This window comes from Narcine bancroftii, chromosome 3 (assembly GCF_036971445.1).
Source record: "Narcine bancroftii isolate sNarBan1 chromosome 3, sNarBan1.hap1, whole genome shotgun sequence".
NCBI lineage: Eukaryota > Metazoa > Chordata > Chondrichthyes > Torpediniformes > Narcinidae > Narcine > Narcine bancroftii.
Window position 1 is genome coordinate 270561178 of NC_091471.1, and position 144179 is coordinate 270705356.

General features: G+C 41.8%; 1 protein-coding gene across 2 annotated transcripts; it reads right to left on the reverse strand.

Moving 5' to 3' along the window:
• Positions 1-60578: 60578 nt before the first annotated feature.
• On the reverse strand, positions 60579-114588 carry LOC138758767 (guanine nucleotide-binding protein subunit alpha-14-like). Of its 2 annotated transcripts, XR_011354421.1 has the most exons (8): positions 114031-114588; positions 86352-86536; positions 75247-75401; positions 73887-74015; positions 73259-73388; positions 69593-69746; positions 64095-64904; positions 60579-62248 (listed from the first exon to the last, which is right to left on the reverse strand). XR_011354421.1 is itself a non-coding variant. In XM_069928133.1 (7 exons), the coding sequence occupies exons 1-7, from the start codon at positions 114182-114184 to the stop codon at positions 64717-64719; spliced, it is 1095 nt and encodes a 364-aa protein (XP_069784234.1). In that variant the 5' UTR covers positions 114185-114588; the 3' UTR covers positions 60579-64716. The 2 variants fall into 2 exon arrangements, 1 of the variants encoding a protein (XP_069784234.1); XM_069928133.1 differs by having other exon boundaries at positions 60579-64904.
• Positions 114589-144179: the final 29591 nt, after the last annotated feature.

Below are 144179 nucleotides of genomic sequence, written 5' to 3' on the forward strand. Positions count from 1 at the left end.
TTATTTGGATAGAGAAGCAATACTTCAACTTGCAGTACAAAATGTGAGACAATGACAAACCCCATTATTGATTCAGAATAGCAGAGTCTTTTTTTATCCTGATCTGAGTCAAGATGTCATTCAACGTCGACGTCGATTCAATCCAGTTAAAGAATTTTTATGGCGTAAAGGTTATAAGTCTACTTTTTGTTACCCTGCAGTGTTAAAGGTGTTTTACAGAGACTATCAATTTCAGTTTCTTGAGACTGATCGTGAAGCAATGATTTTTGCTGATTCATTGCCAGATATAAGAGGACAAAGACATAGTCCACCATTATCTCTTAAAGAAAAATTTGGTAGCTCTGGAAACGGAAGAAATGTCAGAAATGGGAAAAACAGGAATGGAAAGAGTCCAACTTCTTCTGAAATGAGATCTTCGAGATTGGAATCTTCTGGACGAAAAGAAGAATTTTCTTATTCTATTTTTTTCTTTTGTTATTATGATATTTTGATGTTATTGACTGTTGGCTGGGGAGGGAGAGATTTGCACTAAGTTCTTTACTAGCCATCAGCCACTGGTGGGTGACCCACACCCAATTTTTGTTTAGGGAATTACTACCTTTTGGTAGTTTTTTTTGGGGGGGGGGGTTTTTAAATTATTATTTATTTTATTTTCATTTTATTTAGTTTTTAATTTGTGATTTTTTTTCTATTGGAGGGCCTATATATGTTGATTTGAGTTTTTATATAAAAATATTATTGGTATTTAGTAATAATAGTAGGTATGTCAAAGTTGAGGTTTGCTACTTTTAATATTCAAGGATTAAATAGTCCGATTAAGCGTAAGCAGGTCTTGGTGTTTATTAAGGAAATGAAAATTGATATTGCCTTTTTACAAGAAACACATTTGAATGTGAAGGAAAGCGTGAAATTAAAAAGGGACTGGGTTGGGCATGTATATTCTTCTTCATTTAATTCTAAAGCTAAAGGTGTAGCAATTTTGATACATAAAAATTTAGCTTTTGAATTACAATCAATGGAGGAAAAGGCAGGATGTATTCTTAAACTGAATTGTAAGATTTTTAGTGAATTTTGGACTTTACTTAATATTTATCCCCCAAATGCAGATGATGAAATATTTATTTCAGATGCATTTTTATGTTTGGGTCAGGCTAAAGATAATATTTTAGTTGGTGGTGATTTTAATTGTGTTTTGGAACCTTTATTAGATAAATCTCTGAAGGAAGTTAAAAAATCCAAGATGGCAATTCAGGTCCAAACGTTGATGAAAGATCTTAATTTAGTAGATATTTGGAGACATCTTAATCTGACAGAGAAAGATTTTTCCTTTTATTCATCTAGACATGAATTGTTTTCAAGGATTGACTATTTTTTTAGTATCAGCACATTTACAAGAGAAAATACAGCAAGCGGAATATAAAAGTAGTGTGATTTCAGATCATTCTCTGTTATATTTTACATATGAAACTTCTGAGAAAACTCAAATAGCTTATAATTGGAGATTTAATACAATGTTGTTAAAAAATATGGAATTTATTTATTTTTTGAAAAAACAAATTAACTTTTGAGAGAAAATTCTAATTCTGTTCAAAGTAAGTTTGTATTATGGGATGCTATGAAAGCCTATTTGAGAGGACAAATAATTAGTTATACTTCTAAAATAAAAAAGAATCAATTAAATCAGACTTGAATTAGAGAAACAGATCGATGAGTTAGAAAAGGGATTTCAGAAAGATATTACAGAAGATCAGAAAATAGAATTATCTAGGCTGAAATTGAAATATAATACTCTGCAATCTTATCAATTTGAATGTGTGATTAATGGGACTAAACAACGCTATTACGAATGGGGAGAGAAAGCACATAAGGTATTGGCGTGGCAATTAAAGAAAGAACAGATATCGAGGACTATTAATGCTGTTAGATGGAATTCTCTTATTACTTATAAACCTCGTGAGATTAATGATGAATTTTATAAAAAGTTATATACATTTGAAGAAAAACAAGAAACTGGATCGATTGATTTTTTTAAAATCACAGTTGAATTTACCGATATTAGAGGATGGAGATATACAGGAGTTAGAAGAACCATTTACTGATTCAGAAATTAAAATGGCTATGCTGGAAATGTTGAACGGTAAATCGCCTGGTGATGATGGATTTTTGGTTGAATTTTATAAAAAATTTTTATGATGATTTATCTAAAGTGTTTGGGGATGTATTACGTCAAGTTGGAGAACATTATGAATTACCTGAGTCTTGTTCTAGTGCTTTAATTACAGTAATTCCTAAAAAAGATAAAGACCCTTTGAATGTATCTTCATATAAACCAATTTCATTGTTAAATGTAGATTATAAAATAATAGCTAAAATATTAGCGAATAGATTGGCAAAATTTTTACCAAAGTTGATTCATATTGATCAAACAAATTTTATAAAGAATAGATATGCTTCAGAAAACATTTTGCGCATGATTAGTTTGATTAATAGATTTTGACATTCTTTAGATCACCCAATGGTGATATCCTTAGATGCAGAAAAAGCATTTGATAGAGTTGAATGAAATTTTTTGTTTAAAGTTTTGGAGAAATTTAAGTTTGGTCCTTCTTTTATTGGTTGGATTAAGGCTCTATATAGTAAACCGGTAGCTAGAGTATTGACGAATGGTTTGATTTCGGAATCTTTTAAGTTAACTCAATCAACTCGTCAAGGTTGTCCTTTATCACCAGTTTTGTTTGCATTAGTGATTAAACCTTTAGCACAGTTGATAAGACAAAATACACAGATACAAGGTATGAAAGTTTTAGATGAGGAGCATAAAATTAATTTATTTGCTGATGATGTATTGGTGTATTTAATAAACCCAGCTCAGTCACTTTTGCACTTGAAGGAGTGTTTAATACAATGTGGATGTCTTTCTGGACATAAAGTTAATTGGGAAAAAAGTGAAATATTACCAGTAAGTGAAGGAGATGATTCAGTTTATAAGAATATTATTAATTTGAAGTGGACTGATCGAATTAAATATCTGGGTATAATTTTGAATGTTAACTATCAATCTTTATATAAATTAAATTATGCTCTGTTAATGAAAAATATTAAAACTGATTTGATTAAATGGAAAGATTTACCTATTAATTTAATGGGAAGGATAAATACAATTAAGATGAATATCTTTCCGTGTATACAATATTTGTTTCAAACTATTCCGTATTTATTTGATAAAATTTTTTTTCGAGATTTGAATAAAATGGTTAGGAAGTTTTTATGGAGGGGTAAATTTTCGAGAGTAGATTTGAATAAATTAACTTGGAAATATGAGTTAGGGGGACTACGTTTACCATATTTTCAAAATTATTATGAAGCAGCCCAACTTAAATTTATTAGTTCATTGATGGATTTGGTATGGCCTCCTTGTTCGGCTAAAATTGAGATGGCAAGTATTTTTGAATTTGAAATACATCAATTTTTGTTTAGGTGGAATATAAATTTGTTACAACAATATAATGTGCCTATACTAAAACACTTAATGAAGTTATGGATAAAGAAAAATAAAATGATAGGCTCTAGGGATAAATTATTGGCTTTGACTCCATTGTATAATAATTAACATTTCTTTTTCAAAACATAATCAAAGTTTATTGCATTGGAGATTTAAAGGTGTGAAAAATATGGGAGATTGTTTTAAAGAGGGTAAGTTTTTATCTTTTAATCAGATGAGGCAAGATTTTTGTATTGATAAGAATTCTTTATTTCTTTATTATCAAATTTGATCTTTGGTAAAATGTATGTTTGGTAGAGATATGATTTTACCTAAAATGACTTTTCTTATGAAGGTACCAGAGAAGGGTTATATTTCATCTATGTATCAAATATTACAGGATGGTAATAAAAAGGGTTGGGATAGATCTAAAATGAAATGGAAAGCGGATACTGGTTTTATTTTTTCTGAAGAGGATTGGTTAGATATCTGTTATGATAGTGTAACTAGATTGATAAATGCACGTTATGCAATGATTAATTACAATTTTTTACATCAATTATTTTTGACACCTGAAAAATTAAAAAAATATGGTTTTAATGAATCAGATTTGTGTTTTAGATGTGGTGATACGGTTGGAACTTTTTTTCATGCTGTTTGGTTATGTATATATCTCGGCTGCACCATTTCATCGGATGCAAGAATCGACAACGAGATTAACAACAGACTCGCCAAGGCAAATAGCGCCTTTAGAAGACTACACAAAAGAGTCTGGAAAAACAACCAACTGAAAAACCTCACAAAGATTAGTGTATACGGAGCCATTGTCATACCCAAACTCCTGTTCGGCTCCGAATCATGGGTCCTTCACTGGCATCACCTTCGACTCCTAGAACGCTTCCATCAGCGTTGTCTCCGCTCCATCCTCAACATTCATTGGAGAGACTTTATCTCCAACATCGAAGTACTCGAGATGGCAGAGGCTGACAGCATCAAATCCACACTGCTGAAGATCAAACTGCGCTGGGTAGGTCAAGTCTCCAGAATGGAGGACCATCGCCTTCCCAAGATTGTGTTATATGGCGAGCTCTCCACTGGCCACCGAGACAGAGGTGCACCAAAGAAGAGGTACAAGGACTACCTAAAGAAATCTCTTGGTGCCTGCCACATTGACCCCCGCCAGTGGGCTGATATCGCCTCAAACCGTGCATCTTGGCGCCTCACAGTTTGGCGGGCAGCAACCGCCTTTGAAGAAGACCGCAGAGCCCACCTCACTGTCAAAAGACAAAGGAGGAAAAACCCAACACCCAATCCCAACCAACCAATTTTCCCTTGCAACCGCTGCAACCGTGTCTGCCTGTCCCGCATCGGACTTGTCAGCCACAAACGAGCCTGCAGCTGACGTGGACTTTACCCCTCCATAAATCTTCATCTGCGAAGCCAAGCCAAAGACATATACAATCTTTTTGGAAGAAAATTCATTCGTTTTTAGAATACCTGTATAAGATTAAAATAGTTTTAGATCCAACAGTATTTTTATTGGGTAGTTTGCAACCTCTGAAAGGTTTGGGATTAGATAAGTTTCAGCTTGCTTTTGTATATTTAGCTTTATCCGTAGCAAAAAATTGTATTGCTAGTACATGGACAGATACAAATATGACTGATATTAATAGATGACATAATGAGATGAAATATTGTTTAATAATGGAAAAAATTATGTATGTTCCGCATGATAATTATAATTTTTTTATTAATAAATGACTGTTATACTCAGAATATTTACATTTCAATTTATATTGACTAGATTTTAATATGTATATTTAACTTTTTCTTTAATATTCTTTCTTATTTCTATTTTTATGGCTCTCCTTAGGAGAGTTGGCTGAAGGGGAGGTGGTTCATTTCTTTTTTTTCTATATATAAAAAAAAGTTCATGTTCATGTTTAATTACTGCATATGTCATATATTATTTGTTTTTTGAACTAATAAATAAAGTTTTTTAAAAAACTCAGCCCTGGGTTACCTAGACAACAGCAACATGTACATCAGACTGCTTTTCATCGATTCCAGCTCAGATTTCAACACCATCATACCCTCAGTACTGGTCATGAAGCTTCAAAACCTGGGCCTCTGCACCTCCCTCTGCAACTGGATCCTTGACTTCCTCATGGGAAGACTAGCCAGTGCGAATGAGTAGCAATGTTTCTTCCTCACTGTTCTACACTCTCTACGTCCATGAATGTGTGACCTGGCACAATACAAATGCCATCTACATATTTGACGATGACACCACAGTTGTTGGCAGAACCACAGATGACAACGAGGAAGCGCACAAAAGTGAGTTGAGTGGTGTCACAACAGTAATCTTACACTCAACACTAACAAAATGAAGGAACTGATTGTAGACTTCAGGAAGGGGAAACCAGGGGGAAGACAAACCAGTCCTCATCGAGGGGCCAGCAGTGGAAAGAGTAAAGAACTTCATATTCTTGGAGTCAACATCTCTGAAGACCTATCCTGGGGCCTTCATGTCAATGTCATCATGAAGAAGGCTCTTCAGATGCTATATTTCATTTGGAATTTGAGTAGATTTGATATGCCATCAAAGACTCTTGCAAATTTCTACAGGTGTCCCGTGGAGAGCATTCTGACTGGCTGCAAGGAGGTGCCAATGCTCAGGACAGGAAAAGATGAGAGAGGGTTGTGAACTCGGCCAGCGCCATTGTGGGCATCAGCCTCCACTCTCTTAAGGACATCTACAAGAGGTGGTGCCTTAAGAAAGCAACCTCAATCCTCAAGGACCATGCCCTCTTCACTCTGCTACCATAAAAAAGGTACAGGAGCCTAAAGTCGAGCACTCAGTGGCACAAGGGCAGCTTCTTCCCTGCTGCCATCTGATTCCTGAATGATCAATGAACCACAGACACTGCCTTACTTTAACTTTCGTGCACTTTTTTTTGGTATTGTGGTTTATGTGAATGTTTGCACTGTGACGCTGCCACAAAACAATGAATTTCATGACAATAAATTCTGATTCACTCTGCTACCATCAGGAAGGAGGTACAGGAGCCTGAAGACGAACACTCAACAGTACAAAAACAGCTTCTTTCCCTCCACCATCAGATTTCTGAATGGACAACGAATGACAGACAACACCTCACCTTTTCTTAAAATGCAATTTATAGCAGTTTTGCAACTGAAATGAACAACATTGTTGCTGCAAAACAATGAATATTGTGACATGTTCATGTTCTGATTCTGAGTATAACAACATTGCAGTTATCATTGAGATTTAGCTGTATTTTTTGAGATTTCTTGCAGAATTCCTTTCTCTCCAAGACTCTTGGCTTTAAAGCCTTTGGGAAATAGTGTTCTGACCGAGCTATCTTATTTTGATGAAAACATTTTGCTGGCTGTCAGCTCCCTTCTTGAAGTCTAGCTGAACTGGTTGGTTCCAGGTCAAGGCTAAAGCAAGAAAAACTTTCCATTGACAAGGGAGTCCTGTCATTTCCAAAATAAAGTGAAGCACGAAAGATGCTGTGATTTTAGTAAAAACATGCCCAAATGCAAGAGGAACTCAGCCGGTCTTTCAGTGCCCATGACAGATAGATCGCCGACATTTCAGGCCTGAGCCCTGTGATAGTATCACCAATGTATATATTTATATAGATTTACATATAGTAGCAGTGATTGGCTGAGAGCTGTAGCCGCGCCCAACGATAGGACATACAGAGCTGCTCCTAACCAGACCCAGGACTGATCGACCTCAATGTACTACGCTCCTGTCTTTTGTTAATAAAAGCCTTGATTTGAGTGAACAAGTTTTTGAGTCATTTGACGCACTACAAGCCCTTCTTCAAGGAATAAGCAGAATGAACCAAAAGCAGGAACTCTCAGAAAATCTCAGAATTCAGACCATGCCGGCTGGGGGAGGAATCCAGCCCAACAAAAGGTGCTATTTGGATATGATATGGGGAGAGGTGAGAAGTTATCATGTCTATGTGAAAGGAGAGGCAGAACTGGGGAAGGTGACGGGGGAAGAAGTGAGGGGTGAGGAGGGTGGTTTGAACAAAAGCAAGAGAAGTTGATATTAACACTATGCAGTTGGAGGATGTCCAAAATGTCCAAAACAAAAGTCACCTTTACATCTACCAAAATACTTTGTGTGTTCTTGTTCCCTAGTGACAGCCATCTGAATCAAGCCACTGGTTCAACTTATTTTATCATTAATATGATTATTTAAGATAATTTGTGAATGAATAATTTGTGAATGAATAATTGACGAAAGCATGGGAACAAGATGAAAGTAATGAAAGCATTTTTGAACATAACCTCCAGGAAAGAATCATTACTTGGCAGAATATCTGTACAGAAAACAGGTTAATAATCCATGTGAAACTGATTGCACTTAGCTTGTTCAAGATTATTTTTAATGTCAAGTAAAACAGAAAAATTGCACAGAATTTCCTTTACTGTAAGGCAAAGTGGATAAATCAGCAAAATTTCCCAGTGCCAATTATAGCGATAGAGAGAGAGAGAGAGAGAGAAAGCAAACGAGAGACCGCCAGGTTAATTGCACAACTATGGCTTCACCTCCAGTGATCCTGCAGCCTCCACAGCCTTCAGCCCAAACCATCAGCGACCTGAGCTGCAGGTGTACAAGTCCGACATGATCAGCACCCATGGCACCCTTACGCATCCCGTTCCGATTCCAGGTTCCACTTCAGCCAGGCTTGAATCAATCACCAGCAGTGTACCACCTGATATGAGTCCTTTGACCCCTATTGCCAACAGGCTGCATCCTACATGGGTCAACAGCCTGTGCGTTCTTCAGCCTCAGAGCCCCTCACTGGTCTGCTGCCATCCCATCAGTCTTCTCTTCTGCTTCTCCGAATCAAACAGGGGATGGTCTCCCCTCTTTATAGTGCTCTGCGCCAGTCCTCCAGTGCAACCCCTCGTGGCCAATGCTGACCATAGGTGCTGCCATCTTAGGCCAGACCCACTATCGGCTCCTTTAACAGACTGTTTAAACCCTGAACAGGGCCAATGGCTTTCGGACTGGGTAGTTGGACCCCACAGTGGGAGAGGTAATCTTCGCTCTCTGTGGGTCTGCTCCAGCACCAGTGTGCTGTTTACAACAGAGCCACCATCTTTTTTCATTGGGAACTTCTGCTAGCACTTACCTCAGAATCCAAAAACACTTGTTGTCTGCCCAGCAAATGCTGTTTTATACATCCATCCTTCCATCATGTGTCACAACTATTTTTGCTCGATCTCTCCGAACGATTAGTGCTCATTGAGACTCGAAACCAAAATAACTTGCTAAACATGTATTAATTCTTACATTAAAGTTAATATTAGTCCCACTCTCTGTTCCTCTAATTCATTTTCCTTAGAAATGTTTAGCTGTAATTCAACAGTCCTGAGATTGAATTATTAGACAGCAAATCCCAACTCCTATAAAAGATTTTTTTAAATGATTCAACTTGGATTTGAAACAGAGCAAAAAATGTGGATAAACCAGCATAAAATGATCAGAACCAAAATCCATATGTTGCACGAGTACATTCAATTCTAACCACATTACTGCAATTGGATATAAATCACATGTATAGGTCTGCAACACCTGAATAAAAATGTATTAGGCACTGTGTGATTTGTGCCAATTGGACCGTCTAGCCTACATTTTATCCCATGTTGCCTGTGACAAGATATCCACTGGGTTTACTTATTTCTAACCATTCTGGTGTCCTCTCCTGTGGTTTTCTGCTTTCCATAATAGAAAATTTAAATACTTTTTAAGGTTTAAATAAGAATGGAACTGGCACTTCACAATTGAGTAATAATGCAAATAGACAGCAGTGGGCAGCTCTCCCAGTGCTCCTCAGCCATAGAAGAAGCCCCTTGCTGTGCTAAGTGTCACAACTGTGAATCACATATGCTTCAACCAGCTGGATTTGGGAGATGCTGTTTGAATTAATAAAAAGGTGTTAAATTTTGCAGTTATGAAGCTGAGGATTTCTATGATAGAAATTTTCCATTTTCCACAACAGAACCTCGAATATGACATGTTGTTTTCCAAGTCCTCAGGGGCAAGGCCATGTCCCCAACCAGGTGCCTTCCCTTTTACACATCTTTAATGCTCAATCAAACTTTCCACTAGTGCTGCATATTGATTACATTTTAATTAACTACAGTAAAACTCCTGGTATCCACACCTATGGGAATTGGTAGATGTTGGGTAAGTATATTTTCCGGTTGCTTGAGACATACTGTTACAATGATTTAGAGTCAGAGTACATAAATGCTATGACATACAACCCCGAGATTCCTTCTTCCTGCAGGTCCATCAGAATTGGCATTAATGTCTAATACACCTACATTAAGAATAAACAGTTTAAAAGACAAAAATATTAGACTGTATTTACACTGAACAAACTTCACTTGCAAGATATATAAAGCATTTTATTTTATTTTCAGTCACATTCCTTGAGAACATTTAACCGTCGCTGCATCTGCAGGTTCCTCCCCCTCCACGGAGCCGCCTGAAAGACAATTAACAACATTATAGATCATTAACCCCCCCCCTCCCCCAACAAAGTTCACAGGTAAAGTCTCTGAGTGCAGCAACGCCAACAAAGCAAGGATAAGGAAACATTTTAAGAGAGTCATCCCAACGGCGAGTGGCGTCAACCAGCATTTCATCCTGGGCGATGCCATCGTACTCAAACACAATTTTATTCAAACAGCTGCTACGAACAAAGCACGACCAACCCCCTCCCTCCGCTGGCTGAATATTTGCTTCACCAAAGGTTTATGTGTTACTTCAGAGAACATTTACTTTTACTGTTTTACACATACAAATTTTTATCTATAGTTTTATTCTTATTTATTGTAATTTTTTAAATTCCTGTCTTTTTTTCTTTTTAAAATATTTTTATTGATTTTAAAATAGAACATACAGAAAAAAATAAATTAATAAAATGATATGAAACATTACACAGGATAATTAAACCATTCTGTACATCATAACATGTAAATTGTAAATCAAAACCATAATTCATTTCTTAATTAAAAAGTCTTATCTAACACCTTAAAGTTCTGATTAGGGTAAAAAAATTAAATATTTCACTAATATAATATTCCAATTACATTAAGAATTTTTCTCAAATTGTGAACAGAATTCAAAATTCCAAACCACTGTTAATAATATATCAAAACATAAAATGAAAAAAAAAGAAAAAACCCATTCTGAGGAAGAGAAAAAAAGAATAAAAACAGAGGAAGAAAATATACTTTCAGGCAAGTTATAAAAGTTCCCTTATTTTAAAAAAAGGAATTTACAATTCTCGAAGAACATCTTCCCTTTCCAGAATATATTCAATATTTACAATTCTCAATTAAACTCAATATTTATCTAATATCAATTCCAAAAAGACAAAAACATCCCATATAATCTAAAGCCCACCCTAATATAAGGTGAACTATATTAATGAAGGATACATGGGAATCAGGTGACAACAACCAGAAACCACATCACTGGAGCATCCAGGCAACTTCAGATTATGATAATAATCTATGAATGGCCCCCACGTCTGGTGGAAATTAGGCTTTGCACATTTAATAGTAAATCTGATTTTGTTTTTCTAAACTTGGGTAAGGCATGATGTCCTATGACCATTGAGTATGAGTAGGTAGGGTGTTGTCTTTCCATTTCCTCAAAATTGCCCGTCTAGCTATCAGAGAGGTTAAAGGTAAAATTTGCTTTTTGAGATGATGGCAACAAAATATCCTCTTTCTGAGAAAAGCCCGATTGAGCTATTAAAGGGCAAGGTTCAACTTTAATCTTAAAAATCACTGATTAACAATAATGTTTCATTTTTTTTTGCCGGTCCCTTGAATTCTGGATACCAGAGGTTTCACAGTATCTTTATAATCCTTGACTCATTGATTATGCAATATGGGTCTTGTTTTCTCAATCACAAAATAAGAATTGAGATCCTTTGATGCAATGATTTTTTACTGAAATTAGATAAACATATTTCTGATGAGGAATTTCCCAAAAGAAGCAACAAAGAGCTCCCCCTATTTACCCCATGTTATATCACTAATTAGTGGGAAAATCCTTGAGAAGGCACAGCATTGATTCTAGTTTTAAAATCATGGAAGACTTAACTTGGCCAAAGAAATGGAATGGAGAATCCACTGAATTTTCTTGAAATTTTAAAAAAAGTTAAACTAGAAAGAGAGAGAAGAGAAAAAAGATGGAACATCACATGAGATACAGAGAAGAGGTGGAAAATCTTGTGATATGGTGTGAAAGTAACAATCCGAGGACAAAATGAAAGAGGTGATCATGGTCTTCAGGAGGATCAGGAATGACTACTTTCCACCACACATCAATAGTGTAGAGAGTAGAGACCAACAAGTGCCTTGGAGTCCACTTAACAAGCGACCTATCATGGATACACAACATCTCCTCACTTGGCAAGAAGGCTCAACAGTGACTGCACTTCCAAGCAAGAATGAAGTGGGCAAGGTAACCAGCCACCATCATGTCAGTCTTCAACAGGAGCTCTATCTAGAGCATCTTGGTTGGCTGCATCACAGTGTGGCATGTTTTCGGCAGAAAAATGGATCGGAGGTCAATTCACAGAACCATTAGAGTGACAAAGAGGATCTTCCTTAAAAAATTTCCCCAAACCTCATCATCATCTGCCTGGAAGAAGGGCAGTGGATGCACGTAACACCAGTACCCCATGTTCCACTCCAGCTCCCTTACTTGAGGAATTCAAATAAGAACAAACCACCTTATCCGAGATCCTGGAACTCCTTACCTTCGTGACACAGGCACCAAACATTCAACTCTTCATCAATTCCTCAAGGGAAAGTAGAAATGGGCAACAAATGCTTGCCTCGTGAATGTTACCTGCTTTCAACAAACGAAAAAAAAATTCTAATGCATCTTCGAATCATGGTTCCCAGTTCACCTATTGACTTGACCATTCAGCTGAATGGCAACGCTGCGGCTGACATCAGAAACAGAATTTATTATCATGAACGTTTCACAAAATTTGTTGTTTTGGAGCAGAATCACAACGCAAACTTTTATATAAACCTCATTTCAAAATAAATTAAAATAGCACAAGAATTTTTTTTTAAAAAAGGTGAGGTAGTGTCTGTGGTTCATTGTTCACTCAGAAATCTGATGGCAGTGGGGAAGAAGCTGACCTTTTGCTCATCTTCAGGCTCTTGATGGCAGCAGAGTGAAAAGGGTATGGTCTGGGTAATGGGGTCCTTGAGGATAGAGGCTGCTTTTTTAAGACACTGCCTCTTGTAGATGTCCTCGATGGAGTGAAGACAGGTTCCTGTGATGTTGCTGGCTGTGTTTCTCCTGTCTTGAGTGTTGGTATCTCCATACCTGACAGTGATGCAACCAGATAGAATGCTCTCCACCTATAGAGGTTTTCAAGGGTCTTTGGTGACATACCAAATCATCCCAGACTCCTCACAAATCATAGCCGCTGGCAATCCTTATTCATGATTGCATCGACGTGGAGGCTCTAGGACAGATTTTCAGAAATGTTGACACCCAGAAATCTGTGTTCTTTATCCCTCCCACTGCTGACCCCCTCGATGAGGATTGGTTCGCCTTCTCCTGATTTCCTCCTGAAATCCAAAATCATCTCCTTGGTTTTGCTACTCAACGACACCACTCAATGAGCTGATCTAACTCCCTCCCTTATGCTTTCTCATTGCTGTCTATAATTCTGCCAACAACCGTGGTGTCATCAACAAATTTGCATTTGAAACTGCTTATTTTATTCTCCGTTCCTTTCTTCCCTTGTCTTCTGTTTTTAAAAAGTAATGTTCCATTTTCCACAAGGTATTTACTCCATTTCACCAAAATACCTCCCATTTTATGTACCGAATCTGTGCACTTCGCAAATGGAGTAATTAATTATCGCAACATAACAGGCAGTGCCAGATGAATAAAGATGGAGTAAAATTTTGACCTCGCTCATTGCCTTGGCAGTGCTTCTGCTGAGCTATATTTTGTTTAATTCACGTCAGTCTTGTCTTTAATGACGTGAAACCAGTGGACCAAATGTATTCAGAACAAGTTGTTTCTCTGCCTACCAACCCTTTGGAAAGACAAAAGTATGCAAAGACCAAGCACCCATAATGAATAGTGAAATGCTATGAAATAACATTTCTGAAGAAGTTTTAGCAAGCCTCAAACAAAGCAGAAATAGTTTGGAACAGATATTGAATTGTGGTTCAAATTTACTGACCATGGTTAGTGCAACACTATTACGTTGCCAGCGACTCAGATCTGGCACTGTCTTTAAGAAGCTTGTACGTTCTTCTGGTGACTGCGCGGGTCTACTCCAGGTGCTCCAGTTTCTTCCCAAAGATGTACGGGGTTTGTGGATTAATGGGCTCATGGGATGGAAGGGCCTGTTACTGCGCTGTAACTCTAAATAAATATAAATAAAAGAGATAACAATCTTAGCAGGAAGTCGACCAAATATCAAGTGATCAATACTTGGGTTGAAGTAGCATGGCAACAGTCTAATTAAGGAATTCAGATGATATAACCAACTGGTAATGTGGCATTTGCAACATAAGTATGGATTTGTACCTTGAACTTTAGACTCTGCATCTGATAATTGCTGGATTATAAATGGTATTTTGCTTTAATTTATATTCTCTACTTCAAGTCACTGTTCGAGGTTTCAAGTACTCCACGACTGTGATATTCTCAGAAGGGTATTCATACGTGGCAGCATTGGAAGCTAGTTATATCTGATGAAACCCTTTCAAAAACTGGGAATAAGATCAGACAATTTGACAGGTTGAAACAAAAGCACTGAATTAAGTATTTATGAGGAGAGAAGGCAAAGATAAACTGGAATAGCAGCTTGTCATAATTTGAGTTAAAGATGCATTTTCACTGACTTTGAACATTTTTACTGTAATACACAAGAGCATACTTCACAGTAGCAATGAAATTACTGATGTAGAATAGGCACACTAAAGGCATGAAATTTATTTTTCAAGATTGAGGGTGCTCATATGTGTCACATATTGCATTCAGAGCCTATTTGCAAATCTTGATGTAATTGTTCAGGTTTTAGTAAATGGGCCTGCTGTCTCCACTCTTGAATTTGTCTCCTGATCATCTGTGTTTACAGCGGGAGAAACAATCAAACAAAAGCCAGTTAATTCAATCACACCAGGAAATGCAGGCTCAAGGGGGAGGAGAGAGGGAGGGAAATTTGCGAGTCCAGACACAAAGTAATCCTTCCGACAGAAATCAGCTCATTTACTCAGGGTGGCCAGGACCTCGAGTCTATTCACCCATTTTCCACTGTGTCATTTTGGGAGCGGGAGCATCACCCCTGTTCAAAACTGGTCAGACCAATAGAGAAAACTGCCTGTGCACCCTTCAGACCCCTTACCCAACCACTAACAAAATATCTGGTTTTGAAACTACTGTAGGCCTGTGCAGCAGCTTGCCGACATGGGGCCATATTGCTGGAAGAGCACCAAGAGGACCTTGACTATTTATCGGAGACCATGGCAACTGGCCAAGAGAATAATTGAAGGTTATCATTAACTTGCAATTGTACAACTGGATGAAACAGCATTTCTTCGGTCCTCAGTGTAAAAAGATGCAAACACATATATCGGCAAAGCACACATATTTACAAGCAATTTAGATGCAGTAGATACAGTATATAAAAATAAATACGGCTAAATAAATAGTAGAGTCCCCGGAGCAGTTCATCAGTCCTTCAGCATTCTCACTCTTTCTCAGCATGGCAGTGCTGACTTTGATACTCCTGTATCCCTTTACCAACTGGAGTGGCTGGAAGATGCTGTATGGAAGAGGTCCTTAAAATAAAAGATGTTTTAGCTATGTCATGGAAAATTGTTCCATTAGATTTCAGTATCATCCTTGGAATAATTCTCTGCACCATCTTCAGCTGGTCCCTATCATTTCTAATAACACGGTGGCCAGAAGTGAATGCTGCAAATTAAAATGTGGTTTAACCAACATTTAGGATAAGCTTAAAAACCTACTTTTTAATTTTATTCTTCCAAAAATAATTTCTTCGCTTTCTCCTTGTTAACCTATGGCTCAACCTTTACCAAAACGAAGCAGGTAGCAGCAGGATAGAGTTGTGTGGATGCTCTCTGCCTTAGACCCATTTCTCCCCATGTGTGCCAACAGGAATTGAAACGTTAAATAAATGCATCTTTCCTGTTGGACACAACAGCGGATCAGTTACGTGGTGAAATGACAAGCAACCAAGTGAGTGCCTGGCTTTCGTTTTTACATTCAGAAAGATTGTTTCCCACAGCTTCAGAGACCTTTCTCCATTTTGTGACTACAGGAGGTAGTGTAGCCTTCTGGCCCGCCGACAAAAGCTGTGTAACCATTGAGAAGGGGAAAAAAATAAAAAGCTTTTAAATGGCGATCTAAAAATAGACCATTCATTATGATTACGAGATGAGAAAGCTGCCTTTATGCTGTTAATCAGTGCAAAAATAATCATTTAAAAAAAGACATCTGCTGTGGAGAGACAGAGGTCATCAGACTTTAATTGCCATTAAAATATTCTGTTCATCACCATGCCAATTAAACATCTATTGGCAATTATTTAAATGCAATGAGTTAAAAGCATCTGGAGATTATCCGTTTTGAAGAAATCTTCCACTCACATTCACGGATACATAATTTGACAGTAATGATTCCAGTGTCTATTTTGTAGATCGTCATCCTGTGTTTTAAGTAAAAACAGAAATGCTGGAGGAACTTTGCAGGTCTCGCAGCATCCATCGGCCTGAGGCCTTCAAAGTTTTTTTACAAAAATCACAGCATCTACAGATTTTACGGATTCACTCAAACCTGGGTTTTGATGCAAGTTCTTCCTAAGAAGAAGTATCGGCCATTCAGTCCTCTCTGCTCAGTATATTTAATCAACAAGATTGCAACTGAGAAATTCAAAAGCTGCAGACACTGGATCAGCCAGCAATCATGGATAGAAATGGTCAGTCAACATTTTGGGTTGGGACCGTTTATTGAAACTGAAGTGGGAAGAGAAGACATCAAGTATATCAAGTGGTGTTAAAGCTGGGAAGAAGTTCAGAAGTGAAGGGATATTGAACAGAAGGCAGAAGAGGTGGAGAGACAGGTAAAGGGAGAGACCACGATGAGAGGAAGCAGATTAGAGATTTAAAAAAAGAATGGAAGTAGTTAAAGAACAGGTGGAAACAGTGGAACCAGATAGAAGGTGGGGGTTATCTCATATTGGAAAAATTGATGTCAATGCCTTTGGGTTTAAGGCTTTCTAGGAGTAATGTGATGGGTTTTTCCTCTACATTTAGTCTCACTCAGGCAATGGATGAGGCCAAGGATGGACATATAGTATCAACATGGGAATAGTGTAGGGAACTGAAGTGGTTGGGTATTAGGAGGTCAAACCCAGACCCATAGTCAGAATGCAGGTGTGTGGGCTCAAAGATTGCAACTGATATCCAGCTAAATTCCTTTACTTGCCTTAGCATCAATCCCACAAATTGGAGGAACAACAGTAACACTTCACTTAGGTATCCATGGGAGTTATCTACTTCATCCGGGTCTCTTGTTGTGGCCTTCTCTATATCAGTGAGACAATAGACAATAGGAGCTGGAGTAGGCCCTTCGGCCCGTCGAGCCAGCACCGCCATTTTACAGATCATGGCTGATCACTACCATCAGTACCCCTTTCCAGCCTTATCCCCATAACCCTTAACTCCTTTGCCCACTAGAGTCTTATCTAACTCTCTTTTGAACATAATCAGCGAATCTGCCTCTACCACCCTCTGTGGCAGAGCATTCCACAGATTCACACTTCTCTGGGTAAAAAAATGTTTTCTCATCTCCGTCCTAAAGGGCCTACCCTGTATTCTTAAACTATCGGAAGCATCTGTACTGCAGTTAAATAAAGGGGATTATGCAGCTATGAGGGAGGAGCTAGCCAAAATAAAATGGAAAGATACACTAGCTGGGAGGACAACTGGGGAAAAATGGCAGGTATTTTTGGACATTTTTCACAGGTTTCAGGACAAATTTATTCCAAAGTGGAGGAAAGGCTCTAGGAGATGAAATCAAGTGTAATATCAAATCCAAAGGGAGTAAGTATAGGATAGCGAAGCGAAGTGGGAAGTTAGAGGATTGGGAAACCTTCAAAGAGCATCAGAGGGTAACTAAGAAAGTCATAAGAGAGGGGAAAATGAAGTACGAGAGGAAATGAGCAAATAATATAATGGAGGATAGCAAAAGCTTTTTTAAATATGTGAAGAGGAAGAAATTGGTTCGGTCCAAAATTAGTCCATTAAGAATGGAAAAGGGTGAAATTATTACTGGAAACAAGGAGATGGCTGAGGAATTTAACGAATACTTTGCAACTGTCTTCACCAAGGAGGATATAGGTTATGGTCAGTTAGGGGGTGTCAAGAGACTTGGGGAACTTTCCTGGGGAAGTAGGGGATCTAATGGATATCCAGATCCAGAAACAGGAGGTTGTGAGTAAATTGTTGGGACTGAGGGCTGATAAATCCCCAGGGCCTGATGGGGTGCATCCCAGGGTGCTTAAAGAAGTTGCTATGGAAATTGTGGAAGCACTGGTCGACATTTTCCAAAGTTCCATAGATTCGGGGGAGGTCCCTAAGGATTGGAGAGTGGCTGATGTGGTGGCGATTTTTAAGAAGGGAGGGAGGGAGAAAACGGGAAATTATAGACCGGTCAGCCTGACGTCGGTGGTGGGGAAGATATTGGAGTCTATCATAAAAGGAGTAATAGCAGAACACTTAGGCAGAAATAATAGTATAAGGGCTAGTCAGCATGGATTCCTTAAGGGTAAGTCATGCTTGACTAACCTTCTGGAATTTTTCGAGGATGTGACAAAGAGGGTGGACTTGGGAGGGCCTGTGGATGTGGTGTATTTGGACTTCCAGAAGGCCTTTGATAAGGTACCGTACGTGAGAATAGTGGGCAAGATCAGGGAGCATGGTATTGGAGGTAAGGTGCTGACATGGATAGGAAATTGGTTAAGAAATAGGAAACAAAGGGTTGGGGTAGGCGGGTCTTTTTCAGGATGGCAGGATGTGATGAGTGGAGTGCTGCAGGGATCGGTATTGGGTCCTCAGTTGTTTGTAATTTATGTAAATGATTTGGATGAGGGGATTATTAATAATTTGAGCAAATTTGCAGATGACATGAAACTGGGTGGCGGTGTGGGGTGTGAGGAGGATGTCAGGAAAATGCAGAGGGACTTGGACAGGTTGGGGGAGTGGGCTGCTGAATGGAAGATGACGTTCAATGTAAGCAAATGTGAGGTTATCCATTTTGGGGGCAATAATAGGAAAGCTGAGTATTATTTAAATGGAGACAAGCTAGGGAGTGGGGAGGAGCAAATGGATCTGGGAGTACTTGTTCACCGGTCACTGAAGACTAGCATGCAGGTTCAGAAAGCTGTGAAGAAGGCTAATAGCATGTTGGCTTTCATAAAGAGGGGATTGGAGTATTGGAACAGAGATGCCCTTCTGCAGTTGTACAGGGCCCTGGTGAGACCCCACCTGGAGTATTGCGTCCAGTTCTGGTCTCCAATTTTGAGGAAGGACATACTAGCTATAGAGGGTGTGCAGCGCAGATTTACAAGGTTAGTTCCAGGGATGGCGGGGTTGACATATGCTGAAAGGCTAGAAAAACTGGACTTGTATCCGATGGAGTTTAGAAGGATGAGGGGGGACATGATTGAGGTATACAATATTATTAGGGGGTTAGACAGGGTGAAGTCGGATTACTTGTTCCCAAGGATTGGGAGACGACTGCGCTGAACACCTCCACTCTGTTTGAATCAGTGATAGGGATCTCCCAATGGCTACCAACTTCAATTCCGCACCCCACTCTCATGCTCACATATCTGTCCATTGCCTCATGGACTGTCCCACCAAGACCATCTGTAAATTGGAGGAGCAACACTTAATTTTCCAACTGGGCACTCTCTATCTGGATGGCATTAACATTGACTTCTCCCGTTTCTGCTACCCTCCTCTCCGTCCTCGCTTTCCCTTCTTTCCTCCATCTCTCTGCAATCCTTCCCATTCACACAGCTATCCCTCCTTCCCTGTTTGCTGGTGTACCCTCCCTCCCTAACCTCCTGCCTGTGGGCCTGAACCTTCCCCCCCCCCCCCAATTTTGTTCAGGCACCCGCTTACATTTTTTTATCCATACCTTTATGATGGGCTCAAGCCCAAACCATCGATTATGTACCTTTTTCTTTGCTACATAAAGTACACTATTTGACCTGTTGAGTGTTGTTATTAGCATCAGATTTCTTTCATACCCCTACCTTACAGAATTAAATGTCACCCAATAAATACAAAAGCATTTAGACAGGTGAGAACATGCAAAAATTGGGTCAGCAGTACATCCTTGGAGTTTAGGAATATCAGTAACTGGGAGGAGCCCAGGAAACATTCATTTTCTTCTACCTCATCACATATTTCAGGGAGGATTTCCTGTCTTCTACCAACCCAAGCGGAGCCCATCTGTCGTCACTCCCCACTGTCCCATTCACTATAAATAAACACATTCAGAAAAAACCACAGATCAAATTCAAAGCCCCTTCTTCGTCAAATTCTTTAAATATCTGTTAAGCCACAATGAGTTGCTGCTTGTGGAAAATCATTTCCTGGTAACTATTATCACAAGACTCAGTCTTGACTATGAAAAGTATTTGAACCATTTTAGCTTCAAAATGAATTGATTCAATAATTCAGTCATTGTGATTAGAAGCACTCCAGCACTGTCTACCTGCTAAGCTGCATTCTTCAACAGGATTCTGCAGTCTGAACTGATACTTTGATGATGTGATGAATTATTCCAAATGGATACTTGCAGTCAGTGCAGCCCTGCTGAGTTTCAGCAATTTAAATCAACTCAAGGCTTGAAAATCAGCTGCACGATATTTGTCCTAGAATTCTACAGAGAAATGGGTCGTCTTGACTCAATTTGTCCATGCCAACCAAGCTAATTCCTTTTATGTGGTTGGTTCATATCCCTCTAAGCCAGTCATTTGCTACATTTTTTTTGGCCCCCTTAGGATTCCGCTCAAAACTTATGGGCCCCCTTTACTGTGAAGCAGTTAAGTTTATTTGGTTTCTTCTGTACTTCTCTCCTACCGACTGCATAAAAAGCATAAAAAATATTTTATCATTTCAATGCATGCTCCCCTTAAATGTGCTGAGGCCCCCATTGATAAAGGCTGCTCTAAACCATTCCTATCCATGTGCCAGTTTACGTGCCTTTTAAATGTTACAATTGTTCCCATCTCTACTACTTCCTCTGACAGTTCATTCCATGTACCCATGACCCTCTGTCCGGAAAAGGTTCCCCTCAGGTCATTTATAAGTCGTTACCCCCTAACCCCAAATCTTTGTTTTCTTGTTTTAGATTCCCCCACTCTGGGAAAACGACTACAACTACTTACCTTAACTATGTCCCTCTTAACGTCATAAACCACTATAGTCCTACACCCTGCCTCTTTAACCTCCTGCAATCCAGGGAGAAAAGTCACATCCTATCTAGACTCTCCAGGTCACTCAACATGTGAAGAAATATTATGTTTCGATTTTTTTGGCTTTATTGCTCCCTTCTGATTGTAGTGAAGATATTCTTGAGAGCCAATTATCTGACATAGGAACCCAGTTAAATTTTGGTCAGGTAGTTTGGGGACATTCCAGAACACAAGGAACTAACTGTAGCGGCAGCTACACTGCTACTGAAAGAACACACAATGAGCTCAATGAGCAGAACTGATTTATTGCAGGCTGCTGGGCTGGACTTATACTCCCAGCCTGAACCTGGCTGAGAACCACACTGGGGGGCGCTGACGTCACCCGGGTGTCACGTGGTCCCCCAGCACGGGCTTCTGAGCCCTGTGCTGGGAAGAAGGGAAAACCCCCAATGGCGCAATTTAGGCCGGCTGCCCCGCCGCGTGGATTACAAGCGGGGCCGCTTCGCCTGCCTAGTGGTGAGCCGCCAAATAGGCCCCCCCCCAGAACCATTGCCAATGTCCTTTTTAGCTGGGCAGCCTCACTTCTTGGGCTGGGCCACAATCATTGGTTCGGTGGGGTCAAGGTGCACTGGCTTCAGCCTGTCCACAGTAAACAGTTCCCACCTGCTACCAAAGTCCAGCATGAACGTAGACCCTGAATACTGGATAACCTTGTAAGGTCTCTGCAGAGGTGCCGCAGGCGGGCCCCGCTGAATAAAAACGTACTCTGCGGAAAACAGCTCGCTGGGGACATGAGATGGCCGTGCGCTGTGTCTGGGCGGCAGTGGAGGTGTGAAGGAGTCCAAGCGGGCCCAGAGGTGGAGAAGCAGCTCGTGTGGCAAGAAGTGGATGCCCAGTAGCACACAAGGCAGTTCGTCCACCCAGTCGGCCATAAGTGTCGACTAAAGGTGACGGTGCAGATGCTTGACCAGCCCATTGGCCTGCGGGTGATAGGCCGTGGTATGGTGTAGCTCAATCCCCAACCTGTTGGCGAGCTGTGCCCAGAGCGCAAAGGTGAACTGGGTGCCCCAATCGCTAGTGAGGTGATTCGGAATGCCAAACTGGGCGACCCAACCGTGCAACAGCGCTCGGGAGCAGGAGTCCATGGAGGCGTCCGGCATCGGGATCGCCTCAGGCCAACGAGTGGTGTGGTACACCACCGTGAACAGGTAACAGTTGCTCTGGGAAACAGGTAAGGGCTCGACTATGTACACATGAATGTGGCTGAACCATTCCCGGACGTGCTCGAACTCTTGCACGGGCGCCCTGGTGTGCCTGTTTATCTTGGACATTTGGAAATGGGTGCATGTTCTGGCCCAGCCCATGGTCTGATTCTACAGCCCGTGCCAGTCAAACTGCTCTGCCATCATCTGGACTGTGGACCTGGTGGACGGGTGTGAAAGGTCATGGATGTAATGGAAGACTTGCCTGCACCACTGCTGGGGAACCACTGGCCGTGGGGTGCCCATGGAGACATCGCACAGTATGGTGCTTCTGCCGCTTGGAGTTGGGAGGTCTCGGAACTGTAGGCCCGTGATGGCAGTCCTGAAGGCTCGCGTCTCCTCGTCGGACATCTGGTCCCAGCCGAGCTGGTCGAAGTCAAGGCCGGGCATCAGGGAGCAGATGGCCCATCGCGAGAGTGCATTGACAACCACGTTGTCCTTCCCCGCCTTGTGCCGAATGTTGGTGGTAAACTCCGACACAAAGGAGAGGTGATGCTGCTGTCGGGACGACCAGGGGTCCTTCGCCATCGCAAGCACCTGGGTGAGGGGTTTGTGGTTAGTGAAGATGGTAAAAGTCCTCCCCTCCAAAAAATAGTGGAAATGTCGCACTGCCAGATTCATGCCCAGTATCTCACGGTCAAAAGCGCTATACTTGCTCTCTGGTGGGCAGAGAAGCCGGCTGAAGAATGCCAGCAGTTTCCAATGTCCATTCACCTGCTGCTCCAGGATGGCACTGATGGCTGTGTCAGAGGCATCGACGGAGAGTGCCATATGCAGGTCGGTGTGCGGGTGGGCAAGCATGGTAGCCATCTTGAGGGCATCCTTGGTGGCCTCGAATCCACCAGGCCTCTGGGGTCCAAGTGAGCATTTTGTGCTTGGCTGCAATGAGGGCAAATAGCTGCTGCATGATGCGTGCAGCTCCCGGAATGAATTGGCTGGAGAAGTTGACCATACCCACGAACTCCTGCAGCCCCTTGAGATTGTCCGGACGTGGGAATTCCTTGATAGTGGCGACCTTCGTAGTGGCAAGCGTGGCTCCCTCGGCTATGATGGTATGGCCCAAGAACTGCATGGACTCTTTCCCAAACTAGCACGGCTGGGAGGAGTCACGTGATGGAGTAGTGGCCGGACGGTGAACTCCAGCACTCTCCAGAAAAGTCGGGAAAAACAAGAGAAAATACAAAGGCACAGAAATACAAGTTAAAGAAAAGTGAGTATAAAGGTGGAAAGAAGATGGAGACAAAAGGAGAAAAATCAAAATCAACGGAAAGAAGAGAGGAAGAGAAGACAACGGAGGAAAAAGGTGAAGGCCTTACCTGTCCGAAGAGGCCCGCTGTGGAGAGAGGAGCCCACTACCTCAGGTCGGTAGAAAAAGAACTACAACAATGGCTCACAGAGCCGAGTAAAAGTGCACAACCGCGCATGAAAAAAAACACACCGACGGGAGGGGGGACCAGCTGGGGAGTCGATCTCCACAGCCGGCAACGACAGCTGCAGAACACCTGCAGCAAGAAGAGACCACAGAAGACAATGGAAACAAGAAAGAAGAGGAGGAAAGGGCATCAAAGAAACAACAGATGGCCAACCCAGAGGAAGAAGAAGAGGAAGAATACAGTGAAATAGATAAAGGGAAAGGCAAGGTAACGGATATACTTGCTCTTGTTAGAGGATACATGGAGTCATTTAAAGAATGGCAAACACAGGAATTCAATGATTTAAGAAGAAGAATAAACAACACAGAAAAGAAAATAAATAAAATGGATATGACCTTAACAGAAATGGGGAAAAAAATGGACAAGATGGAAGAACGGGCAATAGCAGCAGAAATGGAGGTAGAAGACTTAAAAAAGAAATTGGAGGAATCTAATAAAAAAACTAAAGAGACACAAGAATTACTAGCCCAAAAAATAGATATAATGGAAAATTATAACAGAAGAAATAACATAAAGATAGTGGGCCTTAAGGAAGATGAAGAAGGCAAGAATATGAGGGAGTTTATAAAAGAATGGATCCCTAAGGCCCTAGGATGTCCAGAACTACAGCAAGAAATGGAAATAGAAAGGGCACATAGAGCATTGGCCCCTAAACCACAACCACAACAAAAACCAAGATCTATTGTAGTAAAGTTCCTAAGATATACTACAAGAGAAAAGGTACTGGAGAAGACAATGGAAAAAGTAAGAGCGGGCAACAAACCACTGGAGTATAAAGGGCAAAAAATCTTCATTTATCCAGATATAAGTTTTGAACTCCTAAAGAAGAGAAAAGAGTTCAATACAGCAAAGGCGATTTTATGGAAGAAAGGATATAAATTTACACTGAAGCATCCTGCGGTATTGAAAATATTTATTCCAGGACAACAAAACAGACTGTTCTCGGATCCAGAAGAAGCACGAAAATTTGCAGAACAATTACAAAAATAGACTGAGGGATGAAGACGGGTAATGAGAGTAAAAATGATCACGATTGATATGTATGTGGGTAAAGACAAAAATAGACTGAGGGATAAAGACGGGTAATGAGGGTAAAAATGACCACGATTGATATGTATGCGGGTAAAGAGGTATAAGAGTGAATAGAGACAATGGGCATACGTGAAAGTATCTGTAATTAGAGGAAAACATAGATAGTATAGACAAGAATTAATAAGGGAAGGTAATGGAATAGAGAGAATAAGGAGGGAATTAAAAGAGTGACCTTTGTGACATATAAAAAGTGAAATCTTTTCTGGGGGGGGCTGGGTGGGGGAAAAGAGCGGTCACTGCAAAATCAGTTGACGCTTGCGAGTGGATTCGCAAATCCAAATGGAGAGGGGAGATGTGGTTGTCCGACAAGGGATAAAGGACAACTCAGGAGGGGAAGGGGAGATTGGGGATAAAGAAGATAGAAATAGGAGAATAAGGAAAATGTTGGATGTTGTAGGAATGTTGTCTGGTAAAGAGTTGAAAATAAGAAAACAGAAATGGAAAAGGAGGAAAGGTAATGATGGAAAAACGGAAAGAGAAGATAAACAAAATATAAAATGGCTACGCTGAACTATATGACTCTAAATATTAATGGAATACATAACCAAATTAAAAGGAAGAAACTACTAAATTTACTGAAAAAGGAAAAAATAGATATAGCATTTGTCCAAGAAACACACTTAACTGAATTGGAGCACAAGAAATTAAAGAGAGATTGGGTAGGACATGTAACAGCAGCATCGTATAATTCAAAAGCAAGAGGAGTGGCTATATTAATTAGCAAAAATGTGCCATTTAAAATAGAAGAGGAAATAATAGATCCAGCAGGGAGATATGTTATGATAAAATGTCAGATATATTCGGAGCTTTGGAATCTACTTAATATATATTCACCTAACGAAGAAGATCAAAAGTTTATGCAAGATATCTTTTTGAAGGTAGCTAATACGCAAGGGAACATACTAATAGGAGGGGATTTCAATCTGAATTTGGATCCAAATATGGATAAAACGGGGAAAAAAATTAACAGGAAGAACAAAGTAACCAAATTTATAATTAAATCAATGCAAGAAATGAAACTTGTGGACATATGGAGGAAACAAAACCCAAAAGAAAAGGAATACTCATACTACTCGACTAGACATAAAACATACTCAAGGATAGACCTATTCCTGTTATCAGCCCACATTCAAGGGAGAGTTAGGAAAACGGAATAGAAAGCTAGACTATTATCGGACCACTCACCCCTGTTATTGGCAATAGAGCTAGAGGACATCCCTCCAAGAATGTATAGATGGAGATTAAACCCCATGCTACTTAAAAGACAGGATTTTAGAGAATTTATTGAAAAACAATTAAAAATGTACTTTGAAGTAAATACGGAATCAGTGGAAGATAAGTTTATACTATGGGACGCAATGAAAGCATTCATTAGAGGACAAATAATAAGTTATGCAACCAAGATGAAGAAGGACTATAATCAGGAAACTGAGCAGTTGGAAAGGGAAATAATAAACATAGAAAAAAAATTAGCATAAAAGGAAGATACAACCAAAAGAAGAGAATTGGCGGATAAAAAAATAAAATATGAAACATTACAAACATATAAGGTGGAGAAGAATATAATGAAGACAAAACAGAAATATTATGAACTAGATGAAAAAGCACACAAAATCTTAGCATGGCAGCTTAAGACAGAGCAAACTAAGAAAATGGTATTGGCAACAAGGAAAAAAGACAAACAAATTACATATAATCCAAAAGAAATTAAGGAAAACTTCAGAGAATTCTATGAACAATTATACCGAACTGAAAACGAAGGGAAAGAAGGGAAAATAGATGAATTTTTGACTAAAATTGAACTACCAAAACTACAAATAGAGGAACAAAATAAATTAACAGAACCATTTGGAACAGTAGAAATACAAGAGATAATAAAAAAATTACCAAATAATAAGACACCAGGAGAGGATGGACTCCCAATAGAATTCTACAAAACATTTAAAGATCTAATAATACCGCCCCTCCTGGATGTAATCAACCAGATTGATGAGACACAAAACTTACCAGATTCATGTAAAACAGCAATAATTACAGTGATACTAAAACAAGGGAAAGATCCACTCTCACCAGCGTCATATAGACCAATATCTCTGCTAAACACAGATTATAAGATAATAGCTAAACTATTAGCAAACAGATTAGCAGAACAGGTACCGAAAATGGTAAATTTAGACCAAACTGGATTTATCAAAAAAAGACGCACAACAGACAATATTTGTAAATTTATTAACTTAATTCATGCAGTAGAAGGAAATAAAGCACCGGCAGTAGCAGTTGCTTTAGACGCAGAGAAGGCCTTCGACAGAGTAGAATGGAATTACTTGTTCAAAGTATTGCAAAAATTCAGTTTACCGGAGAAGTATATTAATTGGATTAAAGCATTATATGAGGGACCGTTAGCGAAAGTGACAGTAAATGGACATGTATCAAAGCAATTTAACTTAAGCAGGTCAACGCGACAGGGATGCCCACTATCACCATTATTGTTTGCGCTAGCTATAGAACCACTAGCAGAATCGATAAGAATAGATAATAATATAAAAGGAATAAAAATAAAAGACAGGGAATATAAAATCAGTCTATTTGCGGATGATGTGATAGTGTACTTAACAGAACCAGAACTATCCATAAAAGAACTATATAAGAAATTGAAGGAATATGGAGAAGTGTCGGGATACAAGATAAACGTAAATAAAAGTGAAGCAATGCCTATGAATAACGCGGATTTCTCAAAATTTAAGGAGGAATCCCCATTCAGATGGCAAATGCAGGCAATAAGATACCTAGGTGTGCAAATAAACAAAAATCTAGGCCAATTATATAAACTCAATTACAATCCACTAATGAAAAAATTACAGGACGATTTAGAGCATTGGAAAGAGCTACCACTAACACTGATAGGAAGGATAAACTGTATTAAAATGAACATTTTTCCAAGGATACTATACTTATTTCAGGCATTGCCAATACAACTGACAGAAAAATTCTTCAAAGAGTTAAAGAAAATAATAAGGAGATTTTTATGGAGAGGGGGGAAACCGAGGATAGCACTAGATAAATTAACAGAATGGTATAAACAAGGAGGCTTACAATTGCCAAACTTCAAAAATTATTATAGAGCCGCACAATTAAGGTACCTATCAGATTTTTATCAAACAAGGGAAAAACCAGACTGGACGAGACTAGAATTAGATAAAATAGGGGAAAAGATACCTGAACACATATTATATAAATGGGACGAAAAATTGGTACAACATAGAACTTCTCCAGTATTACACCATCTCCTCAATATATGGAAGAAGATTCATGTAGAAAGAAATAAAATAAATTATCAAATACCAAAACTAATATTGACGCAAAATAAGCTACTCCCTTTTACAATAGACAACCTTTCCTTTAGAAAATGGGAAAAAAAAGGGATTAAAAGAATAGAAAATTGTTTTTCAGGAAGTAGATTCTTATCCTTTGAACAAGTGAGAGATAAGTACAATATAACTGGAGATACAGCGCTGGCATATTACCAACTGAGATCCTACTTGAAAGATAAATTAGGAAGCAATTTGAGTTTACCAGAGGGAAGTAACCTTGAATATGTGATTACAGATACAATGTTAATCAAAAGATTTATAACAAATATGTATATCAAACTGCAAGAAAAGGAGAATGAGGAAACAAATGGTAAAACTAAACAAAAATGGGAACAAGATTTAAATATAAAGATAAAAAAGGAAACATGGGAGAAATTATGTTCTGGAACGATGAGAAATACAATAAATACGAGGCTGCATATGATACAATATAATTGGTTACACAGACTATACATTACACCGCAAAAGTTAAATAAATGGGACCCAACAGTATCTGATAGATGTTTTCGATGTAAAAAAGAAAGGGGAACAACAATTCATGCAATCTGGACATGTGAGAGAGTAGAAAAATTTTGGGATGATCTCAATCAGATATTAAATAAAATAACAGAAAACAATATACCAAAGAATCCAGAGATCTTTCTCCTAAGTAACATAAAAAATAAAGAATTTGGAATTGACTTGGAAGATGCACAAAAAAGATTTGTCAAGATAGCCCTCGCCGTAGCAAAAAAATGTATTATGTCAACCTGGAAATTGGAAGATAATTTGAAAATACAACAATGGTATATAGAAATGAATAAATGTATTCCATTAGAAAAAATAACATATAGTTTAAGAAATAATATTGAAATATTCGAACAAGTATGGGAGCCTTACATTAAATACAATAGCGAAAACCTACCGGGAACAAACATTACCTAAGTTGATGGAAGGAGAAGAAAAGAAAAGAATGGACTCAGTAGAATTTCTGGTGTATTTTTGTTGAATGACAACATTGTCTGACTGAATTAATGCAACCTAGATTGTATACCTAAAATGGATGAGAGGGGGGGGGTGGGGGGGTGGCTTGGGAGGAGGGAGGGGGGGGTAGAAAAAGTCACTGTAAATGTGTGGAAAAGAAAAAGTGTATATCATGGCTATTGTGATTTATGGTGTGAAAAATAAAAAATTTAAAAAATTTAAAAAAAAAAACTAGCACGGCTGGGTTGATGGTGAGGCCGAAGTCGGTCAGTCGGGAGAAGAGGGTGCACAAGTAGGCCTTGTGTTGCGCCTGATCCCTGCTGGCAACGAGGACATTGTCTAAGTAAATGAAGACGAAATCCAGGTCCCTGCCCATTGAGTCCATGAGGTGCTGGAAGGTCTGAGTGGCATTCTTGAGGCCGAACGGCACGCGAAGGAATTTGAACAAGCTGAAGGGGGTGATGATGGCCGTCTTGGGTATGTCCTCAGGGTGCACCGGGATTTGGTAATACCCACGCACCAGGTTAATCTTGGAGAAACCCCTCGCACCATGCAGGTTGGCCGTAAAGTCCTGGATGTGAGGGATGGGGTAATGGTCAGGAACTGTCACCTCGTTGAGCCGTCGATAGTCTCTGCAGGGGCACCAGCCACCAGAAGCTTTCAGGACTAGGTGGAGCAGCAAGGTCCACAGGCTGTCGGACTGCCGAATGATCCCCAGCTCCAACAGATGTGAAATTCGTCCTTCAGATTGTCAGGCGGGAGCCGGTGTGCCTTGGCATGAACCGGTTGGCCCTGTGTGGGAATGTGGTGGTACAACCCATGGCGCGGCGAGGCAGCGGAGAACTGTGGCTTGAGGAGGGTCGGAAACCTGTCCAGGATTTGCTGAAACTCGTCTCTGGGCGTGCTGATTGTGGCCATCTGCGGCTGCTCTGTGTGGGAGGCGTCAAGGCGAATGACCTGGAAAGTATGGACGTCCACCCAGACGCCTACCCCGAATGCCCACCAGAAGCCCGTGGGTGAGGAGGAAGTCGGCACCAAGGATGACGAGATGGTGAACCTCCACAAGAACTTTCGTCGGCTGATCTGGAAGTGGACTGTCTTGTCTCCATACATCCGGATCTCTGTTGTGTTGGCCTCATGGAGGGGAGGTCCTCAAGGTCAGTTCCTGGACTCGATGGCTGTGGCTGGGATGATGCTGATCTGGGCCCCAGTGTCGATGAGGAACCGCCGGCCGCTGTGTTCTTTGCCAGCTGCCACAGCCATTAACAGTGGCCAGCGTGCTTGATTCCCTGGAACAAGCAGGGCTGACGACACTTCCGAGCCTTGGCTCCCCAGCACTGGTGGTAGAAGCAGAGGCCTGGAACGGATGCCATGTTCTTTGTGGCCCCTGCAGAGGCCAGATGCTCTACTGCAGCGCTAGGGACGGGCTTGGCGTGGTCATGCCCGTGCCTTGTGACCTGCTGTACCGCTGAGCCCTCTGGGAATCACTCGAGCCATCGCTCTTGGGCCTTCTGAGCGACCTTCCTTGGGTCGGTAAAGCTCTCTTGGGCCAGTAATGGCCGGATGTCCTCAGGCAGATGGTCGAGGGAAATGCGCTCGAAGAGCGGGCAGTTAATGTGATCACCCATGAGTGCGAGCATCTCATCCATCAGCTCCATCGGGGACCTGTCCCCCAGGGCGTCAAGGTGCAGCATCCAAGCGGCACACTGGTGTCTGGATAGTCTGAGGGATCCGGTGATCTCGTATTTGTCTTCGGCGGGTGGGAACTGAACGAGGTGCAGCACGCGTTTGGTGGTGGCCTGGACCAGGGTGGCGACCACATGGTAGAATTTGGTTGTGTTGGATTAAATCTGGCGGAGGTGAAACTGAGCCTCCGCATGGCCAAACCAGGTCTCCGGCTCCTGAACCCAGAATTCGGGCAGCTTGACGGCTATAGCATTGATCCCAGGTTCGCTCATGATGGGTTCAAAAATGTTTGAACCAGTCGGGGTCACCAATTGTAGCGGCAGCTACACTGCTACTGAAAGAACACACAACCAGATGGGTTGAGCTCAGTGAGCAGAACTGATTTATTGCAGGCTGCTGGCTGGACTTATACTCCCAGCCCGGACCTGGCTGAGAACCGCGCTGGGGAGCACTGACGACACCCGGGCGTCACGTGGGTTCCCCAGCGTGGGCTTCCGAGCCCTGTGCTAAGAAGAAGGGGAAGCCCCCCCCCCCCAACAGCGCCATTTTGGCCGGCTGCCCCGCCGCGTGGATTACAAGCGGGGCCGGTTCACCTGCCTAGTGGTGAGCTACCACATACTATTAATATTTCCGTAAACGTAGTTTACATTTAAAACTTACAAGCCATAGAAAAAAGTCATTTCCAGCAATTTCACATTTATTCCTTCATTTGTATGAATCACGGTTTGAGGATATTGTCCACGGTCCAGAAGGTGTAAAGAAGGAACGCAGCTCGTTCCTACATAATCCTGCCAGCTTTTTTTTCCAGTCATTTACCCACTCTCTGGATTGACATTGAATTTTGTGCAACCATTTGTGCATCAAAATAACTCGGTGCTGTCATAAATCCCTCTCAATAGACAGCATTTGACAGATGAGAGGATCCGTGGCATACAGTTGGCTAACAGGGTGAATTGAAGTGGATTGATGCAATTTGACTTGAATAGAGGCAACAATAACAAGTAGCTGCATACAATTAACTTCCTCTGAAAGCAGTTTGCAGTTGAGCTTGTTTACTCCACTACCATGCTAAATGCAAAATAAACAGAAATAAATATAGTTTTATCCGCTCCTTGTGAGGCATCATTAATGCCCACCTCTTGCAAACAAATAGAAGGTATTATATACGAATGAGAAATAATGTTGAAACTAGATCCTGCAGTCATTGCAGGGTGACTCAATTCACACAATGAGAGGGCTGCACTAAGGTTAATTTATTTTTAAAATTTTAGACATACAGCACAGTAACTGGCCAATTTGGCCCATGAGTCTGTGCCACCCAATTTACACCCAATTAACCTACACCCACACTACGTATTGAACAGTGGGAGGAAACTGGAGCCCCCGGGGAAAATCCCCCGTGGGATTTGAACCCCAGTCTCGATCGCTGGCACTGTAAAGGCGTTGTGCCACCAACTGAGGCTGAGGGGTGATAGGCAGGAGTTGCAAGCTGAGGAGAAGCATTTAAAAAGCAACAGGAGAGGTAGGTGCTTGTTTCGATTTCTCTATGGCTAATTAACTGGATTCAATGAAAGAAAGGCAAGGTCAAGCAGTGTAAATGGCCAAGAAATGGGAATTTGGTTCAAGGTCATTTAATGCAGAAATTGATAGGTTCTTGTTTAGCCAGGGCATCAAATATTAAGGGGAGAAGGGTGGCAGTGGGCCTGTGTGGAAAAATGGATCAGCTCATGATGAAATGGCAGGGCAGATTCAATGGACTGAATAGCCTATCCCTGCTCCTATGTCTTATGACGCTGAGAGAATATTTTCTCGCGTGAGAGAATCCAGAAATGGGAGTCACTGTTTTAAAGTATGGGGTCACCCATTGAAGATAGAGACAGGGAGTTTTTGTTTCTCTGAGAATACAGTGGGTCTTTTGAGCTCTCTTCCTTGAATGGGAGTAGAATTAGGACCTATTTTAATATTTTTTTTAAAGATGGGGGAGATGAACACTTGAGAAGCAATAGGTAAAAGGATGGGCGAGAGGGAATACAGAATGTAAATCACAAGCAAATCACCAATCATTTTACTGAGTGGTGAAGCAGACAAGAGATTGAGTGACCTCCTCCTCACAATTCACATGTCTACATAAATTTAGGAATCCATCAAATATATAGTTCTCTTTATTAGTGATTAAAATACTTCCATTAGTTTGAAATGTATACTGTAGCAATTTCAATCATGTAAAAGACATGATTGATTACAGGATCATATTAATAAAACAAAAGTACCCCCAAATATTTCCTAGTTATTAATTAGTATTACTTTACGTTTCTGCCAAAGATTCATCATGAATCTTTGCTTGTATAGTGGTCAGTATGAAATATACAGATTCTCACCTGTTAACCAGATGAAAAAGTTCCTGTCAAAACTTGGATTCAAATCAGTCAAATTTATAGTTAACTGTGAATTTGTTCATCCGGAATTTTCTGCCTGCTTGTAATTCTCACCATATCTTATTCATCCTTGCTCTCTCACATGCCCTGATCTGCATTGACTCCCAGTTGAGCAACATCACAATTTTAAATCTTCGTTTATTTGTAAATTCAACTTTGGCCTTGTCCCTTCCTATAACATATTCAAATCCTTTTATCCCCGAGATATCTGCTGTCCTTGGTTTCTGGGCTCCTGCTTTCCTTACTTGCAGAGATTTGCTATTAGTTTCCATGCCTGGTGTTAGGTCTCCAGATCTTCAATTCTCCTTCAGCCTTATATGCTGCCTGTCACTGCCAGATTTAGTTCTAATGGAATCACCAAGTCTGAAGATAATATAACCTCATCAGAAACAATGATGAGTCGGCTTAGAGAGAGGAGACTGGGCGACTTCTAAAATGGAGCTAGAACAACAAGCCGAGTTTCAACGTGGACAAGACAAAGGAGATGACTGACATCAGGAGGACAAAGGTCAACTATTCTCCATACATCAAGGTTCGATCGTGGAGACAGTGGAGAGCACTGATCTCCTTGGTGTGCATATAATGGACAAATCCCTCCTGGACCCACAGCACCTCATCATTAATCTGGAAGATGCAGTGACACCTACAGTTCTTTTACAGGAGCACGACTGAGGGTGTCCAGTCTGGCTGCATCATTGTGTGGTATGATAGCTGCAAAGTATCAGATCAGAGGTCAGCTAAGGGTCATCAAACTTGCTGAGAAGATTACTGGGTCTCCCTTTCTTCCATTGACATTTACCAGGAGTATTGCTTAGATAGGGCTCAATTAATTATAGAACAATTCCATTCAGCACACAGTATCTTTCACCCCCCCTTACCATCAAGGAACAGCAACATCCAGCAATTTCCTGACCTATTACATGTTCTGTACTATTACGTAACTATAAAGGAATCTTGAATCAAAAATCAGGTCTGCCAGGCTGGGAAATAGTTTCTTCCCGCAGGCTGTGAAATTGATGAACAGTATCTCGGAAATGAGCAAATCAACACAAAATATTCATATACTGTGAAAAAAAAAACAGAATCGGGCATCTAGGGAGATACCCCTAGAGTCACAAGTTTATCATGAAGAAATTTGACCAGGCTAGAATAATTCTCAATCCAAATTCTACAGTATCCCACTAAACCAAGGAATTTCCTATGTTCTCGAGCACTCTTTGGAGGCGGGATCTGCAGAATACCGCGTGTTCTCTCTGGACTTATCTTCCTAATTCCTTGACTAACCAGGTGACCTAAGTATTTAATTTCAGATTGAACAAGTTGTAACTTTGATTCGCTCTCTCTAAGACCCTTATTCCCTAGAAAATTCAAAAATTCAACAGTGTATTGTTTAACCACATCATACGTTTTTCCCGTGATTAATAAATCATCAACATATTGTATTAATTGACAATTCTCTCTCCGAGGGGCCTCATCTAGTACCTGTTCTAAAACTTGGCCAAACAAATTTGGTGATTCTGTAAAACCCTGGGGAAGGACCGTCCACCAGTATTGATTTTTCCGTCCTGTAAAAGGATTCTCCCACTCAAATGCAAACACATCCCTACTGTCTATTGCCAACGGACAGGTCCAGAAGGCATCTTTGAGGTCAATTACACTAAACCAATTTTACCCATTATCGTATAGGGGTTAGGTAGAACCGGATAACGAGTGAGAATAATTTTGTTTAACTCCCTCAAATCCTGCACTAATCGATAGGTACCATCTGGTTTTTGGACAGGTAAAATTGGGGTATTAAAAGGTGACATACAAGGTTCAAGTATACCATCTTTCACCAATTGGTCAATTACTGGCTGCAGCCCCTTTTGGCCAGCCATAGGAACTGGATACTGTTTTCGTCTAATTACTTGGTCAGGGTCTTTTAAAGTAACTTGCAGGGGAGGAACATCTAACCCTCCTCTATTGCCTCTTTTTGCCCATACCCTAGGATTTATTAGTTCCCGATCCTCCTCTATTAGTACATAAAATTGAACCCTGATACCTGATCCCTGTGGTCTGGTACCGATAGCCAATTGGTCCTGTAAATCCCGTCTCAACAAGCAAACTCCAGCTTGGGGAACTAGTAAAATATCCTCTGTTATTATCTTTTCTCCCATTTGTATCCTTACATTCTTTAGTATGTAAAATCTCTTCCTCCCACTCCCGAAACCAGCACCGTCCCTTCTGTTTTAACACCCTCGGGCCGTTGTAAAATACTAGACCGGGCTGTCCCAGAATCTACTAGAAAAGTCATCTCATCACCTTGGGGTCCTATGCTTAAATTTACCAATGGTTCTCCGTGCAGCCCCACGGTGTGTATTGACTGAGAACCATGACCCCCCATTCATAATCTGCCTCCATCAATGCATAAGATCGCGTCTCCCTGGCTCGCATTGGACATTCCCTCTTAAAGTGTCCCTCCTTTTTACAATAATAGCAAACTAATGCTCCTGTTTCCCAATTTCTACCAGGGTCTCCACGGGGTCCCGGGAATGGTCGTCGTCCCCGGAATTCTCCTCTACCCCTGCCTCTGCTCTGGTCTCTACTTCCCCTCTCCCGGCGCTCCTCCCAACATCCAGGAGCTGGCACACAGCTCCTAACATTTCCCTGCTGTCCCTCCACAACTTCCTTGACTGCCTGCATCAAAATCTTAGCCTTTCCTTTCTGTTTATCTTCAGACCTCTGGACGTATGCCCTTTGTGCGATCTGTAAAAGCTGTGTTATTCCCTGTTCATGCCAATTCTCTGTCTTTTGTAATTTCTTCCTCATATCTGGGGCTGAATTAGTAACAAAGCCTGTCAATACCAACTGTTCACCTGCTGGGGATTCTATATCCAACCCCCCATATTGCTGCATGGCCGCACGCAATCTACTCAGAAATGCAGAAGGGGTCTCCTCGGGATCTAATCCCTGCCTGGCGAATCATTCCACGCTCATCCAAAGTAAACAGAGTCTTAAAGATAGACATTAATTCATCCCAGATATATATATTAGGTCCCAAAAATTGATCTAATTGTTCTGGACATCCCTGAGGGTCTTCTATCAGAGAGGTCATTTCCTTCTTAAAATTGCGCACCTCCGTACTGATCTGAGGCACATTTACGAACCCGAGACCCCACACATCCCCTCCCAAGGGAACCTCTTGTAAAGGTCTCATCCAGTTAATTTCTGGCTTATCCCCTCCTCTATGATGTTCTGAATGACCCTCATAATCAAAGTCTCCTCCCTCTCGTGTCAAGTGAGGTGGTAATCTTGTACTCTGTGAGCGGGTCATCATACCACCCCTACTTTATTTTTCTTTCTCTAACTGTGGAGGAGGAGGGGAAGGTAAAGAAGGGTAAAGCGTAGGAGAGAGGGGAAAGAACGGAGCCGGCACAGGGGGAGCATAAGGTGGAGGAAGGGAATGTAACACATCCCATCCTTGTATTTCAGGGGCAAAAGGTTCCTCATCCTTCTTGTTCTTACAATCCTTTTCACTCAAAATCATTTGATCAAACGATCCACTGAGCCAACAGGCTGCATATTCTCTGCTCTCGGTATTACCTCTTTGATTTTGGTAGAGCCAGATGTTCAATGCCTGACACATCCAGTCCTCGTCGGATCTGAACTTTGGCCAATATACCGAACTCCCTTTTATCGGATTCTTAACCCATTCCTGACAGCAATACCTGACCATGGTCTGTTTATCTTTCCCACGGGTTTTTCCCGCACTCCAATCAGATAACATTAATCCTAACGGACTATGTTTAGGTATCTGATCTTCCCGTCCTTCTCCAGGACTGTTTCCCTTGCTACTTACTCCTCCCATACTAGCAGGTATGCTACAACCGCTGCAACCGTGTCTGCCTGTCCTGCATCGGACTTGTCAGCCACAAACGAGCCTGCACCTGACGTGGACATTACCCCTCCATAAATCTTCATCTGGAAGCCAAGCCAAAGAAGAAGACTAGCAGGTAAATAAATTCCTCTTACCGGGATCCAGTAGCTATTCCTAGCGCGCTTCCTTAGCGTCCTCCCGTCGTTTGTTCTCAATGCCTCTTCTCGGATATCACTCGCTTCGTCCACTGACCAGTCACCCTTCATCCGGGAGTCCAGCTGAATCAGCCAGGGTGCACCTACCCCCGTCGTCGGGCACTCTGTCAGTGGAGGGAGTGGGATCCCGGACGAGTCCCCATTTGTGAGAAACAGAAGTACCTTCACAGATTTCGCTTGAGACAAAAATTGAGAACAAAGAACATTTATTGTACAACAGTGCAAAGTTGGATGCTTCCCCTTACCATGGGAATACGCACACATACTGGGGCTCACCCAACTTTTATACAGTTCATTTCAGTGTAGAGGTACCCTCCCCCCCCCCCCCCCCCCCCTAACATTCTTCTGCCTCCTGGATTGGTTTGGCATTTGGTAATTCTGTCTGCCTAAGTGCAGTTTCTGTAAACTTGAAAGACCATGGGGTATCCTGTCTGGGTCCCATCATGTCATTCATGAATCTGCCTTTGTCCTTATTCACACATCTCAACCCCCAGGACTTACTAATTCTATACGCAGAACTTGCTAATTCTTTCTATCACTATAAGACCCTTATTCTATCATACTTGCGTAACCCTTCCTCACACTCTTATCGGAAAATTCATCCCTACTCAGCACTAACTTAACTTCCTCTAGTCCAGTCCAGTATTCCTTATTTCATTCATACTAGCTTTACTTCCTATATTCTATTATCTCTCACACTGGATAAGTGAATTTTCAGTTTGCTTGAGATTGCATGTTGCATGATTGGCAAACTAACCACTAAGGGGTGCCAATTTTAAAAGTTCAAATTTTTAACCTATTTATTTTCCGCCGGTTACTTGAATACCGATAACGGGGATTTTACTGTGTGTTTATTTTAAATGCAATTTTTATGCATGCGAGTGCAAAACACTGTTTCGTCTGGTTGTATATACAGAGTCAGATGACAATAAATTTGCACTTAATCCTTGACTAAGCTTGACTAAGTACATCTGTGGTTTAATATTCTTCTGTGTCTCACTGACTTTTTTTAACTATCACAGGTACTGAATAAGTATTAGGTGTTGCTATTGTGACCACAGACCACTGCATAATGCAGAAATATAAACACGTCCATGTTTTTATATGATGTGTTGAACTCATTCCATTTGGATGCACTCACTGAGCATCAAGATCAACCCATTCCATATGCACCACTGAAACTTCACCTTCGGCCATCAGGGTCTATCTACACCAGAATAGGCTTCCTAGTTGCCTTTTTCACCTATCTATTTGTTTCATCCTTTCTGGAGACCAGTCTGCATGTCTATATTTTCAAATATATTACAAGGCAATATTTCACGCAGCAATAGCTACAGTATATAGACATTAAATGATGTTGAATCATGATACTAATGAGATTGAAAGTCTAGTTGCCTGTTGCCAAGATAACAACCTCCTCTACATGTCAGTAAGATGAAGGATGTCAGGAGCAGGGACAGAGTCCACACATTTGTCCACGCTGATAGCATTGAAACTGAGTATAGATGGCTTCCAGTTCTTATGACTAAATACGACTTAACCTGGGACATGCTCATTAATGCCACAATTACCTTTTCTGGTTCTAATTGTTCTACCTTTTCTGTGCAATCCCAATCTCTGTAAATTGTGCTCGAAACACAGCGGTATTTAATGCTAAAGAGAACCTTCTGGTCTGTTTGAAGAAGAACCCTTCTCACTATACTTATTTTTAATATTAATTTTAAATTTAGACATACAGAACAGTAACAAGTCCTTTTGGCTCATGAGCCTGTACTACCCAATGACACCCAATTGGCCTACAACTCCCGCATGTTCTAAAGAGTGGGTGCACCCGAAGGAAACCCATGCAGACATTCAGACTTGTGCTGAAACAAGCTCCCATGCACACTTCTCACAACTTCCAAAACTTACCCAAAATGGGCATTGGTTCCAGGCTCTTCAAATCTGGGTAAGGCTTGACAGACCAAACTTCATCCAGTTCCTTTCCCCCACACTTGATACTCAACCACACATAATGGGGACAAGACTAGGGGTAGGAATTCTCATCTCTAGTCCAAGCATTATTCTGCTAACAGATGAATCACTGAGGCAGACATATACAGGATTATCGCTTTGAGAAAACAATGAACTGTTGGAAGAAGTCAGTGAGCCAAGCAACATCTTTGAGTAGAAACGGTTACTCAACATTTCACGTTGAGATTTTATATTTCGACTAAAGTAAAAAGGGGTGGTATTGTTAAAGGGATGCACATCAAAATGTTGACTAACCATTTCTACCTATTGATGCTGGTTGAGTTCTTCCAGCTTCTCATTGCTCAAGATTCAAGCATCTGGAATTTTCAGGATTCTTGGTTTCCCCAGTTAAATTTATTCACGTCCTCGATGGGTTATCAAAGCACTTTAGAACAATTTATTCTGATAATATTTTTTGGAAAGTGGTATTATTTTGACCAATAGCAAAGGTTCTGCGTTTCAGTAACACAATTTCATAATGCAATGCAGAATTTTAAAATATAAACTTTCGGAAATGCTCAGTGAATCAAGCAGGATCTATAAAGGATGCATTTCCAAAAAGACGAGTAACATGACTGTTGCATATCGCATCAATAATTGTCACGGTCATGGGCATCAACTTCAAAATTCAGTTTCACCAAGTCCAAGAAAATTACAGCATTCAGAATCAGCGCCTGTGCCATGAGAGTGAGAGTTGAGGATTAGAGCTTGATCAGGGCTAGGGATGGGATGCACAAAGGCAGTGATGATCACTGGGGTCCTGGGGTCAAAGGGGAATAGTTTAGTAATAGCTACTTGAAGTTTTCTGTGGGGGGGGGGAACCAAGGGGTGGGTGACATTTGGGAGATCAGGAGCTGCGGCATCTGAGCAATCAGCAGGTCAATACTATGATGGAGGAGAAGGAAGGAAAGACAAGTCATGCAATAGATCTGAGAAATTTTTTTTAGTTTCTGGGAATTATTATTATTTCTGGGAATAAGCAAGAACATAGCTTTTCATAATAACATGCATGGACTTCTGCAGCAACAAAAAAAAGTTGCAAGGATATCGTTGATATTCATTTGCCGTTGAAATCAGACCAGGTGGTCATGTGATCAGAACAGTCCAAACACATTTTCAGAGGGGCATGATTTGACTTGGAAATTTTCTGCACCAATTATATATCACAAACCTCAAAAGATACATCAAAATAAACCTGAATTTTCTAATAGGTGTTTTAGGTGTGGTATAGATGTAGACATAGACAAAAAAATTATAGAACAGAAAACAATGATTGTGAATAAACAGGTCTTCCTCCGGTTTCCAGACTGGGCCGACTCAGTTCGGGGCTCGACCTTTCATGATTTAACTGAAGGGACCAAATATCATATTTTCAAGTTTTGTAGATGAACTTTTTTTAATATTTTATTAAATTTTTATGAAAATACAGAACTCAATTAACAATAATGCATTGAATTCAAAATCATAGAAAAACATTCATAAGGTCCAAAAAAAAAATAAAAAAGGAGCTTCCCTCTTCTCCCAGCGCCCCCTCCCCAGATTCGAAAGGAAAGGAAATAGAAGGAGATAAAAAGAAAGAAAATAGAGAAGGAAAAACAATGGCAGCAAAGTTCAACATGTCAGAATCACATTATTTTAAAAGTATTTAATTTCTAAAAAGGACTATTTAGATCAAGAATCAGTACCAATTTCATTATGTGAGCCTCTGTTATTTTAACATTAGTCCAGACACATAAAAGAATTTGAATTCACCAAATCACTGGGAGATTTCCAAGCAGCGAAAGGGACAAAAGTCTTGCGACCAATATATTGAGTCTTATTTAATACAACACTTCTTAAAAAGACATTTTAACGTACCTGTGGTGCTTCATTGGTCTCCTCCTACCATCAGCCCCTGAAATACAGGGTGTTCTGATCTCTATTTCATCTTATATCCAGCATTTCTCCTCTGCGTTTCAATCAGCACTTTGCCAATGTGTCCAGTAAGCAAATTCATGAGACTCCATTTCACGTGAACCTTCAGCAAAAAAAAAGCTATCAACCTAAGAAATGCACAACTGTCACCTGGAAAAGGAATCATCTCACTTTAATTAAGAGGGAAAAAAGTTTCTCCACCATATCAAATCATTTTCATGTCGTCCATTACTATTAATGTAACCCAGTGAGATATTAGGAGATGGTATCATTGCTGATGCATCCCACTTACAATAGTGAACCACAGAACTGCGCAGGTTATGAAACTTTTATTGAATTCATCATTGCCTCTTGAAAGCACCAATTGTTTGCAGTTTTAAAAGAAAACATAAAATTGCTTAACAGATAGAGGTGCAGTATGAGCTCAAGGACCTGAGGCCATCCTACCTTATTGGTCGCAGGCGTAGCCAAGAAGCACCGTGAGCAGACCTGTTGGCTCATTGGTTCAGCCACCCAGCTTCAAGACTTTACCTTCAGTGCTGCTGATGTGGAGTTTGCATGCTCTCCCCATGATCCTTTGGGTTTCTCTGTGGGCTCTGGTTTTCTATCATATCCTAAAAGCTGGTTAACTGGCTTCTGAAAATTACCCCTAATGCATACATGAGTGGTAGAATCTGGGGGAGAGGAGCGGTTGATGGGATAGTAGGGATTGGAGTAAAAATGGGTGTAAACAGTGAGCCAAAAGACTTGTATCCATGATGCATCTCTTTATGACTAGTGGTCACCTTGATTCCTGAGGGAAATTGCTTCTCCACAGCCTCATTGACCAGGACACAAAAAATAATCTCAGGGTTGTATGTGATATCATGTACTGTATGTAGTCTGATAATAAATCTGAACTTTTAAGTTCTTGAATATGATGAAGATTTGTAATCTCTGTCACTATTTGGGTATCAAGAAAATCCTTTCCTTTAAACTCCCTTTTCACCCACTACCTCTAGTTATTGGCCTCTAGATTCAGAGAAATAAGTTCTTTATATTTACAGTATCTACATTTCTCAATACTTACACCGCAATCAAATTTCCTCCTACCTCCTCAGTTCTAAGGAAAGGAACTTTTGCAAATTTCTACAGGTGTACAATGGAGAGCATTTTAAGTGGCTGCATCACTGTCTGGTGTGTAGGTACCAATGCATTGGACAGGAAGAAGCTGTAGAGAGTTGTCAACTCAACCAGTGCCATCATGGGCATAAATTTTCACTCCATTAAGGACGTCTTTAAGAGGTGGTGTCTCAAGAAAGCAGCTTCTATCATCAAGGAACCTCATGACCCAAGCCATGCCTTTTTCTCACTGCTACCATCAGGAAGAAAGGAGAAAAGCCTGAAGACACACACTCAACATTACAAAAACAGCTTCTTCTTGCCACTTGATAATAATTTTTAAAATTAGGGAATTGTTAGCCAGGTTAATTTTTCTTTGGAGACCCTTGATATCTTACCTTTCCAAAGAAATTTTCTGACATATTTATTTATCTCCTTAAAAAATCCTATGAGATAATGGGATGGGTAATGATTGAAAGATATTGTACTCGTGGAAATATTAATATAATTGACTCTTCCCACTAGTGTAATGGGTAAGGCTGTGCATCTCTTTAAATCGTCTTCAATCTTTTTGAGTCAAGATTAAATAAGTCAATTTGTATAGATTTTTTAATTTATTATCTGTACGTATTCTGAAGTATTTTATCCCATTAAATAGGGTATCTCTTTGTCACGGAGTATAGTCTCCTCCTGTAAAAGGCATAATTTCACTCTTAACCCAATTTATTTTATAGCCCAAAACCTTTCCCTAATCTTCTAATTTTGAGTACAATTTCTGTAATGAATTTGCTGGTTTTGTCAAATATATCAATATATCATCAACAAATAGATTAATTTTATAATCCTCCTGGTTGATCCTAAACCCCTTAATGTCCTTTCTTACTTTCTTGAAGAAGGAGATAAACCTGCATGGATGAAAATAGAATTGGATAAAATAGGAGCGAGAAAAGCAGGAGGACTTTATATATAAATGGCATGTGAAATTAGTAACTAGTGAGAGAGAAACCCTTTTGCTAAAACTCAATATCTGGTATAAAATAAATACTGATATTACAAGGTTGGGGTGGGGTTTATCTCCCAAAACTCCTCGGACTCAACCTTGTACAATGGGCAATCAAATTTTTGAACTTTGGTCTTGAATCAAATATATTGAAGATTGTTATGAGCAGGGACAATTGATGTAATTTGAACAATTAAAAATTAAGTATCAAATTCTTAACAACACAATCTTTAACCATTTTCAAATAAGAGTGTATCCAAGGGATAAATTGGGCCCAACAATGTTTTTATCAAATAGTAGTGATGTAGAGACTAATTCAAAGGGGAAATACGAAGGAACTTACTTCGGCAATGAATCTCTCACAAATGGGGGGGTTCATAAGTCCAGACAGAAGGGAATCAGATTTATATGTCAGAAGATGAGGAAACTTGGTCTGAATTATGTCGGTATAGTATGACAAATATAATCAATGTAAGATTATAGATTAGTACAATATAATTTCCTGCATCAATTACATCTCACACCACAGAAATTATAAATTCAGTCCAAAGTGGTGAAGATGTAGGAGCCTTTTATTTTACATTCAACCTGCATGGATGAAAATAGAATTGGATAAAATAGGAGCGAGAAAAGCAGGAGGACTTTATATATAAATGGCATGTGAAATTAGTAACTAGGTTATGTTCTAAAGTGAGACTTTTTTGGGTTGATCTAGGAAATTTCTTAGAGCAAATTACAGGAATTAAGTTTCCACAAAATCCAGAATTATTCTTACAGTGTAATATTACAGGGATAAGGCCCAAATTAAAACCATCAAAGAGAATTTGTTAAAATTGCATTAGCCGTGGCTAGAAAATGTAGAACAGTTGCATGGAAGTCTGATTCACATCTGGGTATGGCACTTTGGAACGTAGAAATACATAGTTGTATTCCCTACAAGAAAATCACCTAGAACTTAAAAAATGAGTACGACATTTTTACAAGTCTGGCATCCATATTTACAATTTTCAGGTGTAACTTTTAAGTTGCATTCTTTCTAACCCTCGAGACCTGCGTTGATCTCCAAAGAAAATTAGATGATCCGTGAGTGATCCGTTCTGCTTTCTTTTCCTTCTTTCCTTCTTCTTTTCTTTCCATATCTATCTTTTTCTTTGGGGTCTTTTCTTGGGTGAGCAGGGGCACAACCATTATGGAGTAAATATTGGATTTATTTTTGTACTTGTAATTTTTAATTTTGTAATTGACTGCATGTATGGTCCCCTGTGCCATCAGAATTCTGAATGTACAATGAACTTATGGACACTGCCTCACTTTTTCTCTTTTTTTGCATTATTTTTTAAATCTTGTATTTACAAAATTGTAATTTATACCAATTTTGCACCTTGTTCTGTGCAATACTGCTGCTGCAAAACAACAAATTTCATGACACATGTTCATGATGATAAACCTGATACTAATTCTGATTCTGAACTCTAGACTTGGACTCCATGTCCTGGTTTTCTGGGATGACCAACAAGCACATATACTCCGTGTCCCCATTCTCGAGGACTGGTTTTATACCTAACCACCAGTTGGTTTGAACTGGTGTTGATGGTCCAGGTCCAAAGAATATGGTATTTTATGAAAGGTTAAAAATGGCCAGAGTCCAAAGGCTTAATGCAGCCTAGTAAACTGTAGCATCTTATAAAATCCTGACATGTTAACAACACTACATTTTAAAATCACAAAGAAAATTACTGTAATGTCCCTGTCAATTGCATTATAATTCTCGGGACATTTGTTTTGGCTCCAGTAACTTAAAAGAATACAACCCATGTACATTTAATAGGGCATAGAGAGAAAATCCAGCAGGAACTGGATGCAGGCCAGTCTAAGAATGATCCGTGATAAACACCATTGTGTAGGAAAGGAAGGTCTTTCACAAACATTTTGAATGATTCTTGTAGCCAATCAAGTACTTTCATCTTGACGCTTTAACAAATTTTAACAAGGCAAGCTCCCAGAGAATGACAAGGTAATAACAATCTGATAATTATGTTCCTTCTCACTGAAAGATGAATATTGGTCAGGAATCTGGAACCAACTCCCCTGCTCCTTTGATCCATGAGAGCAAAGCCTCACTTTAACAACATGTAAAAGATAAAATGTTCCCAAGTCCTTTTTCTATTGGTTCCACTTCCAAGTCTCATAAATAAGATATAAATTCATAATTATTTGTCTGAAAGCTCACTGTTCTCTCTTTGTTCAACACCAGCCCCATTTTTGTAATTACAGAATAGCTGAGTGGGTAAAACAGCGATTATACTAGACTACAACTTTCTGCTGCTGTTCATCTTAAAACTTTCCTATCTTTTCTTTTAGATTTAACCTTATTTGTGATTTTCTTGACATATTTAAGTCTACTAGTATATTCCCACAAAGTCAGCTGTTTCGGACAGTCCAAGCATGCAAGTGCTATCCAAATGTTGTCTTAGGCCTGGGAGGCATGAAAGGCATTTAAAGATGTCGCTGATAATTATCTTGGCAACGACAGAGCCCCAAACCACATCCAGCTGATTGAAAACCTGCTTCAAGCATTTTAAAAAAACCATGAAATGCAACATGTCATTGAAAATTCACTTTCTGCATTCGCACTTGGACGTCTTCCCAGCTGATCTTGATGCAGTCAGTGAGGAACACGGTGAAAGGTTTCACCAGGACAATTGTGACCATGGTAAAGCAGTATCAGGGGAATTGAAATCCATCATTGCTGGAGGACTCTTGTTGGACACTGACATGAGAGGCATCAGATGTTGAGTACTAACAAAAATTAGTGACAAAACATTTTTAGGTCAGTTGAACTAACGTAATGTGTCAGCATCGTTATGCAATTAAACCTGCTAAATTCAATAAAAGTTAATTTAATGTTTCCCCAACTTCCTACGTGATATGGCAAATCTGAAATGATCTTCATGTACAGCTTGAAGTTGTCTGACATAACCATGATTTTCTTTTCAGGAAGCAAACCTTTTGAAAAAATTATTGTCCAGTGTAATTTTTATCATTTAATCCATGGCCTCAATATATTGGGGTGGAGGAGATTTGTCAGATTTTGAAAGATTGAGAAGGCTAATGTATATACTTGACACAGAGCAGGAGAAAAGGTTTGACTGAGGTGTATACAATAATAAGAGATTTAGAAGGCATCTTTGCTTGATGCAGATTAAGTAGCATCTGAAGGGATCTGAAGTAGCATCCCCTCATGAGGGGAAAAATGTTATACATGAGAGACAGGGGAATAAAAGTTTAATAGTTACAAAATGCTATGAAATCATTCAATGTTATCCTGGGAACCATTAAAATTATCCAACCAGTGCATCACTGGTTACATTTTTAAAATGAAATATTGACTGACACAACAACCATGCAAAGTTTTCCAGTTCCTATAAACCTTCCAAAGATTTGTTTTTGCCACTTTTGTTTACACCATGACCTGGAGTCAGTGCAGTTTTGTTAAAAAGGCCTATTTGTCAACCAATCTTTGACTTGTATACCCTCAGAAAATGCATCAGAACTTAAGAAATGTTCTGTTAAATTCTGCACAAAATCATCTGATCTAGTGTAGAAACAACTTTGAGCCTATCACTTCAGTATAACTTAAAAGCACCTGCTTAAAAATTGCCTTTAACTATAAACACCATTCCTTGTGAATAGTTTAATATCCTTGGCAAATATAATTTTCTTACATTGTACCAGTGTTAGCACCAATGGGCATTTTATGATTACTTCACTCAATACTTCCAACTTCATAGTTGACGTTAACCTGGCGGTTTCTTGGATTTGGGATTATCTGTTAAACTTATTCTGGCCTTGAACCTCTCAACTGGTCAGGCAGCATCTGCAGAAAGAGGTAATGCCTTTATGTCAAAGGATTATCTGAGAAGGGCTTTTTAACCTGAAATTTTCACTTTTTTCACAGATGCTGCCTGATCTGAGTGTTTCTAGTATTGTCTGTTTTTAAGCAGATCTCATGGCAATATTTACTTTAAGAAAGTTAGCTCTGACCTGAATTGTGACCAGGACTTCTGCATGGAAAAAAAATACGAACATGAGTGACCCCTCATTCCTACTTTGCCACTCATTGAGTCTATGATGGATCTAGAAGCTCCTTTGCTGACATGTCTGTCCATGGTCTCATCCACTGCCAGACTGCCATCACCCACAAATTGGAGGAACAACACCTCATCTTCTGACTGGACACCCTCCAACCAGATGGTATTAATATTGATTTCTCTGGTTTTCATTAAACCCACCCCCACTTCTTCCCTGTTGCCTTCCCCCAACTCTGTCTCTCCCTTTCCCTGTCTCTTTTTGCACAGACATAATCAATTCTCACCTCTCTCCTTATCATATCCAATAAACACCTTTTGTTGGCCTGGACTCCTCCCCCAGCCACTATTGCCTGTACTCTGAGATTTCCTGTTTTTTTGCTCATTCCTTGAAGAAAATCTCAGGCCCCAAATATCGGCAATATTTCTTTTCTCCTATGGACGCTGAAGGACCAGCTGAGTTCCTCCAGCATTTTGGTGTGTTGTTTACTACAATCGCAGCATCTGCAGATTTTTGTGTTTCACACAATTGAAAGTTGTCTGGCTGCGTCACTGGATGGTCTGGTAGCAGTAAAGCATCGGACTGGAAGTCAATACAAAGAGATCATCAAAGTGGCCGAGAAGATCAGTGGAGTTTCCCTTCCTTCTACTGATGAGATTTACAATGAGCTTTGCTTAAATGGGGCTCCAAGAATTAAAAGGACCCTTTCTTACCTGTGCACAGAATCTTTGATCCAGCTACCATCACAAGGAGGTACATCAAAATCAGAATTGCCAGGCTGTGAGATTGATGAACGTTATGCTGGAAACCAAATAAATCATCCAAAATATTTATATAATTTATTTTAAAAGATATATTGAGGTATATATGGAATGATCAAGTCCTGTGTATTGTGAGTGTATGTTTGTGCGCTGTCGTCTGGAGAAACACGGTTTTGTCAGATGACAAGAAACATTGAACTTTTATGAGCCTGCCGACAAATGCTAATGCTGCCATCTCTTGGTCATACTTTGCTTTATTATGGTTATAAAAAAAAGTTTGGCACCTTACTGAGTCAATGAACTTGTTGCACGTGTGGAGCTGCCAGTTCGTGCTGGAGCCCCACCGTGCTGGAGTCTTCCTGCAATTTCTTTATTCGTGGCTGATAATTTAGTTTGTACAAGTGGCTTAAGTTATTGTCTAACCTGATCCCTAGATATAGGATTGCTTGCGCTTGCCATTTAAATGGTGATTCTTTTATAAATTCTGTATAATCCATGTTACTCATTGGCATCACTTCACTTTTATGTGCATTGATTTTGTACCCCGATATTTCTCCATATTCCTTCAATTTCTTATGTAATTCTTTTATTGATATCTCTGGTTCTGTTAGGTATACTATGATGTCATCTGCAAATAGGCTGATTTTATACTCCTCCTTTATTTTTATCCCTTTTATTTTATTATCTATTCTTATCAGTTCTGCCAAATGTTCTATTGCTCAGGCAAACAATGAGGAGGATAATGGACATCTCTCTCTAGTTGACCTACATAATTTAAATTGATTTGATACATATCCATTTACTGCTACCTTTGCCAAAGGTCCATTATACAATGCTTTAATCCAATTTATGTATTTTTCTGGTAGATTAAACATCTGTAATACTTTAAATAAGTAGTTCCACTCTACTCTGTTAAAGGCTTTTTCTGCGTCTAAAGCAACAGCCACTGTTGGTTTCTTATTTCCTTGAACTGCATGAATTAGATTAATAAGTTTACAGACATTATCCGCTGTTCGTCTTTTCTTAATAAATCCAGTTTGATCTTGTTTTACTATTTTTGTTACACAATCAGCCGATCTGTTTGCTAATAATTTCGCTATTATCTTATAGTCAGAGTTAAGTAGAGATATTGGTCTATATGATGCTGGTGTTAATGGATCCTTCCCTGTCTTTGGTATTACTGTAATTATTGCTATCTTACATGAATCTGAAAAGTTTTGTGTTTCTTCTATCTGGTTCATTACTTCCAGGAGAGGAGGAATTAATAACTCTTTAAATGTTTTATGAAATTCTATTGGAAATCCATCCTCTCCTGGTGTTTTATTGTTCGACAGCTTTTTTAATATATCCTGTACTTCCTCTATTTCAAATGGTTTTATTAGTTTGTTTTGTTCCTCTTGAAATTTCGGCAGTTCAATTTTAGCTAAAAATTCCTCTATTTTATCATATTTCCCCTCGTTCTCAGTTTGGTATAATTGTTCATAAAATTCCTTAAAGTTTTCATTAATCTCTGTGGGGTTATATGTAATTTGTTTGTCCTTTTTCCTTGATGTCAATACAGTTCTTTTAGCTCATTCTGTTTTAAGTTGCCAGGCTAATATGACTCAGTAAGGTGCCAAACTTTTTTTTATAACCATAATATGTTTTTTCTCCAAGTTCATAATACCTTTGCTTTGTTTTCATTATGTTCTTCTCCACCTTATATGTTTGTAATGTTTCATATTTTATTTTTATGTCTGCTAATTCTTTTCTTTTCATTATATCATCCCTTTTTACTAATTCCTTTTCTGTACTTACTATCTCCCTTTCCAACTGCTCTATTTCCCGATTGTAGTCCTTCATCTTAGTTACATAACTTATTATCTGCCCTCTAATGAAGGCTCTCATTGCGTCCCATAATATAAATTTGTCTTTCACTGATTCTGTATTTATTTCAAAATATGTTTTAATTTGGCATTCAATAAACTCTCTAAATTCCTGCCTTTTAAGTAGCATGGAGTTTAACCTCCATATATATGCTCTTGGTGCAGTTGGATAATGCACGAAAACCAACAAGGTCGGGTCAGATACAGCAATGAGCTCTCTGAACCCTTCTCCATTAACAATGGCGTGAAGCAAGACTGTGTTCTCGCACCAACCCTCTTTTCAATCTTCTTCAGCATGATGCTGAACCAAGCCATGAAAGACCCCAACAATGAAGACGCTGTTTACATCCGGTACCGCACGGATGGCAGTCTCTTCAATCTGAGGCGCCTGCAAGCTCACACCAAGACACAAGAGAAACTTGTCCGTGAACTACTCTTTGCAGACGATGCCGCTTTAGTTGCCCATTCAGAGCCAGCTCTTCAGCGCTTGACGTCCTGCTTTGCGGAAACTGCCAAAATGTTTGGCCTGGAAGTCAGCCTGAAGAAAACTGAGGTCCTCCATCAGCCAGCTCCCCACCATGACTACCAGCCCCCCCACATCTCCATCGGGCACACAAAACTCAAAACGGTCAACCAGTTTACCTATCTCGGCTGCACCATTTCATCAGATGCAAGGATCGACAATGAGATAGACAACAGACTCGCCAAGGCAAATAGCGCCTTTGGAAGACTACACAAAAGAGTCTGGAAAAACAACCAACTGAAAAACCTCACAAAGATAAGCGTATACAGAGCCGTTGTCATACCCACACTCCTGTTCGGCTCCGAATCATGGGTCCTCTACCGGCACCACCTACGGCTCCTAGAACGCTTCCACCAGCGTTGTCTCCGCTCCATCCTCAACATCCATTGGAGCGCTTACATCCCTAACGTCGAAGTACTTGAGATGGCAGAGGTCGACAGCATCGAGTCCACGCTGCTGAAGATCCAGCTGCGCTGGATGGGTCACGTCTCCAGAATGGAGGACCATCGCCTTCCCAAGATCGTGTTATATGGCGAGCTCTCCACTGGCCACCGTGACAGAGGTGCACCAAAGAAAAGGTACAAGGACTGCCTAAAGAAATCTCTTGGTGCCTGCCACATTGACCACCGCCAGTGGGCTGATAACGCCTCAAACCGTGCATCTTGGCGCCTCACAGTTTGGCGGGCAGCAACCTCCTTTGAAGAAGACCGCAGAGCCCACCTCACTGACAAAAGGCAAAGGAGGAAAAACCCAACACCCAACCCCAACCAACCAATTTTCCCCTGCAACCGCTGCAATCGTGTCTGCCTGTCCCGCATCGGACTTGTCAGCCACAAACGAGCCTGCAGCTGACGTGGACTTTTTACCCCCTCCATAAATCTTCGTCCACGAAGCCAAGCCAAAGAAGAAAAAAAGATATGTTCTTGGTGCAATGTCCTCCAGTTCTATTGCTAATAACAGGGGTGAATGATCTGATAGTAGTCTAGCTTTATACTCAGTTTTCCTAGCTCTCCCTTGAATATGGGCTGACAACAAAAACATATCAATCCTTGAGTATGTTTTATGCCTACTCAAATAATATGAATATTCCTTCTCTCTTGGGTGTTGCCTCCTCCATAAAACCATAAGTTTCATTTCCTGCATTGATTTAATCATAAATTTGGCTACTTTATTCTTTTTCTTGTCTTTTGTCCAGTTTTATCCAACATTGGATCCAAATTAAAGTTAAAAACCCCTCCTATCAATACATTTCCTTGTGTGTCTGCAATCTTCAAAAAAATATCCTGCATAAACTTTTGATCCTCTTCATTAGGTGCATATCTATCGAGAAAATTCCAAATTTCTGAGTATATCTGACACTTTATCATTACATACCTCCCTGCTAGATCTATTATTTCCTCCTCTATTTTAATTGGTACATTTTTGTTAACTAATATGGCTACACCTCTAGCTTTTGAATTATAGGATGCTGCCACTACGTGTCCTACCCAGTCTCTCTTTAATTTGTAATGTTCCACTTCAGTTAAATGTGTTTCCTGCACAAATACTATATCTACTTTTTCCTTCTTCAATAAATTTAGTACCCTCTTCCTTTTAAGTTGGTTATGTATTCCATTAATGTTTATAGTCTTATAGTTCAATGTGGCCATCTTGCATCTTTCTTACATCTATTTTCCACCTCCATCCCCCTTTTTCCCATTTTGATCTCAGTTTTCCTTTATTAAACTCAATGTATGACAACACATTGAAAACATAAAATACCCCAACAGTCCCCACACCCAATAATACCTTAACCCCAAATGCTCTGCCCTCCTCTCTGAGTTGCCTTTGTCCCTTGCCAGGCATCCACAACTCCCCTTTCCATTTGGATTAAGATCTTGCTCACAAATGTCAACTGATTTTGCAGTGACAGTTATTCCCTCTCCCCAACCCCCCCACCCAGCCCTCCCCAGAAACACTTTTTTTTACATAAATAACAAAGCTCTCTTCTTTTCCCCCTTACTTCCTTCCTTCTCTTCTCTTTTCCCTCTTTAGTTCTTTACATATACATTGTTTTTACATCTTTATATAATCTTTATTGCCGTTCTTCATTCTTGTTACATCTCCATCTCTTCTCCTGTCTGCATATTCTTGTGCTTCCTCTGGACCCGAGAACAGTCTGCTTTGCTCCCTGGGTATAAATATTTTAAGCACGGTTGGATGTCTTAATATGAATTTGTAACCTTTTTTCCATAAAATCATTTTCGCTGTATTAAACTCCTTCCTTCTCCTCTGTAAGAGTTCAAAACTTATGTCTGGGTAAAAAAATATTTTTTGACTCTTGTATTCCAATGGCTTATTATCTTCTCTAACTTAATTCCTTGCCTACTGCAGTATATTTTCTCTTGTCGTTTCTCTCAAAAATTTTACTAATATTGATTTTGGTTTTTGATGTGTCTGCAGTTTCTGAGCTAATGCTCTGTGTGCCCTTTCTATTTCCATTTCCTCCTGCATTTCTGTCATTCCCAGTACCTTTGGGATCCATCCTTTTATAAATTTCTTCATATCTGTGCCTCTTCACCCTCCTTCAGGCCCACTATTTTTATGTTGTTTCGCCTACTATAATTTTCCAACATATAAATTTTCCGAGATAACAACTCTTGTGTCCCTTAAATTTTTTAAATCATTTTCTTCCAATTTTTCTCAAGTCATTTACTTCCATTTCTCCTGTGGTTTCCTGCTCTTCCACATTCTCTACTCTTTTCCCTATTTCTCTCATGACCAGCTTTAAACTTTGCATTTTATCTTCTGCTCTTTTCATTTCCCTTTTAATTGTACTAAATTCTAATGATGACCATTCTTTTAGTGATCTCATTTGTTCTTCAAAAAAAGCTTTATCTATATTCTGTCCATCAGTTTCACCTTCTATTTCTCTGAGAAGATCTTGCTCTTCTTCTTCCTCTTCTTCTGTGTCTGCACCTGTGTTTGTGTCTTCTTCTTCTCTTCTTTGTATCTGTATCTCTTCTGACTTTCCTGATGAGTTGCTTGTTTCACTTTGCTGGGCTTCTTCTTGCTTGGCCTCTTGCTGTTGGTCCTCCCATCCTGAGCTGCTCATCTGTCAGGCCTTCTGTTATTGATCCTCTTGTTGGTCACCTCTCCATCTTTCTCCCTCGTCTGTTTCCTCGCTCCCTCGTCTGCCACTTTTCTCGTCCTCCAGCTGAGCGCCCTGGTGTCGGGCATCCCTCAGCTGTTTGCGCTGTGCCTGCTCCTCTGCTGAGCCCCCTCCCATTGGTGCCTTCTTTTTCCTTTGATTGCACATTGCGCATGCCCGACTCCTTGCGCATGCACAGTTGGGCACTTTTGTTTCGCTCCGAGAGCCATTTTTTAAGTCCACCGGCCAGGAGGTCGCGACTCCGCAGGGCCGGCACTAACCTCAGGGATCGGGTGCTGCTCGCCACCACAGCTCCCTGTTCCTTTGTGCAGGTAAGGCCTTCTTTCTTCTCCGGCAACTTTTGTACTTATTACTTCCTTTAGATGCTGTGCAGCCTGCTGAGTTTCTCCAGCACTTCTACATATTGCACGACAATCAGTGTCTGAAGACTGCCTTCTTTAACTCATCTTTTTAACCCCATTCTTGAACTTCTTCCCTTACCCATTTCTCCTCATTGACCTCACTTCCTCATTTTCCCCATTTTCCATCTCTCCCAAAACCTCTTCTCCATTTTTTTCTCTCCTCTTCCCTCATTGATTCTCAGTCCCAAAGCCTCACTTCCTGCCCAGCCTTATTCACTGGTATCCCTTGACACCCTGCACCCCACAAATTTCTGAGTCCTCATTCTCCTTCACCTCCAACCCTCCACAATTTATTCTTCCTCTTGACTATCCAAACACCCCCATGCCCTTGAAGCGACTCATAGTGGGCAAGGTAGAGATATGCTGATAGCAGGGTGGTGCTGCAGGTAATGGAACTGTGTTTCAACTCCAGAAACCTGGCTGCAATTCTGACCTCCGATGTTATCTGCCTGGAATTTTCAAGTTCTCCCTGTGTGCTCTGGTTTCCACCCACATCCCCAAGACTTGTTCACTCTTAGGTTAAATCACCCACATTGTAGTGGCTCAGTTGGGGAATCAGGGGATATTAATGGGCATGATAGTTTACAGAGAACTAAGTGGATAAACGAAATTCTTGGCATTGATCCAAGAGGCAACATGGACTCAGTGGGTTGAATACCTTGCCTTTACGTTCGCATGGAAACATGAGTTAGGAGAGAAGTCCTGATCTCCAACAAACACTTCCTCATCACACCTGGATCCCAAGTCCCAATCCTCTGCGAAGACCTTCTCCATTCCCCACACCTTCTGAAACGCACCTACCTCAAATTCCTCAGTGACCTAACCCCAAGGCAGTAGTTCTCAACCTCTGCCTCATTAGTGTTAGGTTTAGGTTTAGCCCACCTGACCCTAAACTTTCAGACCCGGCCAAAGCACCAGGCAGCATATTCTCAATTATTGAAACTTCTGATATCTTTTCAGCTGGGAATCCACAAGAGAGATTTTTGTTCAAGCCCCACTACAAAGCTATTTGGGAAAATTGATATCCAACTTGCTCCCTTTGCTGAATGGAGATATTTTCTCTATCTTTTGATGAGTCAGTACTGTGGGGCAGCACAGTTAGCGCAACGCTGTTACAGAGCCAATGACCTGGCTTTCAATCCGGTGCTGCCTATAAGGAATCTGTAAATTCTCCCCGTGTCTGCGTTGGTTTCCTCCAGGTGCTCTGGTTTCTACCCACCCTTCAAAACATACCAAGGGTTCAATTAGGTCGATAGGCCCATGGGCCAGAAGGGCCCGTTACCATGCTGCATGTCTAATTTTTTTTTAATTAAAATTTTTAAATGTTGCTGATTGGCACATTCTAACTCAATTGCTACACTTGGTTTGATCGGAGATAGGATCCTACATATGAACTGAGTTGAGTCGGACCGTCAATTCTGTGCACTTTGATCTCTGAGGCTTGGCTACATTTTTCAGTTCATCACCCAAATCAGTTCCAATCACAATCTGGACAATTTTACTCCAGGATGTCGCTATTTCCCAACCGGACCACTTTCTAGATTTTTTTAAATGGTTAAATTTTTTTAATTTTTAAAGAAAACATATATGTACACATGTACAAAATGGACTCAATGAATGTATGTATGAATATATATAAATATTTTAAAATTATATTCTTAAAATGCACATTAAACCTAGAAATAACCCGTCCGTACCTTAAGAGAAAGGAAAAGAAACCGTGGACAGAGGGGGAAAGAAAGGAAAAAGGGAAAGAGCTGGGCATCAACATTCAAAAAGAAATAACAGTAAAAATATTAAATTACTAATAAGGGATGAAAATTATAGGAAATATTTAATAAAGACTAAAATATCCAGGCATTTAAATAATTCCAATAAGGCTGTCAAATATCTATGAACACGTTATATTTATTTCTAAGATGCTAAGTAATTTTCTCCAAGGGTAGACAACTTTGCATTTCCATATTCCAACGATAATATGCAAGAAGGAATCGGATTTCCATGTTACCACAAGACATTTCCTGGCTGTTGCCGAAGCCCCAGACTTAAAGTACATGGCTCAATAAGGATTTTTTTTGCCTGACTAATTTAGAGTTTCATTTGTCTACAAATTCTTCTGCCATCTCCTCTCCTACCATGTGCAAACCAATTACAACCCAGGAAGGATGGCCATCTGATTACAAAAAGGAAGCAACAAATCCAGTCTGTGCAGCTAAATAATACTTCTTAAAATAAGGTGGTTTTAACCCTCCCAATTTATAATCCCAGGCCAATTTTTCCAAAGAGATTCTAGATGCCTTGCCTGGCCATAAAAATAAATGAGCATTATTGGCCCTACCAATGTGCGCAGACATGGTACTAATTCAAAAGGGGAATGCAACCAAATTTATTTCTGCTATATATTTCCTGCTCCAAGACCAAAGCTCAAAAATTGGGTTACATAGATCTCAGGGAAATGGGAATCAGATTTGGGCATTGTAATTGATTAATAATGCTCATCAAATTTATGCTTAGATATTAGGACAGCTCTTATTAATTCAAGATATAGAATGATACATTTCCATTTTTTTTACATCAACTAACTATATCTCACCCTAAAAAGTTACATAATAATAAATCTCAAAAATGTGCTTTAGGTGTGGCAGATATTAGTACTTTTATACACTCTACCTGGTTATGTGTGAAATTAAGACGTTTTTGGACAAATTTTGGGGGATTAACAAATATTTTGGGGATGGACTTCTCTCTTGATCCGCAATTATTCCTTTTGGGGAATTTGGCTATCCTGAATGTTAACTTCCCCAAATGGAAATCCAAATTCATTTTCTAGTTTACTGCTAAACAATTCTTACCTCGGAGCTGATTGCGCCTTCCACAAGATCATCACTGCAAGGTGGGAGATGAGCTTATGAATGCTGAAAAGAGGATCTCAGCAAACTTCTTTCTTCTGTTCCTCTATGCAAAGACAAAGGTACAGAGAGAGGCGGAAGAGCCATTCAATTTAACAAGCCTGTGATGTGACATCAATGCAGCTTCAAAACCCTTCACAGGGAAATGTATTTACACGAATGATGATGCGGAAATGGCCCTTCAGCCCAATGCCAGATGAGTAATCTATTTCTATTCCAATCACTTTACTTCTCTCAATCACTTTCACATATGCCCATCAAGTACACATGCTAACTTTTGTGTGGCATACCATCAACTTTTCCATTTCCATCAACGTCAAATCTAGTTGTGAACTCTTCACAACTTCACCCATTTGCTTCCACTCACACCCTCACACTAACATTAACATGACTGACTATGTCGTCTCTTCTAACTGTCAAGGAAATCATCTTAATAGAAATATTGAAAGCTCAAATGGGAAGCAAATGGACATTAGTTTCCCGGTTTTATACTGTACTGTTTGACAAAAATTAAAATTTACCAGCAAAAACAACTTAAATTTAGATTCTGTAGTTCAAGTTATGAATCATCCCACTGTTCATCACAGGAACATTATGAAATATTGACACTGAACCACTTAAGGAGATATCTGTGAAAGCCATCAATTGGGCTCAGAGAGAGGGGGCAAAGAGGTTCCAGGAAGGAACTCCTGAGCTTAGTTTCTCGTTGGGGGAGAAAATAAATCACAGGACTGATGTACTAAAGGGTAGCCAAGAATTAGAAATAAATCACAAAAATCTGTAGACACAGTGGTTGAAGTAAAAACAGAAAAAGCTGGAGAAACTCAGCAGGTCGAACAGTGCCATTTATGTAACAAAGGTAGATATACATTACTGACGTTTCAGGCTTGACCCCCTCATCAAAATATGAAAAAATGCTGGCAGGTGTCTGAACAAAAGAGTTGGGGGGTGGCAAACGCGGGAGATGATAGGTGGATGAGGGGAGGGGGAGGAGGGGTGGCTGGGTGGGTGGAAAAACTTGAAAAACAGGAAAGGGGGGAGGGGAAAGGAAGGGGGAGGAGGTTTAGTGGAAGGCAGTAAAGTCAATGTTCATGCCATCTGGCTGGCGGGTGCCCAGATGGAAAATAAGGTGTTGTTCCTCCAATTTGCAGATAGTTTGGATAGGAGAGTACACAAGGCCATGGGCAGATACGAGTCTGGGAGCGTGACTCAGAATTGAAATGGTTGGCTACTGGGAGGTCACTGTTGTGGCGGAAGGAGAGGAGGTGCCCAGGGAAACGATCTCCGAATCTGCAATCAGTCTCTCTGATATAGAGAACACCACAAATGGAGCACTGGATGCAGTAAATCAGTCCTCTGGATGCAGAAGTGAATTGTTGCTTCATGTGAAAGGCCTGTTTGGGGCCCCAGACCATGGTGAGGGAGGAGGTGTGAGAGCAAATGTTGCATCTCCTACAGACACAGGGGAAAGTGCCGGGGTGTGATGGGTGGGGATGGATGAGTGCATGAGGGAATTACAGAGGGAGTGGTCCCTGCAGAAGGCCGAGAGAGGGGAGAAGGAAAAATGTGTGGTGATGTGCCAAAAATTCTGGCAGATGTGTTGGATGTGGAGGCTGGTGGGGTGGTAGGTGAGGATAAGGGGATTCTGTGTTTGTAGTGTCTAGGGCAGAGGGGGCCAGAGCAGATGAGTGGGAAATGGAAGTGATGGAAGAGGATTGAATTAATAGTGGTGGAGAGGAAACCACATTTAAGGAAGACATTTCAGAAGATCTGGACTGAAAGACCTCATCTTGGGAACAGCTACAGTGGAGATGGAAAAATTGAGAGAAGGGGATAGAATCCTTGCAGGGGACAGAGTGGGAGGAAGTGTATTCAAGTAGCTGTGCGAGTTGGAGACAGAGAGATACAGGAAAGGAGGAGTGTTATCAGAGATGGACCAGGTGAGTTTGAGATCGGGATGGAAGTTGGATGCCAAGTGGATGAAGCTGACAAGCTCATCATGGGTGCATGAGGCAGCCCCAATGTGGTTATCGATATACTGGAGGAAGAGTTGAGGGATCTGAAATGCATCTACCATTTTTAAGCCAATTTTTCCATCTTTGAAAGCCTTCCTTTGCTGTCCATAACTCCTCCTATCTTTGTTTAATCTACAAACCTGCTGATTTTATTTACCACTATATCAATGATCAATCTATATCAATGATCTGGATGATAAACAACAATGGTCCCAGCTCCAATCCCTGAGGCACACCACTAACCACAGTCTGAGAAGCAATCATCCACTACCACTCTCTGGCTTCTCCCATAGAGCCAATGTCGAATCCAGTTTACTACCTCACCATGAATATTGAGCGAATATGGATATATTCTGACTAATCTCCCATGTGGGACCTTGTCAAAGGCTTTACTAAAGTCCATGTAGACAACATCCACACCCTTTCCTTCATCAACTTTTCTGGTGACCTCCTTGAAAAACTATAAAATTCGCTAATGAGTCCATTTCATTTAATTAACCTGTTGAATTAAAAATTAAAAATATTTAAAACACATAAAAACCTTAACAACTATATGCAAATATTAAAAATATTAGAATAAATTATGCAAAGTACTTGGCTGTATTCATCTTTTCCCACAAGGCCAGTAAATGAATGATGCCAGACCTCTTTGGTGTAAAGTTGAGGGAGAAATTGTAAGATGAATCCAGTCCCATTCTTTGCACCCCATTGTTCCACTGCTGGGCCTCGTGGCCAGTCCAGTGTGGGGTTGAACAGTCAGACGCATCAGTATCTGATTTCCAGCACTCTTGAACTTCCCCATTTGACCACACATCTCAAAAATCCAGGACCCAATGAGATCTAAACACTTTTTGTTCCCAAAGGGATTGCTTGTTACAAAGGTATGAGTTGTTCCATACTAGGGGTTTTAACAGGAAGGATAGTCAGAATGTATTTCCAATGTCGACAGTTCACAAAATAATGTTAAAATAATTTAACTAACAGAGAATAATATTTTTCTAAATAAATAGATGTTAATTTTACAGATGCTTTTTTAAAGCATTCTTCATGGCCCCAGGATGTTTTTTTAGTCTCATACAGCCAATTAAATACTTTTATAATATTGGACATATAACTATTAGAGTACATCAAACTTCCACAAGTTGCAACGTGATGATATATCATGGTTTTGAACAATGTAGATGAAGGGATAAATATCAGTCCAAGTGATAAATTCCTTGCCCTTCTCCACGATACTGAGGATAGATCTAAGTGTCTATGTTGGAGTATATGAGGCCTCTGTTTAACCTCTCATTGAAGCAGCAGAACCTCTGACAGTGAGGCAATGTTGCATGGGCACTGCTCCAGGACAGCCACTTTTATAATATGCACAAGTCCTTTGAGCGAACAATCTTATTATTCAAAGCTGAGAGGGTAACCCATTGATCTCCAGTAGGTGTTTCACAAGGTGATCAAAAATCTATGGTGCCTCCAGCAATGTTTCTTTTTATTTATCAAAGGTCCTGCTATTCATCAAAGTTACAGAGAAATATATTTTAATACATGGATGCAGAGAAGAAAATATATCCATATCTCACTTGGCAAGACATTATTCTTACATCGGGCACATGTTAACATTTACACTTAATGATATAAAACAGTCCATCTGTGCACTTCCTCTGTATGTTATATCCTGTTTAAAGTTTTACTATAAAAAGGTACGACTCTAATTAATTTCTCCCCACATTTGTTCAGAACTGCGTATCGCCGTGGCACAAGCCCTTCATCTGGATGGAAGATTTTTACAATTGGTCATGAAAGGTTGAAGAGTTACAAAAAAAAAGTACAACCATGAGGTACATTTTCATACAGCAATGTGGCAGATTTCTAATGAAAGATCAAACCCTGATATCAATATTCAGCTTATAATCACAATATTGCATTTCCATTCATTATCTTCTCTGAATTGTCAACAACTTGCACACAGTGTTTAAGGTAGTAAAGTTAATAGGTCAGGTTTGTGTTTTTTTTTAATTTGAAACGTGCTCCAGAGCATACTGCAATCAAGTACAGTAAAACTCCTGTATCCAGGACCTCTGGGGGTTGGTAGATGCCAGATAACTGCATTTTCTGGTTGCTTGAGAATTATTCTTACAATGCCCAACTAATAATCTGCTGATATTTATTCACCAGACTAGTCTAATATACAGATACTGTGATGAATCCACCTGACTCATGGGTAGTGGATTGGCAAATGAACAGCAAGGTGAACCAATTTTAAACTGACATTTTTATCTATTATTTTAATTTTTATTTATTTTCCTTGAATTGTTTGCCAGTTGCTTGAATTCCAGATACCAGGTGTTTTACTGTACTACTGTAAGTATTTTGAAACTTGGTAGGTTTTTATTCTTGATATTGATGGATTAAACAAGTGGTTCTTAACCTTTTTCTTTCCACTCGCATACCGCTAAGTAATCCCTATGCCATCGATGCTCTGATTGCTTAAGGTAGTACATGTGTTTTAATCGTACCAAATTGACTCGTTATGTGCAGTTTCAGAACTCCAAAGGAAATGGGCCAATAACAATTTTTCTCAAGCAAAATATTTCAGAAACAATTACATCAAGAGCAGTGGTTCTCAACCTTCCCTTCCCACCTTAAGCAATCCCTCACTGAGCACCGATTGCTTGGGATTACTTAAAGTGGGATTTGAGTGGAAAGAAAAAGATTGAGAACCACTGGGTTAAACCAACATTGAAAAGTTGCATCTATCATTTTGACAGCTCAAATGATTTACCGATTCAATGGGAATCAAGATTTGGCATGACTGTGATGCCTCTGCAGTCAAATAGTCTGTGGCAACTATGCAATCTGGATGAGATACCTCAAAGGCAGCAGACTACCTTGGAAAGAACTCAACAACTTCAGGTACGAGCATGGTTAGCATAGCAGTTAGTACAACACTATTACTTGTTCAAATCCAGCATTGTAAGGAGCTTGTGCGTTCTCCCCTTGTCTGTATCAGTTTCCACCGGGTGCTCCAGTTTCCACCTTCCCTTCAAAATGTACAGGTGTTGTAGATTCACTGGGGCATTTGGGCATCACAGGCTCGTAAGCCAAAGGGGTCTGTTACCATGGTGATTGTCTAAATCTAAATCTAAAAGCAACAGAGGTGGAAAACAAATAAAGAAAGGGAATGAATGGGAAGTAAAATGTAACACACCAACTTTGTTAAAGTCCAGGCTCCTGCTGCAGGAGCCAAGGCTCCAAGTCAGGTGGGTGAGCACAGACTGCAGCCTAGCATTGCATTCTTAAAATCCACTGCATAGAAATAACCCATCATGTTGCAATCGACCAAAACTGGATGCTCAGCTATTCCCTATTGCCACCTCTTGGTCTGCAGCCCAACAGCTAACAACAGATCAAGTGCTCATCCAGATGCTTCTTAAATAGAGGCGGGTTCTACCTTTACCTTCCCTTCACACAGGGATTTTCAGATGCCCACCACTGTGAATTAGCAATTCATTTAAACTCAGGTGCTTCTTGTTACTGACCTCTCTGTGAAGGAAAATAGGTTATTTCTGTTCCCTAGCTCTCAAAGATTTTGCACTTCTTCGCTAAATGTTCCCTCAGGTATAGGACCACCTCCTCTTGATGCCCTGAGATGTTATTCACCGATTGAATGACAAGGTGTGGTGTAAAGTTACCAGATAACAATGGGCCAGGTTGTAACACGGAAATCATGTTGCTTTCTCTAAGATTTTGTCAGTAAGAAGCTGTAGAAAGGAAGTGGTGATGTGACGAGGTCTTTACAGATAGGCCATGTGCTATGAATTATCTCAATACATCGTACACAATGTACAGCCACAATGATTGTTTACTTCAATGTAGCAAGATTAATTCCTGCCACTCAGTGGACTATGGGCAATTTCTCTTAAAATGTCCCCTCATGGGCAATATGTAATTTTTACTCAAGCAACCAGAGCGTGCTAATTATTGAGTTACCACTTTCAAGTGTTCAATGTCATTCACACATCAAACGATTAGGCATAATGATTTTATACATGTTATTTAATAGCTGAAGGGAACAATACCCCACTAAATCCATGATGAAGGATTTTGGCTCCAAAGAGTGACCATTCTTTTTATCCCACTGATCCTCCTTGGCCTGATGAGTTCCTCCAGCAGATTTTGTTTAACCTGCGATTCCAGCATCTGCAATTTCCTGTGCATCTCCAATGGCCACAAATAGATTTCAGTTATAGATGTTCTGATTTGTCTCAAGCTTATTTTGTTGTCAGAACTGTGGCTTAGATCACTTAATTTTTGTAAAAGGATGTAAAAAGATAACTAATAAAGGTGTTCCCAATCTACATTTTCTTATTTATCTTTTCCACAAATTGGGTCCTTTATATGTGGCAAACATATTTGTACATTGTTGCCTATTTAATTTGGATCACAAGCACCATGCCTATTAAACAAGCCCCATGAGTTTACATGCAAAATCTGGCTTTGTTTCTGTGAAAGGACATAAGACAGCGTGTGGTGTTTCTTTTATTGTAAGAAACTTAGGTTCTTTTAAAACAACTATTCTTTATTAGTTAAAGGACACACTCAGGGCCGTATGGAGGCATCCAGCTTGAATCCACCCCAAGCTACAACAGTTAGTCTTCAACTCCTACTAGTGGTCAGGAGGATCACTACAAGACGTAGAAGCAAGTTATATAGACCCCTGAATCTGCATTGCCAAAAACCATGGCTCAGCCTGTTCCCACTCAATCATCATGTCCCTTGATTAGTTTAGTGTCTAAAAATGTACCTCTCTCAACCTTCAAAACAACAAATAGGCATCTTGAATCCTCTAGAAGAGTAAAAACTACTCACTACTCCATTTTCTACAATCATCTTTTTATCCTCAACATTGCTTCTCCAGCCTGTGAAACACCATCTTGACATCTACTCTATCAATGCTGTTAAAATTTAAGATGTTTCTATTAAATCACCTTTCATTCTTTTAAACACCACTTGAGTAACATTCATTCAAGTTGTTCCTCATGTGATAACATTCTCATTGAAACAATGAATGCAGAGCTGCTCTTCCACAAAGCGAATGCGTCTTCCCTGCAGTGAAGAGACCAAAAGGTGAATTAATGAGAAACTGTGCAAACAATTTGTTAGGGAAAGGGAAAAAAAAACTAGGTAATGGAAAGGAGGAAATCAGGTGAAACATCTTGACCCGGAGAACTACGAGAAGATGATTTGAGCCACACTGATGGCAGAGTCTTCATTAATTGGCCATCATTCCCTGGCTTGTTTTTGGTTAATGCTCTACATATTCCCATTGTTTCCAGATCACTGTATGGAGGGGCACATGAATAGCAACCAAGGAAAATGTCACCTGGGTCCTTTTAGCTTGTTTCTTCAGTATGAGTATAGAGGTTGTGCGTTCAAATCCCAGTTCCAATTGTTGAAATATTGAAGGATTTCATTTCATGGATGGAAACATCTCAATGGATGTGCTGGAATGTTGCCACTTTATATCCATTCTGTGCAGAGAAGGTTAAAGTCTACACCTTGACCGGGATACAGCACTGGCATTGATTACTGGAGATGTGTTTCGACCTTCTAGATCAAGTCCAGGTCTTTCAGACTGTTATAAAAGATGGTGTCCTTGACATCCATAAACACTTTGCGGATGTTTTCTGTGTCTGTGGCACAGGTGAAGTGTGTGTAGATAGCCCTCTGTTGATCATTCTCCCTCAGATACATTTGTAGGATGAATTCCATGGCAGCTGTTGCATTTCTTTTTGTCCCTGAAAGGAAAGAAATTCCTTGAACCAGGTTTCAAAACTAACCCAGTCTCATGTAAACATGTGGATACGAGCTAGTCTGTTAGTGGGAATTCATAGAATGTACAACACAAAAGAGGGCATTTGTCCCACTGTACCCGTGCACATTGTTTTAGTTAGCCAGTAAGTCCGGATATCCCTCTGGAAGAGATCCCCTTCATTGGGAGGAAAGGGGGGGGGGGGAGAAAAAGTCACTGTATATGTGTGAAAAAGAAATAGTGTATATCATGGCTAATGTGATTTATGGTGTGAAAAATAAAAAAATTTAAAAAAAAAAAGAATTTATCAAAGTCTCTTTTGAAAATAAATACAGAATCTAATTTTATTTAAACAGTGCAATCCAGATCACAGCAACTTTTTTTTTGTTTTCAGAGTTCTCTCTGAACTCGTGATGTAAAAATATTTCTCCTCAATTCTCCCTGCTTCTTTACTCAAATACATTTGTGCTTGTTGGTTGCCAGAGAAAAATATTACTCTTTCTAAATCCTTCATCATTTACGACAAGACAAGCATCCATTCAAAACAGCTGACGCAAATTAACATGATGAAAAATATGTCACCTTGACCCTGGGGAAAGAGTGTGGATGGCAGTGGACTTGGAACATACACTTGAAGTATGAACAATATCACATTTTGTAATTTATTGAATATCATATTTGAACCATTTCAAGATGTACCATAAGTTCAATATAAAGTAGCTCATATTACCTGTTCGAAATGAAGGGAGGAAAGTTTCGGGGAGAGATTGGGGCAGGGTTGACACCAAGAGTGGCATCCATGGGCAATGCATCCCCACACAAGGTGCTGTTTCCCCCCCCCAATACGGTGGCGGCCATCCTTGGCCGTCAGGCCCACCCCACTCCCTCCTGTGTCAGTGCCATCTAAGTCGACGCTCACTAATGACTCTTCACCCACTCCCAGCCGCGTCACTAGCATGCATTAAGCTTGACACAATTAAAAAGAGCACCCTCTTATCTCACCTTCAGAGGGATGGCCTCAACGAAGGTGCTCTTCCTTCCCCAACCACGGTGATAAGTCAGTCCCTGCTAGCACCACCTTTCCTGTCGACAGGTCGGTCCCTGCCAGCAAACCCACCCCACCATTGACAGGTGGGACAGTGGCACATATCAATCCCTGCCAGCACCACCCCCCACCCATTGACAGGCCAGTACCTGCCCCCCTCCAACTTGCTAATGCCCCCCTCCAACATACGTTTTGGGACCGACCCCGATTAGGGGTACTTTCTTTTTTAAAAAGAACACAGAGTAGTGGGTATCTGCAACACATGGTCAGGGCTGGTATTGGAGGCTGGAATAATAGACGTTCAAGGTACATGGATGAAAGAAAAATAGAGGGCTATGAGGTAGGGACGGTTTAATTTTTTTGGGTCGGTATATGTGGGTCAGCACAAAATCATGGGCCAAAGGGCCTGTGATGTTATTTGGTCTGTTATGTACTTGTACAGTAATCCTCATGACGAAGCCAGGTTATGATTTGCCCACTTCAGTCAGGGAAACTAAATTTCACAGGGTTTAGTTTGATATTGTATTCAGAACCATAGAACATTAGAGAAACAATCCCCTTTGGCCCTTCTAGTGTGTGCCTGAACCATTTGACAAACTCCAAGCAATGGGAAATCTCCTACTATCACAACCTGATGTTTCCTGCAGTTGTCTGCTATCTCTCTACAGATTTTCTCCTCCAATTCTTGTTGGGTGGTCTATAATACAACCCCATGAGTGTGGTCATACCTTCCTGTTCCTCAGCTCCACCCATATAGCCACAGTGAATGAGCCCTCTGGTCTGTGCTGCCCGAGCACAGCTGTAATATTTTCCCTAATGAGCAATGCCACTTCTCCCCCTTTCATTCCCCCCGCCCTCCTTCTATCGTGTCTAAAGTTACGGAAACTCAGAACATTGAGCTGCCAGTCCTGCCCCTCCTGCAACCAAGTTTCATTAATGGTTGCAATGCCATAATTCCGCATGCCAATCCACACTGCACGCTTGTCTGCCTTTCCAACAACACTCCTCCTTGCATTGAAATAGATGCCCCTGAGAATATTTCCATCATGCACAATCTGTTGACCTCTAACGGTGCGTGCAATTTTCACATCATCTTTTCCCTCCTCCACTCCTCTATTTGCTCTGGTTTCCTTCCCTCTGCAAATCTAGTTTAAAACCACCGGAGCACTAGCAAACTTTCCTGTAAGGATATTAGTCCCCTCTAGCACAGATGCAACCATTCCCATTGGAACAGGTCCCACCTTCCCTGGAAGAGCCCAATGATCCAGAAACCTGAAGCCCTCCCTCCTGCACCATGTCTTCAGCCACATGTTAAGCTGCATTACAGAACAATAAAACCCTATCTAGCATTTCACTTTTATCGTCTTCTCTCAAAAAGGAAAGTGGCAGAGGAAAGATAGGGCAACACCTTTAGCGTGGCGGTTAGCGCAACACCTTTACAGGACCAGCGATTGGGACTGGACCAGGGTTCGAAACCCTTGCTGCCTGCAAGGAGTTTGTATGTTCTTCCATGTCCGTGTGGGTTTTCTCTGGGGGCTCCAGTTTCCTCCCACCCTTCAGAAACGCACCGGGGGTGGGTGTAGGTTAATGAGGTGTAAATTGGGTGGCATGTACTCATGGGTTGAAATGATCTATTACCGTGCTTTACGGCTAAATTTAAAAATTTTAAAAATAATGACAGATAATGGAACAGACATTGGCTTAGAAATTCTTTAATTCAAGGAAAGGCACACTGAATGCAGGGTGAACCATGCCAGAGCCCACTGTTGCAAAAGATCTAATGTTTTGCATATTTAATGGACCCAAAGGAGTTTCCACCTCAATGATGGAATGAGCATGGAAAATGAGTAAGTTAAAGGTCCTGGTCACAGTGCTGGTGAGGGAGGGGTTGGAGTGGTGTGAGGAAGGGAGAAGCTCCTACAACTCCTCCTTGAGTTTTTTTTCTCTATTTAAAACGAATGACAATTTTCAATGGCCAACTAACCTTCAACATGCCTTTGGGATGTCAAGGTCAAGGTCAAAGAGAACACATGCAAACATTGTTTTAACCACACCTGAGGTCTGCACCTCTGAAAGAGCAGCTCCCTCCTGTATGCCCACATTAACATAACAATTACAGCACGGAAACAGGCCATTAGGCCCTTCTAGTCCGCACCGAACCAAACACCCCTTTCTAGTCCCACCTCCCTGCACAATGCCCATAACCCTCCATCTTCTTCTCATCCATATACCTGTCCAACCTTTTCTTAAATAATACAATTGACTCCGCTGCCACTATTTCTCCCGGAAATGTGCAATTGTATGATACAGCACAGGGAACCCCCAGAGCAAATGGCCAACTGCATACAGAGAATGGCTTTGACAAACCTGTTACTGTTGTGAGTAGAGAAACAGGTTTGGTAGGTCTCAAAGGCAAGGACTCTGAACACAGTTTTGATGGGGAAGGATTTTATTTACAAATGCTAGTGTGGAAAATGGTAACTGATGCAACACACACAGTTTACAGCAGCTGTGGGTAAGAAATAACGAATGTGGGGAAGAGCATGGGGATCACTCACACACACACACACACACACACACACACACCTGGTACATACAATGATCCGGGAAAAATCACTACAATACCCCACCACCCCTTGGCTCAGTGCAGGCATGGATCTATGCTACAAGGGACACTAATTAAATGCTCCCAACCCTTTTAACAGTGCATATCTTGCCAAGTTTCTCCAGTGCCCTTCCACATTTCTAGGCCTGGAGTGAAGCAGAGTGGTCCCAAACTGGCAAAAAGAGAGAACAAAGAGTACATGGCACCGTTATAGTGCTGGAGGGTCCAGGCCAGATCATTTACAGGAACCCAATGGCTTGGTGCCAGGAGGGTTAATCCAATTACAAGGCCAAGTACAGGCAAGCTGGAGAGTGCAGTCCAGGTAATTCACAAGGAACAAAGGCAAGGTATGCACTAATGGGTGGGCAGAACTAAACCTTGATTGGTAGCTGTGTGTCGTCCAACTAGGTAGGGGGCAGTGCAGTTACATGACGGCCACAACCCTTCCCAAACTAATTACTAAAAGAGAATGTTTCTGAATATGAATGAATTACCCACAAAAAATAGAAACATTGCAAATACCCATAACCTCTCCAAAATAATTAAATATTTGGAAACTAATCAAACGAAATGATAAGAGTCAAGTTACCATTCTGTCTTCCCATTAATTTCAAAGGTTTCGCCTACAGCTGCTGGTCTAGCAGACACAGGCTCAGTGGTCCCATGCTGGATGTCTGTGGAATTTTGCATTGCTCCTTTCAACTCCCCCAAGAGTTTGCTGGTGCAGGGAAGGGTTAGTGAGCAGCGTAATTCAAGTTGCCACTGTTGGCTTCCATCTGTGCCAATTCTGAACTTCAGGAGATCTAAATGAAGAGCACCTCAGGAGATCTGCTCCATTTTTGAGGCAAAATAAAGGAACCTTTATTTGGAGTGCTTAGACTCATGCAGGGTCACTGAAACAGTGATTTAGCATTTTCTGAACGGTCATCTCTCACCTTCATCTCTATTTAAATATATTGTAAAGGAGAAAAAGAAACAACAGAGGTGAGTGTCCTATAAAAAGGAGTGCTTGCTTTCTACTTACCTTTATATTCATGAAAATAGTCTGCTAAATGCGACTTAAGTATCTTCTCCTTCAAAATATCCATTTTGTTCAAGAATAGAATTATTGATGAAGTTTGGAAATACTTGGACTTCAAAATAAAATGAAACAGAGCAAGGCTCTCCCTCATTCGATTCTGCAAAAGAATCATTCCTTTCAGCTTCAGAACTTTTAAATATTGATCTATGATTTATCCTGAGAGCAAGTATCGACATTTTTTAATATTTAAAAATAATTTTAACACACGGCAAAATTTCCAGATTATCAGAATACTTCACCTCTATTATCTGTAACTAAATTTTAAAAATATTTTACCATAAGAGCATTGAATTAACTCTTGTACTTGATAAATTCTATATTACACTTGAGGTGGCAATTTAAACTTATTTTACTGAAATCATTTGATCCTGTTAATTTCAAGTCTTTACCAATTTTAGCTTTCTCATGATTATCAACCTCTGCTGGTTCTGGTCACTCTACCATTGGCTATTGTGCTGTTACCTCCTTGTTCACCAATCTCCAGAATGCTCTCCCTTGAATTGTCTCTCTCTTTCTACTGTAAAATGCACAATAACAGAATATGCTGGAAATACTTAACGATCCATGCAGCATCTGCTGAGAGAGAAAAATAGTGCTGATGTTTTTGACAGTAATTCTATTTCCTTTTTCCACAGATGCTGCCTGAATTGCTGAACATCTCCAGAATTTTCTACTTTTGTTTCAGATTTCTCAAATCAACGTTCTCCTTGGAAGGCACAGCTGGAGATTCTCTGAATTGGATCCATTGTATACAGTATTTTACTAAGAGCTTCTAATTCCAATGGAATTCAAACCAAGCCCATATGTGTTCTTTGTGGGTTGCTGGCTCCACTTTGTTGACATTAAGCCTACCATGCTTAAAAACAGATCCATTTCAAGAGTCTAGAAATCATCGCCACCACCCTGGACATACAAGGAACACACACCTGTTTCTTTTATGCGCACTACACTTGTACTCTCATTCAATGGGGCGGGTGGGGGTGACACCATGAGATACCACCAGGTGACGCTAACCCTAGTGAAGCGATTGGAGGGTGGTGAAGAAGACATTTTCATGCTTTCCTTCATCGGACAGGTTATTGAGCACAAAATCTGGGACCTCCTGTAACATCTGTGTAAGAATTGGTTTGGCCACTCTTGGACACCATGTGTCCTAGTGTCTTCAGATATGAAAAGCCTTCACTTCCACCAAGCCCTTTAAGCTTTTGTCCTTCCATCCCTTCCCATGACTTGAAACCGACATTTTTTAATGCAAAAAGGTGTGACATTTCTGTTGTTTTTAATTAGCTTAATCACCTCAGTGAAGAAAAACACAAAATATGCAATGATTGAAGTAAAAAGAAATGCTGGAGAAACTTAGCAGGTCAACTGCTTACTTTATAGGTATCCCCCAGTGGCCAAACTTTTCAATTCTGCACCCCACTCCCATGCGAACATGTCTTTCCATGGTCTTGTGCACTGCCAAACCAAGGCCAGGTGTAAATTAGAGGAACAACACCTAATATTCCATCTGGGCACTGTCCAACTGGATGGCATTAACATTGACTTCTCCAGTTTCAATTTTTTATTTACCTCCCCATTCTACCCGTCTTCTCCATCCCTGTCTTTTTTCCTCCAGTTTTCCATTCCCTTCATTCACAGAGCTATGATCCTCCCTCTGTTGGTGTGCCCTCCCTCCCTTATCCACCCATTATCTCTTGTCTGTGGGACCGTGTTCCTCCTGTTACCTCTCTCCCACCCCCCACCTCCATTTATTTAAGTACCTGCCTACATTTTTATCACATCTTGATCAAGGAGTCGAGCCAAAAACATTGGTTATGTAGCTTTATCTTTGTGGTTTGACCTATTGAGTTTCTCCAGCGTCGTGTTTTTACTTTATTCCAATTTTCAGTTTCTACCAGGATGCTCCTTCTCCACTTTGAGCAGACATAGACCATACAGCTTTTGTCAAGCCCTTTGGCCCATCTGATCCAGGCTGATCCCATTTGCCTGCATTTGGTTCATATCCTTCCTACAAATCTATCCAAATGTCTTTTGAATCTTCTAATTGTATCCACTTCTATAGCTTCCTCTGACACCTCATTCCTTGATCCTCTTGAGTGAGAAAGTGACAGAGGATCCTACTTATAAGTCATGCCCAACTTATATTTCTCCCCTTTCCACTCAAACATATGCCCTCTGGTTCTAGAATCATCTAAATTGGGGATAAATTACTTTATCAGTGGCCTTCATGATCTTATAACCCTCTATAAAGTCACCCTTCATTCTCCTTCAATCGAAGGATAAAGATTCAACCCATCCAACTTCTCCTGCCAACTCAAACCCTCCAGTCCTGGCAACATCCAAGTGAATCTCCTCTGGACCCCTTTCCAACATATTGATATTCTTAATGCGGGAAACCAGAACTGCACCCAGCACTCCAAGAGTGGCCTAACTAATACTTACATAGATGTAACAGGAGGTCCCAGATTTTGTGCTCAATAACCTGTCCGATGAAGGAAAGCATGAAAATGTCTTCTTCACCACCCTCCAATCCCTTCACTAGGGTTAGTGTCACCTGGTGCGGTATCTCATGGTGTCACCCCCACCCACCCCATTGAATGAGAGTACAAGTGTAGTGCGCATAAAAGAAACAGGTGTGTGTTCCTTGTATGTCCAGGGTGGTGGCGATGATTTCTAGATTCTTGAAATGGACCTGTTTTTAAGCAGAATGTGCAGTTTTCCAACATAATTGGAAGAAGACAACTCTACTTTTCAATTCAAATCCTCTTGCAAAATGACCAACATAATCATTTGCTTTTTTGCTTGTTCATTCTACTTGTAAATTAACTTTCAGTGATTTGAGCAAAAGAACCTCAGTTCCCTTTGAAAACCAGCATCTTTCAAATATTTACCCGAGAATGGAGAAGTATAAGAGATGGTGTTATGCATCAGGGTGGACTACGAAAGGATCTTCTTTTGCAGATGTTTAGTGTAAAACCTAATCTTTTACACATATTGCTGAATTGTTAGTGTTTCACCTTCAAATATGTGCATACAGAGGTGTTGTCTGTACATTGCAGTTCATATACAGAGTTGCAATGAGCTTGGCTCAAAAGAGTAAGTAGCTGAGGTTGAACAATTTCTCACTTGAACTACTTTAATCCACATATGTTGAAGAGTCATCTCACATTTGGTATTGTGATGAAGTAACTGTGATATTTTTCCCCCTAACTCAAATTGGAGTCTGAAATTATTAGTTAAAGATAATTTAATCTAAACTCCCATGTGATTGCTGTATTCTCCAATGCCACCACCTCTCCATCTCCCCCACTCTGGTCTCTGCTATCGAGATGTAACTGTATAGAACAGACATTCTATACAGTAATTTGCAAGAGACTTATGATGGGTATGATGAGAGTTCAGAGCATAATCTCACCATGATTAATCATTAAAACTGAGAAGCAGAAAATTATCTTCCATGATTACAAATGTACAATACACAGCGGCAAGCCAGACGATTTCCACTGGCAACATGGATTTATAATACAACTCAGGTGTTTCCTATTTCAATTCTGACAACGGCGAAGCAGGCACAAGGAACCACTGAAGGATTTGCATCAGACTCACCTCATTTTCACTCTCTTCTAGGACCTGATCGTATTCACTAAGAGAAGCCAGGAATATAACCGACATGACATTCTCAAAGCAGTGGATCCACTTTCTTCTTTCAGACTTCTGTCCTCCGACATCAACTATTCTAAGAATTAGACCAGGACTTAGAAAACATGAACTTTGCTGGTCCACAGGAATAAGAAATGTTCATTTTTTAAAAAACACTGAACGCTTTGCATTAAAATGTCAGCATAAATAACAGGATTAAAAGTGAATCTACAGAATGTCAGTAGCTATTTTTACAACATATTTCTACTGAAATTCAGTTTGGACAGAGATGGTTCATAGAAATCAATCTCCCAAAAAGAACATAATTGATGCATTCAGAAAGTACCAGAGAATATACTTTTCTCTCCTGACTTAACTTTCTGTTTTGCAATCAAATCAGAGTTAATTTTAAATGTGTTTCATCTTCTTTATGAACAGAAAAGAAACATATAGCCTTTATCTGTTTTGACACACTAACTCTCACAGATGGCTATTCCCATTTTGAATTTCCAGCATTTATATTTTACTTTACATCATAGTACAACTACTGCAGATTTCTAGCCCTTCGCTCCAATAAAAAAGGATTTCGGAATACCTCAAGCATACTTGATACATATTGAATGAATATTCGTTAATGCCTGTGGTTGGTACTCGAACCCTCAACACATCTTGATCTGTCGGTATGTAATCACTGGCTGCAATCCGATCAATTTCAGACAGGTAACTGCAAAAGAAATAAGCAGATTTTGCTTAGCAGGATTTGATGAACCAACTAGTAACAGTATGGATGGGCATAAATGAAAATCAAGTCTGCAGATGCTGAGATTATACTAAAAAACACTGAAATGCTGATTTCTTATGGATTCTGCAAGACCTGCTGAGTTCCTTGAAATGTAGGTAATATATCTGTACCTCCTGTGGACGCTGCAAGTCTTGCTGAGTTCCTCCAGCATTCCTACTTTTTTTTAAAATATGAAAATATACTGTTACTTCAATCAAAGAAACTTCAGGACAGATGGATCTTCAAGAACTCTACCTTGTGACAACTAGCTCTGGAGCGGAATACGAATGATTATTTGCACTAAGCATGTGTCCAAAAGTTAGATAACAGCTAAAAAATATCCAAGTTAAAAGAAAGCAAGGACATCAAAGGAAGCAATTCCAAACATTGGCTCAGAAAAACGGCCTTCATGGAAAACACTAAGCCGCATTATATCAGACATTTCACAACCCAAATTAATGCAACTCCAGAGAAGGGTAGGACCGAGGGGTGTGAATTTGTAGTGCTGAGATCAATCAAGACTGAAATTACAGAACCACTCTTCCACAAGCATTTACTAACAAAACAAACAGACAGGACCAAAATACAAAGACAGAAATGGTCACCATTTATAGCTGGACAGCCACCAAGGTAACTTCTAAGATGAGAAGAATAAAGTTAAAAGAATAAAAACTGGAGACAAGAACTTTGGGGAAAAAAGGTAGTGTTACGGGGTATATTATAAAAATACGTCTTTAAAAGAGATAGATTACGGGAGTGGTTGGTTTTATTTTCCCACACTCTATTGTTAAAACCAAACATCCACTCCAAAGACCCCAAACCCAATCTTTGAAAGACCTTCATCAGCACTTGAGCCCATGCTGTCCATTTCCACCTGCTGTTTAAAATTCCTTCCAGAGCAGTTTATTTGTCTTTGCAATGACACTCAGAGCCTGATATCTGGCTTCAGCAAAGCTCTGGCATTTTAAATGAGATGTGAAGTGTAAGTATCTGTTTGTGAAGTGACCTGCACTAAACCCCCCACAATCTCTTTTAAAGACACATTTATGTATAATATTTAATATGCCCCTTAACATCAGAGAATTTGGATTCATTTCATGGTTCTGCTGAAGGCCTGGTCACTTGGTTTCCTTGTGCACTTCTCAATTCCACAATTCTATGAATGAAAACTTACTAATTTGTGGAGTCAAATAACTGGTACTCCCGGCGCCGTTCATAGCAAGCCTGTACTCCTGAATCATTCCATATACTTTTAATTGCTTCTGCATGATGCTTATCCAGGGTAGTGATTTTATAAGCTTCCAATTCTTTTATCATTTGAGAGCGTTCCTGTTGATTTAAAAATCAGATCATAAATAATCAGTGGAACACATTTTTGCTTGTTAGATTTCCATTGTTCGATTTTCTGCAAAATGGAGAGTGCTGGGGGGTGGGTGTGGTTCCAGGATAGGAATTTCCCAAAGTCAATATCACTTCTCGTACTCACGAAGGGATTTAAACAAAACAATATGAAAAATAAGAATGGAATGTTGAAAATTAGACAAATTATGACAGAACTATATCCAAATATCTTCTGCCTGCAAATATAATACTATATCTCTCATGGAATCTTGTACAAAATCTCAAAGGATATTAACTATTAATGAATTTTTAAAATCTTGCAAATATTCTCATTTTGCTGCTTAGAATTGGATATTGCTGTGATTAAAGAAAAGTCTCTGTAAAATGGCGGGTCTACACACATTTTCAATCAATCTAAAGACCCGCTGTGGTTCTCACACATCACTAACCCTGTAGGATTTGGTTAACTCACACTTGACTGGGAGATTAAATATTGAACAGCAAGCCTCGACAACGATGATCTTATCATTCATCTTGCAAAAAATCTGAAATTTTTGTTTCAAAAACAACATAGATTGCCATGCAATTTGAGATGAGTACAAATTAATTTAGTTTAATCTATTCCATAAGGCTCGAGCCTGATTACCATGATTTAAATTTTAAATTTAGATTTGCTGCAAGGTAACAACAGGTTATTTTGGCCCATGAGCCTGTGCCAACACAATAACATCCAATTGACTGCAACCCCCGGTACGATTTGAACGGTGAAAGGAACCTAAAGCCCCCGGAGTAAACCCGCACAGACATGAGGAGAACATGCAAACTCCTTACAGGCAGCACAAGAATTGAACCCTGGTTGCTGGTGCTATAACAGCACCTCACTAACTGCTACGGTAACCGTGCCACCCAAGAAAATTCAATTGCACATGAAATGCTGTATTTGAGATATGCTGAGGTTTTATATGCAAAGTATCACATGATGCTAATTCAATTAGCAGTGGCTTTTAAAGGACATTCCTTATCAAAGTTTGCTTACCCTAAAATGAAATCAGTGGTGGATTAACCATTAGGCTGAGTAGGCTGAAGCCTAGGAGCCCAGAAGGTAAGGGGTGCCCGTCACAACCAGCTCTCAATATAGGCTCACATTAGTTCTGGATCCACCCGTCAATCAAGGCTTGCGGAAGTACCATGTTCACCTGACTCCCATTTTACAAGCTGCTCGATCATCAGTTCAAATGTTTTGCCAACTGCAGCGTGAATAAAAGTTCTCACGACTGAAAGGAGAACAAACACTTTTATTAGCTCATAACTAAGGGTAGGGTTCAACAGAAGTCTTCAGAAGAGTTCTGGGTTTAGGCAGGAAACCAGGGTTATATGTGGATAGATGGGAGCGGAGCCAGGAGGTGGGACCAGCGAGATTGACAACACCCTACCAGATAATCCCAGTTCATTGCACCAACACACAACTGTATTGGCTGCTATGTGGAGCTAGTTATATCGATTCGAAAATCTGCTCTCTAAACTCCAAATTTATTAAAGTGCTCTCATTCAGAGTCCATCGCTATTTAGTATCTGTAATGATATGGTTTACTGTATGCACTAGCCAGTACAGGCACGGGCTGGCCTGCTCTCCTGAAGATATCCTCTCCTAGACTCCTCCCCTGTGACCCAGGCCATAAAGGTCAAGTCACCTCTTCCTTCTCTGCACTTCCCTAGCTTGGACCCAGGTCAGCAAGTCTTTTGTGTAATAAAGCCTATCGTTCCCCTCAGTCTTTGTCTCTCTGATTATTGGGGCAACTGGTAGTGCCCAACAATATCTAAAATGCCAAACCAGACTCAGGAAACCTGGAGCGCTTGGTCTTTTGAAAAGTGACTGGGGTGAACATCACAGAACAGAGCAGTGGCAAGTTTCATGGCCGCCAGAAATACCCAGAAGCCCCATGGTGAGAATGCACCTTATCTCTGCTGAAGAAGCCAAAGGCGCAGTTGTGACTCAGAAGTGACTTAAGGAGCACGCGTGGTGTTCTCCAACACCCCGACTGGTAACAGTGGAGGCGGAGCTGCACGGTTGGTTGGTTGGGGGGGGGGGGGTGGGAGGGGAAGAGTTACATTGGTCTATCAAAGAGGAGGTGGGGATCTGCATCCCAAAGAGCAGCTGCTGGATGGGGCGAGGAACTGGGGCAGGCTCCATGGACGGTTGCATGTGGCTGTGGCCTGCTCTTCACCCATGCAAAGTTCTGCACCAAAGGCTTGGCCTGCGGGTAGGTGGGGAGGCCCAATAACTCATGGCTGACAAATCCCCCCCCCCTCCCCACCCATGACACCAGCCATGACTGTAAGGTAAAATTTTGTTTGATTTTAATCGTTCTTCCTCCCCTCCTCCAACCAAACACCAAATGGTGAATTCCCAGCACATCCCCTGCCGATAAATTTAGAATATGTGAGGGCATCATGCCAAGGCTAATAAATGGAACAATTTCACTTTTTTCTATTCAACGAAAGGTGGAGGCCATGGGACAGGGGAGCAAGACCGAGGGGAGCCCTACTAAAGCTCAGCCTAGGGCCCAGTGATAGTTAATCCACCATTGAATAAAATGCTAATCAGCATGCTCCTTGCACCTGGAAAATGAAGTAGTTGTTACTGTCAATACCTGTGAAATGAAATAACTATGAAAAAGGATCCCAAAATGTTCCCTCCCCACAGAATGCTTCCTTCCATTCAGAAAAGTCACTGGGCAGAAAGATCAATTTGTACTTGCTTCTCTATTGAAGGAATAAAATGTTTCAAAAGGCTAAAATCAGAAGTTATGATCGACAATCCATTCTGTCCAGAATTAAATCTATAAATAGTAAATGGGGCAGCATGGTTGGCGTAGTGGTCAGCACAACACCTTTACAGAGCCAACAATCGGGACCGGGGTTCAAATCCCGTGCTGTCTATAAGAAGTTTGTATGTTCTCCCTGTGTCTGTGCGGGTTTCCTCCGGGGGTCCTGTTTCCTCCCACCATTTGAAACAAACCGAGGGTGTAGGTCAATTGGGCGGCACGGACTCGATAGCCAAAATGTCTTGTTTCTGTGCTGTTTTTCTAAATTAAAATAAAATTAAAATAATCCAGGAGGCATGACAAATTTGAACAATAAGATGTATTAAGGTTGGAATTTTCACGTTAATTTCTATGATCACAAGCGGCACTGGGAAGACTAACATTTATTGTACATCCCTAATAAGAACACAAGAAATAGGAGCAGGAGTTGGCTGTCCGGCCCGTCGAGCCTGCTCTGCCATTCAATGTGATCATGGCTGATCTGATGATGGGCTCACCTCCACCTTCCTTCCTTTTCCCCATATCCCTTAACTCCCCTCCTATGTAAAAATCTATCCAACCTTGTCTTAAATATATTTACTGAGGTTGCCTCCACTCCTTCACTGAGCAGCAAGTTCCAGATTCCCCACCCTCGGGTAAAAGCAGTTCCTTCTCATCATCCTAAATCGACTACCCTGAATCCTTAGTTCTAGTCTCCCCCAACCATGGAAACATCTTGCCTATTTCCATCTTACCCAAGCCTTTCATAATTTATACATTTCTATAAAATTATTTTTTTTAAATTCCAATGAGTACAGTCCCAGTTGACTCAATCTCTCCTCATAGGCCAACCTCCTCATCTCTGGAATCAACCTGGTTAACCTCCTCTGCACCGCCTCCAAAGCCAGTCCATCCTTCAAGTAAGGAGACCAGAACTGCATGCAGTTCTTCAGATGTGGCCTCACGAGGACCTTGTACAGTTACAGCAGAATCTCCCTGCTCCTAAAATCAATCCTTCTCGCAATGAAGGCCAACATTCCATTTGCTGTCTTGATAAGCCTTTTGCGACTTGAGTGTTATTGCGAAACCGATGGCATGCTGCCTTCTTGAAACACTGCAGTCTTTCCAGAGTACTCCCACAGTAGAGAATTCCTTCATTTAGAAACAGTCACAATGAAGGAGTAGTGATGCATTTCCAGGTCAGCATACAATTTGGGAAGTTCAGATCGTGAGATCACTCCGTGACTGTCGAATTGTCCTTCCAGATTAGAGAGATCTCCGGTTTGGAAGAAACTGTCGACAAAGCCCATGTGTTGGGACTGTGTTTTGTTGATGATTCAGTCTGCAGCAAGGTGAACGACTGTTGGAGGAAGGGAACATCTGGGATGGCTAAAGGTTGGTCAACCAAGCAGGCTGCTGTGACATTCATCCTGGCAGATGGAGAGGTGTCTTTTTCACTCAGAACACAACTTTTAAGTGGCATAAAGATGGTGGGAAGTTGAGTTGAGCTCATTGCAATATCTATATTGCAATATACCCCTCCTCAGGCTTGCTTTGGCATACAGAGGGAAGCACAGGTTTAACTAAATGAACATCTCTGAGGATCTGTCCAGGGGCCTCCATATCAATGCAATCATTAAGAAGGTATGACTTTGGCTGCACTTCATGAGAAGTTCAAGGAGATTTGGTATGTCACCAAAGACTCCTATAAACTTTAACAGGTGTACCATGAAGAGCATTCGAACTGGTTGCACCACTGTTTGCTATGGAGATAATAACATCTCCATTGCACAGGACAGGAAAAAAATTACAGAGAGTTGTGAACTTGGCCAACACCATGACGGGTACCAGCCTCCACTCCATCAAGGACCTCTACAAGAGGCGATGTCTCAAAAAAGCAGTCTCTCCTCAGGGACCCTCACCACCCAGGCCATGCCCTCTCCTTGCTGCTAGCATCAGGAAGGAGGTACAGGATCCTGAAGACGAGCACTCAACGGTACTGAAACAGCTTATTCCCCTCTGACATCAGATTTCTGAATGGACAATGAACCACAGTCACAACCTTACTTTCACTTCTTTACCATTAATTTATTTTTTACTGTAATTTATAGCAATTTTGCACCTGTAATTTTGCCACAAAACAACGAATTTCATGACATGTTCATGACAAAAATTCTGCTTCTGGCAGGATAAAAGATAGAATGAAAACTGCTGAAGGGATGAGAGTAGGAAAGGTACCAATGAGGGGAAGAAACAACACAGAACATAAAACTTTATAGTACAGGCCCTTCAGCACACAAAATTGTGCTGGCTTGTATCAACCTACTCACCAATCTAAACCATCCCTACATCACACCCATAACCCTCTATTTCCTTGTATCCATGTGCCTATCTAAGAATCCCTATTGTACCAGACTCCTCCACTGCCCCTGGCAATGCATTCCAGGCAGCCACTGCTCCTCAGGTTAAAAAAAAAACACCCCTGATGTGTCCTCTAAACTTTTCTCCCCTTACCTTATGAGATGTACTTTGGAATTTGCTAATGGCACACCAAGAAAATGTTGCTGGCTGCCCCCCCCCCCCTATCTATTACTCCCATAATCTATTACTCTTGTCTTTTCTTCTTTGGCTTGGTTTCGCGGATGAAGATTTATGGAGGGGTAATGTCCACGTCAGCTGCAGGCTCGTTGGTGACTGACAAGTCCAATGCGGGAAAGGCAGGCACGGTTGCAGCGGTTGCAAGGGAAAATTGGTTGGTTGGGGTTGGGTATTGGGTTTTTCCTCCTTTATCTTTTGTCAGTGAGGTGGGCTCCACGGACTTCTTCAAAGGAGGTTGCTGCCCGCCGAACTGTGAGGCGCCAAGATGCACAGTTAGAGGCGATATCAGCCCACTGGCGGTGGTCAATGTGGCAGGCACCAAGAGATTTGTTTAAGCAGTCCTTGTACCTCTTCTTTGGTGCACCTCTGTCTCGGTGGCCAGTGGAGAGCTCGCCATATAACACGATCTTGGGAAGGCGATGGTCCTCCATTCTGGAGACGTGACGTAGACCTCTATTAAATCATCTCTCATCCCAATTTGCCCCAAAATGAAAGGCCCCAGCTCTGGTAAGCTTGCCTCATAAGACACATTCTCCAATCCAGGCAACATCCTGGTATATTTCCTCTGCACTCTCTCCACATCCTTTCTGTAATGAGGCAACAGGACAGAACACAACATTTCAAGTGTGTTGAACAGAATAACAAGAAGGAAGAGCATTGTTAAAAGTGAAATGGAAAGAGCCAATAGAAATAGAAAGTGGGGGGGGGGGGGGTGCAGAACAGCAGCTAAAACACACACCAAATATGTACCCGAAACATTCATATTAATATGCAATGAAGTAATCATTGAGAAACATGCAAGGAAAGAGGAGAAACTCTGAGGAAGTGCAGAGTTAAACCCAAATATCTTGATGTTAACCTGGCAAAGGTGGAGTTGGCAAGTGAATTTATTCAAGTTAGAAAATAGGTTTGATCTTGGAGCATGTCCGGAGGGCATTTGAAAGGTAGATTTTCAGAAGATCCTCTCCTATAGACCTGATGAAAGTATTTTCCTGAAAAATTGATGGTTGGATATGAAATGGAGCTGCCTTAGATCAAGAGGTGCCATAAAAATGTCGATCATCAGACCAGAAGAATGAAACTGTAGCCAGGAATGAGGCTGGACCTGAATTGAAAGTTTGTGAAAATCCAAGACTAGACATAGGCCCAAGGCAGGAAGGGCTTTGACATTATCAGAATTAATTTAAAACGGAATAAACTGAATATCAAAACTTAGAGCAGCTTTGTGGTGCAGACTGAAGTTCAGGAAAATAAATCTAAGAGATGTACTTCCTTCAGGCTGGAAATAACTGAAGGGCATTCCAGCAGATGAATCTAATGATGCAGAACAGAGCAAGATGTGATCTGCACTGAGAAAAACAAGTCAAATTCATGCAAATAAGAGGAAACACATGGAAGTCAGCATAGTTGAAGTGAAAACTCAAAGCTGGAGAAACTCAGCAGGTCAAACAGTGCACCTTATATAGCAAAGATAAAGATGCATAACCAACGTTTTGGACTTGAGCTCTTCGCCAAGGTATGAAAAAATGTGGGCAGGTGCCCGAACAAAATGGTAGGGGTGAGGGGCAGGGGAAGGCGCATGGTCCCAAAGTCAAGAGGTAATCGGTGGATAAGGGACAGAAGGAACACCAGCAAGCAGGTGGAGGAGGGATGGCTCTGTGAATGGAGAGGGAAGAGGGTGGAGATATGAAGGAAAGGAGACATAGGGAATGGAAGGGAAGGAGAATGGAGAGTGAGCTAGCAGAAACCAGAGAGGTCAATGTTAATGCCATCTGTTTGGAGAGTGCCCAGGCAGAAAATCAAGTGTTGTTCCTCCAATTTATGGCTGGTCTTGGTGGGATAGTACATGAGGTCAAGGGCAGATATGTCAGCATGGGAGTGGACATGGAATTTAAGTGGTTGGCCACTGGGAGATCCCCATCACTGATGCAGAGCAAAGCAATCTCCCAGTCTGTGTCTAGCCTCTCTGATGTAGAGAAGGCCTCAAAGGGAGCACCGAATGCAGTAGCTATCTCCCACGGATACACAAGTCAAGGGTGGCTTCACTTGAAAGGACTGTTTGGGGCCCCAAATGGCTGAGAGGGAGGAGGTGTGGGCGCAAGTGTGGCACTTCCACAGGGGTGAATGGTGGGGAGGGATGAGCGGATATGAGAGTCACGGAGGGAGTGGTCCCTACGGAAGGTGGAGAGGATATTGGATGCAATGATTAGGATGAGGAAGGAGTCATCAGTGAAAGGTCTATTCCTTTCTTTGCCATTATCATGTAACTGTTTGTGGAAACTTGCTTCTAAATTATGTGGCTGACTATTTTTCAAAACCCCTGGTATCTGGAATTCAAGCACCCAGCAGCCTCAAGCAATCAACACAACAATAGGTTAAAAAAAAAATGAACACATTTAAAATTGTAAAAGTAAATGTTCTCTGAAGTAACACAAACCTTTGGGGAAGATGGGAGCAAATTTTCAGCCAGTGGAGGGCCTCGGTCATGCTTTGCTGTTGGAATGAAGTTGTGTGAAACAGCAATGGTGTCACTCAGGATGAAGAGCTGATTGATGCCACTCGCTGTTGGGATGAATCTCCTAAAGTTTTGTTCAACGTCTGTTAAGTACAGGTATTCCTCAACTTGCAACCCTGTTCCGTCCTGGCCAAGCGGTCATTTCACGGAATGGATGCATGTCAGAATTGCACTGTATCCATGCTATAGTTCGTCAAATTCAACTTGGCCGCCACCAAGGCCAAGTCTCGCGAGAGGCCTTAATTTCCATAGATAGGCCTGACTTTCACCCGGAAATGCATAATTTTTATATTTTTTCTTCATTGTTTTTTTTTTAATTGGTAAGTTGGGGAATACCTGTATAGTGATTTTGTCTTTTGTCTTTTAAACTGTTTATTCTTAATGCAGGTAGTATGAGTTAGGCATTGCAAGACTCAAGCACCTGGAAAATGCACTTATCTGCCATCTCCCCATTCCCATCCCCACTGGATACCAGAGGGTTTTACTGTACTTCATTAGCCATAAAGTATTTTTGAATGAAAATTTATCTTCCTCTACTATCCATGTACTTTGAGCATTTCTGACACTAGTGACATTATGTAAGAATTGAGGAAAATTTCATCATGTTCCCTATTATATTCTGCAATCCCTTTTCCATATCCTGTATTTCACATGAACTGTTCGGCTGGAGAATCAGGAGGGAACTTTTTTTCTTTTTTCTCACTGTACTATTACCATGCTCTGCTTAGGAATGCTTTGCAACAGCTCTGATCAATGTCACATTACCCAAAACAGTCTTTTCAGCATCTTGAGAAATATGAAAAATAAAAAGACATTAAATGGGCTCAATTTTGTTTATCGATTCAAAATAAGGCAATTCCTGACAGAAACTTCCTGGCATAAGTAGTCATGAAAGAAATACGTCTGCTCTGCCCAGAATTAAAAAGAGAACAAAAGGGATCTGTTAGGTAGTTTATCTTCATGTCAGACTTTTGGAGTTTTTTTTGTGAGATGAGCAATAAGCTTTAAATAAAAGATTTCCTTTTCCAACTCCCTATCCTTGTCACTGCTGGCTGCCTTGACTGACAAAGTCCAGAGAATTAATGAGGGGAGAAAACCCTTCTGAGAATATTTTGTAGCAAAGTAACTCAGTCTAAGCAAAGGCAAATCTGCCAATCAGGTGAGACTTCTGACAGCACCTTTCTCCTTGTTGCATTTGTACCTTAACATCCAAATCAAAACACTGCCAGGTATAGAAAGGAAGGAAAAGCTCATGTTTCCACGAGCTGATTGGCCTGTTTGAGATTTTCCAGAATTTTCTGTTCTTATTTCAGATTTCCAGTGACTGATTAAATCTCTGACCCTATCTTCTGCATTCTCCCAAATACAGGCATTCTTAATTGAATTGCGACTGGTCCTTGATAATAACTTAAACGCTGCAAAACATTCCAAAAGGTTGAAGTGAAACTAATCTATAAACCAAAAGGCAGATTTTTCAAGATTGCATTTTGGATGAGTGTGATGCTAAGGCCATCTTTTTTGGCTAGTTATCCAAGGATGGCTGCTCTTGTCACAAACTTCTGATGGCCTCCTAGAGAAGGTGAGTCAGATGACTGGAGGGCAGAAGAAGAATAACCCATGATGGAAAGCTAGAGATCATATTCCATGTTATTGTTTTTATGGTCCTCAGAGATCTCAAGACAGAAGAGGTAGTTATCATTGTAACTTTGGTGACCTCTTCTATGTTCAGTGGTGACAGAAGGGGCTTGTGCCTAGTCCATTGGCAGGACATTGATTGCTCTAGATATTATGATAATGGAGCTCTGCCCTTAGGAATAATAGAGTGAACTAACCTTCCTTCATCTGTCTTTACTTGGTAAGGAGATCGTTAAACCTCTGAATGTCAGAGTTCTACTCGTGTTTGGTCAACATTCCTCTTTTTTAAAAAAATACATCGACAAAGAAAAATTGACCATTTATCTGTCTTAGTACTGATTGTGGAGTGATGAAACCAAGACTTGGTCCTCAAGTTTATTCAAGAAATAATCACTGTACTCTAAAACACTCACGTAAAGTACCTTAAGAGATTGTGGCAGCATGAAACATTCTGATAGAGCTCTCGAATATGCTTCAATAACAGTTTGCATCATTGACGTTTATTTTGCTTTAAAGATTTTGACCTTCCAGTTTCAAAAAATCGAAGGTTGGATACAGTAAGTATCATAAAAGTTATATTTCTGGTATGTTATTCCACCAAATTGAACAAATGAAAAATGACCCTGTGAATTTACTTTTAATATGTACCAGAATACAATATTTGTTGAATAGAATTACCAGCACATTTCACTTCCAACAATTGATTTTATTTCAAATCAGTAGAATGGAATTTCAGAAAAACTAATAGAACATGCAGCCGTTCTCAACCTTTCCACTTAAATGCCACCTGAAGTAATAGGTGTTCTGTGGTTAGTAAGAGATTGCTTAATTAAAAAATGGTTGAGAACTAGTGGTTTAACTCCCGCAAGAACAACTGTTTTTTTTTAATTCAATGAAATGAACATGGTTATCACGAAAGTATTGATTTGTTTTCATGTTCTCCAGAGAAGGAAATCTGCCATGTTTATCTTGCCAGGATAGATCCAAGGAAAAGTAGTTGAGTTTGAAATGGATGAATGAATGGTCATTCAGCTTGCACACTAAAATTGATCTTGTTCCTATCTACATTGAAATTTTTTAAAATGTCAAGCTTACATCGCAAGCCATGCATAAAAAAAAAGAAACACAGGAGCCAATAACTTATGCAAATTACGATACTGGGCCAGTATTCCTTCTCTTATAGTCTCCTGGTGTGCACAGGAAGAGTTAGCTCATCAATATTAAACCCTACCTCTTTCTTTACCCATTTTCTAGAGTGCTTTGACTTAAGAGTTAATAAAACTTGTCTTTTAAGCATAGTCAGGACCATTATGGAGTCAGATATAACAGATCCAAGATCAAAGAAGCAGAGTCCATTTTTTGTTACATATACCATTTTGACCTTACCTTATTTTCCTGATGTTGATACAGTATGTTCAAGGTGTCCATTGCTCTCGTAATGGACTGCATTGCAGTAATTATATTTTGGTAGACCAACTTTGCAAAAGCTTTTCGTTCTTCTTCGGAATATCCTGATCCATGAATTATTCTCAATTGTTTGATGAATGTGCTTTTTCCACTTTCTCCAGTGCCTAGAATGACAACAGATACCATGATACACATTAGATTGGCAACTCCTTGGAAAATACAGCAGCCCATACCTCCAAGCAGCAAGATTCAGACAACGTTCAGGCAAATGTTAATCAGTGCGAACAGCAGAAGAATCAGAAATTCAGAATTTATTGGCATGAACATTACGATATTCATTGTCTTTGTAAGGTAAAACATCATGAGATGGGAATGTGTAAGGAGTTACCCTGTACAGGGCTGTAACAAGATGTGAATGCATCCTTGTACTTACAAGATAAGAGAGACATTGATGGATTGAGAGGCAGGAAGCTAGCAGGGAAAGGATAGCAACAGTTTTAGTCATTGGACAAGTAATGATATGATGATGTTCTAAGCATGTATCCAAGGGTATAAAAAAATCACCATTTTGCTGATAACGGCAGAATGCATTCTCCGACTAACTTTGTTAGTCGCAAGTGTTACAATCCGGTAATAAAGAACAAAGAACCCTGATTTCGACTCAGTCTGGTGTTTGTCTCACTCATTCATGAACAAAGCAGACCTAACATCTTGCAGCAGCAAATGTTGCTATAAATTATATTTCAAAAATAAATAGAGTGTAAGAAAACTGAAGAAAGTGAGGTGGTATCTGTGGTTCATTGTCTATTCAGAAATCTAATGGCAGAGGGAAGAAGCTGTCCTGTGTTGCGAGGTGCTCATCTCCAGGCTCCTGTACCTCTTTCCCGATGGTAGCATTTCCCATGCAGACTGCATATTAAAACATCAGGCTATTCCTGACCCACAAACAAAGCCTGGAATTAAATGAGCTGGTCATTGACCCATCAGAATTTATGAGTGCTCACTGTGCACAAATTGGATAGGACTTTTCCCCAAATGACAATACTTCCAAAATATTTCAATGGCGGTAGAGCAGCTTGGTATTTCTGAAATAGCAAACACTCTCTGTTACTGCACAAGACCCTCTCCCCGTGCTAAAACAAACGCGTCTTGGCAACTGACCACACTTAAAACTATTCTAAATGAAGATCAGTCAGACACAACCACAAAGGTAATTAATTCAACAATTTTTAGGTTTCATTTGCAATTATAAATATTAACACTAAGTGAACAGAAAAGGGAAATTACCATGCTCTCAGTGCACTGTGGGTAACTTGGTTCAGAACAAGTGCATGCTAGCAGAACATCTTGCTAGCAAATAGTTCTTAAATATCCAATGATGAGAAATATCAGACAAAATTATTATTTAATAAATATGATGCAATAAATCTATTTTATACATGCCTTTCATTAACTTGGACCATCGTTAATTGATAAGGATCAATTGTGCAAAGTTGTGCTTTGCATGGTGGACATCTCCAGCCATGGTCAATAGTGACGTGCCTGATAACACTCAACAAAATTTGTTACAGCTATTTAATGAAAATGTTGTTCTTGTGTGTACGTCAGAAGGAGAATATCCTTTTGGTGTTTTCATTTCCTTTTTTCATACACTGCTTTCCCCTTTTACACCTTTCTATATCACTAAGTGGTTTAAGATTTGGTTGTTCTGGCCACAGTTCTGCATGAGCCCAGTCAATCTATCTTCACTTTATATATTCTAAGTCTTCTACTTCCACATCGATTCTGAAACAGATTGGTATTCAGAGCAGTTCACCTTTTGGATACAGTTGTCTGACTTCGGTGGCCAAAATACATGGGAGAGGTTATGCAGTGGATAAGGATGATTCCTCAAGTCAAATAAACTGTTTGGGAGGGTGGGGGGGGGAAGAAACAGCTACAAAGGAGATGATTTCAAGAGACCCTTTCAGAATATAACCAGAATAACAATACAAAAAATGTTAATTGAAGTTGAAGCAGAGGTCTGGTTCAATCCAAAAAGGGGCAAATTCATTACTGATCGAGGGAAGGTTTAATTCCAACACATGATTCAAGTCAAGATTATAAAATTAAAGAAATGAATTTCTTCAATGCTGGTACTCCTAAAATTCATTGAAGTCAATTAAGGGTCTGTGAATGCCAAGATGATGGAAATGAAAGGAATTTCAAAAGAGCTAAACAGAACCATAAATATTTAGAAGATGGAGGCAGCCATTTAACCCATTGTGTGGATGCTAAAAATGGATTTCAGTCAAAATAATTTCTTGGTCTATAATCTGTCAGTTAAATGCACCTCCATCTAGCTTTTAAATGTGGTGGTTTCCTCTTCCATCATTCTCTCACGTAATGAGTTCCAGGGCCCTATTTACTACTGAGTGTATTTACTATTGAGTGAAAATATCTTTCCTCAGATCCTCCTCCTAACCTTTTACCAACCAACTCTACAAATCCTGAATATTTTTCCCCTTGCCAAATCTGTCCTTCCCTATAATAATGTTCTACGCCTCAATTAAATCTTCCCACATTTTCTTTTGTTCCAGAACAAAAAATCCTCTCTGAACTAGTCTTTTCACATAACCACAAATTTTCTTGCCCTGTATGTTCATCTCATAAATCTCTGCTATACATTTCCACTGATGTCACATCCTTCCTGTGGTAAAGCGAGCCAAACTGTACACACAACCCTGACTATTCCCTAATTCATGTTTTATATGGTTCTTGCTCGAGTTCTATATTTCAGCCAAAAAGGACAAAATTCTTGAATGCCTCTTGACCCATCTTTTATCAAATTGCCCAATTATCTCAGGGGGCATCCAGCTATTTATTGTGCATTCTCTTGCCTGGTTATTTTTCTTTCTGTGAAAACAAATTGAACTTGAAACGTTAAGGTTTGCCATGGCTGAAAGGATTCTAGAACCATTCTTAACACCCTTCCTCTTCTGCCTCAAAATAGGAAAGCAACCAGTGTTAAATCTATACTTGGCTATTTTAGAAAGGAATTAGTTTGAAGTGGATCAGGTGTCTGTTCAGAATATTTCCTACATTGCAATGTTCATTTCCCACAGTTGGTGGTAGAACATTGGCCAAAGAAAGTCATTAGAGAGAGATAAATATCTCAAAAGTTATTTAATTATTTTAGAAAGTAAGGATTTTTCAGTGCAGATCTTTTCAATGTTATACAGGATTGACTCTGCAAAGAGGTAGATTACAAATAATTGTAGACTTGATTTGATGAAGGGCTCAAGCCCAAAATGTCAGTTATGCATTTTATCTTTGCTATATAAAGGATACTGTTTGACCTGCTGAGTTTCTCCAGCACGTTGTGATTTTAGTAGATTACAAGTAGAGTTGATGAATCAAGATGTTATCTTAAGTTCCCTGATGAATGGTCCAGGCCTGAAAAGCCAACAGCCTTCGCCTTTCCATGAATACTGCCTGACCTGCTGAGTTCTTCCAACACTATATGCATTGATCTTAAATATAATTGTTAAAAATGTTACCTGGATTGCAGTATCTAGAATACAAAGAAAGTTTGAGTAGACTGGGTCTTTATTCATTGGAGCATAGAAGGTAGAGGGGGATTTGATAGAGGTATTTAAAATTATGAGGGGAATAGACCGAGGAGATGTGAATAGCCTCTTCCCCTTGAGGGTAGGTGAGATTGGAACAAGGCGTCATAAGTTAAAGGTGGGGTGGGGGGGGGGGGAAGTTTAGAAGTTACATGAGGGGAAACTTCACTTAGAGAGTGGTGGCTGAGTGGAATGACCTTCCTGAAGAGGTGGTTGAAGCAGGGTCAATTTTGTCATTTAAGAGAAGGTTGGATGAGTGCATAGATGTGAGGAGATTGGAGGGTTATCGACAGAGAGCAGGTAGCTGGGATTAGAGATCACTTAAATTGGTGTGGACTAGAGGGGCTGAGATGGCCTGTTTCTGTACTGCAATTGTTATATGGTTATTCATTTTAAAAAAACAATGCAGAAAATAATGTAGCTTCAGTAGATAGAAAAACTGAGTTCATGGTTCATATTGATTACTTGTTATTAAAACTGGGTAACAATACAATGGAGAGAAAGATGGCTGAGAGAGGTTGTGATCAAGGACATAGCAGGAAGACAAAAATATGAAAGAAAAGTGTGATGCGCTGTGGTGCAGCAAAGATACAAAATTCGAGACGGTACTACAGGCTTTAAACAGCTTAAATTTGAACACCAGGTCTCTGTGTGTTCCACGTGTCCGACTAATTTAGGAAAGGGCTGGCTCAAGTCTTTATCTGGCCTGGTGACTGACAGCCTCCCACGTTGACTACCTGAAGGCACTGTGGTTGTCCCCTGAAGTAGACTGGTAGGAATGCGGCCAGTGTAGTGGTTGTATCACCCCATAGGTCTACCATGTAAGAAGGAAGATAGAATTTAGCAAGTAATAAGAGGTGTCTTGTCACAGTGTAAAAATTTAAAATTATAAAAAGAGAGATAAAATAAGAATCAAAAACTGGCATTGCTAATTATCTGAAATTCTTGAACCTAATTTTGAATCGAGAAGGCTGTGATTGCCCAGATGCTGCACAAACTCAGGGTTTGAGAGAACAGTGCAGAAGGCTGAAGACAGATTTGTGAGTGGGAGCAGTTGGAAAAACTAAAGTTATTCCTAAATGAAGCATAAAGCCACACTTGTGAACTGACTGCAGATGCTTTCCACAGTGGTTACCCAGCCTTCCAATTCCCCATTGTAAACTAACATTAGGAAAACCTTTTCTGATCAACCTAAAACATTGCCTATGAATTTTCTCGTGCTCGCTCTCTCGTGCTCGCTCTCTCGTGCTCGCTCTCTCGTGCTCGCTCTCTCGTGCTCGCTCTCTCGTGCTCGCTCTCTCGTGCTCGCTCTCTCGTGCTCGCTCTCTCGTGCTCGCTCTCTCGTGCTCGCTCTCTCGTGCTCGCTCTCTCGTGCTCGCTCTCTCGTGCTCGCTCTCTCGTGCTCGCTCTCTCGTGCTCGCTCTCTCGTGCTCGCTCTCTCGTGCTCGCTCTCTCGTGCTCGCTCTCTCGTGCTCGCTCTCTCGTGCTCGCTCTCTCGTGCTCGCTCTCTCGTGCTCGCTCTCTCGTGCTCGCTCTCTCGTGCTCGCTCTCTCGTGCTCGCTCTCTCGTGCTCGCTCTCTCGTGCTCGCTCTCTCGTGCTCGCTCTCTCGTGCTCGCTCTCTCGTGCTCGCTCTCTCGTGCTCGCTCTCTCGTGCTCGCTCTCTCGTGCTCGCTCTCTCGTGCTCGCTCTCTCGTGCTCGCTCTCTCGTGCTCGCTCTCTCGTGCTCGCTCTCTCGTGCTCGCTCTCTCGTGCTCGCTCTCTCGTGCTCGCTCTCTCGTGCTCGCTCTCTCGTGCTCGCTCTCTCGTGCTCGCTCTCTCGTGCTCGCTCTCTCGTGCTCGCTCTCTCGTGCTCGCTCTCTCGTGCTCGCTCTCTCGTGCTCGCTCTCTCGTGCTCGCTCTCTCGTGCTCGCTCTCTCGTGCTCGCTCTCTCGTGCTCGCTCTCTCGTGCTCGCTCTCTCGTGCTCGCTCTCTCGTGCTCGCTCTCTCGTGCTCGCTCTCTCGTGCTCGCTCTCTCGTGCTCGCTCTCTCGTGCTCGCTCTCTCGTGCTCGCTCTCTCGTGCTCGCTCTCTCGTGCTCGCTCTCTCGTGCTCGCTCTCTCGTGCTCGCTCTCTCGTGCTCGCTCTCTCGTGCTCGCTCTCTCGTGCTCGCTCTCTCGTGCTCGCTCTCTCGTGCTCGCTCTCTCGTGCTCGCTCTCTCGTGCTCGCTCTCTCGTGCTCGCTCTCTCGTGCTCGCTCTCTCGTGCTCGCTCTCTCGTGCTCGCTCTCTCGTGCTCGCTCTCTCGTGCTCGCTCTCTCGTGCTCGCTCTCTCGTGCTCGCTCTCTCGTGCTCGCTCTCTCGTGCTCGCTCTCTCGTGCTCGCTCTCTCGTGCTCGCTCTCTCGTGCTCGCTCTCTCGTGCTCGCTCTCTCGTGCTCGCTCTCTCGTGCTCGCTCTCTCGTGCTCGCTCTCTCGTGCTCGCTCTCTCGTGCTCGCTCTCTCGTGCTCGCTCTCTCGTGCTCGCTCTCTCGTGCTCGCTCTCTCGTGCTCGCTCTCTCGTGCTCGCTCTCTCGTGCTCGCTCTCTCGTGCTCGCTCTCTCGTGCTCGCTCTCTCGTGCTCGCTCTCTCGTGCTCGCTCTCTCGTGCTCGCTCTCTCGTGCTCGCTCTCTCGTGCTCGCTCTCTCGTGCTCGCTCTCTCGTGCTCGCTCTCTCTCTGTTTCTCTCTCTCTGTTTCTCTCTCTCTCTCTCTCTGCAGAAGTTGCTGACTTACTATTTCCAGCTTTTTTTAATTATATATACTTTTTAGAATCTTCAATATTGAGAATTTGAAATATCTATGTTGTGATTTCCACCTGACAGTTCTATTGATTATGTTTAAGAACATTGGAGACAAAAGGATTTCAAGCAGTGGCTCATTGTGCTAGCACAGTAAAGTGGGTCATAGCATTTTATTTACAAATGGTTCTACAAGGAAATAAATGAAGGAATTTACATTAATTGATGTTAGTTGTCGGGAAGTCATGCTAGTGCTGGAAAAAATTACGCAAGTCAGAAGATTGAATTTTCAAACAGGTGTGTAACAGTGGATTAACCAGTTTATCTCCATTGTGATCCAGAAAGTCAACAAATATAACATTGATGGAATTAAAAACATGTCAAACAATATCTTTTCATAATGATGCAATATTATTACAAATAGTTAGCTCATTTTCTGGATCTACTTTGATTGGTCTAATACCTTTAAAACACCAAAGATATTCCGGCCCACAAACCTGTGCCATCTAAATACACCAATTAACCTACAAATCCCGCACATTTTTGGAATGTGGGAGGAAACTGGAGCACCCTGTGGAAACCCATGCAGATACGGGGGAAAACTCCTTACAGACAGTGCCAGACACTGTAACAAGCATTGCATTAACCACACTCGTTTCATTTCAGGGAAAAAGAGTTGAATTGCTAAACAGATGTTTTCCTTAGCAATTTGTCAAGATCATTTGACCCACAAAGGCACAAGATGTTGGGATGTTGAAAGTACAACAGAAAATGCTGGCAACACTCTCCAGTCAGGCAGCATCTGCTGAAAGAGAAGCAAAGTTAACATTCATGGTCAAAGACCCTCGGTTTAAGCAAAGTTAACATTCATGGTCAAAGACCCTCGGTTTATTTGATCTTTCCTCACTTCTCACCATACAATGCAATGCTGAACAAGTCATTCCAAATATCCAAAAATGATTATTATTGCATCCAGTGACACAAGGACAGCTTCTCCCCCCCTCTACCATCAGTTTGCTGAATGGACAATGAACCACAGGCACTTCACTTTCTCCTATTTTCTTCCACTCTTTATTTTGAAGTGTAATTGTCACAATATTTGCCTTGAAACGCTGCTGCAAAACAATGAATTTTGTGACATATTCAGGACAATAAATTCCAATAGTGATTCTGAATCCTCAATGAATGCAGTTGGAAGATTTGTCTGATGCAAGAAATTTTCCCAAATGAAAATATGGTTGGGCAAACCTCATATTTACTCACATGGGGTATATTGTTAAATTAATTCAAGGTCTCTGCATATTATTTACAAACAACAGACTTTTTCCAAGTTCATTAGCCTGAAGCTGCATCTAGTAGAATAAATAATTCATTTAACATTCCCACAAATACTCAAAAGTTATAAACAGTGGAAGTGACCGTTTGTGCAGAATAATATCCAAGAGCAAAATGTGGACCGCACACAGGCCCCTTCTTTTCAACTCTCCTCAGCACCAAGTTAAAATGTGCATTGTGATGTGGCAAGGATATTCCTTTGAGGCATAATCTTCAGAAGATGAATGTTTTACAAGAATATCATTGTTTGCTTTATAAGTGGCCCACCAGCATTAATAAAAATATGACTGCCAAATTAAAAAAAAGCAATGAGAAATATTTTGAGGAAAATGGCAACCAGTTAATGCAATTTAATTTTAACCTAGGCCTTCAGCACAGTAACAGGCCCTTCTGGAGCACAAGCTCATGCATCCTAAATAACCCAATTGACCTACAACCCCCGGTACGTTTTTGAAGGGCGGGAGGAAACTGGCGCACTGGAGAAAACCTATGCAGACAAGGGGAAAACAGACAAACTCCTTCCAGACAGCGCCAGATTTGAACCCGGGTCACTGGCGCTGACACAGCGTTGTGCTACGCTAACTGTGCCACCCCTCATGTTTGGGAAAGTTTCACCCTAAAACCTGAAAATGGGAACTTCACTCGAAGGAGTAGTTGGCCCAAAGTGGAATCGCAGAATAAGAACGGATATCCTATCTGATAGCCCTGCTACTATGTTACACATGTACTGTACATGTCACTGGAAAAAATAAGTTAATTGTAGGATAACCCTCTCTCATTCAAAAAGTTGAAACATTCTTTGCGTTATGAGAAAACTTCCATTTTTCAAATGGAGCATTTTCATGTCTTAAAACCCAATAACTCCAATGACAGGAACATTGGCCTCATTTCATTTTGAGATGCTTTCTTTGTCCTGTCCGTCCCTCTTTCCTCACCCTCCCTGCAACTTATAAGCAAGTTTTTTCTCCCCTTTTCCATTAAATGACGGGTTCCAACCCTGTTTCTTTCCACAGATGCTGAGTGTATACAGCATCTCTGGTTTTTATCTTTCACCACACCACTTGTTTGCTGTTAGACTATAAAATCAAGTATTGCATTGTGGGATCACGTCCCCTGGAATCGGGTTGAGAATTGTAAACTTGGGTCTAGCTTAGACTTATCTGGATATGTGTTTCACTGACGAAGGACTGTCACATTAACATCCTAACCTCCTCTTTACACAAATATTTTGGCTACAATTCAATATATTATGTAAAACAGGTCCTCAAAAAAACAATTCAATTTATTTGATAAGCCCAAATATCAATAAAAATATGCTGGTAACTAGTGCAAATTCATTTTGTAAGGCAATATTCTTTGGCATAATTGGTTTTCTTTAAACTGTGTAATTAAAGGGCCAAAATCTAATTGTGGTTCAGGATGAACAGGGAAGAATTGTCAAATAATTAAATGGCCAGTTAACTTGCACTACACTTAAGGTATCTTGGCTCTGTCGAACGTGTGAGGAAGGAAAAAATGAGAGAACTGGGGAAAAAATAAATTGGAACATAGAAATTGGATCATAATGCAGACATTTTTCTTCGAAAGAACAAATAAGTTGCATCGTATATTTAGAATCTCAGAAGATTAAGAGAGGAGCAATGATATAAACTGATTTTTTTTCTCCTTTTATTAAGACAAATAAGGAGGGGGTTTAACATATCATGGATCATTTCACAGAACATGATCACATCAGAGAAGTGCAAAATATTATGTAAAGGAACTTTGCGTGCATCATTTGTATAATTTTTATATTCAATATTATTTTTGAACAGTATGAGTTATAATTTAATTGTTTAGTTATTATAAATATAGAATTTGATATCCTGAACCAAATAAGTTATGTAATAATTATGGATATAATTCTAATTTACAATTGATATGTGACATATATGATCATTTGATTTACATTATCATTAATATACCTTGTTAAAAGGGTTTTTGTTAAATTCAATACAAATATTTTAAAAAGAAATAATAATTACAGTCGTCAAAGGAAGAGGAACTAGCCCTTCGACTTGCATTGATTCTGGGAGAGAGATGTCCAACTGTAGTGTTTCACTTTGGCCTTCGGAAAATTGTATCGGAAATTGTACATCTTTGGCTTGGCTTCGCGGACAAAGATTTATGGATGGGTAATGTCCACATCAGCTGCAGGCTCATTTGTGGCTGACAAGTCCGATGCGGGACAGGCAGACACGGTTGCAGCGGTTGCAAGGGAAAATTGGTTGGTTGGGGTTGGGTGTTGGGTTTTTCCTCCTTTGTCTTTTGTCAGTGAGGTGGCTCTGCGGTTTTCTTCAAAGGAGGTTGCTGCCCGCCGAACTGTGAGGCGCCAAGATGCACGGTTTGAGGCGATATCAGCCCACTGGCGGTGGTCAATGTGGAAGGCACCAAGAGATTTCTTTAGGCAGTCCTTGTACCTCTTCTTTGGTGCATCTCTATCACGGTGGCCAGTGGAGAGCTCGCCATATAACACTATCTTGGGAAGGCGATGGTCCTCCATTCTGGAGATGTGACCTACCCAGCGCAGTTGGATCTTCAGCAGCGTGGATTCGATGCTGTCGGCCTCTGCTATCTCGAGTACTTCGATGTTGGAGATGAAGTCGCTCCAATTAATGTTGAGGGTGGAGCGGAGACAACGCTGGTGGAAGCGTTCTAGGAGCCGTAGGTGATGCCGGTAGAGGACCCATGATTCGGAGCCGAACAGGAGTGTGGGTATGAAAACGGCTCTGTATACGCTAATCTTTGTGAGGTTTTTCAGTTGGTTCTTTGTCCAGACTCTTTTGTGTAGTCTTCCAAAGGCGCTATTTGCCTTGGCGAGTCTGTTGTCTAATTCGTTGTCGATCCTTGCATCCGATGAAATGGTGCAGCCGAGATAGGTAAACTGGTTGACTGTTTTCAGTTTTCTGTGTCCGATGGAGATGTGGGGGGGGCTGGTAGTCATGGTGGGGAGCTGGCTGATGGAGGACCACAGTTTTCTTCAGGCTGACTTCCAGGCCAAACATTTTGGCAGTTTCCGCAAACCAGGACGTCAAGCGCTGAAGAGCTGGCTCTGAATGGGCAACTAAATCGGCATCGTCTGCAAAGAGTAGTTCACGGACAAGTTGCTCTTGTGTCTTGGTGTGAGCTTGCAGGCTCCTCAGATTGAAGAGACTGCCATCCGTGCGGTACCGGGTTTAAACAGCGTCTTCATTGTTGAGGTCTTTCATGGCTTGTTTCAGCATCACGCTGAAGATTGAAAAGAGGGTTGGTGTGAGAACGCAGCCTTGCTAGGATTCTCCTAAATAGAATAATACCTAGTGTCGCCGAGAATGTTCTCCCAGAATCACAGTGCGGCTTTCGCGTAAACAGAGGAACTACTGACATGGTCTTTGTCCTCAGACAGCTCCAAGAAAAGTGCAGAGAACAAAACAAAGGACTCTACATCACCTTTGTTGACCTCACCAAAGCCTTCGACACCGTGAGCAGGAAAGGGCTTTGGCAAATACTAGAGCGCCTCGGATGCCCCCCAAAGTTCCTCAACATGGAAACTGTACATAGCTTTGCAGTAAATGGATTCATATCGAAATCAATGTTTTGATCCTTTGTGATAAAAACTTTGCAATTAATTTCTTCTTGTATTGATTATTACACCCAAGGTCAATAATGCATGGACTTCAATGTTTTTTTTATAGAGATTTACACTTCAAGCATCAATTAAGTAAGATGTTGTAAATCATGCGGGTCTTTCAGGGGTGCAGTTGGAATCTGTTGCAATGATTATAAATCAAGTGTTAAACCAAAGAATTAGAATTACGTGGTGGAACTAGTCAACTGTGAAATGTTTAATAGTGAGCAAGATTATTCATTCATTTCAAAGTTAAAATGAGTTTGCTAACAACATTTTCTAGAAGTATTTAACATTATTAAATTTGCAGTATTTGTCAATTCAATGTCACGGATAGTGATTCTAAATGTAATGAGTTGGAGTTAGTTTTATGCAAGTTGATAGCTATTAAGGCAAGGCAGGGTTATTCACTAGGTTGAACTATTTTCTTGCAGGGCAAACAACAAATTGCTTTGGAAATTTATCAGCTCAGTGCCAAATGGAGAAAACCTCTCAGTTATTCAACTACATGCATAATTTATTGTTAAATTAATTTGGCATTGTTCAGGTAGATATACTGATGAACTCTGTACTGATGATGCAATAATGCAGCATGCAGGAGGGGGGATATAGATCAGCTTGTTGAGTGATGCCACAACAACAACATTGCACTCAGTGTTGGCAAAGCCAAGGGAGAGAATATGAACCGGACCTCGTCGAGGTGTCAGCAATGGAAATGGTTAAGAACTTCAAGTTCCAGGGTGTCAACATCTCTGAGGAACTATCCTGGGGCCTCCATGCCAATGCAATCATGAAGAAGGCTCATGAGGAGTTTGAGGAGATTTGGCAAATCATCAAAGACTTTTGCAAGTTTCTATAAATGCACCATGAAGGGCATTCTGATTGATTGCGTCGCTGGGTGGAATGCAGACGCCAAGGCACTGGGTAGGAAAAAGACTACAGAGATTTGTGAACTCGGCCAATGTCATCAGGTCTCCACTCCATTAATGACATGTACAAGAAGAGGTCTTAAGAAAGCACCCTCTATCCTCAGGGACCCTCCCCACCCACGTCTTCATCGCTGCTACCGTTGGGAAGGAGATACAGGAGAATGAAGATGAACACTCAGAGGCACAAGAACAGCTTCTCCTCCTCTGTGAGCAGATTTCTGAATGGACAATGAGCCATACACACTACTTCACTTTCTCTCATTTTTGCAGTAATTTATTTAGTTTAAAACGTAATTTTATAGTAATATTTTCACTGTAATCCTGGTGCAAAATAACAAATTTTGTGACATGTTCATGGCAGCAAATTCTGATTCTAATATAATACCACGCAGTATTCTGTTGCCCATCAATACAGACTATTCCTCATGTGCTCAACTCCTAAAGTTAAACATAGAATCTGGGGAATAAACCCAAAAAAAGTACACTGGAAGGAAAATGATTGGACAAGGCAGATTTGTAAACAGCAGCAGATTAAAACGTAACCAAGATAAATTGGGATTACTTACTATCTCAATCTTGGAGCATGTGAAAATTTCAATGATGTGGTCACCTGTTCCACTTGGCCCTTTGAGTCCAACAGAACAAATTAACCAGGACGTTCTCATGAGATGAAAGTGAAAAGGTTAGGTTGGCTTACTATAGCAATAGAAGAATTGAGATAATGCATTTGATTACTTGTTTTATTTTTCTGTGAAGTGTGGGGACATCAGAAACAAAGTCACATTTAGTTGCCACTGAAGAAGCATCTTTCTTGAATTGCTGCAACCCCTGCATTGAAGTTAACATAACAACTACAGCACGGAAACAGGCCATTAGACCCTTCTAGTCCGCACCGAACCAAACACTCCTCTCTAGTCCCACCTACCTGCACAATGACCATAACCCTCCACCTTCTTCTCATCCATATACCTGTCCAGCTTTTTCTTAAATAATAAAATTGACTCTGCCGCCATAACATAATGCTTTATGTAATGTTGGGAGCAAGTTCTCAGATCATCAAAACCAGTGACGATGTGGGAGCAGCAAAGTAGTTCTCAGTCAGAATTGGGTGTGACTCAGTGGAAAAAGGCAGTGAGTAGCGTTCCCCAAAACTGAGGCCTTTGTCCTTCTCAAAGGGCAGGGCCATGAGTTTTGAGAGGTGCTGTTGGTAATAATTACATTGGGCAATGAAGCATTTTCTTCCTGAACCCTTTTGGATGTATTTTATGGATTTTGGACTGTTGATTGCGAAAATAATCTTAAAATTTTCTGATCACATTCCTTTTTTTTTTTAAGATACCTGTATAACCAATTTTTGTGATTTCCTGTCATATTTTAAGTCGCCTTCAAGCATACAAAGCCACGAAGTGCAACGTGCCTTTGAAAATTCATTTTCTGCTTTCACACTTGGGCTTGGATCATGGAGCAGTCAGTGACAAACATGTGAAAGGTTTCACCAGAACATTGCGAACATGGACCACCAGTATCAGGGCAATTGGAATCCATCAATGCTGGCGCCCATTGTTGGACACTGACACCAGAGGCATCAAATACTGAATACAAACAGAAATTAGGGTAGTTGAACTATTGCATCATTATGCGATTAAACATGCTAAAATTAATAAAAATTAATTTAATGTTTCTCCAACTTCCTACGTGATACAGCAAATCTGAAATTATTTTTGTGTTCAGCTTGAAGTAATCCCCAAATTTTTTTTTCAAGAAGCAAACCTTTTCAAAAAAATTGTCCAAAGACATTCTAAAGATTGTGTGTACTGCAGGCACTTTGTGCCAGTAATTGGGGGCAGTGAATGCTCCAAGCAGCAGAGATTGCCAATCTTGTAGGATTTGTCATAGGTTAATTTGCAGAATAGATTTCCATCACAATCCTGTCTTGTGATATTAAGAAGTGATTCACTTGGTGTGAGATGCTCTTGTAGTGAGAGACTTCATGTTGTTGGTTCAACTCTGATTCTGCACGTTCCTCAGAATAATTATTGTTAAGGATTCATGAATGGTAATCCATTTGAATGTGAATGGGCAATGTTTAGAATCACTCTTGCTGAAGGTGAGATCAATGAAACCATCAGTCCTTTGGGTTGATAGTTATGGGGCAATATTCTCAACCACGAGGTTAGAGATTGTAGAGGAATTCAATCACACTGCTCATCACAGCCCAAGAACCATCTGATTACCCAGTCTAGATCTGTCCTGTGTCTGCCCATTTGGGAAGGAGATGGTGCTATACTATATAAAGAAGGGTTCCCTCAGTATGGCTTCATCTTTCTGGGTACAGATTGGATATTACTCAATACAGATAGATTCCATTTACATGGAGTTGGTCCATACCTCTATAAATCTTTCCTATACATGTACCCATCCAAATGTGATTTAAATGCTGCATTTGTACCCACCTCTACCACTCTCTAGCCACTCATTCCACATACTCACTACCATCGATGAGAAAACCAATGCCCCTCAGGTGGTTCTTCAATTTTTCCCATCTCACCTTAAACCAATGGCTTCTACTTTTAAATTCCCTGACCCTGGGAAAAGGCATGAACATTAATCTTACCTCTGCCCTTCATGATTTTATAAACCTCTATAATTTTATATGTTATAAAAAATTTAATATTTTATAAGCCTCCTTTGCTTCCAGAAAAATTTCCCAGCCTATCCAGTTTCACCCTGTAGCTGAAGCCACATAGGAGGTAACCAGAACTGCATATACAACTCCACCCCTTAGTCTCTGTGCTTCAACGCTGTACAAGGGCCTACCATTTACTGTGGAAGGCCTAAATGAAACATCTCGCATTCTGTGGTCCACTTCCCTGTTGACCTGGATCCAGCAAGAGGATATTTGATAACCTTCTTCAACTATCAATTATACCAGCCATTTTCAACCTTACGGCTATGACTCCCTTAAGCTCAAAGTTCGTGGCCCTCCTTCCCTTTGAAGCACTCAAGTTTAGTTGGTTTCTTTTGTATTTCTCTCCTTCCCGCTTTGTAAAAATGTTATGATTTTAGTCCGTGGCCCTCCTGCTCTGAGGTAGCAGTTCTACTGTCAGTATAACAGTGCCACCCCTGTTTCTTATATGAGTGTCTGTTAGGATCAGTTCAAATCAAATGACTATACAATAGTCATATACAACAGGGTGGCACGGTTGGCACAATGCCTTTACTGCGGCAGCAATCGGGACCAGGGTTCGAATCCCACACTGTCTGTAGGGAATTTGTACGTTCTCCCCGTGTCTGAATGGGTTTTCCCCGGTGGCTCCAGTTTATTCCCACCATTAGGTTAAATGGGTGTAAATTGGGCTGTACAGACTCGTGGGCAGAAATAGCCTGTTACTATACTGTATGTCTAAACTTTAATTTAAATTCAAGCCTCATTTCACCATGGTTTGAACACATATAATTTCAATAATACTGATCCAATACAGAGAAGTTAATACATTCCCAAACCTTTACTCCTTCAGATGCGAGAAAACAAGTTACAGGGGTACAAGCAGATAAGGAGAATGGGAAGTGGCACTGAACTGCTGGGACCCATCATGGAGCAGATGGGCCAAATGAAGGCCTCCCCCGACCCTGTATTATGAAATGTTAATGGTTTCATGCAGGCCTTGCATGTTTCTTGTAATAATTCTGTCTGACCTTTGAGGAGCTGGATGATCAATTTGCGTCTTATTCAAAATTCCTCCCTTAACAACAACGCCGCCCAGAAGCAATTCATTCATTTTTATGACTGATTTTTGCTCCTATCTTGCTGAACTTCAAAGTAATTAATTACACGCAAAATGCTTGAAGATATTCACAAGAGATTCGACAGAAACTATAAAATTTGCATAGTTCTTTGAAACTTCAATGACCAGTATCAAGTACTTAGTTCAACATATAAAAATGTTAAAGCACTGTAGTTTTAGTCACCATCAACTGGCCATTTAAGAAATATTTTATTGGGATTACAAAGTCTTGGTAAGGAACATAAACATTTTGTGCTACAATGCATGCCTGCACTATATTTTGTCTGTTTTAAGAAAAAAATAACAAAAATATAGGTTGTCAGTTGAAGTGTTCTAAATCCTCGAGATTTTACTATACAAAAGGATTTTCCGAGAATGCCTGTGTTAGCAACTTGGAATAAACCATGTCGAGTTTTTGAAACTTGTTTTTGAAGATATTCCTTGCTTAAAGGTTAGTATAAATATTAATGCACTCATTGAAAAGTGGCACTTAAAGGTCAATGTTTTGTACCATTTAGATTTTTGGAACATTGGGATCTCTTCTGGGGAAGGTGGGACCTGTACAGTTTGGATAGCTTACACCTGAACTCGAGGGAAAGCAATATCCTTGTGGGCAGGTTTGCTAGTGTAGTTCGGGAGGGTTTAAACTAGTTTACAAGGGGGGTGGGACCAGGTCAGCGATAGATCAGTGGAAGAAATGCATGGAGATCTATCATTTAGAGAGGTTTTAAGGAAGGAGAAGCAGAATATAGGGTATGAAAGTAGTAAGGTAGAAGGGCTAAAGTGCATGTACTTGAATGGAAGAGGCAGCAGGTGTAAGGGTGATGAACTGAAAGCCTGGATACATGCAGTATGTGGAACTATGATGCAGTGGCCATAGTTCCTGGGTGGCATCAGGGCAGGAATGGATTCCTGGATTTCAGTGTTTTTACAGAGGGGGGAGAAGGGGAGGCATTAATGGTCAGGGATACTATTACAGCTGCAAAAAGGGTGAGTAATGTAGCAAGATCATCTTTTGAGTCAGTATGGGTGGAAGTTAGGAACAGGAAGGGAGCAGTTACTCTATTGGAAATATTCCCACAAGCCTCCTGGTAACAGCAGGGATAGGAAGGAGCAGGTTGGGAGGCAGATTTAGGAAAGGTGCAAAACTAACAATGTTGCTATCATGGGTGACTTCAACTTCCTTGATATTGACTGGCTCCTATTTAGTGCTAAAGGTTGAGATGGGGCAGAGTTTGTTAAGTGTGTCCAGGATGGATTCCATCAGTCTGCCACGACAGGTCACAGATCTCTCAGTGGGTGAACATTTGGGGGACGGTGATCACTGCTCCCTGGCCTTTAGCATTGTCAAGGTTCAAGGAGAGAGTCAGAGAGAACAGGAAAATATTTAATTGGGGACGGTCAAATTATGAGGCTATAAGGCTTGAACTTGCGGGTGTGAATTGGGATGACACTTTTGCAGGGAAATGTGATCGATGTTTAGGGTTCTCTTGCAGGATGTTAGGGATAATTTGTCCTGATGAGGCAGAGAAAGAATGGTAAGGTAGAAAATCTAGTCAGGTGGAAGACAGCATAAATGAGGTTCAGACAGCAAGGGTAAGATAGGTCACTTGAAGAATATCAGTTCGCAAGAAAAGAGAATAAGAGGGATGGAGAAAAACAAGAAAGGGGCATAGGAAGGCCTTGATGAGGCATTCTTCACTTATGTGAAGAACAGAAGGATGACAGGAGTGAAGATTGGACTGATTAGAGATACAGGTGGGAAGAGGTGCCTGGGTGAGGTCCTCAATGAATACTTCTCCAGTATTCACCAAGGAGTGGAACCTTGATGACAGTGAGGACAGTACAGTGAGGTTGATGATCTAGAGAATGTTGATATTAAGAGAGAGGAGGTGTTAGTGCAGTTAAATATGCATTAGGATGGATAAGTCCCCAGGGCCTGACAGAATATTCCCAAGCTGCTCCATGAGGTGAGGGAGGAGATTGTTGAGCCTTTGACTAGGATTTTTGTGTCCTTGTAATCCATGAGGATGGTGCTGGAGGATTGGAGAGTGCAAAATGTTGTCCCCTTGTTGAAAAAAGGTAGTAGGGTAAGTCCAGGTAATTATAGGCCAGTAAGTGTTATGTCTGTGTTGGGCAAGCTATTGGAAAGGATTCTTAGAGATAGGATCTATGGACATATAGAGAATTATGGTCTGATCAGGGACAGTTAGCATTGCTTTGCAAAGGGCGGATCTTGTCTCACAAGCCTGATAAAGTTATTTGAGAAGGTGACCAGACATATTAGTAAGGGTAGTATGGTGGATGAGGTCTACATTAGGCATTTGACAAGGTTCCACATGGTAGGCTTATTCAGAAAGTCAGAAGGCATGGGATCCAGGGAAGTTTGGCCGTGTGGATTCAGAATTGGCTTGCCTATAGAAAGCAGAAGGTTGTAATGGAGGGAGTGCATTCGGATTAGAGGGCTGTGACTAGTGGAGTCCTTCAAGGATCGTTCTGGGACCTCCACTTTTTGTGATTTTTATAAATAACTTGGATGAGGGGTAGAAGGGTGGGTTGGCAAGTTTTCAGATGACACAAATGATGGTGATGTTGTGGATAGTGTAAAGGATTGTAGAAGATTGCAGAGGGACATTGATAGGATGTAGAGCTGGGCTGAGAAGTGGTAGATGGAGATCAATCCAGAGAAGTGTGAGGTGGTTCACTTTGGACAAACTCCCAGGCAGAATACAAAGTTAATAGCAGGATTCTTGGCGTGTGGAAGAGCAGAGGGATCTGGGGGTCCATGTCTACAGATCCCTGAAAGTTGCCTCAAAGGTAGACAGGGTAGTTAAGAAACCTTATGGGATGTTAGCAAGGATTGAGTTTGAGAGCCGCGAGGTAATCATGCAGCTCTACAAAACTCTGGTTACACCACATTTGGAGAACTGTGTCCAGTTCTGGTCACCTCATTATAGGAAAGACATGGAAGTGCTGGAAAGGGTGCAGAGGAGATTTACCAGGATGCTACCTAGAGAGTTTGCATTATGAGCAGAGATTAAGATAGGGGTTTACTCTTTGGAGAGGAGGAGGATGAGGGGAGACATGATAGAGGTATACAAGTGGGTGGCCAGCACCTCTTTCCCAGCTCAATACAAGAGGGCATGGCTTTAAGGTAATGGGTGGGAAGTACACGAGAGATATTAGAGGAAAGTGTTTTTACCCAGAAAGGGGATGGTGTGTGGAATGCATGACCTGGGTCAGTGGCGGAGGCTGGGACATTGGTGAAGTCAAAGAGATGACTAGACAAGCATATGGAGAAATTTAAAATGGTGGATTTTGTGGGAGGCAGGGACTAAAACCCAGCACAACATTGTGGGCTGAAGGGCCTGTACTGTTCTACATTCTAGATTCCACTTTCCCTTTGGAGAATGACAATGATGAAAAGTGCCTTCATTCATATATTCTACTTACAAAACTGCAGGTGAAAAAATTATTTCTGAGAAATAAGATTTTATCCAATTACCCTGAATTGGGTGGGACATGACTTTGTTAATTTTGGTCTGCTGACTCTGGGTTTTCGTTAAAAGGAACACTAATCTTTAGTGTTGACTTTGTAGCAATACCTACAGGAAAATTGGATGACTCATCTTGTGAATGCAGCTGCAAGACATTTTACCGTTTATGACATATTCTGCCAGGAACCATAATTTTAAGGCGAACCCCAAAACGTTCTTTGTGTTTGTGAAGAACAGAAGGGTGACGAGAATGGAGGCCACTAAAGGATAAAGGAGGCAACATGTGCCTGGAGGCGGAGGAGGTTGGGGAGGTCCTAAATGAATACCCTGCGTCAGTATCACAAGAGAAAAGGTCCTTGATCAGAGTGAGGTCAGAATAGAACAGGCCTGTGTGCTGGGCATTGTGGAAATTAACAAAGAGAAAGTGTTGGATCTTCTCAAAAACATCAAGATTGATAAGCCCTCGGGGCCAAACGCGATATACCTCAGGCTGCTATGGGAAGTGAGAAAAGAGGTAACTGGAGCAGTAGCTAGGATTTTTGAATCATCTTTGGCCGGAGGATTGGAGAATGGAAAATGTAGTCCCCTTGTTTAAAAAGGTAATAAGGAGAATTCTAGGACCAGTGAATCTTGCATCAGAGGTGTTAAACTATTGGAGAGGATTCTGAAGGACAGGATCTATGAGCATTGGAGAAGTACAGCCTACTCAACGATAGTCACCATGGCTTTGTGAAGGGAAGGTCGTGGCTCACAAGCCTAATTTATTTCTTTTGAGGAGGTAACAAATAAATTGATGAGGGTAGGGTGGTAGATGTGGTCTACATGGATTTTAGCAAGGCATTTGACAAGGTCCCCCCATGAGAGACTCATCCAGAAAGTCATGAGGCACCGGATCAGTGGAAGCTTGGCTGTGTGGACAAAAAATTGGATTGCAGGAAGAGAGGCAGAGAGTAGTAGTGGAAGGAAAGTATTCTGCCTGGAGGTCAATGACTCACGGAGGAGCCACAGGGATCTGTTCTGGAACGCCCACTCTTTGGGATTTTTATAAATGACCTGGATGAAGGAGTAGAAGGATAGGTTAGTAAGTTTGCAGATGACACGAAGGTTGTAGAAGTTATGGATGGAGCTGAAGGTTGTCGAAGATTAAAAGAGAATATCAACAGGATGCAGAGTTGGCCAGAAAAGCACCAATGGAGTTCAATCTGAGTAAGTGTGAGGTTATGTATTTTGGAAGGACAAACCAGAAAGCTGAGTACTGGGTTGGTGTTCATTTACTTAAGAGTGTGGATGAATAGAGGGACATTCGTGTTCAAAGGTCCCAAGGTGGCCACACAAATTGATGGGATAGATAAGAAGGCTTATGGGATATTGGACCATTAATTGGGGGATTGAGTTAAGGAGTTGCAACTCTACAAATCTCTGGTTCAACCACACTTAAGAGTATTGTGTTCAGTTCTGGTCACCTCATAATAGGAAGAATGAGGAAGCTGTGGAGAGGGTGCAGAGGAGATTTACCAGGATATTACCTGGATTTGAAAATGTCTTACGAGGCAAGGTTGGCAGAGCTGGGGCATTTCTCTTTAGAACGTAGATTTGATAGAAATCTAAAAGATCATGAAGCATAGATAGGGTGGACAGCCAGCGCCCGTTTCCCAGGGCAGGAACAGCAAACACCAGAAGACATATATACAAAGTGAAGGGAGGGAAGCTTAGGGGAGATTTCAGGGGTGTTTTTTTTTAATGCAGAGCTGAGGGTGCCTGGAATGCCTCCCCAGGGGTGGTGGTGGAGGCTGAAACATTAGGGGCATTTAAGAGACTCTTAGACAGACACATGGATGAAAAGAAAATAAGAGGGAGGGTTTCATATTTTTTTTTAAAAAAAGGAATACAAGGGTCAGCACAACTTCGAGGGCTGAAGGGGCCTGTACTGTAGTGTTCCATGAACTACAAGAAAAATTATCCTTTCCTTCCCTCTGATGCAGGGGCTTCAATCAGGGAAGTGAACCAACCAATCATGAGCACCATTTCTCGTGGGATTGTTAGGTTGATTGCCGGAACATTCATCCGCATAACAAGGAAGAAAAAAAGAAGAGGGTCCTCATGGCAGATGTTACATTAAAATTGCTATAAACTTTCAATTTCAAATAAAGTTTGTTGTCACTTACTAAAAGTCTCCAATCAAGACTGCAATGTTGTTGGCAATCACTTTACCAGTCTGTCAAACATCAATCCTGCTACTACTGTAAATCTATTCTTTGCTGAAGTTAATGAATCCCATGAGATACTGGGATTAGGGTGGACCAACAGGAGAAAGGCAAGGTAAAAATTTTAAACCTAATATAAAGTTTATTCAATAATAAAAATCACGTTGTGTTATTGAAAAATGATAAAGAGACTTAATAAAATAGAAATAGCTGTTGGAAGAGGTGAGAAGGCAAACGATAATTATTTGCACCTCTAATGTGGGAACATTTCTTCAACTTTTTAATACAAAATACTTTTACTGCAATGAAGCTGTTTTTAGACCTTTAAGCATACAAGTTTAGGCAACATGTATTAGTTAGCCCAATGCTATTACAGGACCAGTGCCCTGGGTTCAAATCCGACGCTGTAAGGAGTTTGTACGTTCTTCCCATGTTTGCATGGGTTTCCTCTGGGTGTTCCAGTTTCCTCTCACCCTTCAAAATGCACCCGGGTTGTAGGTCAATTGGGTGTAATTGGGCAGCACGGACTCGTGGGGCAGAAGGGCCCGTTACTGTGCTGTATGTTTAAATTTAAACAAATTCTCTCAAAGTGTCTTTCAACTTACTGGCAGCCTATCATTATTTAAATAGTATTTTTAATGAATCTGTTCATCCAGTGATACATATCACTCTGCTTTTTGTCTCGCTGCAGTTAATTGCTTTGGTGGAATTAAATAAAGAGAGAGAATGGCGCTGTAAACATAACTAGTTTTAACACCTCTGCATACCTCAGGTCAAATCAATCGTCTCAATTCATGAGATTCTCAAGAACCTCCAACTCCATTTGTAGCAAGTGGGTGGTCAGTATTGATTATTTTTCTATCCATACAGTTGACAAAATTGAAAAGTCCTTCACCTGAACATACCTGAATCATTGCTCTGTAGAATTATATGTGCCCTTACAGAACATTTAGGTACAGTAGCCATCACTGAAACTTAACTCAGGTTTTCCCATATCCAGTATTTCAGACTCACTCTATCATCAACTTCTCACTCTGAACACAAAAGGGCGGAATGGTTACTGTTGTAGTTAGCTTAACACTGTTACAGCACCAGTGACCCGGTTTGAACGCAGCGCTGCTTGTAAGGAGCTGGTACATTCTCCCCATATCCACGTGGGTTTCCTCTGCATGTTCTAGTTTCCTCCCACGTTTTATAAACGTACTGTGTGAGTAGGTTAATTGATCACAGATGTATTTGGGTGGCATGGGCATGTGGGCCAGAGGGGCCCGGCGGGCCAGAGGGGCCCGGTTCTGTGCTAAATTACGATAAATAAACTCTAACAGCAGTTAGAATTTATTAACAAAGATTAACCATGCTGATGCCATTGAAAAGGTTTACTGGTTCCATCTTTTGAAACTCTTTCCTCACCCAGATCCTCCCAATGATTATTGATGCTCAGAAGAAGCCCTCTGTTTATTTTAATCTATCTACTCAGAAGTTGCAGATATTATAGGCAATCCTGACTTTTATTGACACATTTTGTGCCCCTGAACTGAAGAGGTGTTTGAGATTTTGTCGAGGTAATCTAGTTTTAGACTGGTGTTGATTCAGGTTTCAAATACATTAACACAGGGGTAGCCAACCTTTTAACTTGGACATACACCTGAGCCCACGAGTCCATGCCGCCCAATTAACCTACTACTCCAGTGTGTTCTTGTGGGCCAAAATGGCCTGTTACTATGCTGTATGTCTAAATTAAAAATTAAAAGGTTGGATACCCCTGCATTAACACATTTTAATGAATTAACTAACATATTAAAATACAAATACAACTTGATTAATGCTTATGCTGGGACAGTTGCAGATAACAGACAGTAGGCTCTTTCAGATTGTTGCACCTGAGTAACCCTCCTGGGACCTGGGTGAGATAACTGGGTTGTGGGTGCCTTCTGCACCTTTCAAATAGCAGCCTAACCTCTACCTGTTAAATCACCAACCCGGCAATTTAAGGGGGGGGGATCCTGACCCTGTGATGATGAGGTGAGTTATGTGTCACAGGGAATCCCCTGTTCTTTCTGTTCTCTTTCTGTTTAAACTTCCAGAGTTACCAGGTGAATCACTTCCCCTTTCAAATAGGTGAAGGAGAATACCCGAGTGAGTTTTATTGGGTTCTCTGACCACCTCTGAGGTAGGTCTGGGACCCGGGTAAATTTTGACAGGGCATGCCTGGTTCAGCCCTTTCAAATAGCATTGTACCTGGGTCTTCAACCTAGCAAATTACCCAGTAAACCCCATTTTAAAAGGCCATTTGTAAGGGCCTACTGAATGTGTGTTGCCTGGCAATGACAGCCAAGCTGTAATTCCATTCACCCTGACTAAGGACAGCGAGAGGCTCTGGAATGAGAGTTGCCAACAGCCTGGCTGATCACTTTCAAACGTCTTGTTTCTCTCTGGAATCATGTGATTTACATGAATTGTGGAGTTGGGGGGGGGGGGAGGAACAATCACAAAATACCTTAGAGGAAGGTGACACATCCGCATGATTGATCCACAATATGCTGACTCATGTAGATGGACATTCCATAGCTTAATACTGATGGGACGATGCTTGCTGCCTAGGAGATGACTGTTTTGATTTGGTTAGTGCCAGCATTGGAGAATTTAAACCCATGTATGGGGAGATGATAGTCCTCCCCCAGGCCTGTGTATCAAGTAGAGAACAAAAGCCAGAGTCTTTCATTCCTCAGGAGAGAAAACTGCTGATTGAGACCTCACCCAGAACCTGGATTGAAGATCAACATCAATGGTCCACAATTTCCTTCCCCAAAGATCATTAATGAAGCAGATGTGCTTTATTAGATGATCATTTCATGGTGACCATGAATACAACCCACTTGTTTTTTAAATTTCATATTTATTTAATTACTGAGCTGCTGTGGTAGGACTCAAACTTAAGTCCTTGGATCAACGGTCTTCCACTTACCCTACGTGAGACCATAACAATGTATGTGATTCTGCTACTTCTAAATTTTTTTTCCAGACTATTAAATGGTTTAATTACCATTTCACATTTAATCCCTCTGAAGAAAAAAAGCTAAATGAATATTTGTTTTTCAAACTATAATTAATTTCCTATCCTCAGTGACATAATTGTTGGTGTTGCAGGAAAAGAGTGAGTGTACCAACATTAAAGGTCCATGCATGGTATTTTTCAGTGCACACCCACCTTGATACTGTTGTTTCTTCCATACTGGAGTTAGACTGTTACCAGCTAAAAATCAAATTGGAATGAAAGACCTTCTGACAGCAGAGCTCATGGCCTTTAATTCCAGGGAGCTGGTGATCAGGGTCATAACCAAAACAATGGGTTACAGATCCCTCTCTTGCAATTAAATGTCAGGTGTGGCTCAGCACCAAGCCTCTGACTCAGAAGATTGGCTTTCAAACCCAGTCCAGAGCCTTGTACACAACATTTTAGATGGACAGATTCTCAAACGGTGCAATAAGTATGTCTGGAAGATGCTTTGGAAGAGCTAGACAACATTGGTTTTGTAAAGCGAACTCCCAAATACTTCACAGGAAGAGGGTGGGAGATGCTGGTCCGGGAAAATGATGGGCAAGGTCGGGTGAACAATTAATAATTACAATTGATAATAGAAAGGATGAAACTAACAGTGGAAGAAATGGAAGGTCAGTGGTAGATCAGGAAGAACATCGGACCTAAACCTTGCATTAACAGTGTAGGGTGTGATTGTGTTGAGGGGCGTCTTTTTGTTTTTCGGTGGAGTCATTAAACCACTAGTCAAAAGAACCCTTTGCATGGTTTCTAACTGCACAATCACAATAAACCCAAAGATCTTCACAAAGTGGAACATTTAGGGGGGGGGGGGGAAACAACAGGGTTAAGGTTTTTTTTAATAGACTCAAGAGTTGTGCATACCTGGAATGCTTTGCGAGGGATGGTGGTAGAGGCTGGAAAATAAGGAGCACTTGGATGAAAGGAAAATAGAGGGTAGGATGGGTCAGCACAACATCGAGGGCCGAACGGCCTTAACTGTGCAGACAGCGTGTGTCCCCCCCCCCCAGTGGTGACCCAGTAGCGAGTGAGTGAAAAGAAATCAACGCTTCCCACATCCATTCCTCTCCTAGTTTCGCCCTGTGAGCTGCCTTGGGAAATACATGGGTGCGTGTCTGTCAGCTCTCGGTTCACCACCCAGACCCACACACGGGGGCTCCGCCGTTTGGAGGCTGGAGGGACTCGGCCCTTGATCGAGGAAGGTCCGCTTGACCTGCCGAGTCTCTCCAGCACCGGGCTGGACCTCCCCGCGTTGACAGCCGCCCTCCTCTGCGGAATGGAGCGGGGACGGGTGGTGGGAGGGGGGGGGGACGGGTGGTGGGAGGGGGGGGGGACGGGTGGTGGGAGGGGGGGGGGACGGGTGGTGGGAGGGGGGGGGGACGGGTGGTGGGAGGGGGGGGGGACGGGTGGTGGGAGGGGGGGGGGACGGGTGGTGGGAGGGGGGGGGGACGGGTGGTGGGAGGGGGGGGGGACGGGTGGTGGGAGGGGGGGGGGACGGGTGGTGGGAGGGGGGGGGGACGGGTGGTGGGAGGGGGGGGGGACGGGTGGTGGGAGGGGGGGGGGACGGGTGGTGGGAGGGGGGGGGACGGGTGGTGGGAGGGGGGGGGGACGGGTGGTGGGAGGGGGGGGGGACGGGTGGTGGGAGGGGGGGGGACGGGTGGTGGGAGGGGGGGGGACGGGTGGTGGGAGGGGGGGGGGACGGGTGGTGGGAGGGGGGGGGATGGGTGGTGGGAGGGGGGGGGGACGGGTGGTGGGAGGGGGGGGGACGGGTGGTGGGAGGGGGGGGGACGGGTGGTGGGAGGGGGGGGGGACGGGTGGTGGGAGGGGGGGGGGACGGGTGGTGGGAGGGGGGGGGGGACGGGTGGTGGGAGGGGGGGGGACGGGTGGTGGGAGGGGGGGGGGACGGGTGGTGGGAGGGGGGGGGGACGGGTGGTGGGAGGGGGGGGGACGGGTGGTGGGAGGGGGGGGGGACGGGTGGTGGGAGGGGGGGGGACGGGTGGTGGGAGGGGGGGGGGACGGGTGGTGGGAGGGGGGGGGGACGGGTGGTGGGAGGGGGGGGGACGGGTGGTGGGAGGGGGGGGGGACGGGTGGTGGGAGGGGGGGGGGACGGGTGGTGGGAGGGGGGGGGACGGGTGGTGGGAGGGGGGGGGGGACGGGTGGTGGGGGGGGGGGACGGGTGGTGGGAGGGGGGGGGGACGGGTGGTGGGAGGGGGGGGACGGGTGGTGGGAGGGGGGGGGGACGGGTGGTGGGAGGGGGGGGGGACGGGTGGTGGGAGGGGGGGGGACGGGTGGTGGGAGGGGGGGGGGACGGGTGGTGGGAGGGGGGGGGGACGGGTGGTGGGAGGGGGGGGGGACGGGTGGTGGGAGGGGGGGGGGACGGGTGGTGGGAGGGGGGGGGACGGGTGGTGGGAGGGGGGGGGGACGGGTGGTGGGAGGGGGGGGGGACGGGTGGTGGGAGGGGGGGGACGGGTGGTGGGAGGGGGGGGGGACGGGTGGTGGGAGGGGGGGGGGACGGGTGGTGGGAGGGGGGGGGGACGGGTGGTGGGAGGGGGGGGGGACGGGTGGTGGGAGGGGGGGGGGACGGGTGGTGGGAGGGGGGGGGGACGGGTGGTGGGAGGGGGGGGGGACGGGTGGTGGGAGGGGGGGGGGACGGGTGGTGGGAGGGGGGGGGGACGGGTGGTGGGAGGGGGGGGGGACGGGTGGTGGGAGGGGGGGGGGACGGGTGGTGGGAGGGGGGGGGGACGGGTGGTGGGAGGGGGGGGGGACGGGTGGTGGGAGGGGGGGGGGACGGGTGGTGGGAGGGGGGGGGGACGGGTGGTGGGAGGGGGGGGGGACGGGCTCCTTACCTAACAGCAGGAGCTTGACTTCTCGGATCCGCCTCTGCTTCTGTTTCTGCAGCGCCTGGTTGATTTTCTTGTTGATGTCGAACGCCACCTTTTCATCCTCCGTCAGGCAGCAGGAGCAGCGACAGCAACACGGCCGCCTCCAGAACGCGGCCATGTGGCCTGGAAACCCCCTCCCTCCCCCTTCGCTCGCTCCCTCCCCAGTCAAAAGCGTTCCGATAGTCGCCCAACTTCCCCCGAAACTTTGGCGGCGGCGCCCGAGTCCCGCCGGGCACGATGAGGGTTGCCTGGGGCAGGGTGAGGGTGTCAGCTGCCTGGGGCAGGACAGGGTGGCTTCAACCGACTGGACGTGAGCGAGAGCGACCCTAATCCGCTGGAAACTCGCGGATCGCACTGAGCTTCCCAGCTCCGAGAATCCCCGGACTCGGTGACACGCCCAGTTAAATCACATTCCCTCTGCGGCTCGCTGAGTCGATGCGACCAGCTCATTGGTGCCAGCCTCCACATCGCGCTCCGACCCTCTTGGCCAATTCAAGTTGGAATAGGGACGCCGCGCACTGAAAGGGGACCCTGCAGCCCCACCGGCGCCGGGACCACGTTGGAGGAGGCAGAGAGGGAGGGGCTTTGCTCATGTGGGCGTGGAGGGGATGGGGCCCAGGTGGAGAGATATGTTGGGGAGGGGGTGGAGAGATATGTTGGGGAGGGGAGGGTGGAGAGATATGTTGGGGAGGGGAGGGTGGAGAGATATGTTGGGGAGGGGAGGGTGGAGAGATATGTTGGGGAGGGGAGGGTGGAGAGATATGTTGGGGAGGGGAGGGTGGAGAGATATGTTGGGGAGGGGAGGGGGTGGAGAGATATGTTGGGGAGGGGAGGGGGTGGAGAGATATGTTGGGGAGGGGAGGGTGGAGAGATATGTTGGGGAGGGGAGGGTGGAGAGATATGTTGGGGAGGGGAGGGTGGAGAGATATGTTGGGGAGGGGAGGGTGGAGAGATATGTTGGGGAGGGGGTGGAGAGATATGTTGGGGAGGGGAGGGGAGGGTGGAGAGATATGTTGGGGAGGGGGTGGAGAGATATGTTGGGGAGGGGAGGGTGGAGAGATATGTTGGGGAGGGGAGGGTGGAGAGATATGTTGGGGAGGGGGTGGAGAGATATGTTGGGGAGGGGGTGGAGAGATATGTTGGGGAGGGGAGGGTGGAGAGATATGTTGGGGAGGGGAGGGGAGGGTGGAGAGATATGTTGGGGAGGGGAGGGGAGGGTGGAGAGATATGTTGGGGAGGGGGTGGAGAGATATGTTGGGGAGGGGGTGGAGAGATATGTTGGGGAAGGGTGGAGATATGCAGAGGAGGGGAGGGTGGAGAGATATGTTGGGGAAGGGTGGAGATATGCGGAGGAGGGGAGGGTGGAGAGATGTTGAGGGGAGGGGTGGAGAGATATGTTGAGGAGGAGAGGGGGTGGGGAGATATGTTGAGGAGGGGAGGGAGTGGAGAGATGATGAGGAGGATGGGGAGATATGTTGAGGAGGGGAAGGGAGGGGGGGTGGAGAGATGTTGAGGAGGAGTGGGGGTTGGGGAGATATGTTGAGGAGGGGAAGGGAGGGAGGGGGAGAGATATGTTGAGGGGGAGATGACAGGTTGGGATGGAGATACACGCCGTGGTTTCTCAACCATTTTCTTCCCACCCTCACACCACTTTAAGCAATCCCTGTGCCATCGGTGCTCTGTGATGAGTAAGGGATGGGATGTGAGTGGGTAGGGAAGGTTGAGAATCACTGACTTATGGCATAGGGATTGTTTAAGGTGGAATGCGAGTTGAGGGGGCAGTTGGAAAACCACTGATTTAAACCCATGTTCAGAGACTCTTTTATCCCCCTCCAGGGATGATGGGCCTTCTACCAGGCTTAGGTGAAAATAAAGGAAACCTGGGAAACTAAAGTGTCTGAGTCCTCCATTCAGAATAAAATCAGAATTCATTGTCATGGACAAATAATGAAATTTGCTGTTTTGCTGCAGCATCACAGTGCAAGCATTCCGATGAACTACTTTACAAAAATAAATAAAAATAGTGTATGAAAAGTTCTGACTTTGGTAAGGCAGTGTCTTTGGTTCATTGATCAATTCTAGAATCTGATGGGAATGGGGAGGAAGCTGTCCTTGTGCCGCTGAATGCTCATCTTCAGGCTCCTGTACCTTTTTTCATGATGGTAGCAGAATGAAGAGGGCATGGCCTGGGTGGTGGGGGTCCTTGAGAATAGAGGCTTAAGACACCACCTCTTGAAGATGTCCTCGATGGTTCTTGTGATATTGTAGGGCTGAGTCAAAAACTCTCTGGAGTTTTTTACTTATCCTGAGCATTGGCACCTCTGTACAAGACAGTGATGCAACCAACCAGATTGCTCTCCGCTGCACACCTGTAGAAGTTTTCGAGAATCTTCGGCAACGTAGTCAATCTCCTCAAACAGCTCACAAAGTTTAGCCACTAGCTATACTTCTTTTGGATTGCATTGATATGGAGGCTCCAAGACAGATCCTCAGAGATGTTGACACACGGGAATTTGAAGTTCTTAACTCACTCCACTACTGAACCTTCAATGAGTACTGGTTCATGTTCCACTAACTTCCTCCTGAAGACTACAATCATCTCTTTGGTTTGGCTGATTTTGTCCGCAAGGTTGTTGGTGTGACACCACTCAATGAGCTGATCTATCTCCTTCCTGTATGCTTCCTCTTTGCCGTTTGTGATTCTGCCGACCACCATGGTGTCATTGCCAAATGTGTGGATAACATTGGAAGTGTGGCTGGCCACACAGTCATGGGTGTATAGTGAGTAGAGCAGAGGGCTAAGCATGCATCCTTGGGGTGCACCTGTGTTGGTCATCAGTGAGAAGGAAACATTGTTTCCAATTTGTACTGACTGTGGTCTTCCAAAGAGGTTCCAGTTGCAGAGGCCCATGGTTTGGGTCTTCTTGACTAGCACTGTGGGAATAATAGTGTTGAGGGCTGAGCTGTAGTCTATGAAGAGCAACCGCATGTTGCTTTTTTGGAGGTGATCCAGAGCTGAATGGAGAGTTAATGATATTGCATATGCCGTGGAACGTTTGTGACAATAGGCGAATTCCAGTGGGTCCAGATCTTTACAATATAACCTTATAACCACTTACAGCACAGAACAAGCCAGTTCGGCCCTACTAGTCCATGCCGTAGCAAATCCCCACCCTCCTAGTCCCACTGACCAGCACCCGGTCCATACCCGTCTAGTTCCGTCCTATCCATGTAACGATCCAGTCTTTTCTTAAATGTAACCAATGATCCCGCCTCGACCACGTCTGCCGGAAGCTCATTCCACATCCCCACCTCTCAAATGATTTTGTCACAGTAGATGTTAGTGCTACTGGTTGATTTTGAGGCAGCTCACTTCTCTTATTTGGCATCAGATGGGAACCTCTGACTGCAGCAATGAGAGGATGAAAATGTCCATGAACCCTCCAGCTGGTTGCTTGGCACAGATTTTCAGTACCCTGCCAGGCACACTGACTGGGTCTGAAGCCTTGTGAGGGTTCACCCTCCTGAATGATGTTCTGACATTGGCCTCGGAGACAGATATCATAGGGTCCTCAGTCTTTTCAAGGATTTTCTTAGGCACTGTTGGGTTTTCCTTCTCAAAGTGGGCTTAGAAGGTATTCAAGTCATCAGGCAATGAAGCATCATAGCCATCTATGGTGTTCATCCTCGCTTTGTAAGCTGTAATGGCCTGCGCTCACTACCATAGCTGGCATGTATCTGTCTCTAGCTTCCTCCAAAATTGCCACTTTACTTCAGAGATACCCTTCTGTACTTCTGGAGATCTGAATCCCCAGCCTTAAAACCCTTGATCTCACCCTCTGAAGTTTGCAAATCTTCTAATTCATCCAAGGCTTCTAGTTGGGAAACACCCATTATGTGTGTGTGGGCGGACACTCATGCATGCAGGTCTTAATGAGGTTGGTGACATCTGTGGAATTTTTTTTTCAAATCTAAGGAGGAGTTCTTGAATATGGTCCAGTCCATCGATTCAAAGAAGTCCTGTTTGCTGAATGCCTGCCAAAGGAAAGAGCACCATCCTGGACCTACACAAAGGGTTGGGGGGAGGGAGTGGGTGTCAAAAGCAAGCATTCACAGAGGTTGAGACGGTTTGGAAGAACGAGGAAGGAGGAAGTGGGATGGTAGTTGGAAGGAGAGGGGATACAGGGCGGGAATGGAAATGGAAAGCAGGAGGGTTGGAATAAGGAGAGAGATGAAGAGTGGAGAAGAAAAATATCAAGCAGTTGTGAAGGGAGGAAATAGGGAGAGGTAGTCTAAACTAAATCGGGAGGGGAGTAAGGAGAGAGAGGGAGGAGGAGTGAGGGGGAAGGTAGATCAAGTGTGTGGAGGAGAAGTTAGAAGCCAAGATGCAGTGGAGGGGGAAGAGGATGAGGAAGAGAGAGACTTGTGTTTGTTAAAATTAATTTTTGAGGTAGATTTGAAAGAAAAGAAAATATAAGCTCTCCCAGAACTGAGATACACATCAGCCAATAGGGCAACAACAGAAGGTTAGCTGGCCCTTCATTGTTGGTGTGAACCATGGCTGATCCAGGCCATTTCACTTCACAGTGCAGCAACTGTACGCCAATATGAAACCAATTTGAGACATTTTGGCCTTTTCACCCTTAAGCACTGTCTCATGTGTTGGCAGTTCCCATCAGGCAAAAATTTTTTATTTCATAAACAGAAATATGGATCTTTACTCTTTAGTCTATTTGCATTGATATCTTTGGAGTTTTAAACTGTACATAATTTGTTCACTTTGAGTATGTCCACCAGATGCCCTGCATACAATTACTGCAGAGTCAGACAGTTTGGAGATAACAAAGCATTCGCAGGGACTTCTAGATGTATTTCTTAGTGATAAAAGGGGATATTTTATCCCCAACTTCAGGGGGAGGAACAAATATAAAGATAAAGAAGATTTGATCAAAGATCAGAATGCCAACAATCCTGGGAATTGGAAGGTGTGAGCTTGAAATGTAATTATGAAATGTAACTGTGCTGTAATGTTTTATGTTTTAAAAACCTTTTCAACTGTTGAATTATTTCTTCAAGAATCTTGCATTATAAAATCAGGTTGTTTGGTGCCCAATAAGTCAGCTGCCTAACTGAACAGGAGAACATGAAGCAGTCCTCATCGAGGGCTCATATGGAGAGGGTCAAGAATTTTAAATTCCTGGGTTTCAACATCTCCAAGAATTTGTCCTGGAGCCTCCATGTTGATGCAATCCTTGAAGAAGGCTCACTAGCGGCTACACTTTCTAAAGTGTTTAAGGAGATTTGGTATCTCACTGAAGACTCTTGAAACTTCTACAGGTGTACTATGGAGAGCATTCTGGCTGGTTGCATCACTGTCTGGTGCAGAGGTGCCAAAGCACCAGACAAGAAAAACCTCCAGATGGTTGTTAATTTGGCCTGCAACATCATGGACATCAGACTTCACTTCATTGAGGAGATCTACAAGAGCCAATGTCTTAAAAAAGCAGCCTCTATCCTTAAAGACCCCCACCACCCAGGCCATGCCCTCTTCACTCTGCTACCAAAGGGGAAAAGGTACAAAAGCCTGAAGACGAACGCTCAGTGGCACAAGGACAGCTTCTTCCCCACTGTCATCAGATCCCTGAATAATCAATGAAGCAAAGACACTGCCTTACTTTTATTTTCCTGCTCTATTTTCATTTATTTTTGTAAGGTGGTTTATATGAATTTTTTCACTGAGACGCTGCCACAAAACAATTAATTTTGTGACTTATTCATGACAATAAATTCTGATTCTGATTCTGACAAAGGATTAGTAATCCAGGCATCATCCATGAAGAGAAATGATCAGCCATTTTGGGTTCAGACTTCTTATTAAGGAATATATGTATAATTGGGGAGAGGGAAAGGCCAAGAGATTGTCAGGTACTCTAAAGAAGGTGGGGAGTGATGCAAGATCAATCACACAAAGACTGAAATTGCCGAAACTGAAGGGTTTTACTTGCAAGAGATGGCCAGCATCCCCGTGTTGGTCACTCATGCTGACCTGGACTCGAACTGGGGACAGGCTTGTGGCATAACAGCCTTTCCGGGGAAGAAAGGGGGAAGAGTCATGAGCCAGCCATTGAGAGCAGATCAACCAGGAAAGGTCATGACATTTACATATAATCAATATGTACAATAGTGATTTCACCACAGGGAGTTAGAGAGATTGCTAGGTGGACCATGAGTGGAGGGGGCAGGGGGGTGGGGGGAGTGAAGTAAGAATGGAAGCAGGGTAAAGGAGGGGTGGGAACAGTAAACTCGGCAGGTGTGGAATTACCCAAATTTGAAAAAAATCAGTGAGAATTTTTGATGATGCAGTACTATTATTTTCTCTTTTACTTGCTCCTGTACTCACTTTTCTCTTTAACCTTCTCCCTGACCCCAACACCCCTATCTCTCTCTCCACTTTCTTCTATACAGCAACCTATTATCTGCTTAGCCCTCTCCCTTTAAACCTCTCTACACATGCTGGATATCTCCCTTTCCCCCTATAGTCTCGGAAAAGGGTCCAAACTCGAAATGTTAACTGGCTATGTCTCTCCACTGATGCTGCCTGGCCCATGGAGTCCTTCCAGCTTCTCTGCTCACTCAGGGTTCCAGCATCTGGAGTTAACTCAGTTGTGGTGTGTAATGGAAGATTTAAACTGTGTTTTTTACTTTTGTACCCTTTGCTTCTGCAAGGCTGAGAACCTGCTTGTTTTTTTAGAAACAGCAGACATAAGCTAAATTCCACCAAGGGGGCCAGAGATGCTGTTATCTGACGAAAGGACATCTGTGTATCAAGAACATTTAATCTTCCTGCTTGTTTTGGTCACAGACTGTCAGAGGCCTAGCCTTGATGCAAAATAAACCATTGTATTTGAAGTGATAAGCTGAAAATTATGTTATTCGATAGAAACCTTGCATACTAGCTTGGTCGCTTATCTTTCTTGGAGTTCTGGGAATAGGTGCTTGCGTAAGCAGTTTTTGGGTAATATAAGCCATGGTCCCACTGCTGAAGTTTGCTCACACTTGCAAGTCGTTCTTCCGAAAAGAGATGGCTGCTCAGAGGGATTCCACAAAAGGAATGAAAATGTTGCAGACAAATAGAATTTGATCTTATCAAAGACAACGAGAGGGTATTTATTTCTGGCGGTAAATGAATAGAACAGCAAAAATGTTCAGATCTGTGGACAGGGAGACAGACGGGTTTTTTAGAGCAGAACAAGAGTTTTTAAAGAATTACAGAGACAAAGAAAAGTAATTCAAAATTTCTGATGAGGTTGAAGGACATGATTGATTAAAGACAAAAGGAACCAAAAGGTGATCGGAAGATAAGCATGGAGAGTAAATGTTATGGCAGGAGGGAGGAAGCTCATAAAACAGTGAAGTCTTTCATGATCCTTTAATTATGAGAAGAAAAACAGCCGAACATCACAGGAGTGTGAGTTATACCCCGCCCAGCACCTCACAGCACCCTGCTTCCCACCTTAAACTCAAGCCCACCCAGAGAGAGGGAAATTCCTGCTCCAAGCAGCAGCTCTCCTGAACACACATTTCAAGTTTTCCACATCTGAGGGAATAAAACCTCCTGAAACACCCTTTTGCCGAACAATATAACCTTCCAATAACTAAAAACACACACTGATGAGAGGTAAGAATGAATTTACTGAAGATCAAACAATAATGTTTGGATGCAAGCAATCAAAGGAAAATAATCTCCTATATCTGTTCATGTGGCAAATAATGATTCAAGCTACCCTGTCACTATGAATAAAATCTTTGAACTCTTTGAAGACCCAGGTTCGAATCCAGCACTGACTGTAAGGAGTTTGTACATTCTCCCAGTATCTGTCTGGTTTTCCACTGGGTGCTCCGGTTTTTCCCCACGTTCCAAAGACGTATGGGGTTGGTAGGTTAATTGGTCACATGGGTGTATTGGGGGCGGCCAAACTCATGGGCTGGAAGGGCCTGTTATCATGCTGTAACTTGGGGAGAAAAAGATTCTTATTGACTCTTCAGCCACCGATCTTCAATCGCTGCAAACTAACAAATATTCTTGCATGTTTGATTGATGTTCTCACAGAATAAATCATAAGACATTACATCTGCCTTGTTATGGAAAGGAAAACCACAGCTATGTTTAATTCTAAGTATTTTCTTATTTTATGTTTTGTAACTGCTTTATTTGCATTGTGACATGCCCCATTTCCTTTCGGACCGAGGTGAGATTATTGTAGATCATGTGCTGGGATTCCCACTCTCCTTTAAGGTAATTCCAGCAAATACATTATGCGATGGGTACTCCACACACCCATCATTATCACTAACACAGATGGTCAGTGTAACAGGGGCTGGCAGCAGAAATGATCTTAAATCTTGATTAATAAATAACCCTCATTAACCAAAGTGGTTTAGGACAATTGCATTAATTCTACTGTTATTCCGTCTGAGACCAGCTAATAGAGTTCAACTTTAAACTTAAATGTTCCTGATCTGTTGTATTCCATTTCAGCAGGCCAACGTTTATTTGGATCAGTACCTTTGGATCAAATAGATCAGAGTGTCACCTACATTTTTACCTGTATTACATGAAATGCCACGCAGTGCATTTTCTTCACTCTCGCTGTCAAATCCCTGGAGCTCTCTCCCCACCGCAATGTGGGTAGACCACGTATTCTCTCCCCACCACAATGTGCGTAGACCACGTACTCTCTCCCCACTGCAATGTGGGTAGACCACGTACTCTCTCCCCACTGCAATGTGGGTAGACCACGTACTTCAAGAAGGCAGATCACCACCACTTTTTAAAGGCAATTAGGGGTGCACTGCCTGTGAAACCTACATCCTCAAATGAACAAAAAATTGACCCATAACTTATATATTATGCAAGGCTCCTACAGATGAAGGAAGTGTGAAATGTTAACAAAAATCCTGAGAAATTCTAAGCAGGTCAGAGAGAATCTGTAAAGACAGGAAATTAAAAATATTAACGCTTTGTGTAAATAGATTCTGACCATGAATATTTTCACATTATGAGATATTTATTATAAAGCATACTTGGCACATTTCTGCAGATGTGTGGTGGAAAGTGTGCCGACTGGCTGTACCACCGTCTGGTATAGGGACACCGATACCCCTGAACTTAAAGCCCTGTAAAAGATACTGGACACAGCCCAGGTCATCACAGGCAAAACCCTCCTCATCATGGAGAATATCTACAGGGAACGCTGCCAATGGAGAGCATCAGGGATCCACATCACATAGCACACAAACTCTGTTCTTGATGCCACCATCAGGAAAAAGGTATAGGTGCCACCAGGTTCAGGAACAGCTGCTACCCCTCCACCATCACCAAAAACACTCAATCAGAACTTTGATTTTTTTTTCTCTCTGTTTTGCACAGTCAGTTTGTTTCATGTGTATGTTGAGTACAGTGTTCTCACACTACCAATAACTAGTAATTCTGCCTCACCCACAGGGTTGTAGTTCATGTCATGTCTGTAAACTGACAATAAATATGAAATCCTAATCTTTAATTCCACTTACACACTAGTACAACACATACAACATACTGCAGATTTGATAGAAGGATAAGATACTTTAAAGCACATCTAAATGGTGTTGTTTACAGAGTTGCTGCTTCATAGCTTCAGTCACCTGGGTTCAACTCTGACCTCTGATACTATTTATGTGGAGTTTACCTGTTTCCTGAGTGTGCATTGGGCAGCAGAATCTGGGGTAGAATAAAATGGAACTGGTAAAGGATTAAGTGTGTGTTTGACAGTCAGCGCAGACTCAGTGTTCTGAAAGGCTTGTTTCTATGCTCTACGACACCATAACTTTGTTGTCATTACTTCATGAATTTTGTAGACATTTTCTGCAAATGCCACAAAAGATTGCTAAATTCGAACCACAAAAAAGGTAAAGTCTAATCTTTTAAAAGGCTTGAAGTACCAAATATTCTCACCCTACAGGAATATTTGTTGGTTGGCATAGATGACTAAAACAGTAATTGAAAATCCCCAGACAGGGAACTATAAAAACAGAGATCTTTCAGAATACATCACCTCCATTTTATGTTAAATCTCAGCAAAACAAAACATCTGCAATATCTGATAGTTTCATGTTCTAAGTCACATAAACTGTATAATGTTACCATAGTAAAATGTCTCAAAGCACTTTGTTTGTTGGATGGTTACTCAATCAAATTTGACTCTGGGCCAGATTAAAACAAATGAGGATAAGTTTTAAGGAGTGTCTTAAAAATGGATAGAGAGGAAAGGGGTCAGTGAAAATTACGGAGGGAATGCCTGAGCTCAGAATCTTGTCAGAATGGCTGCTGACAGTCAGACTATTACATTCTGGGGTAAACATGAAACCAGGATCAGAGGAGTGCAGATATCATGGAGGATTGTCAGGCAGGAGAGGGAATGGAGATCATGGGAAGATTTGGAAACAAAGTTTACTGACTGAAACTAGTTACTCAACCAACAATAAGTAGAAGGTGGCAAGTGAGTAGAAATTGGGGCAAGTCAGGATGAGAGGAAAACACAGTCAAAAGCAGCCATTCTCAACAGGGAAACAGTACATTAAAGTAAAAGCCTTGTTTTCACCTCATGTAACATCAATATTTTTTATGTTTTTATGTAGTCAGTAGAAGAAAAGTACGGAAGAAACCAAAACTTGACTGCTTCATTGTAAAGGGGTCCAGGAGTATCTAGGGTATGGCAGCCAAGGCACATGCACTCTCTCCCCACCACAAAGTGGATAGACCACGTACTCTCTCCCCACCACAATGTGGGTAGACCACGTACTCTCTGTACACAGGCACCACTAGTGGTGGTGGGGGGGCGTCTCTGTCCTCGCTTCACCCGCCCAATATCCGAGTCCCTAGCCCAACACAGATTCTCTATCCCACTTGTGTGCCCCAGAGCACCTCATTTAGCTGCTTCAGAGCCTCAGCCACTTCAGGGTTGTTTCAGCACCTCGCAGTGATGGCGGCTCAATGTGGGATCAACGGGAAAAATCTTCCTTACAATCCCCCACCAAGGGAACCGCTCTGCCAGTGCCAGCGCCAGGAAAATGCAGAGTATCATCTTTGTGACTGTGAGAGATAATAGAATATAGGAAGTAAAGCTAGTATGAATGAAATAAGGAATACTAGACTTGTCTAGAGGAAGTTAAATAAGTGCTGACTAGGGATGAATTCCGATAAGAGTGTGAGGAAGGATTACGCAAGTATAATCGAATAAGGGTCTTATAGTGATAGACAGTAAGTTCTGCGTATAGAATTAGTAAGTCCTGGGGGTTGAGATGTGTGAATAAGGACAAAGGCAGATTCATGAATGACAATGACATGATGGGACCCAGACAGGATACCCCATGGTCTTTCAAGTTACAGAAACTGCACGTAGGCAGACAGAATTACCAAATGCCAAACCAATCCAGGAGGCAGAAGAATGTTAGGGGGGGGGGGAGGGTACCTCTACACTGAAATGAACTGTATAAAAGTTGGGTGAGCCCCAGCATGTGTGTGTATTCCCAGGGTAAGGGGAAGCACCCAACTTTGCACTGTTGTACAATAAATGTTCTTTGTTCTCAATTTTTGTCTCGAGCAAAATCTGTGAAGGTACTTCTGTTTATCACATGACAGAGTCCAGTGTATCATCTTTAAAATGTGAATTAAAAGCGTGACTGAAAAGGGTAAAATAATCTGAAGAATTGAATTACCATTTCACCACTTGTATTGTGAAGGGTCGTGACAGCACTACCCTGCACTGCCAATCAAGGTTTGGCCCCGCCCCACCCAATAAGAGCACACCTTGCATTGGCCAACTTAAATTCCTTTATACTTGGCCTTGGGCCATTGGTCTATGTAATCAGCTTAACCTTGATGACACCGAGCCATTGCCCCCTTGTAAGTTACCTGGGATGGGCTCCCCAGCCTGCTTGTACTTGGCATTACATTGCCCCCTTGTAAGTTACCAGCCTGCTTGTACTTGGCATTAGGCCATTGGCTGTTGTAATTGGTTTAACCTTTCTGGCATCGAGCGATTAGCCTCCCTTAAACGACCTTTCAGGATTTTAGATGTCCGGATAAAGGATTGTGTACCTGTAGTACCTGAGACCATGGACAGACATGTCAGCACAGAAGTGGGATGGGGATTTGAAATGGGTGGGCCCTGGGAGATCCCTGATATTGCAGCAAATATGAATATTCAATGTTATGCAAATTGTACCTGAGGCTGTAGAATCTCCACAAGTTTCAGCAAGTTAGAAACCCCTCCTTTTAAATATATTCCAAAGATACAGTAATGAGTGCCCACACATGATTTCTTGAGGGGGCAATCAGTGGTGTTCAACAGTTTTCACAGACTACAGAATCCTCATAGATTAAGTTTCACTTTACAACACATTTATAGAAAGGTTTAAAAAAAATAAGCTCCAGATGGGATAAGTTAATTTTCAGTACGAAACAGAAATGCCAGAGGAATTCACAGATCTGGTGGAATCCTTATAAGGTAAAGATATTCAACCAACATTTTGGGTTTGAGTTCTTCTTCAAAAGCAGGTACCTGAATTTAAAAAAAAAAGGGCAGGGAGGAGTCTAGACAAAAGAACATGGGTAGGTGGACAGGAGAGATAAAAGGTGAGAATTGATTGAGGGAGGGGATTGGCTCTGAGGGAGAGCAAGGGAGAGCAAGGGAGAGCAAGGGAGAGCAAGGGGAAAAACATGCAAGTCTGCAGATGCAGCGATTGGATTAGAAATGCTGGAGAAATTCAGTGTCCTTTATACAGAAAAGATAAAGTTGCATAACCAACGTTTCACTCTTGAACCTGTCATCAAAGTATGGCAGATGTCTGAAGAGGAAGGGAAAGATGGTGGGGGGGGGGGGGGTGGGGGTGTGGGGGTGTGTGGGTGTGGGGGTGTGTGGGCCAATGGAATTGGAGATGTCAATGTTAATGACATCCAATTGGAGGGTGCTCAGAGTATAATACAGCATAATACAAGTAACTTACTTGTGTAGTTATAAATTTAGACATACAGCACGGTAACGGGGCATTTCGGCCCACGAGCCCATGCCACCCAATTACACCACAACCCTGGGTACATTTTGAATGGTGGGAGGTTCCCAGGGCGAACTTATGCAGACATAGGGAGAATGTAAAACCTCCTTATAGACAGCACGGGATTTGAACTATGGTCCCGATTGCTAGCGCTGTAACAGTGCTGAGCTAAACACTAGGCTAACCGCCATCCCTGTGGGAAAACAAGAAATTTAACCTGCATCTCTCAAGGAGTCGATAACAAAATATCCAGAATAATGGTAACTATTCACCTGGTTGTTGCCTGAATTTCCAGAACTCGCCCACTTTTTATTGATCACTACCATCAGATCTTTAACACCCAGAGTAACAACCTTGATTTAATTTCTCAAGCCTCGAGTCTCATTCCCCTTGTTTCACAGTCCACTGTACTAAATTTTGAATAATTAGTAACATCATAAATAACTCTAGCATGTATCAGCTCAAAAAGTGGGTAGGTTCTACACGCTTCGAATTGTTCAAGTTACAGCACAGGATGGTGATATGTAACAGAGCAATGATTTCAACACACAAAGAATTAAAGGAGCAAGAGAGATTTTTGGTCTCAAAGATATTCCTGCAATAGGATGGAAAACCTCAAAATAGCTTTTGTTATTGTAAAAACATATTTTGTTGCAACAAAAAAATCTTGTCATTGCAATATTCATTATGTATGTATGGAAAACTAATGGTTTGTATCTCAATAAGTTGGATTATTTAGTGCCTTATTAACTTGTTTCAAATCATAATTAGTCAACTCCGAGGGTCATAATTAGTCAACTCCCCTCCTGATAGGTTGAATACCTTTTACGCACAGTTTGATGAGATAAACAATGTGACACGAAAGGAAGTTTTGTCTCTACCTGAAGAACAGGTGCCCTGCATAGCCGCAGCTGAGGTGAGGAGGATCCTATCTGAGATGAACCCACAGAAAGCAGCAGGACCTGACAACACGCATGCTGAAGGACCGTATGGCCCAGCTGACGGAGGTCTTAACAGATATCTTCCACGTCTTACTGCAGCAATCCACCGTCTTCTTCACATTCAAGGCAGATACTATCATCCCAGTGCCCAAGGAAATGATGATAACTGGACCAAAGGTCTACCACCCAGTGCCACTGACCCACACAATCATGAAGTGTTTTGAGTGACACTCAAATTGCAACACATCAAATTGGACACATCAAATTGCAATTTCCAGTGACATTGGACTATCCAAACTGGTCCATAGATTATGGGTGGGCCTTGACCCTCCACTCCATCCTGCCTCACCTAGAAATGATACCTCATATGTCAATTTTGTGTTCAGAATGATTAAACCTCAAAGGGGGGGTGGATAAATTGTCCTTGCTGGGACCCCTCTCTGCATTTAGATTATGGACATTGACTGAAAGTCCACGGAGAGTCCAGGTTGGTGGCAAAATCTCAAGTCCCATCTGTTATGATAATGAATATGTATGAGATATACTGGAAGTCACGTGGTATGAGAGAGCGATGAGAACACAAGCAGGAGAACAAAGGAAACCGGAGAATAAAAAGACACTAAGAAGTTTACCTGATAAACTAGTGTTTAATGTTTTATTAACTTCACATTTCGGGCCACAAATGTGACATTGGCGACGAGGATGGGATAAGCTTGAAGAAAATTAAAGACTAAACAAGATTACAGAGGTTTACAGACAACTTCAAGGTGATAAGAATTTTCTCTGTGACTCAGTACTTTTGGAGCTGGAATATTTCCTCATGGCTGGTGCAAACTGTGACTTTCTAACACATAGTGGAATTGCTCATTTTGACCCAACGGGTGATGCAAGCACTGTAAGTGTGAAGTGGAAGGCATGGCTGGAAGAATTTGAATCCTATGCCGACAGTCGTGGCCTATTTCTAAATACCAGTACAGTTGAACAAAAAGCGCAGAGAAGGGCGTTACTTCTTTTCACTGCTGGACCCTCAGTTTGGGAAACATTTAAGACACTTTTGAATACTGGAAGAAAGGATGAGTACCAGAAAGCGGTAGATGCATTAAATGCACACTATGTAGTGACACCGAATGCTACATTTCAACGCCATTTGTTTCGGAGAATGAGACAAGAAGATGGCCAGACAATTGCTCAGTACGTGACGAGACTACGCCAGCTAGCTGTTGGATGCAATTATATGCCAGCTGATTTGGACAACCAATTATTGGATCAAGTCGTACAGCACTGCAGATCAGATAAACTCAGAAGACGTCTACTGGAAAGAGGGAATGAGTTGGAAGTCACCGATGCTTTAACCATTGCTGCTGCATTAGAGGCTGTTGAAGGGCAATTTCATACCATGATCCTGAAAGACAACTCAAGCCAGCAAATTAAGAGGCACTCACATCGCCATAATCAGCCAAGATATACGTCGACACAGGACGTGGAGTGTTATCGATGTGGAAACCGAGGTCACTTTGGAAAAGACCCATATTGCCCGGCCAAAGGCAAAGTTTGCAGAAAGTGTGGAGGCAAGCACCACTTTGCAAAGAAGTGCAAAAGCAAGTCCAATGCAGACCAGAAGAGGAAGAGTACAACTTCCAAAGGCAAAGTCTGGGGGAAAGGGAAGTATCCTGGAAAGAAAGATACCATTCGCCAGATAGACGGTGACGATGATGATACCCAGGAGGGACAGAATTGTTACCAATTTACGTTGAATGAAGTACGTCATGAGAAGGTCCCAGTGATCATTGGTGGAGTGATAGTGCAGGTCATTGTAGACTCTGGCAGTGACAGTAATGTGATTGATTGACATTTATGGGAGAAGTTGAAAAGGAAAAAGATCATCTGTACCTCAAAGAAGTGTTCCAAGAAACTGTATCCATACACAGCAACCAAGCCATTGCAGACCATTGGATGTTTTACTGCAACTGTTGAAGCTGGAGATAAGTACACCGAAGCAGAGTTTATGGTCATAGAAGAGAGGGGAGAACCATTGCTGAGTAGAAGCACAGCGCAAGACCTGGCAATACTTCATATTGGAGCTTGTGTCAATTCAATTCAGTCATACGAGGATATGAAGCAAGAATTCCCCACAGTCTTCCAAGGAGTAGGAAAGCTGAAAGATCGACAATTGAAGCTAGCGGTAGATGAAACGGTCAAACTGAAAGCACAACCAATGCGCCAAACTCCGTTTGGACTTCGTGGGAAAGTCGAAGCCAAAATTAAAGAATTGATCGAACAAGACATTATAGAACCGGTGGAACATTCGACACAATGGGTCAGTCCCGCAGTGATTGTGCCCAAACCAAAGGGTGATATAAGACTATGTGTTGACATGAGAATGGCCAATGAAGCTATAATTAGAGAACGACACCCTATACCAACAGTGGAGGAAGTACTTCAAGAACTAACTACCAGCAAGGTATTTTCAAAAATTGATCTGAAATGGGGCTATCATCAATTAGAGCTGGATCCAGGTTCCCAAGATGTAACAACATTTGTGACTCACTGTGGATTGTATCGTTACAAGAGACTATCATTTGGAATTAATGCAGCTTCGGAGATCTACCAGTATGAAATCCATCGAGTGATTCAAGGCATTCCTGGAGTTGCCAACATTTCTGATGACATCATAGTTCATGCACCAACGAAGGAAGAGCATGAAAACGGTTGAGGCGTGTACTATCTAGACTACAGGAGGCAGGCCTTACCGTGAATGGAAACAAGTGCCAGTTCGGTGTGTCATAAATGGACTTCATGGGACACAGACTTACACGGGAAGGACTAAACCCTGCAGAGGCCAAGGTGAAAGCTATTGAAGAGGCACGTGCACCTCAGAACGCAACAGAGGTGAGGAGTTTCCTAGGATTGGTCAATTTTTGTGCAAAGTTCATTCCTAATTTCGCTACAGTGGCAGAACCACTAAGGAAACTAACCAGGAAAGGTGTACCATTTCATTTTGGATCTGAGCAGAAGAAAGCGTTCACAGCGCTGAAGCAAAACCTGACAGATGCAAACACTCTTGGATATTATGATCCGGCGGCATCAACCAAAGTCATAGCGGATGCCAGCCCAGTTGGTTTAGGAGCAGTGTTGGTCCAGATGCATGATGGAGGACCAAGAATCATTACCTATGCCAGCAGATCGTTATCAGATGTGGAAAGAAGATACACTCAGACAGAGAAAGAAGCACTCGGACTTGTATGGGCCTGTGAGAGGTTCCGTGCATATTTATACGGCATTGAATTTGAACTCATCACAGATCATAAGCCATTAGAGGTGATCTATGCACCTAGATCCAAACCATGTGCCAGAATAGAGAGATGGGTACTCAGACTACAACCCTACAAATATAAAGTAATCCACATTTCAGGGAAAGCAAACATTGCAGATCCGCTGTCCAGATTGGTGAAGGATGGAGGTCCACAATCCAAGTCAGAATTGGGAACGGAAACAGAGAGCTTTGTACGCTTCGTAGCTATTCAGGCGACACCGAAAGCTGTGACTACGAAGGAAGTCGAGAGAGAATCCGAACGTGATCCAGAACTCATGGAAGTAAGAGAATGCATACAGAGTGGACAATGGGACAAGTGTACTCACAAGGCTTACATTCCCATTAGAGATGAACTTTGTTGCATCGGACAGTGTGTATTAAGAGGTTGCAGAATGGTGATACCGCAAAGATTGAGACCGAAGATCGTATCCTTAGCGCATGAAGGACACCTAGGTATTGTTGGTACCAAGCAAAACCTCAGGACCAAGGTATGGTGGCCAAGTTGTGATAAAGACGCAGAGAAATTTGTTAAAACTTGTCACGGATGTCAAATTACAAGTAGGAGTAATCCGCCAGAACTGATCCGGAGTACGCAACTTCCGACAGGACCATGGATCGACGTAGCTGTTGATTTTCTTGGACCTTTACCGACGGGTGAATCAATTATGGTAGTGATAGATTACTACAGCAGATACTATGAGTACGTGGTGTTGAAGTCCACAACCACTGAAAAAACAATACAAGCGTTAGCAGAGATATTCGCAAGATATGGATTACATGTTACATTATATTCTGACAATGGTCCACAATTCATTTCAGAGACATTTGCAGAATACATGAGGACCACAGCTATCCACCATCATAAAGTAACTCCGAAATAGCCGCAAGCCAACGGAGAAGTAGAGAGACAAAATCAATCCATTGAAAAACAATTGAGGATTGCACACGCAGAAGGACAAAATTGGCGAGAAGCATTGCTATCTTATGTGGCTGTCTATCGAGCAACGCCTCATGCAACCACTGGAAAAAGTCCTGCAGAAGCATTTTTTGGGAGAAAAATCCGCACAAAAATGCCAGAAATAAAGGAAATCCAAGACGACCAGGAGATGAGGGACCACGATGCTGAAAAGAAAGGTGCAGCAAAGCTGTACACAGATTCGAAACGTGGAGCCAAGTATTCAGACATCATGCCAGGAGATAATGTTCTAGTGAGGCATGAAACTGGTGGTAAGCTAGACACACCTTATTACCATCAACCCTATACTGTCGTATCCAGAAGTGGCAGTATGGTGACAGTAAAGTCTCCGACTGGAGTACTGTATGAGAGAAATGTATCAAGTGTAAAAAGGTACCAGTCCAGAGATACATCGAGCGAAGAGGTTGAAAGGCCAATACGAGATGCTGAAACTGAGAGAGCTGATGATGTTCCAGAGGCAGTGACCAGCACTCCTAATGAAGTGACTAGAGCGCCAGAAACACCCGAAGCCGTGGCGAGCAGTATTTCCGACGCTGAGAATGAACAACCGAGAAGCGACGACAATATCGCAGGCAGGCCGAAACGAAACCGGAAAGTGCCCAAACGATACGAAGACTTTGTGCCATAGTTTTAATAAGAACTTTGGGACAGTATTTTAATCTTGTATCATAAAGTGCATGTATGAGTGCTGTAGGAATTAAACTTTATGTAGTTGAGTTATAGTATTACCATTAGTTACGATGTTTGTATGTTTCCGAGGGATATTGGTAAGTGAAGGTAAAGTTTATTTCTGATTAAAGGAGGGATGTCATGATAATGAATATGTATGAGATATACCGGAAGTCATGTGGTATGAGAGAGAGACAAGAACACAAGCAGGAGAACAAAGGAAACCGGAGAATAAAAAGACACTAAGAAGTTTACCTGATAAACTAGTGTTTAATGTTTTATTAATTTCACATTTCGGGCCACAAATGTGACACCATCATGCTGAACTCAAGGCTGGGCTCAGCCCACTACTGCTCATGCAGCTGAATGAAGGCTGCACTGCCAGATTCAGTTCAAACAGAATGGAACATTACAGCTTAATACAGACCCTTTGGCCCATGGTGTTGTGCTGACCTCTATTAACCTACTCAACAATCTAAACATAACTCCCTATTTTCTTGCATCCATGTGTCTGTCTTAGAGGCTTTTAAATGCTCCTACTGAACCAGCCTCCACCCCTGCCAATACATTCCAGACACCCACAACTCTGTTATTTTTTTTTAACACAAACATCTTCCCTTAACTTTCCTCCCACCACCAGAGTTTCATACTTCACACTTATCTGGATTGAACCCCATCTGCCACTTCTCTGCCTCCTGTCTATATCCTGTTGTAACCTTCCACAATATCCACAACATCTCCACCTTCTGCATTATCTGCAAACTTACTGTCTGATTGTTTTCACTTTTTCATCCAGGTCATTTAACCTCATCAGCAAAAATTATATCGACTTACAGAGAGGAGTTGGGAGGCTCATGAAATGATATGAGAACAATTTGAATCTCGACGTCTACAAGAGAAAGGAGATGATTGTGGACTTCAGGGGGACAAAGATCAACCATTCTTCACCACACATCGATGGTTTAATTGTGGAGAGGGCCAGACTTCCCACGGGCAGTGAGACTGCTGAACGATGGATGAATGGCTCATACAATCCCTCCGATACTCTACTATTGATTTATTTTTATATTGTATATACATACTGCACTTTTGTCTATATGTGTGTTTGCACGTTTTGCACCAAGGAATGGAGAGCACTGTTTCGTCAGGATGTACTTGGCCAATCAGATGATAATGAACTTGAACTTAAGGAGACACAGAATACTTTTTGTTGTTGTTGACAATATTACTAATTCAAATGCAGAATGGAGATTGAGATTTTGATTGGTTGCTGTCTTTTCATTTTTCACTCCATTTAAAGATAATTGTCAGCTTATTTCTTATGCCGATGTGCATAACCACATTATGTTATTTGCCACTTAACTGCCCATTCTTTTGATCTGTCAAAGTCATTCTGCAGCCTCTGTGTTTCCTCAACACTACCTGCTCCTTCATCTACTAGGTCACAAAGGCATTCATTCCATGATCCAAATCACTAATGTGCAATATAAAAAGAAACTGCCCCAACACCGACGCCTGTGGAGCACCACTGGCACCTGGCAGCCAATCAGGCCTAATTTGGAGCATTGTGAGCAGTTTTGGGCTCCTCATTTAAGAAAGGACATGCTGACATTGGACAGGGTTCAAAGGAGGTTCAGTAGGATGATTCTGGGAAGGAAAGGGTTCAGGATCAGAATTTATGGCTGTGAACAAGTCATGAAATTTGGCACTTTGCGATAGTGTCATAGTGCACACATTCATATTAGAACCATCTTACCACATTACTGTAAAACAAAAAGTTAAAATAATAGCACGAAAAGTGAGCCACTATCTTTGGTTCATTGATCATTCAGGGTCATCATACAAGGAACATTTGACAGGTCTTGGCCTGCAGTCGTTGGAATTTAGGAGAATGAAGGTGGAATCTTGTTGAAACATTTTGAATGTTGAAAGGCATGGACAGTGTAGCTGTAGAAAGGTTGTTTCCCATGGTGGGAGAGTCTGGGATAAGAAGTCACAACTTCAGGATTAAACAGCATCTACCAAGAACAGAGATATGTAGGAACTTCTTCAGCCAGAGGGTGGTAAATCTGTGGAATTTGTTGCCACAGGCAGTTGTGGAGGCTGGGTCATTGGGTGTATTCAAGGCAGACATTGATAAGTTCTTGTTTAGCCAGGGTGTCACAGGTTATGAGGAGGGGAGGAGGTCAAGTAGGGGGGCTGAGTGGGAAAATGGATCATCTCATGATTCATTGCCAGGACAGACTCAATGGGCTGAATAGTTAATTTCTGCTCCTATGTCTTATAGTCTTATGGGTGGTGCCAGAAAAATAAATTTGCTCTCAATTATTTGAAAAGATGAATCAAAAAACCAAATGGAGATGAAAAGTCTGGTTGGGTGGTGCCAGAACAATAATCTTGCCCTCAATTACTGGAAATAATGAGTCAGTATACAAAATGGGGATCAAGAATCTAGTTGGGTGGTGCCAGAACAATTTTCTCTCAAGTCACGAAGACCAAAGAGATTCTTGTTGATTTTAGGCAGGAGAGCCCAAGGGATGATGCATCTGTCCCATTGAAGAGAAGAAGGGTTAGAAACTGTAAAACACAAAAGTTTGCAGGCAGCGTGGCTGAAGTAAAACACAATGCTGGATAAACTCTGCAGGACAGATAGTGCACTTCATAGAGCACAAGCTCAAAACATTGGTTATGTATCTTTGCTCTACGATAGTGGTTCTCAACCTTTTTCTTCCCACTCACATCCCACTTTAAGTAATCCGGACGCCATCAGTGCTCTGTGATTAGTAAGGGATTGCTTAAGGTGGGATGTGGGTGGGAAGGGAAGGTTGAGAAACACTGCTTTGGACTCAATTGTTATTGACATATTTTGCTTGAGAAAAAATATCATTGGTCCATTTCCTTTGGAGTTGTGAAACCTTGCACATAACGAGTCAATTAGGTATGATTAAATCAGTGGTTTTCAACTTTTTTCTTTCCACCCACATACCACCTTAAGCAATCCCTTACTAATCACAGAGCACCGATAGCATCGGGATTACATAAAGTGGGATGTGAGTGGAAAGAAAAAGGTTGAGAGAACCACTGTCATAGAGCAAAGATACATAACCAACGTTTTGAGCTTGTGCCTGTCATCTAGTATATTCCTGGGACTCAATATTTCAGGAGATCTCTCCTGGAACCAGCAGGTCTAGGCAACCATGAAGATGGCACACCAATGCCACTATTTTCTAAGGAGCCTGAGATGGTCAAATACTCTATTTTACTTCCACAGATGAACTGTGGAAAGTAGACTGACTGGTTGCATCAAAGCCTGGTGTGGGCATTTCACTAGCCAGGAATGCAGAAAGACCCAGACGGTAACAAACTCAGCCAGGTCCATCACAGGCTCCGATCTCACATCGACTGAATGCCTCTAAATAGGTGCTGCCTCAAGGCAGCCAGGCCTCCCAGTATGGCCCCCATAAGGATCAGAGGTGACCCGAATATTGGAGGAGCAACACCCAATATTGTGTCTGGACGCTCTCCAACTGGATGGCATCAACAGTGACTATTCCACTTTCTATTAGGTCACCGTCTCTCTCTTCCCCATCCCCCCGACTCCTTTCCTCTAGCTCTTTATCCCCTTCCCTCTCCATTCAGAGAGCTATTCCCTTCCCCATCCCCTCAACTTTTTTGTTATGCTCTCCCACTCTTATTTACTTACGACCTCTTGCCTGTGATTCTGTGCCCCCCATCATTTTATTCCAGTGCCTGGCTGCATTTTGCTCATACCTTGATAAAAGGTTTAGGCCTGAAATGTTGGTTATGTACAGTATCGCTCTCTTTGCTATCTAAAGAACCTTGCATGACTTGCTGAGTTTCTCCAACATATTTGTGTAAACAACATCATAAAGGATCTCTCTCTATCTCTCTGGTCACAACCTATTCTCTCTGCAACCTTTGGGCTGTAGACCAACACCTCTGGGTTAAAGGATAGTCTCATTCCAACAGTTCTCAGGCTCTTGAACCTTTGCTTGTTACATTAATCAGGGTCTGCTCCAACACCACAAAAGGACTGTCTGCACAATTACTCAGACACCTTTTTCTCTGCATTTGGATAACTGTGACCATTGATCGATTTTTTTTTGTGCATTAATTGTCTTTTAATTCAAAGTGTTTTGTGTGTCGTTTTGCCTCGTTTGGTATTGTACTGTTGTTTTATTTTATAAAGCACGTGCTCAGCTGCAGCAAGAATTTCAGTGCATGTGTACAGTGTGCAACCTATGTGACAATAAACCTGATGATATTATCAATCATAGAATATTAGAGCTGGGAGGCCAAGCTGCAACAGCTTCAATCATGATTGGAATGGAATTTCTTTTCCAGACAACCAGCTAAGAATCCGGGACTCATGACCTGAAGCAGAACCTCTCTGCCCTTTTAAAAAGGACCTGGATAAGCACTTGAGAAGCCAAGATCTTCAAGGATTCTGGATGGAAATGGCATTAATTTAAATTGATCCACTTTTTGACAGCAAAAATATAATGGACAGAATTATCTTTATCTATGCCATATGTATCTAAGGTCCAAAAATCATTGGATTTCAGATATCAGTTAACAAGAATGGTTTTGTTCAAACTTTGTATCATCAGCTGATAATAACCCTACCTCAGTGGCTGCAATCCCCATTCAAGCTTTTACCTCCTTTAATTATTCATTGCCCCCCCTCAGCATCCTTGATCTCCAACTTGACAAGCTTCCAAAATTCCAATGGGTATAAATCATAGCTGGCACACCCAATGGAATGTGTTTGCTGACCAACATAGGATCTTGGCACCAATGAAACCACAATTTTAAAAGAGTCGTCATTGCTCTTAAACAGTCCCAGGGTAATTTTCCTTCCCAAGCCTCTCGTCTCCCCCCCACCCCTTCAAGCCATTCAACTGCTCCTCCAGTTCCAGCAACGTGCACATTTCTCATTTTAATTACACTAGACAATGAAGATTTTGCTTCCTGAACATTTTTGGGTGTATTTTATGGATTTTTGGCTGCTGATCTCGAAATTTTGAAATTTTCCAATCAATTACCAATATTTTTTTAGATATACCTATTTCTTTGATTTCTGCCATATTTTGTCTCCTAATATATTGCCCACAAAGCAAGCTGTTTTAAAATGTAAAAACACAATGTTGGTCAAGCAGAGTCCTTTATATAGCAGAGATAAAATTACATAACTGACATTTCAGGCTTGAGCCCTTCTAAGGTCAGTCTAAGCATGCCTGGTCATGAACTCAGTGCAGATGCTATGTAAATATTGTCTTAGGCCTGGGCATGCCTTGGCAGGATAGATTCAGACAGATTATAAAAGTAGGTCCCATCACACTGATTATAGATTGAATGCATGATGATGCACATGTTCTTCAGTCAATCACGTCGTGAGTACACTTAGCAATAGCACTTATTGTCTTCAGGAAGATTCAAAACAGCGGAAATGTCTCGTCAATGTGGCAACAGCAGTGATACATTCCGTTACATTTGTGGCAAGTATACGCTTAAAGCTCAAAGACACAGCATGACTGCACTTATTAAGGAAGCCTATGAGCTCTACTTCAGTTGTAAAATTGGTGACCAAGACAAAACCTGAGCCCTTCACATATGTTGTGCAAAATGTGCAGTCAACCTGAGAGCTTGGTGTCAGCATCATAAGGCGATTAAACATGCTAGATTCAATTGAAGTCAATTTAATGTTTCTCCAACTTCTGATGTGATACAGCAAATCTGAAATTATATGTGTGTTCATCTTGAAGTTGTCTATCATAATCCTCAATTGTTTCTTAAGAAGGCAACGTTTTGGAAAAAAAATTGTTGACCAGTGTGATGTTCAGCCCTTTGAACCTAATCTCTGGAATTCTCTCCCAAGCCCTTGTTTTTTCATTTCATCCTCCATGACATTCCTAAATTGTACTTTAGACTGAGAATATGATCATCTGTTCTGCTCTCACTTTCTGAGACTGTAGCATGGCAGTGAGGACACAAGACCAGAGAGAGTACAACACGCTTTTATTCAAAAAGAATGGCACACATAGTCTGCGGACTGAACTGGGGCTTTGGCAGGGGTCCAGGGTTTATACCGGGATATGTGAGAAGTGGAGTTAGGGGAGGAGCCCCAGTTCACTACAGAGGCTCAGTTTCAGCCTTATTTGTGTTCACCATATTAAGAATGCTGTTTAAATGATAGACAGCTGAACATCTGGGGCAGTGTATTTCGGATGTTCCTTCTATTGATAACCACAGGAAAAAAAATAGACATGGTAATGAAAAGTGTATGAAGAAAACAAAAAAAACGTAAGTAGAGCAGTATTTGATCAAACATCCGTTTGTTTCACCATCCAATAAGATCATGTTAAATGGAATCACTTGCCTCAACTCTAAATTCTGATCACCCTTGATTTCACTATAATTCAAAAGCCTGACCAATTGAATATATTAAATGACTCAATATCTGCAGCTCTTTGAGGTGGAAGTCAAAAAGTTCACTGACAATAAATTTCTCTTCAGCTCACTCCTGATCCCTTAATTCTGAGACCATTCCTCCTTGTTGTTTGCCGCCACACCACCCAGGTCATGCTCTGTTCTCACTGCTGCCATCAAGAAAGAGGTATGGGTTCCAGAAGCCTCACACCAGCAGGTTCAGGAAAAGATGCTATCCCCTCCACCATCAGACTCCTCGATGACAAATTCAATCAGAGTCTAAATCAAGGAATTTTATTTTGCACATTATTTATTACTGAATATTTAGTGTTTTGACTTTATTGCAGTCAATTTGTTTAGTTTCCTTAGTTTACATTTCTTTCTATTGTGTACATACCTTTTTCTTGTGTAGTTTGCATTACCAATAAGTAGAAATTGTGCTTGGTCAGCAGGGAAAAATATCTCACGGTTGTATGTGATGACATATTTGTAAACTTATAATAAATTAGAACTTTTTTCTTTCAGAATTCTACATGCATCAGTAGGATTGTAACAGATCAACAGGGCCCCTCCCACCAACACCCCATGCAGCACCAACCTCTTCAAAAGAACCAGAGGGGAATTCATGCAGAAGGAAATGCAAACTCTCCTTTAAGCCAGATACCTTTCTGTCCTGCAACTGTGTGGACCTTCCTTCATCATCACATGGTCCAAATTCTGCAGCTCCTTATCCTGGAGCACAATAGGAGTGTAATCACTAGAAGGATCGCAGCTGGTCAAGAAGTCAGATCACTGCCACTTTCTCAAGGACTCATAGGGATGGAAAAAGGAGCTCTTGCCTGCGATGCCCACATGCTGACAAATAAATAAAAACTTTGAAATGTTTATGACATTAATGTTAATCACTGCTTGTTTGCAGTGAGCCATCAACAGTTAATATTTTGGTGAGCATACATTATATTTGATTTTGTCTCAGCAATGGATCTGATGATTAAGTGCATAACATTTTACAGTTACTAATTTTGACTGCTTTCTGAAGTATAATCCAGGCAACTGTCTTGTAACCCGTTGTCAAGTTTCTTTCCTGTAGGTTAAGCTGACCAGACGATTTTGTACAACATTGAATCTTTTGACTCTTTAATATCCCAGCTTCAATCTATCCTTCAAATGGCATCAGATGCTATTGTCATTCTACAATTTTAATGCATTATTTAACATTAACACTTCCATCACAGGATGATTGTTTTGGATATATTCACATATTCTTTTCCTCTATAATTTTATTCAGTAAGCGTTCATCCACCCAATTGTTCGTGCTTTCCCTCTTACTTCTTCCCCAATCTTCAATGCAACTCGGCAACTTTCTTACATGGTATTTAAAAGCAAATAAGAACAATCTGTTATAAGCCATATCTATTACAGCACCCAACAGGTAAGGATACATCTGTGGACTGAAGAATTAAGCTGATATTTAATGTTTGACTAATAGAGTTATCTAGCATGGTAGAGGGCCTTTTGGCCCAACATATTAATACTAATCATAGGTTAAGATTGTTCTCCCGCATTTCAAGATTCCTTTATTGTCCTGCATTAAAACAGGAGTAATATTTCACAAAATTTGCTTTCAGCAGAAATTGCTGGGCACCCTTTACAATTAGAGAAGGAAAAGAGAGTCCACCAGAGTCACCAGGTGTCCGTGGATTCACCTCCCACAGCCACACCAACTCCATACCACACCATCGGCAACCTGAGCTCCAGATCCGAACCTCCAACATGATCAAGAAACCTTTAGTGCCCTCACGCCGAGACTTCACTGCTAAGGTTCGGACTTTATACCTGACATCTAAGACAAGCCCTGGTTTTGGTGTGACATTTTTAAAGTTCATATACGGTAACTGCCAGCGAAAACACATCTTAATTGCAGCAGTGATGAAAAGTACATCACCAGCAAAAAAAAATATTTATGAAGTTGATTGTGAAAACTTGGTTATTTCTCTTTGGTGGTGGGAAAGTCAATGGTTATAAGTATTGTTGAAGGCTATGACTGAAACTAGTCAAAAAGGTGAGAAACCCCTAAAGTTACTCTGTGTTCATTTGTTCGTGAAATATTATATCCAATCAGCATCATAAGGGGAATAGGTTGAAAAAAAATTAAAACAGCATGGACTAATAACAGGTATATTTACTGCCAAGGAGAAATCTGCCCTGGAGTGAAACCTACTACAAAGCTAAACACAGCTGAAGCAAGACTGTTAATCAAACATTTTAATACATTAGCATTGAAGACTGATATTGCATTTATCTACATGATCACTTGTTGTAGCTGCTGTTCAGTAAGGTAAAGGTACAGTTTGCATTTGTGTTTCATGCATGAGAATGCGCAGATTTCTCTGAACACCAGTGGTTCATTAGTTTCATAGTAGAATAAAATCCCTGCTATCCAAATTTCAAGCAACCAGCAACCTCGAGCAAAGAGTTAAAAAATATGGAATTTTATTAATTGGCGCGCCTCGCCATTAGTTCTCGTTTCACACAACACACAATCTCAAGCAACCAGAAAACTTGCTTATCCGGCTTCTACCAATCCCCGTAGGTGCCGGATACCAAGGGGATTTACTGCATTTAAGTAATGTTGTTTCCCAAAATATTCACTTTTGTTCTTACCACAGATGCAGCTGACCTGCTGAGAATTTTCACCATCTATTTTTAATTTGCCTTTTTTTGTAACATTTAATAATTTCTCTACTTTTCTATTCCCCTACCGAGTGGAAAAACTCAGGTTCCCTTCATTATACCTCATCTACCACGGTTTGCCCAATCATTCGGTCAATTTATTTATTTTGATTCCAGTTTGTTAGATAATAGGAACGGAACAAAAATTAGGAAAACACGTTGAAGTACAGTCAACTATAAAAATGTGCTGGAGTTGAAGGCAGAACAGCCTACTCCTGTAACTAATTTTCTTGGCCAGTAAGATACTCCCAGCATCTATTCGGTTCATTAAACCATGTAACATATGTTGATACTAAATTATTGTTTGCGAGGCCACAGGTTTTGTTTTACTTCTAGGAAGTCTGAGGACTGGCATTTGTTTCTGGCCTCACTGCCCTGAGCTCCAAAATCATTTCCTCTGCATTTAACAATTTTTTTTGTTGTTTCTTTATTAAAAATTCTAAAATTTCTGTGGATACCTGTTACAACGACAGTAATGAACAGATAGAGCTGTGCAAAGATGGTAGATACACAATTTCAGACAAGATTCTTGGATTCAGATTTATTGTCAGGGCAGCCCTGATATTCTTTTCCTTGCAGGAGAGGCAGAATTGCCTCTTATTGGTAATGCAAAAAAAGACTACACACCGTACACATGTAAACAAATAAATGAGAGTTTATGGTCATATACACCAGAACAATGTATAGACACATCAAAATTTTAGGCAAGTTTAAATGAGAGGACTTCACAACCAGTTAAATATCTGTGCAGTGTTTTTGTTCAAAGACCCTTCTTGTATCTATAGTTTTTTTTCATTGAAATAGGTTTTCACTTTTTCTTGTATCAATATGAATGAACAATAAATATGTCAATAAAATCAATTTGTTTCAGTAAATAATTGCTGAAAAAAATTGCTTACCAAAACCAGTGAATTCAACTAAATTGCAATAAACTATTATTATTTCTATCCACAAGATGGTGATCTAAGTACACATTAGCAAGGAGTCTGGTATATTAAATTCCAAAATATTTTCTATTCAAGAAAATGCATAGCTAACAAGATCTAATGAATAGAAAATAACTGTTTTGGTTTAATGACGACTGAAGGTTGAGTATTAGGGACTCAAACCATTTGGGTTGAAATGATCTTTTCAAGGAATTTTTTAAAAATCTCACAGAGCCTGCAGAATATTTTTAGAATTCTATGTTTGTTTCCTTGGGTTATTGACTACCCAGGCAGAAATATGAGCTGCTGTTCTTTAAATTTGTGTTGGAGAAGGATAAGAACAGGCATGTCAGTGGGGGAATGGGAAGGGAACTTAAATGACTGGTAAGTGGGAATTTCACTGGCAAGTGAGGACAGAGCACAGGTTCTCTCCATTCTACCTAGGTCTTTACATCCACCCCCAGCCCAGTTACTTAGTTCCTTCCCCGTGCCCTCTCTCCTTCACCAACACACCTCTCCACACCTTATCTCCTACTCACAGTCCCCATCGCTGACATGGTTCCATTCATCATCTTCCTTCAGTAGCTGTCTCCACCTGCACCACACTCCATTTGCCTGTCATCCTGCCCCCATCCTCAACTCACCTTTCACCACCCTCTCCATGGTACTAGAAGAAGCTGCTTGAAGAAGTTACTGAAAGCAGGATTGTCCTTGAGTTCTGAGGGCCATCATCAGTAGGAGTGGAAATCAATAGGCAAAACTAATTACTGGCACATGATTCATGAGCAAATATAGGGCATGGAGTCTGACAGTCACTTCAAGTTGAACTTGCTCTCACTTGTATAAAACAGTGCCATTTGGTGACGTATGGCTGACTGATCCAACGGAGTGGGACCTCCTTAGCTGAAGGGCAGCAGCTTCACTGGGCTACTGCCAGAGTTTGACACCTCTATTATCTTTCACACCTGTACCTTCTTTAATTTTTCTATCACTAATGACTGTGCATCAGT

Bases quoted from the DNA above. Each gene is read 5' to 3' on its own strand.
- LOC138758767 (XM_069928133.1), bottom strand. From the start codon at position 114,184: ATGGCCGCGTTCTGGAGGCGGCCGTGTTGCTGTCGCTGCTCCTGCTGC. The intron at 74,016-75,246 runs GTAAGTTTTCAT...TTTCTTTTGCAG, and splicing joins TTATTTGACTCCACAAATTA to TTACCTGTCTGAAATTGATC. The intron at 64,905-69,592 runs GTAAGTAGAAAG...CTTTCCTTTCAG, and splicing joins CTATTTTCATGAATATAAAG to GGACAAAAAGAAATGCAACA.